The sequence below is a fragment of the Rhinopithecus roxellana genome, chromosome 4 (assembly GCF_007565055.1).
Source record: "Rhinopithecus roxellana isolate Shanxi Qingling chromosome 4, ASM756505v1, whole genome shotgun sequence".
In the NCBI taxonomy this organism is placed as follows: Eukaryota; Metazoa; Chordata; class Mammalia; order Primates; family Cercopithecidae; genus Rhinopithecus; species Rhinopithecus roxellana.
Genome location: NC_044552.1, coordinates 104,240,156 through 104,345,077, shown reverse-complemented (window position 1 = coordinate 104,345,077; position 104,922 = coordinate 104,240,156). Strand labels below are relative to the sequence as shown.

General features: G+C 39.3%; 1 pseudogene; it reads right to left on the bottom strand.

Moving 5' to 3' along the window:
* Positions 1 to 910: 910 nt before the first annotated feature.
* Positions 911 to 103,824, bottom strand: LOC104680858 (annotated as a pseudogene).
* Between the last annotated feature and the right edge of the window lie 1,098 nt (positions 103,825 to 104,922).

The following is a 104,922-nucleotide window of genomic DNA, read 5'->3' as shown; positions in this document are numbered from 1 at the left end:
ACCCGGTGGCTTCTACGCTGCCAAGCTCCGCTGGCTGCCCTGGGTTGCGTTCCACATTTCTCTTTGATCTGACTCCTCTAGCTCGTGGAAGTCTCTGCGCTCACTTCTTTCCGACCCTGCCGGACTCCAGCTTGCGCGCCAGTTGGCAGCCCAAGGACAGTCCCGCCGCCCCACGGCGCTGGAGACGCTGTGGGGTTCAGTGTCCCTTCCTTCCGGATCCGCGTTTGATTCTCCTTTCCTCGGATCCCTTACGCAGCCCAGAGCCCGGCGATCTGGCTTCTTCCGTGGGCGGCCACTCAGTGACCCGAGCGGCGGCGCTTTGGCCCTGCGGGTGGGCGCGATTTGGGGACAGCCAGCGTCCAGCCGGCGTGCGCGCCGCCCCTCCTCGCTGCAGCTGGGCACGTTGGGCGGCAGGAGAGGCTGCTGTGCTGCCTGGCTCTCCCTTTCTAAGCTCCCGGGTCTGCGAAAGTTTGGGGTGGGTTGTACTTTCTCCTAGGTCGGTCTGTCCCACCCGGTACCCCACACTACTTTTTGCCCGGCCCCTCACCCTTGTTGGCGCTATGCTTTCTCTCCGGGCCCCCCACCTTGTATATTGCAGGGGCTCCCTGGGTGGCTTTGCTCCCAGGGACACTGCCATGCGTTCAGCCCTGGAGCCCGTGAATCCGAGCCTATGCTCTCGCTCCCGCCCGTGGATTGCATGAAAATCAATAGAGCACCACCCAGCTCGTGTTGGAAGGGACGCTCAGACATCTCCGCCCACGGCATTTTCCCTCTAGGAGGTAACAAAATCAACCGAGTTTCCCCATCATGCCAATGTCTGAGCAACCGCTTGGGAGTGGGGACTCGAGTGGCAGGTGGAATAGACCAAGTGCCTGGGCCCCATTTTCCGGTGTCTGACCTCTTCTTGAGACTAAGGGAAGTGAGGGACCGCGGGGACAGGTACTGTCTCCTCTCTTTCCTCAGAAGAGCGATTCAGCTTCGCACCTGAGCTGTTTAAGGACCGGATCTGACCCTTTTCCTGAAGATTGCCGGTGGGGCGTGCCAGTCTCTCGCCCGACCTTGGGAGGTGGACAAGGAGTGATTTCAGAGTCGTTTCCCAACCTGCTGTGTGTTTGGCCTTTGGGTGGGAGGTAGGGTGGGCCCTCTTACCCTAAACCAAGAGAGCTTAACCCCTTCTTGGGACACGAACCCTTTAAAGAATCAAATGACAACTTCTGTCCTTTTGCCCAGGAAAATACCCGACGTAGGCGCGCCCAAAACGTTCCCTACAGTTGCAGGGGGGTTCTGGTTTCCCAGACCCCGGGACTCAGGAATCTCAAGAACAGCTGGCAGAAAGAACTGTCTGCTTGGGGGAAGGGGAGAGACCAACGCGGAGAGCCGTGGAGCTGCTTGTGGCCCCAGCCTTGGGTCACCCAGGACGCCCTTTCCGGAGCCGAGTTAAGGTCGCGGACCCTGGTAGGTGGCGAAGCTCCTGGGCGCTGGGATGCTGGAAGCGCGCAGCCCTCCCCGCCCCGAGCAGGCCGCCGCCTTTTCCTCGCCAAAGCGGACTCACAGTGCCCCCTGGCGTCCGCGCGGCCCCGTTTTAAGGCGTTGTCCCTGTCCCCAAACTCATTCTATTCACCAGAAGGAAGTGGACTTTGTGACTTTATACTGATTCCCCTTTTAAGTATAGACGTTTTTGTCACGTTTATCTTTATATCCCAATACTACCTCACAAGGATCTTTGATTTTTTTTTTTAAAGAAAATATTTCAGCAGTTTGAATGGTGCTGCTAAGAAACAGAAATTATCAGCAAATATTTTTCGGGAAGTTACTCTATGCCAGGCATCTATTCACAGATCTGTACACATGTGATAAATAGTAATATGCCATATCTTACAGAAGAAGAAATTGAGACCTCAAAACTAATTCGCCCACGATCTCACTGTTCCCAATGGAGCAAGGGATTCGAATTGTGGGGGGATAAATTTAGTATCAGCCTTCAGCCGTCCAACTAGTCACCTTCGAATCACATCACAGTCCCCCGCCTGTGCTGTGCTGTGCAACATGTAGGGGTAAAAAATGCGCAGATTGTAAGAGGTGAGGTTTTTTGTTTGTTTGTTTTTGTTTGTTTGTGGGTTTGTTTGGTTTTGGACTGGAAAACTTAAAGCTCAAGAGTTTTTTGTCTTTTTTTCTTTCTTTCTTTCTCTCTCTCTCTCTCGCTCTTTTTTTTTTTTTTTTTTTTTTTTTTTTTTTTTTTTTTTTTTTTTTTTTCTTTAACAGAGTCTCTCTTTGTCGCCCAGGCTGGAGTGCAGTGGCGTGATCTCGGCTCACTGCAACCTTCGCCTCCTGGGTTCAAGCAATTCTCCTGCCTCAGCCACCTCAGCTGGGACTACAGGCGCCTGCCACCACGCCCGGCTAATTTTTGTAATTTTAGTAGAAACGGGGTTTCGTCATGTTATCCAGGCTGGTCTGGAACTCCCGACCACAGGTGATCCGCCCGCCTCGGCCTCCCAAAGTGCTGGGATAGCAGGCATGAACCACCGCGCCCAGCCTAAAGCTCAGGAGTTTTATGGTGTTGTTTTCTTTCCCAAGTTGTATGAAAAGTCCAACAGCACTGTTCTGTCGTTCTTTGCCTTCTTATATGTGACCTTTTCCCCTCTGGGGGCTTAAAAATATTCATCTTGTCTTATAAATCCTCAGTGAAGGCAATGAGTATTTTTATTTCCGTTTTACGATTAGGGATACTGGTTGGGGGAAGATGAATGACTTGCCCAAGGTCATATAGTAAATCAGGACACAGACAAGATCAACCTTGCCCTGTCAAAGTGCTTCCCTGACAGGCAGCAGTGATCCTCCTTTATTTATGTGCAAAGTACTCTCCAATTAGGAAATAAAGCATCCTGGTGCTCTCTTTGGAACGGAAGCCTTTTATAAATTCATCACTTGTTAATCAGTCATAAATAAAACCTACTCACTTTTGACCTCTAGAGGAAACCTGCTATCTGGAGATTTCACTAATCTGAGCGATGGAGACTTTTTTTTCCCCAGGTTTCCCGTCTATTTCTCTTGTACGTTTCTATACTTACTCGAGTCTTCTTTGGGTGAACCATTGAGGCACTGTATCTTTCCACTGCTTGCCTTAGCATATTGAACCTCTTAATAGATTTCATTCTAGAGGCTACTATGCTAAAATGTGTCTATCTCTATGGAGACTAAAGGCTAAAGTTCAAAGTGACACTGGCAAGAATGATTGGCTAATTTTAAGATTTAGAACTGTAGCCTTTTAGAACTAGAGGCCACTGGAGATCATACCCAGCATCCAGATTTGCATGGAGGAAGCCAAGGCCCAGAGAGGTCAAGTTCCTTACCTAAAGTTACACAGCTAGTTTGTGACAGAACTGGGACAAGAACCCAGATCTGCTTCCTCACATTGCTCTTTGCAATGTACTGCACTACCTCAGTTTTGCTGCAAGCACTTGGCCACTGTCAAAATCATTCATTTACTCATCAAATGTTTATTAAGTAGGCACTTCAGTGCCAGGCACTGAAGCAAAAAAAGAAGAGTTTTCCTTCATTAATTGGAACGGGAGAGACTTCAGTATTTTAAATATGTAGAGAATAAACTGACAGCTTTTTAAAATATGTTAGTTCATGAATTGTAAAGGTTACAAAGATACAAAGCAGTGTTTTCTTCTATCTGTAATATTATCCAAATTCTGTGATCATAATACTAGCCAAAATTTAAAATGAAACTGTATTTGAAATCCAGACGAAAATGTACTTTGAAAATGCAAGTGGCTACTCTGCTCCTAGTCACATTCTTAGAACACACAATTTATTCAGAAAGCATTGTCAACTACCTCTAATTTTGTGTTACTTTTGATTATCATTGCTTTGTTAGAGTTTTTTTCTTTAATAAAAATTTTCAAAATATTTGTCATGCTGATTATTATTTAATATGTTTGGGGTCACGCATACTTTTGCAGAGGGGATATCTTGCCTAATAAAAATCAATGGGAAAATAGGTTATGGAGAAAGTTTCTTTTTAGGCACCATTTTAGAACTGTTGTGCAATGGTAATCACTATGGCAAAATGCCTGTTGATCCTCTCCATGTAATTAATTAATGATAATTATATTCAGGTCTTCAATTCTAAATATCAGAAAACAGCTTTTCTACTTGCTCAGTAACTTGATTTAAGGATATAGAGTGAAAAATAATTTGTTATGGAATTTTCTTGGTGCCGTTTAAGGTTTCAGACTATTTTAGAAGATAAATGTTCACACCTAGTGCATGTAAAAATTAAATTCCATTAACATCTATTAAATGTCAGTCCCCAGGGTGTCTAGCCTTGTAAAAGTCAAAGATATATAATATTAATCTTAAAATGCAAAAATGTCTTACCTCTGCTTAAACCATGAGCTAAAAAGCATCTAGAAGGAGTGGATGCCATAGGGAGCAAAGAGAATAATGGGCTTGAGTGATGTAACAGGCAATCTCTTCTTCGGTGGCTGGGAGTGAGGTGCTGGGTTGGCAACTTAATTGGGGGCAGGCAGGGTGGGGGTGTCTGTTAATATGTCTGAGCTGTATACATTAAACTTGTGTGTGACAACACACATATGAAAGAAGGAAAGACAAGGAGCAGTGGGGAGTGCCAGCAGGATCCCATTAGATTATTCATTGCTGTTATAACAGGCCTTTCTTTCTTTAAAGAAGGAACAAAGGAGAGGAAATGCATGTTCAAGAAGTCATTCACTTAGAGGTCACTAACAAAAAGAGAGCCAAGCTACAGACTATGTTTGTGATAGGAAATAAAATATGATCCATTTTTCAAAAATTTTATTCTCTCATCTTTGGTAATCCCCAAAAGTTCTGTGTTTTAAAGCGTACTCCAGAAGATGAGGAAAGGGTTAATCTAGTGTCTCCTGAGGTAAAAATGATAGGTGCAGTATTTTGTTAGATAACAATGGGCAGCTCTTAGAAGTACCTTTATTTTCTCATTCTAAATCGGCAAAGCTATTATAAGTTAGCACCTAAATGTTAGGCTATATAACCCCATACAAGTGAAATTATATCGGTCAATGCTATTTCAGACAAGTGCAAGTCATGTATATAATCACAAAGATGAAATCACTCAATTTATGACCAGTGCAAATTGACTAAACAACAGTTTTTCCCATCTGACAGTTTCTTCCCATTCTGGAGTTAGGACAAGCGATCCCATAGAGCCTGCTTCCTGAGACCTGCATGGCTACTGATGACTGAGAGGTGGCTGGTTTTCTGTCTTTAGGCAATGTAATTTTATGTATTTGTTTAAAAATCTTTAGTGCTTCTTGTCTGGTTTAAACTTGCTATTGGAATATATACTTTATAACTCTTCAATTCTTAAATTATAAGAACCCAGCATAATTAGAGCTCTCAGTAATGCCTGAGATCTTGCCTCTTTGCAGTTTTAGAGCAAGGCAGTGTGGAGTGCATCCCAGTTTTGAAACTATCTCTGACCTTGGAGGCTATAAATATATATATATATAGTGTCTTAGACCCTATTTATAAATGTGCAAATACAAGACCTAGGTGTACATCGGAAAAGCCTATATCAGAAAAGCCCAGTTCCTAGAAATAAGACTGACCCCCTGAAAGTAGGAGATGTTTTGAATATTCCTTCAAAACTTTTGTGCTTAACAGTTTCACGAAAGCCAAATTTCAAACCCTTTTTTGGAGCTGTTCAGCTATCTTGTCTTAGTGAGCCCAGGTGCCCACAGCTTGGATCAGGGCCGTGGCTTGGGGCAGTATGCTCTCAGCCAGCATTCTGTGGCCTTAGAGGACTTGCTGGGGTCAGAAGCAAGGAGAGAGGGTCTTCAGGGACCTGCCCAGAAAAGTAACATAGATGACATTTTCTTTATGCTTTACAGTAGGATAAATTCCTCATGTTTCAGAAATGTAAAGATTAAGATGAAACAATATACTTAATTAAAAGGTGACATGGGTTTATTCCTCTATAATCCGAGTGGGGAAAACGTTCCTAATTTTGATTCAACTTCTTGAAGCAATGGGGAAAAACCTTGATACTTTTGATCATATAAATATGATAAACCTTTGCATGGGAACGTAAAGTAATTCGCAAAGTAAATAGACAAATAACAGCTTGTCCTTGTGGGAGAATATTTAGAATGTATACGGTAACCATATATTGGTATAGCTAATACAGAAAAAGCATTTTAAAATAGAGAAAATAAAAGGCCAACAGGGCTATGGAAAGATGGGTCAGAGAGTTCTCAGAAAAAAATAGACAAGAAAGCAAATAGACCTTCATTTGAAATGATTCTCAAGTAACCTCAAAGTAAGAAAAATGCAGGCTAGGAGGCCAAGGTGGGAGGATCATTTGAGGCCAGGAGTTCGAGACCAACCTGAGCAACATAGCAAGACCCCATTTATATTGAAAAAAAAAAGGCAAGCATGGTGTGCATGCCTGTAGTCCCAACTCCTGGGGAGTCTGAGGCAGGAGATCGCTTGAGCCCAGGAATTAGAGCTTGCAGTGAGCTATGATCACGCCATTGCACACCAGCCTGAGTGACAGAGCAAGACCCTATCTCAAAAAATAAAAAGAAAAAAAAGAAAAGAAAAGAAAAATGCACATTCAAACTACACTAAAAGACTATTCTTACCTATTAGATTAGCACAAATCATAAGGTTTAGCAGGCAAGGTTGAGAGAACAAGCATTCTCATAAATTGTGGGTAAAAATAAAGATAAAATGGTACAATCCCTCTGAGAGTCAAATACCACTCATATGATTTAATTTAATAGAAACAGAATTGTTAATCAGGTATTGAAGAGTCTGAAAGACAAAGTAAACTCTGAAGGATCCCAGATGTAGTAACTTTAGGAAGCATTATGTTGATGCAAAAGTCATTGCAGTTTTTGCCATCGGAAGCAATGGATTATTAATTATCCTTAAATGTTGGGGAAACAAAGGAAGAAGGTTGGGATTATTAGAATATAGAAACTTGGAAGAGGGGCCCTGCTGAGCTGGGACCCAGAATTCTGAAAAGGGAGTGCTTGGTTAGGAGAAAGAACCCCATGAGGCTGGTCCCAGACCTCCAAGGAAGGGACACCATCTGGATGTACAGGAGCCCCAGGGGCCCCTACAGAGCAGAGTCTCAGACTTCTGAGCTGGGCTGCTGACTGGCTCGTGTGGATACTGAGAGGGTTCTAGGAATGTAGAAAGTTGGAAACTGTAACCTACCCCTACTGGGTGAAAAACTGGCTTGGGTGACGCTGGCAGGAAGAGGAAACAAAGCAGAAATCAGCCAGTCTCCTGGTCATTCTTTTTCCTGTTGTTCAGTCTACATTTTGCATGCTTTTGGAAGAACTCTATAAGGAGCCAACTAGTAAAGCAGAAATGTGTGCAGTGTCCTAGCCCCAGCTTCTCAAAGTGGAGGGTATGGAGACAAAAGTAACTCCATCTTTGATGCTGATCTGCCATGTTAACTTCTGATTAATCCCAGTCCCATGAATTCCTGCTGGTTTCCACTTTATGTACTGTCCCCAGTGAAAGAACAAGGCAACCTTGATGTTATCGCACAAATTATAGCTCTGATGCACATAGCATTCTTGCCTGTTCTGGAAAGTGCCTTTAATTATCTTGCTGGTGTGTATATGCCCTTCCCCTATGGTATAGAAGCCCTGGGTCTGGGGAGTAACATTGTAGAGATCTACCTCTCTTGCAGCTGCCCAAGACCATGCTTCTATCTGCAAACTCCCCCAGTAAAACACCCCAGACTGATAAACTGGATTTGTTTTATTTTTCTTGGTCTTTGCTTGCTTGACTCCTTTAGCATTTGGAGGTCATTTTGCACATACGGCCCTTTCACAAAACAGAGGATAAAATGGAAAATATAGAAATGAGAAAAAAATAACTGAATACTCAGCACAATGCCTATGGAGTGGGATTTGTCAATATCCAGCAAATTTCGTATGTATTTTCCCTTGGATTTAGCAATTCTGCTTTTGGGACTGTATCCCAAAGATATACTAGCAAAAATTTTTAAAATAAAATCATAGTTTGCCCAGGGCTATTCATCACAGCACTCTGTAATAACTAAATATTGGAACCAACCCAAATGTCCATCAATAAAGGACTGATGGAATACACCATGATACACCAACATAATAAAGTACTTGACAACTGTTGAAAGAATTGCAGACTATTTCTATACACTAGAATGTCGTGATTTCCAGGATATATCACTACAATTGACTCTTGAACAACACCAGTTTGTACTGCGCCAGTCTGCTTATATAAGGACTTTTTTCCACCTCTGCCATCCCTGAAACAGCAAGACCAACCCTCTTTTTTAGACTAATCAACATGAAGATGACAAAGGTGAAGACCTTTACGACATTTCACTTCCATTTAGGAAACAGTAAATGCATTTTCTCTTCCTTATGATTTTCTTAATAACAGTTTCTTTTCTCCAGCTTGCTATTGTAAGAATGTAGTATATAATACATATAGCCTATAAAATATGTGTTAATCTACTATTTATGTTGTCCGTAAGGCTTCCAGGCAACAGTAGGCTATTAGTAATTACATTTCTGCAGACTAAGAAGTTTTACTTGCATTTTTGCATGAAGGTTGGCCTCATAGCCCCTGCATTCTTCAAGGTTTAGGGGGGAAAAGCAAGATGCAGAAAAGTATGTATAGCATGCTACTCTTTATTTAAGGAGGAGGTAGGACTATACAATTAAAATAAAACAATGGAAGAATAAACATTTAAGAAATGATTACCTAAAAAGGGATAGGCAAAATAGAGTAGAGGGTTGAGTACAGGACCTAGACTTCTTTGAATACATATTTTGTGGATTTGACTGTGGAGTCATGGAAACACTTTACATAATCATAAAACAAAGTGAAATTTTAAAAAGCAACCTCTCAAAATTAGAACTAAAATAAAACAAATGAACTTCTGCCATAGAGTAGCATGACCAAACTGATAGGAACTATTCCAAGAGACTTTCAAAAATAATAATTTGATTGTGCATGTTTGATTGAGCTACTGATATGGATTGGCTCTTTGTCCCCATCCAAATCTCATCTTGAATTGTAATCCAAACTGTAATTCTCAGGTGTTGAGGGAGGGATGTGGTGGGAGGTGATTGGATTATAGGGGCAGTTTCCCCCATGCTGTTCTCCTGATCGTGAGTGAGTTCTCACAAGATTTGGTTGTTTGATAAGTGTCTAGCACTTCTCCCCTCTCATTTGCTCTCCTGCGGCCTTGTGAAGAAGGTGCCTGCTTCCCCTTCTGCCATGATTGTAGGTTTCCTGAGGCCTCCCCAGCCACGCAGAACTGTGAGCCAGTTAAACCTCTTTCATTTGTAAATTATCCAGTCTCAGGTAGTATCCTCATATCAGTGTGAAATGGACTAATACGGTTACCCTGCGGAAAAAAGAACAGCAATAAGTCATAAACTATTTTCAGTAATGTGACTGTTGGCTGGAGTATGAGAATTATACTGAGATTGTTATGTGTATAATACAGTATAAAAAAGAATCATTGTGGAGATGCAAGATTTTTGCCATAATTGAAAGGAGATACAGTTGTAAGATCAATGAATTTAAATAAATACTCTGTAATCCTAAATTTTAATTTGAAATATCAGTATGAGCTCATAATGTATTTTTCTCTTTTTAAAAAAATGCTTATTTTTTAGCTCTATGAAAAGATTTAGAGCAATGATTGACCCAATTGTAATGAGATCTCTAGCATCCAAATTTGGTCTCTAATACCATTTCTCAGTAAAAGGAACTAGGGCTCCTTGAAGAAAAGCCTGATTCTAGGTTTAAAATCCTGTCTGTCAACAACAGCAGTAAATGAACAAAATAGACCTGGAAATTTTTTTCATATCAGAAAGCAAGGAATTTATCAAAGATGATTAAGATCATGCCAAAATAATCAGTGGCCAACTTGAATAAGTTCTCATCAGGCAAAGATGGAATAATTTGAGCATCACTAATAAGGGTAATAACTGAATTGAGTTCAAACCCATCACATATGTTTAAACTCATAAGCTCATCTAATATTTTAATAAAACCTTAATTGGTAACCTTTAAAGAATATTAGAGAACCACTTCTTTATTCTGAACACTGGTGCATAAAGGGAGTGTATCAAACACTTTTTATGTTTTTCTGTATGATCTATACCCGAGTAAACAAAATCATTCAGAAGGAGGGGTTTTTTAATAGACATATTCCAGCTAAGTGAATTATAGTATCACTAATGCAACTTTTAATAAAATAAAGCATCTGAACCAGCAGATTTCTAGGTATGGGCTGCTGAACATCCCTAGGAGCCTTCTAGGGAGATCACAAGTTCAATATTATTTTCACGGCAATGCTAAGACATTATTGACCTTTTTCCCTTTGTTCACATTTATACTGGTGATTCAAAAGCAATGGTGAACAAAAAAGCTGGTGCCTCAGCACAAATCAAGGCAGTGGCACTAACTGTGCTACTGGCAGTTATATTCTCTACCACCACATGCTGCAGGAGGAAAGGCCAGTTTAATGTAAGAATTTCGTTCATGGAGTAGTAAAAATTATTACTTGTATTGAATCTTGAAATTCGAGTACTTAAAAAAATCCATGTAATAAAATAGGAAAAACACATGAGGCACTTGTGCTACATTCTGACCCATGCTGGTCATCTTGAAAGCCACTCATGTGATTGTTAGAGTTGCCAGCTAAACTAGCCACATTTTTCATGGTACATGATTTTCACTTTAAGAAGTGACCAACAGAAAATTTATGGTTATACAGATTTGGACCTGGAAGATATATTTTTGAAAATGAGTAGAATAAATTGAACACTTCAAATAAACAACTGACAGTACTTACTGCTCAAGGTAAGGTTCAAGCTTTAAAATAAAAATTTGAATTTTGGAAAATTTCCACTTGCTACCATTATTTGGATAGCTTCCCAATATTGATAGGCTTTTCTATCTAATAACATTGATAGTTTCCAATATGTGTGGTGTTTCTTTGACATTGAATAATGACATTTTTTCACATTTGTAAGATCACATGTATCAGTGACTCAATATTTTCCAAATAATGTCACAAAATAAGACAAGGATAAGATATCTATTAAAATAGTAAGATAAACCAAGGGATTTTAATGTAACACAGTGAAAGTTTGTTGACATGGTTTCAGATTATACACTGCAACTAACCTTTAATAAATTACCATTTCTCAAGTTTAGGTAAAGAAGAATATATGCAATTAACCGAAAAATACGTGTACCTTTTTCTTTGTAGAAAAAGGTGCTAAAATAATTTTGACACTTTCAACTGTACATCTTTGTGAGGTTGAAGTTCTTTAGATACTTCAACTAAAGCAACAGATTGAATTGGAGAAGCAGAAAGAATACAAATGTCTACCATTAAATTGACAGAAAGTAAAAACACTTGTAAAAAATCTAAAACTGTGTCCCTTTTCTTAAACATTTTTTATTTTGGAAAATAATTATTTTCAATAAAAATATTTCTGTCATAAGGGCTTGTTGTTAGTTTAAATTAATAAATATTCTAAGGCCCCTTTCTCTTTGATTTCTAATATAATAAATATCAATAGATAAAACCCACATTTTAAAAAAAGCTCTGCAGGACACTCAGTAATTTTTAAGAATGTAATACGCTCATAAGAAAAAGTTTGATAACTGCTGATCTAAGTAATATCATCAATGGCTGACAACATCAAAAAAAAGGGAGAAATTCAGACATTATTATTACCTTCTACTGAAAGTAGGCAACACCACCTATGAAGTAGTCTTGCCAGAAGTTATATTGAGCCTGAATCTGATCAAAGCCATGAATGTAACTACCAATTTATAGGAAGTACAAAAGATGAACACATGGGAGATGAAATCAGCAAAATCCAGACTGAGGGAGACTGTGGAGAAAAGAATGACCTGGTTTCTTAAAAAAATATGGGAGCAGAAAAGAAAGGGAGGAACTGAGAGAGGGAGAGAATTCCACAAGAGACATAAAAGGCAGATCAGCCAATTTTTAAAATGTGGAACTTTTCTGGAACCTGATTCAAACAAGCGCTGTTAAAAATTATTATAAAAAACAAAATAATGTGTACACTGACCAGAAATGTGTTGATATTTAAAAAATAATTGTTAACGTTTAGCTGTGATCATGGTTTTATAGTTATGCACATTTTCCTTTTTTTGGTAAATGTAGAGATTCCTTATACATTAAAGATGAAACTTTTACAGATGAAGTCCATATAATGCTTAGGATTTGCTGCAAAATAATCCCAGAAGGGAGTAAGTGATAACATAATACATAAAGATTAGCCATGGGTTCATTGTTGAAGCTGAGTGACATTGCATTGGGTTCATTATACTACTCTGTTTACTAGTTTATGTGTTTGCAAATTTCCATAACTTGTAAAATAAGTCTACAGGTTATGAAAACTCTACATTGCCCTATGGGATGACCTGCAACCCTGTAGACAGGCACAATATAGCCTATTGTGAAAACAGAAAACTTACCCTCTCTCAGGGCATGAATCTGACAATAACAAAGATCAGAGATGTCACGTACAGGTCAGCATTGAGGAGGCCTAGAAGTAAAACTATGAAAGGAGCTGTTATGGGCTGAATGTGTGTGTGCCCCTCTCCCAAAATTCGTATGTTGAAGCCCTAACCCCTGTGTGATATACTATGAGGTAGGGCCTTTGGGAGGTTACTAGGCTTAGGTGAGGGCATGGAGCCCCACCATGGGATTACTACTACTATAAGGAGACCAGAGAGTGCACTTGTTCGAGTTCTCTCTCTCTCTCCCTGTCTATGCCCCTGACCTCCACCATGTGAGGACACAGCAAGAAGTCAGCCATCTGCAAGCCAGGAAGAAGCCTCTCCCCAGGCTCTTGTTGGCACCTTGATCTTTGATTGCCCAGCCTCCAGAATTGTGAAAATATATTTCTGTTGTTTAAGCCGCCCAGTTGCTGCCACAGAAAAACATAGCTTTGTGTAATATCACCCTGATATGGTTTGGCTGTGTCTCCACCCAAGTCTTATCTTGAATTGTGGTTCCCATAATCCCCACGTGTCATGGGAGGGATCCAAGGGGAGGTAATTGAATCGTGGGGGCAGTTTCCCCTATGCTGTTCTCAAGATAGAGAGTGAGTTCTCACAAGATCTAATGGTTTTATAAGGGGCTTCCCCCTTCACTCAGTTTTCATTCTTCTCTCTCCTGCCCCCATGTGAATAAGGACATGTTTGCTTCCCCTTCTGCAGTGATTGCAAGTTTTCTGAGGCTTCCGCAGCCTTGCGAAACTGTGAGTCAATTAAACCTCTTTCCTTTATAAATTATCCAGTCTCAGGTATGTCTTTATTAGCAGTGTGAGAATGGTCTGATACATAGCCCAAGCAGATAAATACAAGAGCTCTATATAAAAGAATATGGCCCCTATCCAGTGTACCAGAGGGGTGGAACCAGAATTGAAAATTTGGAAAATACCTTATACCACTGATTAATTGTCTTGTCACTTAATATCTACTGAGCATCTATTATTATTTCAAGCACTTCTCTCAGCACAGAGATGTAGCAGTGCTCAAGAGAGACAACGTTTCTCTCCTCGTGGAGCTTAAATAAATATATCATTTCAGGTGAAGATAAAAAAATGAAAAAAAATAAAATAAAGTGGAGAAAGGAATAAAACATGTCATGAAGTACCCAGAGGAAGGAGTGTTCTAGATAGAAGGAACAACAAATGCAAGGGTACTGAGGCAGCACCCAGCACTGTGTGTTTGGGGAGCAGCAAGAAGGCCTATGTGCTGGAGCCAAGTGACAGTGGCAGCAATCGGTATTGGGGAGACAGGGACAAATCACTGTAAGGGCGTTGGAGCTTGTTCCAAATGTGTTGGGAGCCACTATAGAGTTTTAAGCAGGGGAACAATAAGAGCTGATTCATGATTTAACAGGACTACTCTGGCTGCCCCATGGAATAGACACCACAGGGACGGAGAACAGAATAAGTAAGGCCACTTAGGAAGCTGCTTCATAGGCCAGGCAAGAGATGAGAGTGACGTGGACTCAGGCGTGATGATAGTGGTACAGTTAGTAAGAAGCGAACATAATTTATGATACACTGTGATATGCGCTGAAAGCAGACTGAGAAAAAGAGAAACCGAAGTTGACTTCTAAATTTTTGGCATCAGCAAGTGAGTGAATGGATTGCCACATCCTAAGATAGAGAAGTTAGAAGATGAGTGGTTTTCGTAGTGGGGGTGGGGAGGAACAAGCGATTTCTTTCTAATGCAGACCCTCAAATGGAGTTGCCCAGATGAGTCTGTAGCTAAGGGAAACAGGTCGCAGAGATATAAACTTGGGCCATTTCACCATATAATTGGTATTTAAAGTCACAGGACAAAATGACTAGATTGAACAAGGCCAAGACTAAAACTTGGGGCACTCCAACATGCAGAACCTAAAAGGGATTCTGAGGAGCGGGAGAGAGGGGGAGGGAAGGAAAAAGAGCAGTCAGTGAGGTCAAGATCTAGAATCTGTGAATAAAGCTGTTTCAAAAACGGAATGGGCCACTGTGTCCAGTGCTGCTCACGTTCCTGAGAGGCGAGAACTGAAATTGACTTTAAATCAGATACCACAGGAGTCAGTTTCTGGCTTTGTCAGGAGCAGTTTCAGCTGGAGAAGGCTCAAGAGAGACTCGGAGGAGGAAGTGGAGGTGGTAGTATGAGCAATTGTTCTAAGGAGTCATATTGCGAGGGATATGAGAAATGGGCAAGGGCTGGAGAAGGGTGAGCAGCAAAGGAAGAGTCTGTTCTAACGGTAGGAGATGATCTATTCAAGCCATAGTTATCAAAGGCTAAATTTTCAGTGTAAGATAAATGGAGTATTCTTCATTATCCCAAAAGGATGAGTAAACTCAAATATGTATCATGTGTGCTATATATCTTAAGACATGTTTCCAAGAGCATCTGAAATTTCATTTGTACATGTATCTTGATCATTTATAAAGCCACTTTGATCTATAAATCAAGAAAATCCATTGTCATGACCATTTTTAAAAGTCAAAAATTAAGACATCGTTAATTTGAAAGTTTCAAATCTAGACATTAAATGTGTGTGAATGTACAAAGAAAACCATTTCTAATGCTGTTATATACTAGGGAAATTTTGTTTTGCTTGCTGTTTTAACTTGACAGGTGAAAGGTTTAGTTGAACTTCATATTGTAAGAACTGTTAATAAAAGTTGTTAAGTAAAAAGCCCTATATCTAAAAAGACCGTATGAACAGTTATTCTATCAACTTTTAAAGGTTTTTAAACCTCCCCAGAAATTACCTCGGTATCTGAAGTTTCCCTCTAATTATGCTTGTTATTTGTTATGCACCAGTATTGCAGATAATACAGTTTCTTGTTCTTTGTAAAAATCAAAAACAAACAAAATTACCCCAGGTGGATCTACAGAAAGGAACAATGAAGGAGAGAGGAAGAAGCTGGTGGTGCAGGAACAAAGTCTTTAGGTGGCTGGGAGGGGATGGAATCCAAGGCATGAGGGGAGGACCTGGCTTTGGGTAGGAGCCCAGATGGTCCATGCATCTGTAACGACTTGGAAGGTAGAGTCTGCAATTACAGACTCAAAGTGGGTTTGTAGATTTGTTGATGGGAGGATGTGGAAGTTCTATTTTGATTGGTGACCACAGGCAAGGTCATCTGCTGAGAGAGCAGGAGGGCAAGGGAGCTGGAGATGGTGCAGAAATAGTCATCCCAAGGAGAGTGAAGGGCTAGATAAATGGAGCAGGGGTGCCAGGAATCCTGGAGTCACACTTGAGGCTGATGGTCATTAGCTCCAGTGAGACCAGTCAGCAGGATTGTGTGTTCTCTTTCAGTTACGTTAAGATGCTCAGGTGCAGGTGCAGAACTAGTGGAGGGTTTACTCTAACCAAACCTGGATTCGGAAGAAAACACAGAGTGAAATGCGAGAGGGGATTTTCACATAGGAAATGAAAAATTGGAGCTGTCACAAAAACCAGCTTAGAAATAGAACCGTCTTTCTGTTATTCAGCAGAGAGCAAAGGAAGAGTTATCTAGTTCACCAAATAATATGATGGATAAAAACTTCATAATACAGGATCATAACTTCTTTTTTTCCTTGAGACATAGTCTTACTCTGTCGCCCAGGCTGGAGTGCAGTGGCATGATCTCAGCTCACTGCAACCACTGATTCCCAGGTTCAAGTGATTCTCCTGCCTCAGCCTCCCAAGTAGCTGAGACTACAGGTGCATGCCACAACACCCAGATAATTTTTGTATTTTTAGTAGAGATGAGGTTTCCCTATGTTGTCCAGGCTGGTCTTGAACTCCTGACCTCAAGTGATCACCCCACCTCAGTTTCCTAAAGTACTGGGATTACAAGGGAGAACCACTGTGCCCAGCTGAGGATCATAAACTTCTTTAAGTTTTAAAAATTTAGTATGCTAAAGCACCTACTTAAAGTATAGTGGCAACCTTCTTGATGATTCTGAAGACCACAGGTACCTTGGGGTTATGAGCACCAATTAGTGCACTGGTGAAAGAAGTACCTGTCCTGATATTAGAGAGATGAAGAAGGGTTGACTATACTTAATGGAATTCCAGAGAACCCAACATACATTCTAATCAAAATCACCTTGATATAACCTACCACCCTGAAAATGCTTTAGGAAGGAAAATCACAGGCCTCAAGAAATCTTTTTCCAGGGCCTGAGATCAATGGTGTAGATGGGCAAAGACGATTTACAAGTCACTGACTGCAGGCACAGAGAGACATAAATTTCAGGTACAAAAGAAATAAAAGAAATGAGCACAAAAGCTATAGGAAAAGATGAATTTCTTCTTTAAGTTTTATTGCATTAATTTAATTCTATTCCTGGAAATAATGGGAAATGACTTAAGGCATTTTTTTTTCTTTCCAGAAAATTCTGAAAGGTTGTGCTTTTGATTGGTAAAAGGAAAGTGGGAATAACTTATAAAAATCACCATGAAAGATTTATAAAATATAAAAGCTGTAAAGTAGACTTTTTCTGAAGAGGTAGAAATTTAAGATCTTTGAAAAAAAGCTATGTTCTCCAAGAAGTTCTATGAGATTAATAGAGAAAAGGTTTAATTTTTTTTTGACAAAAAACTTAAGGTCCACATGAAAATGGAAATTTGCTAAGGAAGATACCAGATGATAAATAAGACTACAACAATAAATTATGCAACCTTGAAAGAACTTAACGTGCACATATCTTGCAGTTCCTTATGGAATTGCTAGGTAAGGGCAGGTTTCTTTGAAGCAAATGGTGTTAATGTTAGTATGTGGTAGAAAGATACAGGATTGTGTCTTTCTTTAAAATACATACAGCTCCTTTAAAAAAAGTACACATACCTCCTATACTTTCAAAGGAACTCTTAAGTGCTATGATGAACTAAGGGAATTAGCCCTTGTACAGTATAGAGTAATCTATAAGCAAAATATTTTAACCTGACTGTATTTCAGTAAGATTCCATTTTTTTCCTAAATATATTACATTCAGAATTTCTTCTTCATATAGGCATGTCACATTTCCTACAATCAAGCTAAGACAAGAAGGATGAATGAAATATTTTCTACAGACAAAAGAAAAACCGAGGTTGTGTATTTCCTACTACCAATATAAACTAAAAGCCTCTGTTGAAGACACTGATAAAATATAAATTTTCAGACCCAGTAGCCTCTGCTTGGTTTTGTCTGACCCTAACACCCTGCAGTCTAGGACACTGATCTTTTCTGTCATCCACCCTTCCCTTGGCCTTGGTGACCCTCCACTGATTTCCCTCTTGCAGCTACACTTTTCTGAGCCTCCTCTTCCAGCCCCTCTTGAGAAGTGGACACTTCTTGACTTACTGATAAATCAACTTATTTTCTGTAGTGCTCTCAATATACTTCCTCCCCATGCAATTCACTGATTTGCTAGTAACATCTCAAAAGCTACAACTGAACCTTAGTCCCTAAGCTATCTCTTCTGCTTTTAAATCCAAGGTTTTTGGTTTCCAGAAGAAAAAATATACATGACTCTCTTACTATCAATTAAATTGATAATTTAATTCCATTTGCCCAAAATATAATCATCTTACTTCCCAAACTGATTCTTCAACCTTCTGTTCACTTTCTTTTTTCTTTTCTTTTCTTTTTTTTTGTTTTTGTTTTGTTTTGTTTTGTTTTTGTTTTTGAGTCAAGGTCTTACTCTGTTGCCCAGGCTGGAGAGCAGTGGCATGATCTCAGCTCACTGTAGCCTCAACCTCCCTAGGCTCAGAGGATCCTCCCACCTCAGCCTCCCAAGCAGCTGGGACCATAGGCATGTGCCACCACACCTGGCTAATTTTTGTATTTTTTGTAGAGATGGGGTTTTAGCACGTTGTCCAGGCTGGTCTCCAACTCCTGGCCTCAAGTGATCCTTCCGCCTTGGCCTCCCAAAGTGCTAATATTACAGGTATAAGCCACCACATCAGGCCTACTCTCTCTTTAGTAGAGTCAACAACCATGTAGTGAGTGCACTGTGAGAGGCCCTCTTGCTTTAAAGGTGAGTAATACTCCTCACTGCCCTTGAGGACTTGTTATACAATGGGAAGCACAGATACTAAACCCTGATGATAACACAACGAATACGTGCTTGGCTGGTTATGAGAATGAAGGGCTGTGGTTTCCTAGCCAGTTGCATGCCAACCAGCTTGGCCTTCATCCTGTATGTAGAGAGGAACTATCTGACATGTGGTTTTAGATGCTGCCATGACTATGTGAAGAATATTCTGGAAAATGCCAGCTATTACCTTGCCAGGTATAATAAAATGCCAAGCATACTATATAGATAGATGATAGGTAGGTAGGTTAGATAGAAGATAGATAGATAAATAGATAGATAGATAGATAGATAGATAGATAGATAGATAGATAGACTTCATGTATTGCTGGGAGGTGGAGTAAAGACCCATTTAAAGATTCAACAATTCCACTCCAGCGTGTGTATGTGTGTGTGTGTGTGTGTGTGTGTGTGTGTGTGTGTGTGTGTATCCCAAATACATTCTTGCAAAGGTCTATAACAATATTCATTGCAATGTTACTTACGATGGTGCCTCGGAGGCAACCTGCTGTTCATCATGGGAGGATGGATAGGTAAAGACGTGGGGGTTTGTGCAGCGTGTGGTAGCATCCAGTAATTAGACTGTATGATGGAAAGAACACATTCTTTTGTCACTCAGAATAGAAGGCACCGATAAGGAGATGGGGGTGGAGAAAGAAAAACTTAAGCGTAGCATCTCTAATATGGACATAAGACAGAAGAAACGGAGAGATGGAGGCTACGAATGCTCTTAATTTATCCTCCACCTTGAAGAGGATTTGTTAAGAGATTAGGTTAAGCTAAGCCTGTGTCTTAGGCTGAGGCTGAGAACTTGGAAGGGTAAAATGTATCCTCCCACCATGACCTTCAAGTCCTATTTACCATTCCAGACACTGGGAAGGTCTCTCTGGTAACTCCACCCTCCCTAGAGAGTTTTACAATGGATCCCCCTGTTGGAGCACCTACAACACAGGGCTGGAATCTTTGGGGAGATGGCAGAGACAATGGTGAGGTATCTGAACTTTTAGTGACACTGCCTGGTTTAGTGTCCTGACTAAATCCATATAGTCACATGGCCCTGGGCAAGTTATTGAACCTCTCTGAGCTAGGGGATTTCCTCTTTCAAATGGTGCTTATGGTACCCACTTCACAGGCTGCCCACAGAACTAATTAGATAATCCAGGGAAAGTACTCAGAATGTAGTCTGGCCCATAGTAAAAGCTCCATAAATGTTGATGAATATTATACTTATTACTAAGCTTCTTAGGACACAAACTGACTTTTATAGCTTTGGATACACAGCAGCAACCCAAGTTAACATCTGTTGATGAAGATGAAACTTATTTGTGTATTGACCCAATGGTATATGAATTTTCTACCTATATTTTTCACAATATAGTTAAGTTGTAGGAACAAATGAGGTCTTAAGAAAACGTTATACAACAGGCCACAGGACTTCTTTCTTTCTTTTCTTTTCGAGACAGAGTTTTGCTCTTGTTGCCCAGGCTGGAGTGCAGTGGCGCGATCTTGGCTCACTGCAACCTCCGCCTCCTGGGTTCAAGTGATTCTCCTGCCTCAGCCCCCCAGCAGCTGAGATTACAGGCACCTGCCAGGACACCCGGCTAATTTTTTGTACTTTTAGTAGAGACGGGTTTCACCATGTTGGCCAGGCTGTTCTCGAACTCCTGACCTCAGGTGATTCACCCATCTCATCCTCCCAAAGTCTTGGGATTACGGGTGTGAGCCACCACGCCCAGCCTACATGCCTAGTTTCAAAGTCATTTGCTCTGTTTGTGTGTGTGTGTGTGTGTGTGTGTGTGTGTGTGCATGATTCCAATGTCTGTCCCTGCATGATATCCCCAATTCCCGGATACTTTTTTGATAATGGGTATAACCTCATTATTTTACGTCAGTAACTAGCAACAATTTACTTTTTAATTAATTCAAGTGCTTGCAGTGCCATGTCCACTATCAACTATTAATAAACTGTGACATAAATAAACAATTATCTCTATATGAACATGGGCAACTGGGTCAGGGATTGTGAAGCTTTTTCTATAAAAGACCAGATAGTAAATGTTTCAGGCTTTGTGCTCTGCACAAAGATCTGAACGTACTCAAGCTGATGACTCCACAAAGTAAAGGATCCAAAATGCATTTCCCCTTTAAAAAGAAATTTCCATCTGCATTCATTTATATTGATTATTTCACTCAAGTGTCTCTGATGCAAATGCAGTGGAAATATGTTCACATGATTCCATGATCCAAAGTTGGCCTTCCTTTGATGAGCCAGGAGGGGATTTACTGGGGACTACCTTGAGAACCAAGGTCTTTCAAGGTCCTTGGACATTGGAGACTTTCTTTGCAACACCCACACAGTGACTACCTTTCCCTTATGATAGACCTAACTTCATTCATTTTATAGTGGAACTATGTGAGTTGATATTTACCATATAGAGTACAATGAAACAGATATGAGCAAGGAAGACTAGGAAACAGGCAAGACAGGATAGATAATTCCTTTTCTTCTTTTCTCCTGAATGGTGGTAATAAAAAGTGATTTGAGACATACCAGTAAGGGGTTTTGAAAAGGCAAGAGTTATAGGGATAAATAAACCCCACTCTATCAGTCTTTAAAGCATCATTGTCAAATCTCCTTGGAAATATTTAAACAGGAAAGTTTGTGATTCTTTCTGAATTTAACAAGTTCTTCAAGCACCTGAAACATAGAAGGGGGAAAACATAGAAGGTGGAATTCCAAATGTACATTGTATTCTTTGCAGAGCGAGGTAGAACTGTTGCTCCCTTGGTGATTCTTGGCTCTACAGACACACTGAACCAGGTCAAGTTGGAATTCCAGCAGTTTCTTGACAGCAAAGTGAAAATAGATGTGGTAAAAATAACATTTCTCTAACAAAGAAATATAGAGTTGCAAGATTTTACAAAGCGTAGTAGTTTCAATTCTGTTAAAAAAAAAAAAAAGGAAAAAGGAAAAACAGAATAGGCTTAAAGCATCACCAGTGATGGAAGGGAAAATTGAATAGGAATGTTGATTTTTCTATATAAAAACTTTTAAAAGAATGATTGTAGCAAGATTCCATGGACAAAAAGGTACATATAAAGTAACTGAAGTTACTAAAATGCACACCAGAAAAAAATTATCATTTTTTAAATAATTTTTTTTTCTTTTCTCTCTCTCTCTCTCTTTTTTTTTTTTTTTAATTTGAGACAGAGCCTCACTCTGTTGCCCAGGCTGGAGTTCGGTGGTGTGATCTCGGCTCACTGCAACCTCCGTCTCCCAGGTTCAAGTGATTCTCCTGCCTCAGCCTCCTGAGTAACCTGAGATTACAGGCACCCGCCACCACACCCAGCTAATTTTTGTATTTTTGTTGGAGACGGGTTTTTGCCATGTTGGCCAGGGTGGTCTCAAACTCCTGACCTCAGGTGATCCTCCTGCCTTGACCTCTCAAAGTGCTGGGATTATATGCGTGAGCCACCATGTCTGGCCATATTATTTTTCTAATTATCCAGACAGGAAGAAACAAAAATATTAACAGTGATTGCCTTAGAATGGTGAGGCCATGAGTGAATTTCAATTTCTGTGTTATATTTAGCTGTATTCTTAATTTTTTGCAATTACCATGGGTCTGTAAGCAAATATAAACAATAATAAAGCAAGAAATATTCTTTTCTTAAGATTCATATTACTCTGGCATAATTTTCTCCAGGAAAGCTTCCTAATCACACCCTACTCCTCTGAAAGGGATTAGAGACTATAATAGAGAGTCTGGCTCCAGTTTTGATGATTGATTGCTGACAGTTTGATGTCTCACCCATTCCTTTCCCATTGTGTGTCACAACTAGCCAAGCTGACATGAAAGCCCGAGTTCCCTCTCCTTAGGATCTAGTGGGAGATTCAAACTCAGCCCCTAACCACAATAAAAACCCAGAGCCAGTCTTCTTTCCTTGCCTCATCAAGCCATTTTGGCCCTGCTTGAGGGGGCTGCCTTGCTCTCACCAGAGACCTGTGTCATGCAAGTAATAAAGCTTCCCATTCCCTCTTGGGGTGCGTGTGGCATCATCAATCTTGACATCTGATCCAAAATTTGGGTGGGGGTCCCTCCTGCTTTTTCAGAGTAGCCACAACAGGGAAGGCCCCTTTGTCCTGTATTCCCATAATGCCATGTGCCCATGTCTATCATTGCACTTATTAAACTGTGTATTATCTATTTATGTGTCTGTATGCCCTACTGCCTGTGAACTGGGGCTATGTGTCATTCTTTTTTATTCTTTATCTAGCAGTCCCAGGGTTATAGTAGGTATTTGTAAATGTACAACAGTTAGGAATTGCTCCACAAATTTCAAAAGACTGAAATATTTATTTCTTTGTTTTTCTAAAATTGGGCCACCCTTATGATCTGGAGCTGGCAGGAAGGATAAAATCTATTTCAAGGTTGCCCACCCCTTCCAACTTTGTCATAGTCATAGTAGAAGAACCCAGAGGCTTCTGTACATCAGGAAATTGGAAAAAGACAAAAGAAAGACTGAAGGCTTAGGTTCGTCCTGGCTGCTTTTTTTTTTTTTTTTTTTTTTTTTTTTTTTTTGACCCAGGCTGCTGGACTGCATTGGTGCGATCTTGGCTCACTGCAAACTCCACCTCCTGAGTTCAAGTGATTCTCCCACCTCAGCCTCCCTAGTCACTGGGATTACAGGGACCTGCCATCATGCCTGGCTAAGTTTTGTATTTTTAGTTGAGACAGGATTTCACCATGTTGGCCAGGCTGGTCTTGAAGTCTTGATGTCAAGTGATCTGCCTGCCATAGCCTCCCAATGTGCTGGGGTTACAGGCATGAGCCACCACACCTGGCCTTCCCTGGCTGCATTTCTTTTTCCAGTCCCTTGTGGGCTCTCTGCTGGTGACATCTCTAATGCCAAGCTCAGTCTCAGTGTACATAGGCCCTAGTTAAATATAAAAAGTCCTCTGAGTGGGGTTCTCCACTTCTTCATTGCATTCCACAGGGTTGCAAGTCTTCTCCACTGGTAGAATCTGCCATTAGACAGTCACCTTTCCATCCCCCATCTACCCCCATTTCCTTTGCCATATCCCATCTGTTATGGACTGAATGTTTGTTTCTTCCCCAAAATTTATATGTTGAAGCCCAAACCTCCAGTGTGGCTGTATTTGACATCAGGCCTTTAAGTATATAGTTAAGGTTAAATGCAGTCATGATGGTAGGGCTCTGATCTAATAGGATTAGTGTCCTTGTAGGAAGAGACACCAGATACCCCACTTACTCTTTCCATGACACATAAAGGAAAGGCCACATGAGCATACAACAAGATGGCAGCCATCCACAAACCAAGAAAGGAGGCCTGGCAATGAATTCTAACTTACCAGTCTCTTGGTCTTGGACTTCCCATCTTTCAGAACTGTGAAAAATAAATTTTCATTGTGTAAATCACCCAGTGTAGGATATGTTGTTATGGTTGCTTGAGAAAAAAGCCCCAGACTCAAAGTCCTGGCTTGCCTTCTTCGTTAGCAATTAATTTTCTTTTTTTTTTTTTTTTTTTTTTTTGAGACAGAGTCTCGCTCTGTCGCTCGGGCTGGAGTGCAGTGGCCGGATCTCAGCTCACTGCAAGCTCTGCCTCCCGGGTTTACGCCATTCTCCTGCCTCAGCCTCCCGAGTAGCTGGGACTACAGGTGCCCGCGACCTCGCCCGGCTAGTTTTTTGTATTTTTTAGTAGAGACGGGGTTTCACAGTGTTAGCCAGGATGGTCTCGATCTCCTGACCTCGTGATCCGCCCGTCTCGGCCTCCCAAAGTGCTGGGATTACAGGCTTGAGCCACCGCACCCGGCCTAGCAATTAATTTTCAATAAAGTCTGTTACAAATAATTGTTCAATGAATAAAAGAAAAATTAATTACTTAAATGTTTAATCCAATCTAAGTTTCTTCTTTTAGTACTGGTGTGGTGGAAAGGAAAGATAGGATCAGTTATTGTGGTAAGTGGTATCTTTTTATGCAGTTGTTGCCGTCTTTTAAAAATACATTTATTATCTAGAAATCCAACTTACAAGGGATGTGAAGGACCTCTTCAAGGAGAATTACAAACCACTGATCAATGAAATAAAAGTGGACACAAACAAATGGAAGAACATTCCATGCTCATGCGTAGGAAGAATCAATATCATGAAAATGGCCATACTGCCCAAGGTAATTTATAGATTCAATGCCATCCCCATTAAGCTACCAATGACTTTCTTCACAGAATTGGAAAAAACTACTTTAAAGTTCATATGGAACCAAAAAAGAGCCCACATTGCCAAGACAATCCTAAGCAAAAAGAACAAAGCTGGAGGCATCACGCTACCTGACTTCAAACTATGCTACAAGGTTACAGTAACCAAAACAGCATGGTACTGGTACCAAAACAGAGATATAGACCAATGGAACAGAACAGAGCCCTCAGAAATAATACCACACATCTACAACCACCTGATCTTTGATAAACCTGACAAAAACAAGAAATGGGGAAAGGATTCCCTATTTAATAAATGGTGCTGGGAAAACTGGCTAGCCATACGTGGAAAGCTGAAACTGGATCCCTTCCTTACACTGTATGCAAAAATTAATTCAAGATGGATTAAAGACTTAAATGTCAGACTTAAAACCATAAAAACCCTAGAAGAAAACCTAGGCAACACCATTCAGGACATAGGCATGGGCAAAGACTTCATGTCTAAAACATCACAAGCAAAGGCAGCAAAAGCCAAATTTGACACATGAGATCTAATTAAACTAAAGAGCTTCTGCACAGCAAAAGAAATTGCCATGAGAGTGAACGGGCAACCTAGAGAAAGGGAGAATATTCTTGCAATCTACCCATCTGACAAAGGGCTAATATCCAGAATTTACAAAGAACTTAAACAAATTTACAAGAAAAAAATCAAACAATCCCATCAAAAAGTGGGCGAAGGATATGAACAGATGCTTCTCAAAAGGAGACATTTATGCAGGCAACAGACACATGAAAAATGCTCATCATCACTGGCCATCAGAGAAATGCAAATCAAAACCACAATGAGATACCATCTCACACCAGTTAGAATGGCGATCATTAAAAAGTCAGGAAACAACAGGTGCTGGACAGGACATGGAGAAATAGGAACACTTTTACACTGGTGGTGGGACTGTAAACTAGTGTAAACTAGTTCAACCATTGTAAAAGACAGTGTGGCGATTCCTCAAGGACCTAGAACTAGAAATACCATTTGACCCAGCCATCTCATTACTGGGTATATGCCCAAAGGATTATAAATCATGCTGCTATAATGACACATGTACATGTATGTTTATTGCGGCACTATTCACAATAGCAAAGACTTGGAACCAACCCAAATGTCCATCAATGACAGACTGGATTAAGAAAATGTGGCACATATACACCATGGAATACTATGCAGCCATATAAAAGGATGAGTTCATGTCCTTTGTAAGGACATGAATGAAGCTGGAAACCATCCTTCTGAGCAAACTATTGCAAGGACAGAAAACCAAACACTGCATGTTCTCACTCATAGGTGGGAACTGAACAATGAGAACACTTGGATACAGGATGGGGAACATCACACACCAGGGCCTGTCATGGGGTGGAAGGAGGGGGAGGGATAGCATTAGGAGATATACCTAATGTAAATGACAAGTTAATGGGTGCAGCACACCAACATGGCATATGTATACATATGTAACAAACCTGCACATTGTGCACATGTACCCTAGAACTTAAAGTATAATAATAAAATAAAAAATAAAAAAATACATTTATAGGACTTCCTTTATGCTTAAATATTAAAAAGGTATATTTAAGTATAATTTACATCCAGTGACACTTGCCCATTTGTATTGTATAGTTCTATGAATTTTGTCATACATACATAATCCTGTAACTAGTACCACGATTAAGATATAACATTTCTGGTTGGGTGCAGTAACTCAATGCCTGTAATCCCAGCACTTCGGGAGGCTGAGGTGGGTGGATCATGAGGTCAGGAGGTCGAGACCATTCTGGCTAACACGGTGAAATCCTGTCTCTACTAAAAATACAAAAAAATTAGCCGGGCATGGTGGCAGGCACCTGTAGTCCCAGCTACTCGGGAGGCTGAGGCAGGAGAATGGCATGAACCCGGGAGGCAGAGCTTGCAGTGAGCCGAGATTGCGCCACTGTACTCCAGCCTGGGTGGCAAAGTGAGACTCTGTCTAAAATATATATATATATATATATGTGTGTGTGTGTGTGTATAAATTTATATAAATTTATATATATAAAAAACATTCCCATCACCCCAAAAACTTCATCTTTCCCCTTTGTTATCAATTCCCACTCATACCCTAGCCCCAGGCAACCACTGTTGTGCTTTCCTAACATGGTTCTGCCATTTCTAGAATTTCATATAAATGCAATCACAAAATATGTGGTCTTTAGTGTCTGGCTTTTTGTGTGTAACAAAATGTATTTAAGATTTGCTATATTTTGTGTAGCAAAATGAATGTAAGATTCATCCTTTTTGTTGTGTGAATCTGTAATTAGTACCCTTAGATTGAGTAGTATTTCAGTGTAAGAATAGGCCACAGTTCACACTGCAGAAAGTAATTTATAGATTCAATGCTATCCCCATCAAACTACCATTGACTTTCTTCACACAATTGAAAAAAACTACTTTAAATTTCATGTGGAACCAAAAAAGAGCCCGCATAGCCAAGACAATCCTAAGCAAAAAGAACAAAGCTAGAGGCATCATGCTACTTGATTTCAAACCATACTACAAGGCTACAGTTACCAAAACAGCATGGTACTGGTACAAAAACAGATATATAGACCAAGGGAACAGAACAGAGCCCTCAGAAATGATGCCACATCTACAACAATCTGATCTTTAACAAACCTGACAAAAACAAGAAATGTGGAAAGGATTCCCTATTTAATAAATGGCATATGACTGGATAGTCATATGCAGAAAGCTAAAACTGGATCCCTGCCATACATCTTACACAAAAATTAACTCAAGATGGATTAAAGACTTAAACATAAGACCTAAAACCATAAAAACCCTAGAAGAAAGCCTAGGCGATACTATTCAGGACATAGGCATGGGCAAGGACTTCATGACCAAAACACCAAAACCAATGGCAACAAAAGCCAAAATTGACACATGGGATCTAATTAAACTAAAGAGCTTCTGCACAGCAAAAGAAACTATCATAAGAGTGAACAGGCAACCTACAGAATGGGAGAAAATTTTTGCAATCTATCCATCTGACAAAGGGCTAATACACAGAATCTACAAATAACTTAAACAAATTTACAAGAGAAAAGCAACCCCATCAAAAAGTGGGTGAAGGATATGAACAGACACTTCTCAAAAGAAGGCATTTATTTAGCCAACACACTGTTTGGACAAACTGAGGCAAGATGGCGCAGTTCCGGGTTCTTCACCGTCAACTTTCCCCCTCCCGGAAAGACACAGGTCGACTGCACAGGCGCAACCCGACCTCCCACGGATAAAAACCAAAACCCGCCTAGCCACGCCTACCGCCCAGCCCCTGACCCACCTATGTCCCGCCCACTGCCCGCCCACTCCCAGGCCCAGGACATAAAAGCCGCTCCTGGCTGGCGCACAGCGCGAACTTCCTCAGCTCCCACTCCTGTCGGGACTGCATTAGGAACCTCCCCGGAGAGCCCCACCTGGCGACTCCCTTGGCCTCCCCTGCCGGAGACCGACGGACCTCAACCCTCCTCCACAAAGCTGGCTGACCAAAAAAATAAATTTGCAGTTTTGCTCCTAGCCTTGCCTACTGGCTGGTCCTTTACTACTCGCCCTGGTGAGCCTAGAAAGCAAATCGGTTTCCTAGAAAGCAAATCAGTTTCCTAGAAAGCAAATCGGTTTCCTAGAAAGCAAATCACACACAATGAAAATAAGTTCATCACTGGTCATTAAAGAAATGCAAATCAAAACCACAATGAGATACCACCTCATGCCAGTTAGAATGGCAGTCTTTAAAAAGTCAGGAAACAACAGATGCTGGCGAGGCTGTGGAGAAATAGGAATGCTTTTACCCTGTTGGTGGGAGTGTAAATTAGTTCAACCATTGTGGAAGACAGTGTGGCGATTCCTCAAGGATCTAGAACTAGAAATACCATTTGACCCAGCAATTCCATTACTGGGTATATACCCAAAGGATTATAAATCATTCGACTATAAAGACACATGCACACATATGTTTATTGTGGGACTATTCACAATAGCAAAGTCTTGGAACCAACCCAAACGCCCATCAATGTTAGACTGGATAAAGAAAATGTGGCACATATACACCATGGAATACTATGGAACCATAAAAAAGGATGAGTTCATGTCCTTTGCAGGGATATGGATGAAGCTGGAAACCATCATTCTCAGCAAACTAACAGAAGGACAGAAAACCAAACACTGCCTGTTCTCACTCATAAATGGGAGTTGAACAATAAGAACACATGGACACAGGGAAAGGAACATCATACCTTGGGGCCTGTCAGGGGGTAGGGAGTGGGGGGAAGGATAGCCTTAGGAGAAATACCTAATGTAGATGACAGGTTGATGGGTGCAGCAAATCACCATGGCACATGTATATCTATGTAACAAACCTGCACGTTCTGCACATATACCCCAGAACTTAAAGTATAAATAAAAAAAAAAAAAATAGGCCCCTGTTTATCCATGTAACAGCTGATGGACATTTGTGTCAACCCCAAAGGAAAAAACTGATGTTCTGTCTAGTTCTTGGCTTTTATGAATACAGGTGCTATGAACATTTGAGCACTAATCTTTCTGTGAATTGATGCTACTATGCTTTCATTTATCTTGAGTAAACACCTAGGTGTGAAATTGCTGAGTCATATGATAAGAATAAGAAACTGTCAAAATGTTTTCCAAAGTGACTGAATGACTTTGCATTCCGACCAGTGATGTGGGAGAGTTTGATTTGCTACACAACGTCCACAGCACTCGTCATTGTCAGCCCTTTTAACTTTGCCTGAATGTATTTAATTTCAACTGGATGTGTAGTTGCATTTCTGTCATGATTAATGATATTGACCATACTTTCCTGTGCTTATATCTTTTTTGGTGAAGTGTCCAATTTTTGCCCATTTTATTTTATCAAGTTGTTTTAATATGAAGTAACAAGAGTTCTTGTAAAATCTGGATACATGATTTTTATCAGATATTTATACTTCACAAATAATTTTTCTCAGTATGTGGCTTGTCTTTTCACTTTCTTTACATAGTTTTTTTTTAGGACAAAATTCTTCAATTTTGTCTAATTTATCAATGTTTTTCCTTTGGGGTTCATACTTTGTGTGTGGTGGTTACTTTTTTTTTTTTTTTTTTTTGAGGTGGAGTCCTGCTCTGTCAGCCAGGCTGGAGTGCAATGACACAATCTCAGCTCACTGCAACTTCTGCCTCCAGCATTCAAGGGATTCCCATGCTTCGGCCTCCTGAGCAGCTGGGATTACAGGTGTGCACCACCATGACTGGCTAATTTTTGTATTTTTAGTAGAGACAGGAGTTCACTATGTTGCCCAGGCTGGTCTTGAACTCTTGACCTCAGGTGATCCACCCACCTCGGCCTCCCAAAGTGCTGGGATTACAGGCATGAGCTACCATGCCTAGCTGTGATGATTAATTTTATGCATCAACTGGACTGGGCTAAGGGATGCCCAGATAGCTGGGAAAACATTATTTCTGGTATGTCTGTGAGGGTGTTTCTGGGAGAGATTAACATTTACATCAATAAACTGAGTAAAGAATATACACCTCACTAATGTGGGCAGGTGGGCATGATCCAATCTGTTGAGGGCCTAAATAGAACACACTCTGCATTTAAATATCATAGCTCCTGGTTCTCGTAGACTAAAAACTTCAATATGTTAAAATTCAATTTTCCCCAACTTGATCTATAGATTCAGGCTTTATTACTATTGTTATTATTATACGTAGAGACTGACAAGCTCATTCTAACATGCACATAAAATTGCAAAAAATTTAGAATAGCCATAACAACTTAGAAAAAGAAGAATAAACCAGAAGTATATCTGATTTCAAGACTTTCCATATAGCAACAGTAACAAAAAAAAAAAAAGTTTAGTATTGGCCTAGATATAGGCATATAGTTCAATGGGATAGAATAGATAGTTCAGAAATGAACCCACATGTATATGACCAATCGCTTTTCAACAAAAATATCATGACATTTTAATGGAGAAAGAATAATCTTTTCAATAAATGTAGTCTTCAATGTACAGTTTCTGTAAACTTTAGTAAAAGTTTATTCTTAAGTATTTCATATTTAGCTATTGTAAACATTGCTTTAAAAAATTCCGACTTCTGATAATTTATTGGCCTTATAAAGAAATACAATTGATTTTTTCACATTGACCTGGTATCCTGTGACCTTGCTAAATTTACTTCTTAGTTTGAGTGGGATTTTTGTTTGTTTGTTTGCAGGTTTCCTAGAATTTTTACGTAAATAATCATGTTATCTGAGAATAAATGAAGCTTTACTTCTTCTACAAATTATGTCATTTATTCTGGTTTTATTGCTCTGGGTAGGACATCTAGTACAAGGTTGAACACAAGGAGTGAAAGCAAACATCCTTGCCTTGTTGCCTCAAGATAAGAGAACAGCTTCTTGGTTTCTCTTCCTAAGCCCAGCAGAGGCCTAGTTCTCCTACAACTTTGAAGCTAGTTTTGGTTTGCTCTGAGGATTCCTGTTCCTCCTCCTACCTTGTTAAATAAAGGCTTTCTAATTTGCATGCTCAACTACCACTCCTTTGGATGATTGTCATTTAACACTTCTAGGTGACCTTAGAATCACTGTTCTGGCCCGACCTTTCATCATCTCCTGCCAAGATGACGACAGTAGCTCTTCATTGGTCTCCTTGCTTCTGCCGTTGCTACCTTAACATATGTTCCCATCCAGCAGCCATGGTGATCCTCGTAAGATGGAAGTCAGGCCGTATATATCCTCTGCTCAATGCCCACCATTTTTGCTTTTCTTTCAGAGCAGAAGCCGATGGTATCACAAAGTTCTACAAAGCCATAAAAATGCTACCACATCTAGCTCCACCAACTTTCTCACGTCCTTATTCCACACAGGGACACTTGTCTCACTGCTGATCCTCAAATGCACACATGCTGCCGCCTCAGAACCTTTACTCTTGCTGCTTCCACTGCCTGGAATGTTCTTCCCCCAGGTATCTGCAGCGCCCACTCCTTCACGTCCTTCATCAAGTCTTTTCTTAAATGGGCTTTCCCTGGCCACCGTAATTAAATTACCAAACAAACAAATAAATAAACCAAAACCCTAGCCCCACCACCTCATACACTTTGCTCCTTCTTGGCTTTTATTTTTCTTACTGGAACTTACTATCATCTAACATAATATTTACTGTAGGTTCAATGACAGCAGAGATTTTTTTGGGGTGGGAGGAAAGTGAGTGTTTTGTGTACTGCTATATACTCACAGCTTAGAACACTAGCACATGGTAAGTGTTCAGTGAAAATTTTTGGAGTGAATGAGCAGTGATAAGCCATGTAGATGTTCTTAAATAGATCAGGAGAGACGTGTTTGGTGAAGAAATCCACAAGGCACATCTAGACCTAACAGGCTAGTGTGAAAGAGTTTGTACAATTTCCACAAATTCTTGTTAAAGAAAATACGTTCATTGAGTGCATAATAAGCAACATTACTCCAATTATTTGGAAAGTCAAACATAAGCAGAAGTCAAAGACACTTATTTATTATGATTTTAAAAGGCCTCTGTTTAAGTTATCCGGCTCTCTTGGTCTATTCCTCTAAATTAATTTATTTTGATACATGTGGTGCCTAATGTGTTTATGGATTTACAGCAGTGTGATTATAGCAGCTTCAAAGAACTTTGTAATACAATGAAAATTGGTCTCTTTCTTTCTAACTCTTTGTAACACTTTTCCAATTTATCTCAGTTGCTTCACTGTTCAGAGTTCAGTGTGCCATGTTGCATGCTCCTCTGCCTAGAACCGTACCTGTACCCCAAAGATAAACTGGAATAGAATGAGGTACTAATGTGTGGGCTCCAGAGCATGGTTGAATCTGGGTTTTAGCATAAACTCAGAATATTAACAAAGACAAAATAGCAGATTCAATTATAGATGTGCAAAGCCTCAGAGACACTAGGAGGAAGGGAAGACAAAGAAACATTCAGTTTTAAAATAACAATAGTGTTAGTATTTCACTGTACAAAGCACTTTTGAGAACTTTATCTTTTGTGAGCCTCATTCGCTCTTTGAAATAAGCATTTTTATCCTTAAAGATGTCAGAACCAAAGCTTACAGAGCCTGGGAGTCCTTAATAGCCACATAACTATTAAGTGACAAAGGATTACCAACTCCACGTCCAATAGCTCTAAATTATATGCCTTTTTCACTGCATTAGGTTCACGTACTAATTGATCCTTGATCAAAAATTATTAAAGTGTCTGAAATAAACTGATTTTTAAAAAGCAGTGCAAAAGCAGTAAAAAAAATAGCACATAACCTCGCAAACAGGAGGGCTTCTATAATAATTTTAAGTAAAGGGAAGAGGTTGAGATATAGGAAGGAAACAAATGGTCAGTGTCAAAATGAAAAGAAATGTCAAAATAAAGTAAAAAGCGGCCGGGCGCGGTGGCTCAAGCCTGTAATCCCAGCACTTTGGGAGGCCGAGACGGGCGGATCACGAGGTCAGGAGATCAAGACCATCCTGGCTAACACGGTGAAACCCCGTCTCTACTAAAAATACAAAAAAAAAAAACTAGCCGGGCGACCTGGCGGGCGCCTGTAGTCCCAGCTACTCGGGAGGCTGAGGCAGGAGAATGGCGTGAACCCGGGAGGCGGAGCTTGCAGTGAGCCTGCACTCCAGCCTGGGCGACAGAGCGAGACTCCGTCTCAAAAAAAAAAAAAAAAAAAAAAAAAAAATAAAGTAAAAAGCAAAGGCATAACAGAAGCAAACATAGTAATAGCAGAGATAAATGGCTTCTCGTGTGCTTTCTGCATTTCTGTGGATCCACTGTGAAAAGAGAGTTCTATTGAGCTGAAGAACTTCCTGAGCACTCAAAAAAGGATTGCCATTATTATTAAAGGCAGGAAGGAGCTTAAAGTTAAATGAGCTCCTCTGTGTGGTAGATTGTTAAGCAGTCTTAATAATGCCACAATCTAGTATGTTATTTCCTTATAGTAGTCTCATAAAATATTGCCTAATGTATTTTTTACATTATAAAGATTTTGGCCTGGTTTTCCGCTATCACACTAGAGGTCAATGCTCAAAAAAATAATAGACAAATGTTATAAATTTTGATATAATCAGAATTTCAGAAACAAAGCCAGTGCTTTGATGATGTGGAAAATATTTCATTAATGAATCGAATGTCTTGTGAATTTTTTAAAACACAAGAAAATAAATATCTTATAAAAATAAAGTAGCAGATCCTGCTGTTGGAGTAAGTTACATAGTCAATATAATATATTTCTTCTTTAATATTTCAGGGTAAAAACAATTGTTCTAGAAGGCAATAATGAAAATTAAATTAAATATAAAACCATTGTGTCATTTGCAAAACCATTTTTAATATCAATGAGTTTATGAGATATATGTGAAAGAAAGACTGAGCTTATTTCAAAATTTTCAAAGCAGAGTGTATAATAAATTAGTTATCTACAAGGATAAATTACACTTTTGTATTCTAGGCATTTATTTTGTCACCAACTTGATAGATTCTAGTTATAAGTTTTAAGTGAGACAACCTGTAAGATGGTAGAGTTATTACATTTAATATTTCTTAAACATTTGGTTCACACACTTTTAGTTTACCACAAGGCATTTCATTTTATCATAATTTATATACCTAATGTAATTTTTGTGAATATGCATAAATCAGTTGATTGAGTTGTATATTCATATACAATGCTTGCAGTTTCAGTAATAAGGCAAGCTATTCCCTTTAAAAAAACATGGCCTAAATCTTATTTTTTAATCTTCAAAATTATAAACTAGGTTTTGGAATAAACATTGTCTTAAAATGGTGAATATAGAAAGTCAAAACTCTTATAGACATATGTCTTTTCCGGCTCTACTGCACTTTCATCCATGAATAAGAATTCTCTTTTTCCTTATCAAACTATATTTAGGAGATAATTATCATGAGGAATAATATCTGCACATGTTTGATGAAGCTTTTGATACATTCACCTGTTTAAAAAGAACATACTTATATTAAACTTGCTTTTTTAAAATTTCAATAGTTTTGGGGTTACAGGTGGTTTTTGGTTACATTGATAAGCTCTTTAGCAGTGATTTCTGAGATTTTGATGCACCCATCACCCAAGCAGTATACACTGTACCCAATAGGTAGTCTTTTATCCCTCACTCCCTCACCCTCCTTCCTGCTTGAGTCCCCAGTGTCCATTATAGCATTCTTGTGTCTTTGGATCTTCTTAGCTTAGCTTTCACTTATAAGTGAGAACATAGGATACTTGGTTTTCCATTCCAGAATTACTTCACTTAGAATAATGGTCTCCAGCTCCATTCAAATTGCTGCAAAAGACATTATTTCATTCCTTTCTATGGCTGAGTAGTATTCCATGTTGTATATATACCACATTTCATTCATCTGCTCATTGGTTGATGAACATTTAGGTTGGTTTAATATTTTTGCAATTGTGAATTGTCGTGCTATAAACACGTGTGAGCATGTGTCTTTTTCATATGACTTCTTTCCCTTTGGGTAGATACCCAGCAGTGGGATTACTGGATCACATGGTACTTTTACTTTTTGTTCTTCAAGGAATCTCTACACAGTTTCCCACAGTGGTTTTACTAGTTTACATTCCCACCAGCAGGGTAAAAGTGTTCCCTTTTCATCCCATTCACACCAACTTTTATTATTTTTTGACTTTTTGATTATGACCATTTTGCAGGAGTAAGATGGTATCTCGTTGTGGTTTTAATTTTTATTTATCTGATAATTAGTGATGTTGAACATGTTTTCATATGTCTGCCAGCTGTTTGTATATTCTCTTTTGAGAATCGTCTACTCGTGTCCTTTGTCCCCTTTGTAATGGGATTATTTATTTTGTGTTTTTTTCTCATTGATTTGAGTTCCTTGTATATTCTGTATATTAGTTCTCTGTGGGATGCATAGTTTGTAAATATTTCCTCCCAATCTGTGGTTTTTCTGTTTACTCTGCTGATTATCTCTTTTGCTGTGCAGAGGCTTTTTAGTTTAATTAGGTCCCATTTATTTATTTTTTGTTTTATTGCATTTGCTTTTAGGGTCTTCATCATGAATTCTTTGCCTAAGCCAATGTCTAAAAGAGTTTTTCTGATGTCATCTTCTAGAATTTTTATGGTTTCAGGTTTTAGATTTAAGTCTTTGATCCATCTTGAGTTGACTTTTGTATAAGGTGAGAGAAAAGCATCCAGTGTCATTCTTCTACATGTAGCTTGCCAGTTTTCCCAGCACCATTTATTGAATAGGGTGTCCTTTCTACACTTTATGTTTTTGTATGCTTTCTCAAATATCACTTGGCTGTAAGTATTTGGCTTTACTTCTGGGTTGTCTATTCTGATACATTGGTCTACGTGCCTATTTTCATACCAGTACCATGCTGTTTTGATAATGATAGCCATGTAGTATAATTTGAAGTCAGGTAATGTGATGCCTTCAGATTTGTTATTTTTCTTAGTATTGTTTTGGCTATGAAGGTGGCTTTTTGGTTCCATATAAATTTTAGGATTGCTTTTACTAGTTGTGAAGAATGTGAATGTGAAGAATGTGAAGAATGGTAATGTGAAGAATGTGAATGAATGTGAAGAATGATAATGATATTTTGAGGGGAAACTGCACTGAATCTGTAGATTTGCTTGGGCAGTATGGTCATTTTTGCAATATTGATTCTACCCATCCATGAGCATGGGATGTATTTCTATTTGTTTGTGTCATCTATGATTTCTTTAAACAGTGTTTGGTAGTTTTCCTTATAGAGATCTTTCACCTCCTTGATTAAGTATATTCCTAAGTATTTTATTTTATTTTATTTTATTTTATTTTATTTTATTTTATTTTATTTTTTGAAGCTCTTGTAAAAGGGATTGAGTCTTTTATTGATTCTCAGCTTAGTCATTGTTAGTGTACAGCACATTTCTCAGCAGAAACCTTACAAGCCAGAAAAGACTTGGGCCCCATCTTTAGCCTCCTTAAACATAATAATTGTCAGCCAAGAATTTTGTATCAATCAAAACTAAGCTTCATAAACGAAGCAGAGATAAAAGTCTTTTTCAGACAAACAAACGCTGAAGAAATTTGCCACTACCAAACTAGTACTACAAGAAATGCTAAAAGGAATTCTAAACTTTGAAACAAAACCTTGATATACACAAAAATAGAACCTCCTTAAAGCACAAATTTCACAGGGCCTATAAAACAATAACACAATAAAAAAAAAAAGTATCTAGACAACAATTGACATGATGAATGGAACAGTACCTTACATTTCAATATTAGCATTGACTGTAAATGGCCTAAATGCTCCACTTAAAAGATACAGAACGGCAGAATGGCAAAAAAAAAAAAAAAAAAAAAAAACCAACAAAAACAACAACAAAAAAAACACCAACAAATGTCTGTCTTCAAGAGACTTACCTAACACATAAGAAATCACATAAACTTAAGGTAAATGGGTGAAAATTCCATGCAGGGCTGGGCACTATAGCTCACACCTATAATCCCAGCACTTTGGGTGGCTGAGGTGGGCGGATCACCTGAAGTCAGGAGTTCAAGACCAGCCTGGACAACATGGTGAAACCCCGTTCCTACTAAAAATACAAAAATTAGCTGGGCGTGGTGGCAAGTGCCTGTAATCTCAGCTACTTGGGAGATTGAGGCAGGAGAATCGCTTGAACCCAGGAGGTGGAGGCTGCAAGGAGCTGAAACCGTGCCATTGCACTCCAACCTGGGAGACAAGAGTGAAACTCTATCTCAAAATAAAATAAATAAATAAAATAAAGGATATTCCATGCAAATGGAAACCAAAAGCAAGCAGGAGTAGCTATCCTTATATCAGACAAAGCAGATTTTAAAGCAACAACAGTTTAAAAAAGACAAAGAAGGACATTATATAATGATAAAAGGATTAGTCCAACATGAAGATATTACAATCCTAAATTTATATGTACCTAACACTGGAACTCCCAAATTTATAAAGCAATTACTACTAGACCTAAGAAACAAGATAGGCAGCAACACAATAATAGTGAGGGACTTCAGTACTCCACTGACAGTGCTAGACAGATCATCAAGACAGAATGTCAACAAAGAAACAATGGACTTAAAATATACCCTAGAACAAACGGACTTAACAGATATTTACAGAACACTCTTCCTAACAACTACAGAATATACATTATTCTTATTGGCACATAAAGCATTCTCCAAGATAGACGATATGATTAGGCCACAAAACAAGTCTCAACAGATTTAAAAAATCAAAGTCATATCAAGTGTCTTCTCAGATCACAGTGAAATAAAACTGGAAGTCAATTCCAAAAGGAATCCTCAAAACTATACAAATACATGGAAAGTAAATGATCTGCTCTTGAATAATTTTGGGGTCAACAATGAAATCAAGATGGAAATTTTAAAATTCTTTGAAATGAATAATAATAGTGACACAACTTATCAAACTTCTGAAATACAGCAAGAGTGGTGCTAAGAGGAAAGTTTAAACTGACATTAAAAGAAATATATACTTTTGTTGAAAATATAGATAGTAGATGACAAAGAAGAAAATAGGACTTATTTATAATCTCATCAACCATGGATAAACACTGTTAACATTTTGGTACATTTTCTTCCCACTTTTATATGTACATATAACATGAAAATTTTCTTCCACTAGTATAGACATATAATTAATATCCTTAAACATTCTCCTTTGTTCACATTTCTGATTATTTTCTTAGGTCAAGTTCCTAAAAAGGAATTACACTGTTAAAGTGTCTGATACATATTGCTAAAATTACTTTCCATAAAGATTCTACCAATTTCCCCTCCACCAAAGGTGCATATGTCCTACTCAGTTCTAGGCAATATAAGTAATTAAAAATTTTTTTTCAACAACCAAAATTAACATAACAATATTGTTTATACCTTTATCTCTTTGATTACTAGAGAAGTTACATTTTTCAAAATGTTTAGTAATAATTTGCATTTGTTCTTGGTAAACTAGTTGTTCATATACTTGGTCTACTTTTACCAGTCTGTCTTTTAACTTTACCTATAGTTTTTTTGAAACAAAAATTTAACATTTTATGTAGTCAAATCAATTATTCTCTATTTTTGCTTTAAGAAGCCATTTCCCAGTCAAAGATGAGCTGACTAGGTAAAGAATCTCTTTAGCTTTTATATCATTTGATTTTTTCTACTTAACCCTTTAATTCATCTTAAATTTGGTTGCAGTATATTGTTAAGTGAGAGCAGATCATTTAATTTCCATGTATTTGTATATTTTTGAGGATTCCTTTTGGAATTGACTTCCAGTTTTATTTCACTGTGATCTGAGAAGACACTTGATATGACTTTGATTTTTTAAATTTATTGAGACTTGTTCTGTGGCCTATCATATCGTCTATCTTGGAGAATGCTTTATGTGCCAATGAGAATAATGTATATTCTGTAGTTGTTAGGAAGAATGTTATGTAAATATCTGTTTAAGTTTATAATTAAAAAATAATAACTAGCTATTCTATTAGCTTATCTATTTGGCAATCCTTCTCTCTCCACTAGTTTGTGATGTCAACGTTTTCTAATTTGGGGTCTGCTTCTACACTGTTTTCTGCTCTGTTCATTAGCTTATCTGTTCTTGTGCCAATACTATACAAACTTAATTCTTATAATCTTTTAATCTGTTTAGAATCTGTCTTAAATAAAAAATTTTAACCAAGTCTATGCATTCTTCCCAGTACATTTTACAATCATTTTGTTACATTCCTTTCATAATGTAATATTTTTGAATACAATAGACTTAAATCAGTCTTCTACTTCTGGAATAGAGTATAGAGTGTATCTTACTTTTTCTTTTGGTCACTTTCAGTAACATTTTTGTATTTTTCTTCAAATGGTTTCCCAAACTTTCTGGAATGGGCTTACCTTGATTGACCACCCTGAAGTATTAAACCCAAAACCCTATTTATCTTACTATTTTTAATGCAAATTCCTTCATTTCTTTGATTCCCCCAATCATTTACATATGCAAATGTTCCCTTCCATTTTAGTAACATATTATTTAATAATTAAAATCTTTCGCGTTTATACTGTTGTTTCACTGCACTCATCTTTAGTAGAATTTGTTTTTTTATTTTATAAGCCTCAAGTACTAAGGCTCAGAAATAATGTAGGTATCCACCTTGCTTCCCTTAATTCCTTGTAAAAATAGATACAATTAGCTGACACCCTCCCCATCTACCAAAATTTGCCAACCTACCTGCCTCCCCTTCTTGATTTTGGCTCACTGCAACCTCCACCTCCCAGGTTCAAACGATTCTCCTGCCTCAGCCTCCTGAGTAGCTGGGATTACAGGTGCGTGCCACCACACCCAGCTAATTTTTGTATTTTTAGTAGAGATGGGGTTTTGCCATATTGGTCAGGCTGGTCTTGAACTTCTGACCTCATGATCCACCCTCCTTGGCCTCCTGAAGTCCTGGGATTACAGGCATGAGCCCCCGTGCCCAGCCACTTGCCTCCCCTTCTATTGTAGTGGGAGAAGCATTCATGTCCTGAACTCCACCAACCTCTCCACCAGAGTGACAGCAGTCCATTCCTCCATTGTCTACAAGACTCTGCTTCTGCAATTCTACCTTCTCTTTCCTATATCAGTTTCTCTATCTCAACTGAATTATTCTCATCTGCATACAAACTTGTCTAACATTTCCTTTCTTAAATACTTCCTGGACTCTATGACCTGCTCTGGGTACATCACTATTTCCTGTTATTCTTTTAGTAGAACTCTCAAAGTTTTTAATCTAGTCCCCATTTTTTCCTCTCTTCTTAACCTCTCCCAGTCAAATACCTTTTCTCTCCACTCTCTTGAAATGTTACCAATGATTTCCGTGTTGTCCAATCCAAAGGGCTCCTCTCTGTTCTCTCAGCAGGACGGAATTAACCACTTTTTCCTCTGGAAATACTTCTTTTCTTGGTTTCTGTATCACTAAACCATCCCGGAACACACACATATATCATGCTTTCTATATCTAGGCGAAGAGGGATGGAATTTCAGGAGTTTAAGCCCTGGGCTTTCCCCCAAGTGACCACAAGGTGTAGGATTAGAGAACATTAGCCTTACTCCTGTGTTTCAGTCTGCAGTGCCAGGCTTGTTGGAGGCAGGTTAGAAAAGTAGATAAGCCACTTTCCTCCCAGAGCTCCTCATATTTGTTGAGAATAAATAGGTTCTACTAAAACCATTTTGGAAAAATAAACTATCAAACTTTTACTTTTGTCAAATCCTCATTAACCAAACATAGCAAAGTGGGTCTTCAAGGTTTTACAGACAGATGAAAATGTTACGAGTGTTGGATGCAGTCATAGACTTGGTCCAGGATGTCCTTTGAACATTGACCATAATTCAGGTTCAAAATCGTTTGTCGAACCCACATAGTCTTAGACCCTATCATTACATACTGTTTATATTAGATCCTGTTATTGCTGTAATATATCCTAGAAGCAAACTAATTAAGTGCCTTTTGATTTGAGTGAAGTGAGAACAGTTAGAGAGGATAGATTCTAATTTGCTTTTGAAGTTAATGGAGTAACGGACTGGTGGAAAGTAAAGGTGTTGAAGGAGAAACTCAGCAGGGAGAGAGAGTAGAAAGACCCCCATCCTCCTCCCAAATTAGGCTACTTTCTTTGTCAGAGAGGAACACTTGTTAATTATGAAACACTCATAAATCTGCCTCAACTTAAGTGCCCAAGAGCCGAGGATAATGGAATGAAAAACAATTTAAATCACATTATATAGCAAGCAACTGAATAATGTATTTTTGTACCATCTCAGTGCATTTCATTACTTCAAGGCCACAGATTTGCTCCTGCAGCTTCAAATAGCAGAAGGAAACACACTTGGGTTATATTGTTCTTTATGATTCATGGGTTCTCAGCAGTAAACAGAGCGTTTGCTGCCAGAGGGTTTTTCCTTTTCAATGCCTGCTACCAATTTATGGGTTGTTTTTTGAAGGGCTTTGAAAGTGTTGAATCTGCTGAAAATATAGTTATCTTGGAATGTTATCAGAAATTTTAGAATTTCAGTGACTAACAACTCTTTTAAGGAAATCTAAACTATATCTTAAAAAGAAAACAGTAGTAGTTACGAATTATTTTCAAGGACATACATTGTTATTTTACCTCTTCGGGGTACTATTAAAATCCATGAGAAGAAAAAAATCTTTTACTTTGGTATGTTTGTTTTACTCTTATAATATTTTAAAATGGAGTTACAGTAGTCATTAATCAGATGTACAGGCCTCAATATAAGAACTCCCACTAGCTGAGAGAAAATGAATGAGCCACTCAGGTCAGAGAAAAGCTATACATTTGAGTAGAACTATCTCATTCTTACTGATAGAATTCTCTGAATGCAATTAATAACAATCAAAGATCCCGTGCAATTAAAATTTATTGCACCTAAAAGTCATGGACATTTATTGCCAGAAAGGTCCATAGAGGTCATTTGGTCTAACCTCCTCATTTTTCACAGATGAAGTTACTAAGACACAGAGAGAATTAAAGACTTATTAAAGGTCATACTGCTAGAACCAGGACCAAATTCAATACTTTTTAACTTCAATTGGAGTGAAATTAAAGAGATATTAATTAGGTTCCATTGCAGACCACCTTGTAGACTAAATGTCCAGAAGAAAGAAAATTGCTGTAAAAAGTGTTAAAGTATTTTACAACGCATAGTTGAGCTGGCAGAGAAGTACAAATAATAAGAAGGGCCCAAGTGATAAGAAAGTACAAATTTAGAGTTGCATATAAATGCTGGAGTTGTGTTTGTTCATGGTATTTGCCAATCCCTGGGATCCCCAGTCCTAGAATTTAAGAAGCCACATGCAAAATCTGGAGCTTGAGCTGGATGGGGTTGGGGCAACTGACCACCACATAAAGCAGCAACTTTAAAGATGATAATCTCTGCAATACGGTGAAGTAGAAAAATATCACCTCATGGAGGAAGAGAGTTAATAAACTTACCTTTTGTCAAATCTGGCTCTGAATGTCAGGCGAACATTCAGATTTGCTCCTGCAGCTTCAAATAGCAGAAGGAAACACAGTTGGGTTTTCCCAAAAACACAGGTTTTCCTGGAAGGTTCCTTTCAAGAAACTGGCACTCAGTGGGGTTTGGAACAGGAATGTGTGCACCTCCACTGTGGTAAATCTTCACCTACAAATTTAGCTTCAAGTGACCATGCTTGGCAGCATTTCCAAGGATCTGGCAGAAGCAAACCCACATACTCTCTGAGCACCTTCAAATAAGCTCCACGTCAGACCTGCAATTAAAGTTCCAAGAAACCAAACAAAAGCTGAGCCTCACCCTTTTGAGGTTATGCCTCTATGATACATAAAAAGAGAAAACACAAGAAAAATATACCTGTGAAGACCTCAGATATTCAAATGATCAGATACTGAATAAGTTCAATACCTATGAATCTGAATCTACTTTTTTAAAATAATAGAAGGTATTTTTAGAGCAGTTTCAGGTTCGCAGCAAAATTGAGCCGAAGATACAGAGATGTCCTGTGTACTCCTGCACCAACACATGCCCAGCCTCCCTCACTATCAACACCCAACTACCACCAGAATCGTATACTTGTTACAATTGATGAACCTCCATCAACACATCACTATCATCCAAAGTCTATAGTTTACATTAGGATTCATCCTTGGTGTTGTACATTCTATGGGTTTAAACAAATGTATAACTATACATATCCACCATTATAGTATCATACAGAGTATCTTCACTGCCCCCAAAGATCCTGTTTACTCCTCCTCTTCATCTCTCCCTCCCTGCTAACTCTTGGCAACCACTGATCTTTTTACTGTCTCCATTGTTTTGCCTTTTCCAGAAGGCCATATGATTGGAATAATACAGTATGTAGACTTTTCTTATTTGCTTCTTTCACTTAGTGATATGCGTTTAGGTTTCCTCGATGTCTTTTCATAGTTTCATAGCTCATTTCTTTCTTGCACTGAATAATATTCCATTGTCTAGATGTGCTACAGTTTTCTTATTTACCAACTGAAGGACATCTTGGTTGCTTTCAAGTTTTGGCAATTGTGAGTAAAACTGCTATAAACTTCGTGTGGGCATAAGTTTTTAGCTCCTTTGAGTAAACACTGACAAGTACAATGGCTAGATTCTATGGTAAGAGTATGTTTAGTTTTATAAGAAACTTCCAAACTGTTTTCTAAAGTGGCTGTACCATTTTGCATTCTCACCAGCAATGTTGCTCCATGTCCTTGTAAGCATTTAGTGCCTTCAGTGTTCTGGATTTTGGCCATTTTAATAGATGTGTACCAGTATCTTTTGTTGTTTTAATTTGCATTTCCCTGATGATATATGATGTGGATCATCTTTTCATATGCTTATTTGTCAGCTGTACATATTCTTTGGTAAGGTATCTGTTAAAGTCTTTGGCCAATTTTTTAGTTGTGTTATTTGCTTTCTTATTGTTGAGTTTTAAATGTTCTTTGTATATTTTGGATAATAGTCTTATCAGATATGTGTTTTAAAAATATTTTCTCCCTGTCTGTGGCTTGTCTTTTTATTCTCTTAACAGTGTGTTTTGCAGAGCAGAAAATTTAATTTCAATGAACTCCAGTTTATCAATCTCTCTTTTATACATTGTGCCTTCAGTGCTGTATCCAAAGAGTCATTGCCAAATCCAAGGTCATTTATACTTTATGCTATCTTCTAGAAGTTTTATAGTTTTGTGTTTCATATTTAGGTCTGTGATCTTATCATGTTTCATATTAAGAAAAAGTATTAAAGCATGAACAACTAAGCCAGTATGGAAAAAAATACTAACAGGACTTTAAGTAACTAAAAAAAAATACAGCAATTGAAGTTAAAATTTAATTGATGGAATGAACAGTGCAAAATGAAATTACAAAAAATTCCTATTTACAATAGCATAAAAATAATAAAATGCTTAGAAATAAATGTAATAAAAGCACAAAAATTTATATTCTGAAAATTGTAAAACATTACTTAAGGAAATTAAGGAAGACCTAATTAACTGGAAAGCATTATATGTTTGTGAATCAGAAGACTTAGTGTTGTTAAGATGACAATATTCCCCAAATTGATATCCAGATTCAACGTAGTCTTTATTAGAATTCCAGAGGACTTCTTGCAGAAATTGGTAAGATGATTATAAAATTCATATGTAAATTCAAAGAATAGGGAGAGGAAGGAAGGGAGAAAGGAAAGAAGAAAAAAAGAGACAGAAAGCAAGGAAAAAGAACAATGTTGGAAGACTCTCATTTCCTGATTTCAAAAGTTACTACAAAGTTACAATGAAGTGTGGCAAAAAGATAGACACGGAGATTCATGGTCTAGAATTGAGCAAAAACAAAAATCCCTCACATTTATGGTCTATCGATTTTTGACAAGGATGCCAAGACCATTCAGCGGGGGAAAGAACGGTCTTTTCAACAAATGGTAGTGGAACAACTGCATATTCACATGCAAAGGAATGAAACTGAACCCCTACTTTACACTGTGCACAAAAATTTAGTCAAAATCAATCAAATACCTCAGAGAAGAAGAGCTGAAACTATAGAAGTCTTAACATAAAACATAGACACAAACTTTTCATTACCTTGGTTTAGGTAACAGTTTCTTAAATATGACATTAAACATAAAAACAACTAAATAAAAAATAGATAAGTTGGATTTCATGAAAATTAAAAAAAAAAAAAACCATGTCAACCTCACAAAAATAAAAAAGACAACAGAATGGAAAAACATTTGCGAATAATTTTCTGATAAAAGACTAGTATCTAGAATATATAAAGAACACTTAAAATTCAACAGTAAAAGGACAAATAATCCAGTTTTTAAAAGGCAAGATATTTGAATAGACTGTTCTGCAAACAAGATATATGAATACACAATAATTACGTGGAAAGATGCTCAACAAACAAATGAACCATCAGAACAACTGAAATGACAGAAATTATCATGATATACAACTGATAGGATGGTTATAATGAAAAAACAGATAATAACAACTGTTGGCAAGAATGTGGAGACGTTGGAACATTTATACAGTGCTAGTGACATTGCAAAATGATGCACCTGCTTTGAAAAAAAAGTTTGGCAGTTTCTTAAAATGTTAATGTAGAGTTACTACATTACATGACCAGCAATTCCACTTGTAGGTATATACATATCAAGACACATATTCAAACAAAAACCGACACAGGAATGTTTATAGGAGCATTATTTATAATAATCAAAATATGAAAACAATCTAAACATCCGTTAAGTGATGAGTGGATAAATTCAATGTGGAGGCCAGTTGCAGTGGCTCACGCTTGTACTCACGCTTGTACTCTCAGCACTTTGGGAGGCCAAGGCAGGCGGATCATGAAGCCAAGAGATGGAGACCATCCTGGCCAACATGGTGAAACCCCATCTCTATTAAAAATACACAAATCAGCTAGGTGTGGTGGCACACGCCTGTAGTCCCAGCTTCTTAGGAGACTGAGGCAGGAGAATCACTTGAACCCAGGAGGCAGAGGTTGCAGTGAGCCAAGATGGCACCACTACACTCCAGCCTGGCAACAGGGCAAGACTCCATCTCAAAAAAAAAAAAAAAAAATGCAATGTGGAATATCCACACAGTAGAATATTATTCAACAATAAAAGGATGAAGCACAGATATATGCAATAACATAGACGACCCTTGAAAATATTATGATAACTGAAAGAAGCTAGTTACAAAATACTATACTGTAGTTTCAATTTATATGAAATGTGCAGAACAGGCAAATCTGTAGAAACAAAGTAGATTAGTAGTTGACTACCGCTGGGATACACAGGTTAGGAGAAATGGGAAATGACTGCTTATGACTATGGAATTTCTTCTTGGGGTGATGAAAATGTCCTACAATTCATGGTGGTGGTGGTTGCATAACTTTTTGAATATATTAAAAGCCATTTAATTGTATACCTTGAACAGGTGAATTTTATGTTATGCAAATTATATCTCAATAAAGCTGTTTTTTAAAAAAAATCAATGAAAGATTTTTGTTCTCTGAAAGATGGAATGAGCACATGCCACTTTCTTCAACTAGTAATTGTGAATATTCTGGAAACAAATTTAAAAAAAAAGAAGATATAAATAAAGAACCAAGCTGAAATTCTAAAATTAAAAAAGAAAATAAACAAGATCAGGAACAATGCAAGGATGTTCACCCTTATCATTCCTATTGACCATAGTACAGAAAGTCTTAGCCAGTGCAATTAGGCAAGGTGATAGACAGATGGATGAATGGATAGATAGATAGATGGATAGATAGATAGATAGATAGATAGATAGATAGATAGATAGATAGATGGCTATCTTTGTCAAAAATTGGCATGCTTGTCAAAAATCAATAGACCAAACGTGAGGGTTTTTTAGATGCTCAATTCTAGACCATGAATCTCCATGTCTATCTTTATGCCACACTGTCATTGTAGCTTTGTGTTAACTTTTGAAATCAGGAAATGAGAGATAGAGATAGTTGGCTAGCTAGGTAGATAACATACTGATAGAAAGGGAGAAATAAAAGTGTCACTGTTTGCAGAAGATATGATTGTCAACACAAATTATCCCAAGAAATGTACATGAAACTCTTCTCTTTTTTAAAAATTATGCTTTCAGTTCTGGGATAAATGTGCAGAACATGCAGGTTTGTTACATAAGAATACACGTGCCATGGTGGTTTACTGCATCCATCAACCCGTCACCTACATTAGGTATTTCTACTAATGCTCTCCCTCTCCTAGGCCCCCACCCCACAACAGGCCCGGTGTGTGATGTTCCCCTCCCTGTGTCCATGTGTTCTCATTGTTCAACTCCCACTTATGAGTGAGAATATGTGGTGTTTGGTTTTCTGTCCTTGGTTAGTTTGCTGAGAATAATAGTTTCCAGCTTCATCTGTGTCCCTGCAAATGACCTGAACTCATCCTTTTTGTTGGGCTACATAGTATTCCATGTTGTATATGTGCCACATTTTCTTTATCCAATCTATCTTTGATGGGCATTTGAGTTGGTTCCAAGTCTTTGCTATTGTGAATAGTCCCACAATAAACATATGTGTGCATGTGTCTTTATAGTCGAATGATTTATAATCCTTTGGGTATATACCCAGTAATGGAATTGCTGGGTCAAATGGTATTTCTGGTTGTAGATCCTTGAGGAATCGCCACACTGTCTTCCACAATAGTTGAACTAATTTACACTCCCAGCAACAGTGTAAAAGCATTCCTATTTCTCCACAGCCTCGCCAGCATCTGTTGTTTCCTGACTTTTTAAAGATTGCCATTCTAACTGGCGTGAGGTGGTATCTCATTGTAGTTTTGATTTGCATTTCTCTAATGACCAGTGATGATGAGCTTTTTTTCATATGTTTGTTGGCCACGTAAGTGTCTTCTTTTGGGAAGTGTCTGTTCATGTTCTTCACCTACTTTTTGATGGGGTTATTTGCTTTTTTCTTGTAAATTTGTTTAAGTTCTTTGTAGATTCTAGGTATTAGCTCTTTGTCAGATGGATAGATTGCAAAAATTTTCTCCTATTCTATAGGTTGCCTGTTCACTCTTATGATAGTTTCTTTTGCTGTGCAGAAGCTCTTTAGTTTAATTGGATCCCATTTGTCAGTTTTGGCTTTTGTTACCATTGCTTTTGGTGTTTTTGTCATGAAGTCTTTGCCCATGCCTATGCCCTGAATGGTGTTGCCTAGGTTTTCTTCTAAGTTTTTATGGTTTTGAGTTTTACATTTAAGTCTTTAATCCATCTTGAGTTAATTTTTGTATATAGTGTAAGGAAGAGGTCCAGTTTCAGTTTTCTGCATATGACTATCCAGTTTTCCCAGCACCATTTATTAAACAGGGAATCCTTTCCCCATTGCTTGTTTTTGTCAGGTTTGTCAAAGACCAGATGGTTGGAGATGTGTGGCATTATTTCTGAGGCCTCTGTTCTGTTCCATTGGTCTATATATCTGTTTTTGTACCGTACCATACTGTTTTGGTTACTGTAGCCTTGTAGTATAGATGGAAGTCAGGTAGTGTGATGCCTCTAGCTTTGTTCTGTTTGCTTAGGATTGTCTTGGCTATACGAGTTCTTTTTTTTTTTTTTTTGGTCCATATGAAATGTAAAATAGTTTTTCCTAATTCTGTGAAGAAAGTCAATGGTAGTTGATGGGGATGGCAGTGAATCTATAAATTACTTTGGGCAGTATGGCCATTTTCATGATATTGATTCTTCCTATCCATAAGCATGAAATATTTTTCCATTTGTTTGTGTCCTATCTGATTTCCTTGAGTAGTAGTTTGTAGTTCTACTTGAAGAGGTCCTTAACGTCCTTGTAAATTGCATTTCTAGGTATTTTATTCTCTTTGTAGCAATTCTGAGTGAGAGTTCACTCATTATTTGGCTCTCCGTTTGTCTATTATTGGTGTATAGGAATGGTTTTGATTTTTGCACATTGATTTTGTATCCTGAGACTTTGCTGAAGTTGCTTATCAGCTTAAGGAGATTTTGGGCTGAGATGATAGGGTTTCCTAAATATACAATCACGTCACCTGCAAACAGAAACAATATGACTTCCTCTCTTCCTATGTGAATACCCTTTATTTCTTTCTCTTGCCTGATTGCCTTGTCCAGAACTTCCAATACTATGTTGAATAGGAAGTGGTGAGAGAGGTCCATGATGAAGGTACTTGCAGATTCAGTGTCTCCTTAGGTCCTGCTTCCTGATTTGTAGACAGCTGTCTTATCTTTGTATCCTCAGTGGTGCAGAACAGAGAGAGAAAGGAAGCAAGTTCTCTTGCATCTCTTCTTATAACAGCACTAATTCCATTTACAAAAGCTTCGCCCTCATAACATAATCACCTCCCAAAGGGCCACCTCCAAATACCAACACATGGGGAATCAGACTTCAATGTATGAATTTTGGGGAGATGCAAATTTTATTAGTCCGAATTTTCCAGAGACACAGGCCACAGTCAAGTTGACACATAAATTAACCATCAAAAAAACATTCAGCCTATAGTAACAGGTTTTTACAAAATTGAAAATACTATTATACAACCCAGCAATCCCATCAAATATTAGAAAACCCTGTCCTGGATTACAAATGCAAATATCTAGTCAAAACAGCCAGACACTCCCTGGCAAGGAAATATCCAAAGAAGAAATCCTTTTCATTTTCAGATGTGTAATCACTAGGCTGACTTCCCAACTTAATTTAATTAAGCCATTTTCTCTCCAGAGATGATTATGTGCTACACTGATGACATAAATATTGGGAATTATTGACTATTGTGTTTTTTCATTGCAAATGATCTACTATGTTTCTACTTTACCACTGTCTTTGTCAGTGTGCTTGCCTGATGACTTTGGGGTCAATGAATTCAGCCATTTCTGAAACTGAAAATTTGCAAACTGAAAATTGAGATTTGAGATCTGTAAGACACTGCCTGACAACCAGCTATTCTGTACTAAATCACTGTTCTCCAAGGTCACATTAGATGCCAGGAATCTTTAATCCATGGGACACATAAGACAGACTTCATATTTGGAAGGACAACTGCTAAATCAAATTAATCAATGTTAACAAATGTTTGAATAAGCATCTAGAAGATATAAAATTATGTCAACTAATCACCTGCATCTAAACTCAGCACTTGTAAAGACAAAAGTTATGAATAATAATAAGAGACTTGGGGTTATTCCTCTTTGGAGGACTGCCCACGCCTTGCAGAAAGTGTTTTGTTTGGTACTGTGAATAATATTAGAAAGAAATTTTCCCTAATTTATTTTGTTCCCTGGGCTTCAGTTTTCTCATCTGCATATTGGATTTGAACTATAATCCCACTGAGGTCCCTCCAGTCATAATGAGTTTAATGGACTGGGAAGGCAACTGGGATGTTGGACTGTCCATTAAACTCATGAAAGTACCATGAATTCCAAGTTCTGGGAGAACTCTGTGGTGGTAGCACTGTGTATGCTGGTGGCCTTGGCTTCCTAGACAGCGTTTCTCAGACTTTGACCTGAGAATAACCTTTCTTTAAAGTGCAGATTTTATAGCTCCTCTCCTAGATATTTGGATTCGGTAAATCTTGAATTGAGCCCAAGAATTGCACTTTAAGCAAACACTCCAGGTAATTCTGATGCAGGTCTGTTTGAAATCACTAAGATACCAAGGTTAACAATACCATAAATTGGTTTCATTAATGTAGGTTAATAATACAAATTGACTACATTAATGTAAGTTAAGGTTTGCTAACACTAAGACATCAAGGTTAATAGTACTATAAATTGGCTGCATTAATGTAGATGGCTGAAGATCACTATATCACTATACTGTGTCCTTTATTTTGGAGAAAAATATTCAAAACAAACCTTTATGCAAGGAATTTTGAGTCTGTTAGATTTCTTTAGAAAAGGAGTTTTAGAGGAAGGGGTTAGACAGAAGAAAGAACAAAGAGTTTTCTCTTTAAACAGATTTTCTGAGATTGTTGAATTTTCTGTAAGTGCTTCACAAAACTACAAAATGGGCATTCTAGGCTGAAACTTCTTAAAGTAAGTCCACTGCTCTACTTGATGTGATCCAGAGGCAAATCCCTTTTATTACCGTGAAGATGGGATGGAAAGCAGAAATAGCCATGAGGGTGCAAGAGAAAATTATATAATTCAAAGGAAAGAAGAGACAGAAGGAATTTGGGAGAAGATAATGGGTTGTAGTTTGAGTACAATTCAAAGGTCAGAAGAGATTCCCATGTGTGAGTCAAAGTAGATCTGCTTATTCAGAATTCAGGTGTTGTAATTTATCATGAGATGAAGTGTGAGGAGTGAACGGCGATGTCTTGAGAAATGGAATGGATCCAAGTCCACTGTGTGCAAGTTCAGCTTGGATATTTCCAGACTGTGTGATCTGGGGAAAGCTGCTCAAACTGTCTGACCTTTGTTTCTTCAGCCTTAAGATGGCATAATAGCAACCCATATCATGGGTTTGTTGCAAAAATTAAGTAAATTGACACTTGCAAAAATTCACTGTGAAATGTAAGGTTTATTAAAAGGAGCTAATAATTACTTGTATGAAATAATTTTCAATTTACCCTAGATAAAATAATTAAATTGTAATTTCTTATAATCATAGCAAAAAGAGCACTGAAACTTGAAATTTTAAATCCTACAAACCGATGGTGGTTTTGCTCTACCTAAATCTGAGATTTTAGGCAGCAAATAATAGAGAAAGTAAAATGAGAGCTCTCAATAAATGGGCTTTTGTTGCTCATTTGGAAAAAGAATTGAAAATGTTTCTTGGAAGCAATATCAAAAACAGTTTAAAAAGAAATCACACTTATTATATAACTAAATACGCGTCAAAAATTTCTGAAAAGCAATCAAACAAAGCCATGCATTTCAGAGACCACTGAGCCAAAGAAGCTTGGGTATAATTGTACGAGTTTAATAGATGGGCCAACATCCCAGTCACCTTTCTCAAAAAGTCTGAATCTCAGTGCAGAGATTTCCAAGGGTTTATTCTAAAGAACAAAATTTCCATTTGACCTCAGAGTGTCTTCATTCTATGAAGCATTTTATAGCTATCATTGAGTGCATTGTCTGATCAGCATTTTTGTTGCTAAGAGAAAGCCTTTTGGTGTGTGATTCATTTAGAAAGTCTTGACAAGTCACCATAGTGTTACCTATAAGAAGATATGAACATTTTAGCAGTACAGAGCCCAATTTCAATATTGATATAAGAGGATGCAAAGTTGTTCAGACCAAGTGAAAAAATCAGTGGAGTCATGAATGGGATATGTGGGTGTGCAGGAGGGTGTGCTTGGAGTAGGGGGTGATAACGGACAGGAATCCACATGCTACACTGTGTCTCGGCATGATTAGTAATTAAACTCCTTTCAATCTCTAAAGCATCCTCAACTATGCAGTAAATTATAGGTCACTTTAGTGATAGCCCAAATTGGAACTGTGAGTTTACTCTGCCTGATGTGATCAATTCGGGTGCTGAATTTTCCTTATCCCAACTGTGGCCTTTTCACTCCTGGTCTCTGTCCCTTTATGACTCTTTAAAGAAGATCTCTGGTTCCTGAAACATCAGCCTTCAACATTGCACCTAAGTAAACTGATAATGGTTTAGACCTTCATAAGAACCTACAGCCCACTCTTGGTAGCATTCAGATTCCAAGCACACAGCAAGAATCAGCAGGGCCAGTGTAGCAAAGACACAACAGAGTACTCGCTGCCATCCACAAGATACAACTGCAAACCTTAAGAAAAGAATCTGTTCGTTTGGGTTAGGATTCCCTGCATTGTATTTGCTTGTTTGCTTGCTTGTGTTTCAGATTAGAGCCATTTCTCCAGCTCTGTGCAGGATTAGGGGGGTTAGAAGAATGCTGGGATCTTCCGCTCCCCACTTTACCAGAGAAACCTCATTCATATTTGTTTCATGTGTGGGGCATTGTATGTAGGGTTTTATATTGGAAATAAAGTGTTTCCCTGCTTTAAAAAAGTTGCCACTGTGCGACTGAAAGGTGCCTCTATTAGATGGAGCTGAGACACTTGGTCTTCTTCTGACAACTCCTACTCCCTTACTACCAACCATGGTAGGAATGCAGCTAGACATGGAGGCAGTTCTCAAGTAAAGACATCACGGACTAACACTGAGGTCATATCTCTGGTAGTTCCATTTGGGAGACTGTCATAATAAGGTTCCTGGTAATTATATCACTTTTGTAGTGATGCCTTTAGGGTTCTGCTCATGGAATTAGCCCTTTCTAATCATAAAAACTCATAAAATGACTGAATAGGGAAATAGGTTTACTTGGACTTAAATATTTCTTCAAGAAATTAAATAGTAATTCTTTTGGTAATCACTGGAGGACATAAGAATTTCCAGGTGTTCATTTTTTTGAGAACATGATTACATTTGAACTTTATATCCGAGGATACAATTGTTTATTATGTGTTAATTCCTGTTCTAAATACTTTACATATAATAACTGATTCAGTCCTCCAACGATCTTATTAGGTAGGCAGTATTATTAATTTTAATTCCCCCCCCCCCCCCCCCACAAATCAGAAAAGGAGCTACACAGAGCTTAAGTAGCTTGCCAGAGGTCTCATCACTAATAAGGGGAAGAGTTGAGATTTAAATCCAGCCAGTATAGCTCCAATGGTTGAGTTCTCACCGATGCCCTGTGCCACCCCTATGGATAAATGATCTGGTGTGGTGCAAAGAAACTTGCCAACCCTGTCGCATTCCCCTCCTTCCTCCTCCGTAACAGAGCCTTGATTGTCTTAGACTTTCACTATATCTCATCTTAAGGCTCCTCAGAGAAGGCTCACTTCATCCTCTGGAAAGAACTTAATCTAAGAGTAATCCATTTCCCATTATAGTCTTCAGATCACGTATGTGCCTTACATGTCGAAATGTGATGTGATATTTGTCATGACTAGAAAAGCTTTTTTTAAAATTAAAACTTATAAAAAGTTGTAAAAATAAAAATAGTACACTTGTATATTCTTTACTTAAATGTGCCTATTGTTAACATTTACCCCATATTTTTTAACTTTTAATTTAGGGGTACATGTGCAGGTTTGCTATATAGGTAAACTTGTGTCATGGGGGGTTGTTGTACAGATTATTTCATCACCCAGGAATTCAGCATAGTACCCTTTAGTTATTTTTCTTGATCCTCTCCCTCCTCCCACCCTCTACCCTCTGACAGGTCCCAGTATGTGTTGTTTCCTTCTATGTATGTGTCCATGTGTTCTCGTCATTTAGCTCCCACTTATAAGTGAGAATGTGTGGTATTTGGTTTTCTGTATCTGTGTTAGTTTGCTAAGGATAATGGCCTCCAGCCCCATTCATGTTCCTGCACAGGACATAATCTCATTCTTTTTTATGGCTGCATAGTATTCCAGGGTGTATATGCAGCACATTTGCTTTACTCAGTCTACCACTGATGGACATTTAGCTCTTTCTCACTCTTCCACAGATAGCCCATTGAAGCCCCTGTGTGGCTGTGAACAGCCGTGAATTCTGGAAATGCTGCAGTCATCTGGCTTCTCTCTCCAGAAGGACATCTATACATGGACTTGCACAAAGTCAGAGAAACTATGGAGAAATAGAGCCACTAAGTTACATTCATCCTGTCGAATATCCTAATCCTGGATGTCTAATTATGTGAATCAACCAATTTCCTTCTTCATCAGGACATCAAGTCAATCCCTGGCTATTTTATACCTCACTGTATAGTGCTATATTTTCTTTCAATGATGTAATTCATATTTGAACATTTTCCCTGTAGCAAAAAGAATCTATTCTGAATTGTTTTAAGAGGAAGATGCTACTCGTGATAAGGTATGAATTATTGGAACAAGAAATTATAATTTGATAAATAAAAGTTTTCAACAAATAACATGTTCCATGTTTATGAATATGTTGAATCAACTATTTTAAGTCACATGTTAAATGCTGATGGAGAGAAAACTTTTATAGAGAACTTTTATAGGTCTATGGACCACTGAGCTCTGATAGTGATGAAAGTTAATGCAGTAAGAGTTGAAATAGTGTCCCTAAAATTTACTTGTTTCTTGATTGGTGTGTTCATTTGCTAGGGCTGCCATAACAAGGTGCCACTGAATGGGTGGCTTAAACAACAGAAATATATTGTCTCAAGTTCTGGAGGTCAGAAGTTTGAGATCAAAGTATCAGCAGGTTTGGTTTTTCTGAGGACTCTCTCCTTGTTTTGTTGGTGGTCTTCTCCTTACGTGGTCTTCCCTCTATGCTTGTCTGTGTCATAATGTCCTCACCTTATAAGCACACCAGTCATATCGGATTAGGGCCCACTCCAGTGATCTTATTTAACTTTAGTTTCCTCTTTAAGGAGCATATCCCCAAGTACAGTCATTCTGAGATAATGGGAGTTATGACTTCAACATATGCATTTTGGAGGGAATAAAATTCAGGCTGCAACAATTGGCAGCAAGGAAAGCTTTAATAATTTTTTTTTTTTAAAACTAAGCACACTAATACTACCTAAGTTAAGCATAAGCTCTGAGTGAAGTCATTTGTCAGTAATAAACAGTCTTCAGGAAGTGAGGCTTTTTAATTTTTTTCTACTTTTTAAAATGTTTGCTATGGGTTGACAAATTCTATGAAATGTTTTTATTTTATTAAAACTAAGTGACAAATAGAGATCACACTGGGGAAAAATAAGATAACATTTTAATGAACAATATTTAGGGCATCAGTGTCATTCTAATTTAAATCCACAATCCCTTCTCGCTAATAATGTAACAGTCCTGAGACCATGAGGCTGTGCCAATGCTTTCAAGCTGCTTCTGCTCCTCAGAGCCTCATCCACTGTGCACAGGATGCATCTGGGTGGTGTGCTAGCGGGGGATGTGGGGGTCATGTGGTAGGCCTGGGAACCCCAAAGTGCAGGAGTCTCACAGCAGAAACAAGTTGAATGTGGTCAGGTTTTTGAAGTCGCAAGTGCAACTTACGAATCGGAATGGCTTTAGAGTCAGTAGTGCTTATCCTTTTTATCATTCACCTTTGATAAATAGTTTTAAGGGAGGAGACCACCCCTCATATTGTTTTATGCCCAGTATCTGCCTCCAAAGAAAGAAGTAAAAACTAAAAGGCAGAAATGAAATCCACAAGCAGACAGCCCAGCGCCACGCCCTGGGCCTGGTAGTTAAAGATCGACCCCTGACCTAACTGGTTATGTTATCTATAGATTACAGACGTTGTATAGAAAAGCACTGTGAAAATCCTTGTCCTGTTCTGTTCCATTTTAATTACCGGGGCATGCAGCCCCCAGTCACGTACTCCCTGCTTGCTCAATTGATCACTACCCTCTCACGTGGACCCCCTTAGAGTTGTGAGCCCTTAAAAGGGACAGGAATTGCTCACTCAGGGAGTTCAGTCATTGGAGACGTGAGTCTTGCCGAAGCTCCTGGCCGAATAAAGCCCTTCCTTCTTTAACTCGGTGTCTGAGGGGTTTTGCCTGCGACTTGTCCTGCTACAGTTTTGGAGTGCCTGACCCCATGCAAAAAAAAAAATTTATTTATACATGTATAAATGTCACAGAAACAGCACATTTAAAAAACAAATAGTTAATATATTATTTTCTTGCTGCCCCTCTTTGTTCTGTCACGCACATTTCCTGTGGAGTTGAAGCCCCATTTTGGAGACCATTGACTTAGATACCTTTTGTTATTGGCAAGCACCTGTGGGTACACACTCGGAAGAGACATATAAGTCGTTCTGGGGGAAAGTGGAATGAATGCGCAGGTTTTCTCACAGCCCATCTGGCTCTCTCCAGATGCAAAAATTGCACAGATTGATGGGACCAAATGATATCTGGTTGCCAATGGTCTTTCCCCATTTTTTACCTTTGAACAAACATCCTTAAAACGAAGTGAAATTTTTATTTGTTTAATGCTAACACCATTAAGAGCCACCTTCTAAAACTGTGTGACTGTATTTCCCGGCATTGCCTCCTGAAAAACCTGCTGCACCTGCCATTTCTCTTGAGACTACCACTGTGCAGCCTCCTATATGGACGGGCTTGGAAAGAGCTTTCTCCAAAGTCTGCAAGGTAGGAGGCATGATTTTTATGGTCCTTCCAGCTTGGGAAAATATCCCATTGGAACTTTATGTTTGCTCAGAGGCCAAGAAAACAGACATTAACAGAGGGGGCCCTGGCTCTGCTGCTCACTCCAGCTTTACAGAACCAAGAAAATTGTCATCAGAAGCTGCATGGTGACAGACCAAGCAGATAGATAGCCTCTCCGTAATAACTTACCTTGTGTGTGCATGTGTGTGTGTGTGTGTTGTTGTTGTTTTTCTTATCAGTACAGGAAATGGCTGGCCTTCTCTTTGGCCATATGGATTTTGATAATTTGAAGACAAGTCAAAGAACTTGTACACATTCACTTGCAATATGTATTTGTGTGCATAGGTACACATATATAGTTGACTCTTGAACAATAGGGATTGAACTGGGTGAGTCCACTTATAGGTACATTTATTTTCACCTATGCTACTCCTGAGACAACAAGGCCAATCCCTCCCTTACTCTTTCTCATGCTACTCAATATGAAGATGATTAGGACCAAGATCTTTATGATGATCCACTTCAAACTCAATAAATGGTCAATATATTTTCTTTTCTTTATGATTTTCTAAATAACATTTTCTTTTCTGTACCGTAATTTATTGTAAGAATACAGCATATAATACATATAACATACAAAACGTGTTAATTGACTATTTATGTTGTTGGTAAGCCTTCCAGTCAACAGTAGGCTATTAGTAGTTAAGTTTTGGGGGAATCAAAAGTTATATGTGAATCTTCAGCTGTGTTTGGGGTTAGCAACCCTACCCCTGCATTGTTCAAGGTTCAACTGCAAATATTTGTTATACATAGGATGTCATATATGTACAATAGGGGGTTATACATTCTCTCTGCATTTATTTGCTTTCTAGTCATTTTACCTGTTTTTTTTTTTTTTTTTTTTTTTTTGAGATGGAGTTTCCCTCTGTTGCCCAGGCTGGAGTGCAGTGGTGCAATCTTGGCTTACTGCAACCTCCACCTCCCAGGTTCCAGCGATTCTCCTGCCTCAGCCTCCTGAGTAGCTGGGACTACAGGCACGCACCACCACACCCGGCTAATTTTTGTATTTTTAGTAGAGATGGGGTTTCACCATGTTGGTCAGGCTGGTCTAGAGCTCCTGACCTCAGGTGATCCACTCTCCTCGGTCTCTGAAAGTGCTGGGATTACAGGCATGAGCCACTATGCCCGACCTAGTCATTTTACTTCTGTGGCTTTTCTACTGTAAACTGCAGATGTTTTCTTTTGCCAAAGAGGTAAGTAGCTCATAGAGCTGTAGTTTTAGGATAATTAGTATTTCTTATGTCTCACGATGAGTAACTTTTCACTATATCGCCCTCTGGTAGGTTCAGTTTTTCTGGTGCTCACTCTCCACTGCTGCCAGAAGTAGAGAATTAGGAGCTGGCTCCCAAGTCTGGATGCCCAGGGTGATTGGCCTTGTTGGTTACATGATCTCTTCTTTGTTGTCACCCAAAGCTACCCCAGTTGTCTGATGAGACAACTGGAGATATTGTCACATCTCCACATATTGACCATCACTGCCATTACAATGTAAAGGCAATGGGTTTGGGGGTTTTTTGTTCATTATGTTTTTGCTTGTTTTGTTTTGGTTTTGTTTTTATAAAGAACTCATAGCTATCATATTTCTGGAACTCTTTCATGTTTAGGAAAGTCTATTGTCTTTGGATTTAATGAAAGGTTCACATCTATAATAATCTTGGATCACCCTTCCTTTCTCTTAGGACTTTAAAATTTCCACCAAATATTGCTGTGAAGTCTAAGGCCAGCCTGATGTTTCTACTTATGTTAGTAAATTATTTTTTCTTCCTATATGTCTAAAGTCTGTTTACTTTATCCTTGATTTTTAATAATTTAATCTGGCTACTGTTTTTCTCAAAATACAGTGTACAGTGATTTTTTCAATCTGTATATTCAGTTGTGTGTGTGTGTGTGTCTGTTTTGATTTCAGGAAAATTTCCCCAGATTACTTTTTTAAAAATCTTTTCTTTGTTCTGTTTCTCTGCTTCAGATATAACTATTTTCTTTATGTTGACTCTCTAGTCCCAGAACTATCACTTTTTACTAATCGCTTTCATAATTTTCCTTGACTTTGATTATAATCATGACGTGCTTTTCTCTCATGGCTTTTGTTCACACTGGGAATTCAATTTTTTGTTGTGTCTATCTGTTCTTCTCTGTTTTTAATACATTTATTAATTCTGTAAAACTGTATTCAATGTGTTTCCTATGACCTGCAAAGTTTTTCTTCTCAAATATATTATCATCCTATTTTTCAGCTCTAGTTTTATAAATGTTGTGTTTTAAGCTATATATAAAATATTATAAACATATATAATATTTGTCGTGTCACTAGCATGCTGTGTTTCCTTTTCTCCTTATTCATTTCTGTGGCATGTTTTTGTACTGCTAAAGAGGTTCTTCCTGCCCACTGCATAAAGAGCATGGTGTCAGAGGTGTTTGAACCAGAGTGCCTCCATCTTGAATGGGGGCTGGGTAAAATGAGGCTGAGACTTACTGGCTGCATTCCCAAGAGGTTAGGCATTCTAAGTCACAGGACAAGATAGAAGGTCAGCTCAAGATACAGGTCATAAAGACCTTGCTGATAAAACAGGTTGCAGCAAAGAAGCTGGCTAAAACCCTCCAAAACCAAGATGGCAACGAGAGTAACCTCTGGTCATCCTCCCTGCTACACTCCCACCAGCACCATGACAGTTTACAAATGCCATGGCAACGTCAGGAGGTTACCTTATATGGTCTAAAAAGGGGAAGCATGAGTAATCCACCTTTTGTTTAGCATATAATCAAGAGATAACCGTAAAAATGGGCAACCAGCAGCCCTTGGGGCTGCTCTGCCTATGGAAGAGGCATTCTTTATTCCTTTACTTCCTTAATAAACTTATTTTCACTTCACTGTATTGACTCACCTTGAATTCTTTCTTGTGTGAGATGCAAGAACCCTCTATTGGGGTCTGAATCTGGACTCCTTTCCGGCTGTAGTAGAAAAAGTTTAGTAGACGTGAGTCTGGCCACACTACATGGGAGATGGAGTTTCTACTCAAATCGTCTTGTTCAAAGCTCATAGGTTAGGGGTTTTTCAAAGGCAATTTGGGGGAAGTGTTGGGGGTGGCCAGGTAACAGGTGCTTGCTGCTGATTGGTTGGGGCAGAGAAGAAATCATAGGGGATTGATGCTCTCCTCATGCCAGCTGAATGGCTTCAGGGTGGGGCCACAGGAGCAGGGTTGTCTCTCCAGGTGGAGTCATCGGTTCCAGGTGGAGCCATGGGTGTCAGGCATGCAGAAAACCTGGAAAGGTATCTCCAAAGTCCAATCTACAGCAGTGGTGTTATTTGCAGGAGTAATCGGGGCAGTTGCATATCTTATAACCTCCGGAATAATATCTGCACCTTAGCAGGACGCAAGCTCCTCTCCTCCCCTCAGCCTGATGGCCTCCTATTAGCTTTACAAAAGCTACTGAGTTTTGAGCAAGGCCTATCATTGATATGGCTCCAATGAGTGGAGAACACTAGCTTCTTCGTCTCGAGTCAAATTAGAAAAAATGACACGGACATATGTGGAGTAGTTTTAAGGAACAGGGAGTTTAATAAGCAAGAAGGAAGGGGGAAGGAAGAAAGAAGAACCTCCTCTGTACAGAGACTGAGGGAGGGGGGCTCCAGAGACGAGAGAGGAAAACATACCTGCCACGGATACAAGCCAGGTATATACGCAGAGGCTGGAGGAGGCAGTGTCTGATTTTTATAGGACTCAGGGGATTGCTTTGACTAGGCATGTCATTCACGTAGCCCGTGAAAAAGCTGGCCATCCCACTCTAGCCTTTTAATATGTAAATGCAGGGTGCCTTGATGTTCTACACACTGGAAATATGTGGGGGCAGCCATGTAGGGCAAGGGCAAGAAGGCAGCAGTAATCGCCCTGTTTGGGTGGACCCAGTTTCTAATGGCCTGCATTTGCATATCAAAGGTTGCCAGCCTGGCTGTAAGAGCCAGGGCTTTACAGGAAACGTTTCTAGAGCAGCTTTTAAAACGAAAATGTCCCAAGGACCCCTTTTCCTCTCTAGCTGCCTAAAATAATTTCTTAGCAACACCTACAACATTATCATTTAAACTGTACCCTAAATGTCTTCCGAAGTTAGCTTGGCCCAGTGGCCCAGGAATAATTAAGGGAAAGGCAAGATGGGGGTTGGGTTAGCTTAGCTTACTGTTCTAAGTTTCTCACTGATACAACTTTTGCAAGGGTGGTTTCATTTGCATAGCTGCCGTGCCATTTCTTGTCAGTTTGCTCCTGCTTAACCTGAGCAGCTGTATTCAGACCTTTGCTTTGCTCTTGCATAATGTGGTGAATTCTCCCTGATGTCCTTCCCCACCTTGTTTTGGAGATTTCATCTCTCCCCACCCCACCTTACATATAACCTGAGCTACTTACGAAGAACTGACTTGTATGTACTTGTTTGTGGGCTGAGGGTATAAGAGATGGCAGGGAAGGCTCTTTGGGGGCTGGATGTGCTCCTGGTTAGATGCCTTGGGCTGTGCTGTTAGATGTCCTGGGCCAGTGCCTACCCATCCAGGCAGGAGGTTTAAAGGTCCCCAGTTGAGCAAGAACCTCAGGAACTGGGAAGAAAGGGTAGTACTTCCTACCTTTGTGGAGATTCTACAAGTTTTTTTTATTGACTTTTCTCCAGTCTGCTTACTTAGCCCTTTAGATTACTTCTCTACAAATTAGGATACTGCAGGGAGTGTGTGGAAGTGGGAGCATGCTAGGGGAACAGGTAGAATTGGAAAGGTATTTTGACAATTATTTAAGGGTTTATAAAGGAATCTTTCCTCGTTGCCACTTCGGAGTTCTAAAATGCCCCGCTGTGACAGAACGTTTCGTTTTCTCTGCTCGTCAGACTTTGAAATTTGAAGGGTAAGTCTCTCCTTTTATCTTACGAATGCTCTACTGATAATTGGGGGCTGGGGGCAAGATAGAGGAGCCCTTCTCTTTTTCACTTCTACAGGTATTCAGGATGGGAGATGCCATGATCTGTTTCTTCTGTCACCTTTATCTGAGACCGGCATGGAGACTATCTTTCCATTTAGTTATTGTGATGCCCTGGGACTGAGGAACACATCTGTCCTGATAACATCCTAGGGAAACTGGTAAAATTGTCCGCATCAAAACTGTTTAATACCTTTATTCTTCAGTATTCTAGATAAGTGAATTTTATTTGTTCTAACATATCAAATTGGAAATAAAATGAAAAAAATAAAGCAATTCCTTTAGTTCTATGACTGCGTCATGCTTATTTAATTCACTAGAAATTGAGTTTTCTTATTTACTTATTTGCCAAAGCTTGACAGCTCTTGGTCAGCCTTGCTGTTAGGCACTTTACATGTAGTGGAATCTTTACACTTTTGTTCAACTTTATAACTTTGAAATTTCTAGTAATTTCAAACTTACAGCAAAGTTGCAAGAATTGTACATCGTTTCAATTGTTCACATTTTGCTCCACCTGTGTTCTCATTCTCTTTTCACCCTAAAAATGTCATTATGTATTTCTTAAGAAAAAGGACATTCTTTTCTGTGACAGTATAATTATCAAAATTACAGAATGAATATTGATGTCACCTTATAAACAAGATACCGTATTCAAATTTTGCCAGTGGTCCTAATAATGCTCCGTACAGAAAAAAGAAAAAGAAGAAAGAAATTAAAATAATTTTATTTTCCTGATCCAGAATCCAAACTGAAATTATATACTACATTTAGTTGTCATGTCTCTTTCATCTTTTTATAATCAGGAATAGTTACTTATCTTTTAAAAATGTGGTTTTGTCTTTTAGGACCTTGATTTTTTTGAAAAGTAAAGACTAGTTACTTTGTAGAACATTCCTCATTTGGGGTTTGTCTTATGTTTTTTCTTGATTTTGCATTTTTGGCAGGGATACCTCAGGAATGATGATTTGATCACTTTGCTAAGGTGGTGTCTGCCAGCCAGGTTTCCCCACTGTTATTATTTTCTCTTTCTAACTATTAAGTAATTTATAGAAGATGCTTTGGTACTATGTAAATGTTCTCTTCCTCGTCAAACTTTCACCTACTGGTTTTAACATCCATTGATACTTCTTAAGCTGTCATGTTTACTATGATGGGTGTCAAATAGCAAAATTCTAATTCCATCATTCTTTCTATGTTTATTAGTTGGCATCTAAGAGCTTCAATAACAAAGGGTTTTCTTTCTCCCCTATTTATGTGTTTATTCATTTATTTATATCGGGATGAGCTCATGAGTTATTTTATTCAGTGGTATATTATCTGTTACTATCGTTATTTTTTTGTGTGTCCATGTGTCCATGGTGTCATGGTGTGCAGATGTGGCCTTTAATTTATCACTTGTATCTTTTTGACTGGTCCCCAATCATCCTCTAAGCACACGTTTACTTTTCAGTGTCACAAGATATTCCAGATTCATCTTATACTCTCCTAATCACAGTCCTGGATTCAGTCATTTTGCTGAGAAACCTTGTCCCTGTCAGTAGAAAAGGGTATTTAAAACCAAGATGTGAGCATTAGATCTGCTAATTGCTGTCAGAGTATTGCTGCTTCTGGGGCCTCTAAAAGGACAGAAATAGGAAATACATGTATGTGTTTATCATGCACACACACTATACATACATATATACATGTATATAAGGTTGGTGCAAAATAATTGCTGTATTTGCCATTAGAAGTAATGGGAAAAACTACAATTATGTTTGCACCAACCTAATATATGTATTTCTGTTTCTATCTATCCATGTATGTATCTAGCAATCTATCTATCCATCCATTGAAAGCCATAGGTTTATTTGGATATTGACAATTCCAATCCTACAACACAGTGTTCATTCTACTCTTCGTTCTTCCTATATTGGTAACTCCCTTCCTTCTTTCACTATTTTGCTACTTAGAGTAGACTTTCTTTTTCTGGGAATGATTTCAGCACAACCCTCTCTTCACTCTTCTGTCTAGTTTTTCCAGACCCTCCCCTCTCCTTTGCTTTCTGCAGGGGTTTATGGCGTGGGCTTCAGAGAAGGCACTACTGATAGCTCAGTGCGCAGTTTTCTACTTGTGTGTAATTTGAAGTTTGAAGAGTTTTGCGTCTTCTTGTCAGGCTGAGGATTTGCTTCTTTTTTTTTTTTTTTTTTTTTTTTTGGTTTGTTTGTTTGTTTTGTTTTAAGGTAAGAAGCTCCAGGTCTTTGTATTGCTTCTTGAATATAGACTAAATTATGAGGTACATTGGGTTATTAAAGGTATGGGCTTATAGAGAGGATGATAAGTCTAGAAATTGCCAGAACCAAGGCTTGAAGGTTTAATTCAATTGTTCTACAACAAGTCCCCATGAGTGTAGAAGCAGATGGGCAGGCAGGAATCATATATCCAGTAGTGTGAAGGATACACCTGACACTTCACACAGGCTGAAAGTTCAGCATAGAGCCCGGATGCTCTGCATAGTCACCCACAGGGTAGACAACACCCTCAGCACCATTCTATACCACCATCACCCACCCAACCAGGACCTCTCCCGAGCAGGAACTCCTCCATTAAACCATCTAGCTTCTCCATTCTCTACTGTCCCACTCTTCCAAGGATACCCTCAATCATCCTTTTAAATATTAGACACATTCTACAAACCACTTGGGCTGTAGAGGGTTCTACTCACATTCTTTTTGAAGATTCAGTAAGAAAAAAGTTGTCCTTGAGTAAATGTACTATTTCATCTCATTCAAATGGTGCACAGACATTATCATGACAGATCAAATCACCTGGTATCTGGCGATGCCAATTACTCACACAACGGTCAGTTCAGAGCCACCTGCCTCTGCTTACTACAGTATTTATAAAAGCACTCACCAACAGCCAGGAGGGCAAGATGAAAAGACTCTGGATTTGGTATATCCATAATTGATCAAAATAACTGATACAGTTGTTTTCTATAGGTCCATTAACAAGCTTAAGACCAACCTGATTTTAACAGCCTATCTGAAGTTGCTAGAAGCTGCTTATGAATATGTAAGATGTTCCCTTTTGTGTCACTTCCCTTAACATTATCCTGTCACTGTGCAGAAACCTCCCAGGAAAGGATTGGTCTGTACTGTTGGGGAGAAATAATCTAAAGCCTAACTTCAGAAACAAGTCTCAAGATTTCCCAAGGCATTCTTTAAGGATCCATTGTTATTTCAGATGGATTCAGTAACTGCACCCATTTAATTGGCACCAGAAATGAAAGTTTATTTTATATTTTTATTTTTCTTTGAGATGGAGTTTCACTCTATTGCCCAGGCTGGAGTGCAATGGTGTGATCTCAGCTCACTGCCACCTCCGCCTCCTGAGTTCAAGCGATTCTTCTACCTCAGCCTCCTGAGTAGCTAGGATTACAGGCATGCACCACCACCCCGTGCTAATTTTGCATTATTAGTAGAGCCGAGGTTTCACCATGTTGGTCAGGCTGGTCTCGAACTCCTGTCCTCAGGTGATCCACCCGCTTTGGCCTCCCAAAGTGCTGGGATTACAGGTGTGAGCCACTGCGCCCAGAGAGAAGTTTACTTCAGGGAGAAATATGAAGCAATCTTGAAGATCTCATTACACAAGGAATCTTCAGCAGTCACCTGCTCTAGCTGGTCTATGCTGGTGACAGCAGAAAGTACATGGATTCCAGTTTTCCTCTGCTATTTATGTTGGCAATGCCATGAAAAACTTTGTTCACTACTCTGAACTTTAATTCCATCATTACAACTGATGAGGAATCCAGTTATGTAAAAACACCAGGAGTCTCACTTTTGGGCCTGAGATACTCTCTGAGTAAGTTCAGCCTGCCATAACAGAATACTATAGACTGGGTGGCTTCAACAGTACACATTTATTTCTCACAATCCTTGGAATTCCAAGGGGCCTACAACTCTAGTGTCTGGTAAGGGCTCCCTTCTTGGTTTACAGACAGCCATCATCTAGTATTCTCACATGGTAGAGAGAGGAAAGGCTCTGATCTCTTTTCCTTTTCTTATAAGAGCATTGATACCATCATGGGTCACCCCACCCTCATGACCTCATCTAAACCTAATTCCTCCCAAGGACACCATCTTTGTCAATATCATTTTGGGGGTTAAAGTTTCAACATATGAATATTGGAGAGGGGGACACAAGCATGCAGTTCACGACAAACTCCTGGGCTCAAGGGATCATGTAAGGAATCACCTTCAAGTGTCACCAAACTACTAAGTTAGTAAAAGCCTATAGACTTGGCCAGGTGCAGTGGCTCACGCCTGTAATCCCAGCACTTTTGGAGGCTGAGGCGGGCGGATCACCTGAGGTCAGGAGTTCAAGACCAGCCTGACCAACATAGCGAACCCCTTCTCTACTAAAAATACAGCTACTCGGGAGGCTGAGACAGGAGAATTGCTTGAACCCAGGAAGTAGAGGTTGCAGTGAGCCGAGATGGCACCATTGCACTCCAGCCTGGGCAACAGAGCAAGACTCTGTCAAAAAAAAAAAAAAAAGCTTATAGACTTAAAATTGTAAGCATATTTTCGATGAATATCTAAATATTGGTCTGAATTTTGGGTGACCATGTTTCACTAGGAGAGGGTAAAGACACATCTGGGTGGTAATCAATAAGGCTTCTAAAATGCCAACCCTGAGCCTCCTCCCTGAGTGCCGTATAGTTGGAAGACAGAGGCATGACCTTCCCAGCTTTGCTTCTGTCCTGTGGCACACAGCTGAGAGCAAGTGTCCCCCACTTAGAAAAGGGAGACTTGAGAACCTCAGGGATTTGAAGACCTTCAAGAATTGTTCTCCTGCCTTTCTTTCCACTAGCATTTGCCAAGTCCCACCTGGTAGAGGACTGCAGTGTGTCCTTTACCTTCAGGGCCTCCTTCTGCCCCTTGTTTGCCCTGTTTTGTTCAAGCTAAGCACATCTTTAATCAGCTAAGCACATCTGTAATCAGGTTGTGACTTGAGTGGCTGACTTCGGCCATTTCTAAGAATAATAAGCTCCTACTTTCTGTGATTATTGAGAGGTTTACATTACATAATATATGAAAAATGCCATGCACAGTGCCAGGTAACTGACAGGCAGCTGCTCTTATTATTGACCTTTAGAATAATAATTCTAAAATGCCAAAAATAAAAACCCAAGAGAAAAATCCATCTTGATTCATGTAAAACTAAGCTTGCTCTTTTGCAGATCCTGTTCAGCTGGAGGACTGGCACTAGCAAACTTGCCTGGCATAGTTCCTGACCTAATCCTCATGAAGATTGAAATGCAGTTAAAGGCTCACAGGGTCATACATGCTGACTTGTGCCATCTGGTATTAGAATTGCTGCTGTAGTTCCCAGCATCCTTTGTGCCTGAATGAGTTCTGGTGACATGGAGAGCATATTTTATAAATTGAAAAAGCTCGAATATGGCCTTCTTTGGCAAACACTCCTTTAGCCTCAGATAGGTTGTCTTAGAGTAGGAAATCCATAGGTGAAAGCTAGACTCATTTGTGGTATACCCTATACAGTTGAGATCACCCAAATCAAACCAAGAAAAAATCAGTTCACTCAGTCATTGAACAGATATTTACAGACATCACAAAGAATTATCATGGAAGAGGTACTAGATTGCATGGCTGTGCTAAAGCCTTCAAGGGCTGAAAACTTCAATGGAGAGACAATGACAAAAACAAAAGAGAAAAGTATCTGGTGGTAGAGTCTATAACATGTGAGAATGAAAGTGGGGGCTTTTAAGGAAGACAGAGCAAGAATAATCTGGAAACAGCAAAGAGAAACAAGAGGAACACCTCAAGGAGCAGTGGAACAAAGGTGGTAAAAGAGGAAGCAGTCTCCACTTGAGAGTGTTGGCAGAAGCATGTTGTCTTCAAAGGAGAGCCAGGCTCAGGTGCGATGAAAGTGAAGAGAAGCCACTGATACAGGTATGTTCTTGCTAATAATGGACTTCTTTCATCACGAGGACAATGGTTTTCCAACTGCACGTTGCCACATATTAGCATTTTGTGGAATCAACTTAGCACATTGTGATTAGTAGTTTTAAAAAATAAAACAGGATTACATGAACAATATGAGCGGATTATAGATAGTAGAATTAAGTCCAGTTTTATGAATCTTTTGTTTCAAGTATATGTGTGCATGTGGTATGTACTTGTAGACATGTTATGTGTGATGCGTATATGGTATATAGGATGTGTTTGGGTGTTGTCATATGTGAATGGTGTGTGTGTGGTTTTGGGTATGTGTGGTGCACCTATGTGTGCATAGTGTATGTGTGTATGTGTACATGATACATTTGTATGTGCTATGGTCTGAATGTTCATATTCTACTGAGATTCATATGTTGAAATCTTTATCCTCAAGGTAATAGTATTAGGAGGTGGAACCTTTGGGAAATAATTAGGTCATGGAGACAGAGACTTCATGAATGGCATTAGTGGTCTTATAAAAGAGGCCAGAGAGAGACCCCTTGCCCTTCCACTATGTGAGATTAGAGCAAGAAAATGGTCATCCACGATAAAACATTCCCCCTCACCCAGACACCAAATCTGCTGCTGTCTTAATCTTGAACTTCCCAGCCTCTGTAACTGTGAGAAATAGATTTCTGTTGTTTATAAGCCATCCAGACTGTGGTATTTTGTTATAGCAGCCAGAACAGACTAAGACAGTGAGAGTAAGTATGTCTATATAGGATGTCCTGGTTGGCATACGATTCGTATCCTTTGTGTGGGTCACAGTTTGGTTAAGGGGACGTACAGACTCATGTGGTGATGCATGGTGACCTAGTAGTAGTCTTGGGCTTCTCGTGAACTTACAAAAACAGGAATAATGGACAAAGGCAAGATGAGGGCCATCTTTTTTTTATCTTCAAGACAGCCTGTAGCAAGAATGAGACAAGCCTAATCTCTAATCCTGACAATTATACAACCAAGAGAGGTAGGGCCAGAGGGGATTTTACTGGGTGTGCCAAGGCCAGTGGAAAGAAGGCCAAAAGATATGGTATGGCTGTGTCCCCACCCAAATCTCATCTTGAATTGTAGTTCCCATACTCCTCACGTATCATGGGAGGGACCTGTTGGGAGGTAATTGAATCACGTGAGCAGTTACCTCCATGCTGTTCTCGTGATAGTGAGTGAGTTCTCACGAGATCTATGGTTTTATAAGGGGCTTTTGCCTTGCCTTCGTTCTACACTTTCTCTCCTGCTGCTGTGTGAAGAAGAATGTGTTTGCTTCCCCTTTTGCCATGATCATAAGTTTTCTAAAGCCTCCCCAGCCCTGCATAACTGTGAGTCAATTTAAACCTCTTTCCTTTATAAATTACCCAGTCTCGGGTATGTCCTTATAGTAGCAAGAGAATGGACTAATAAAAATAACAAGGCTCAGGCTGGAATTTAGGACAAAAGATTGTCAGTTACAAAGAGTTCTTACTTCAGCAAACATTGTTTGACGTCTTGGGCCTGGCCTGTGTGAGTTCAGTGCAGTTGCATTCTGAATTTCCGGGAAGTTACTGCCAGGCCTAGAACCATCCTAACTATAGTCTTAGACTCATAGATGTCCAGGGAACTTGGTAGAGTCAGGGACCAATTGGTTTCTGGCAATTTAGGAGATTTTATTCACTCATAGTTGGAAGACCTTGAAGTCCAGAGAGAGAAAGGTATTCAGGTATAAGTTCCCTCCAAATCCTCTAACTCCTTTTCTCTTGATGTGAACCAGAAAGACCTAAAGGGAAAACTCCAGGGATCCATCTAGCCTTCTCCCCTCCGGGTTGTGGTTCTCCTGTGCTCCACAGGCCAGGCCAGGCTTCCTTTTTTACACTGTGCCTTTAAGGATCCCATTGTCCATATCAAAGGACTGGGCTCTATCAAGATGACAAAGGGCAGAATAAAAGAGGTATTCGAAAGCAATTAGTTGAGAACAAACAAAGGAACAAAAAGCAAGTTATTATGCAAATATATGGCCATCCAAGGGACTTAGCCTTTAAGGAGTGTTGTCATTTCAAGAAGATTCAGGGTTTTTAGTTTTGTTTTGTTTTCCTTTTTGGTTTAGTTCAAACAATTTCGTATGAAAATGTGACCTCCTTGTGATTGGTCTTAGTAAACCTTTATAGCATAAGACTTTATACCTATATATTTTGCCTAACTAAAAATTAATTAAGTTTCTTTTCCTGGTCTAGGAAGGCCCAGCAAGCCCTCCACTGGCTCCTAGTAGCAGCTGCAAGGTGGACGGTGCATGTCCTGTTCCCCAGGCTGCCTACAGAGAGTGAATAAGCCACAGGGCCCTCCCTTTTATGAAATTACCTAGGTGCCTAATTATTCTCACTGAGAGCAGCCCCACACCGGAAACTGTGCTATAGTCAAGTAATTGGTAAACCAACAATCCTCTAAAAAAAAGTTTTGTTAGACCAGGCACTCATGCGTGTAATCCCTGCACTTTGCGAGGCTGAGGCGGGCGGATCACTTGAGGCCAGGAGTTCAAAACCAACCTGGCCAACATGGTGAAACCCCATGTCTACTAAAAATACAAAAATTAGCCAGGCATGGTGGCACATGCCTCTAATCCCAGCTAGTCGGGTGGCAGAGGAAGGAGAATCGCTTAAACTCGGGAGGCGGTGGCTGAAGTGAACTGAGATCACACCACTGCATTTCAGCCTGGGTGACAGAGCGAGACTTAGTCTCAAAAAAAAAAAAAATGTTTTGCTAAATGCCAACCCATGCTTACATTTCAAATGTAATGAGATGGATTGGTCAATTCTACAAGGCAATTTTTCTGAGGGTCCATGCACCCTTTGTTGGTTGTGCTGTCTCATTGGTGAGTGATTTTGGCATTAGAATTGTGAGGAAGGGTTTACATTTAATATAGGGCAATGATTTTTAAGATTTTTAAGTAAGGAAGTCTCAAAGAATAGGGTCAACTTGACTGAGAAAGATGTTAAATTTGGTTTCCCCAAAAGATGTGTCATTGGGATGGCTCTGCATACAAGGTGACACTACTATGTTTCTATCAACAAAGAGTCCCCAAGTTTACACTGCTGAAATGGTTGACATTGGTTTGAAGATGAAAGCAGAAATGCTCTTGCTATATCTTACCATTTGTGAGACTCTAATCTGATCACGATGAGTGGCAGTATTTTTGTGAAATAATTTCATTGTGTGCTTTAGTACAGATGAGAACATGTACTGTGACATGTGGCTATCAGGATCATAGCACAAATCCATTTAGGTTCTCGTGTTCTGTTTTTTGTTTTAATATAGAAGGAAAGACTCTCAGTTCATAGATGCAAAGGAAGGAGATGATGACATCAACTTTCAACATACCCATAGCCCACAGCTTTAGGCTGCAGTTTGGAGTTGATTACTCTTTCAGAATAAATTTAAATGGCTCTTTAGTGCCTGCTGCTGACCTGCTTTCCATTCTTTTCAGAAACATGCAGTCATTTCCAGATGTTGTATCTGAGTGGCCTGGACAAAGGGAGAGGCCGAGTCTACTCTAGCATGGTAGTTTGTTTTAGTTCAAACACAGAATTAGCCAGGCCTAGCTTCTGGTTCTATTCAAATACAGATGCCTGACAGGCATACTAAATAAGAAACCAAAAAGAGTAAGAAGTACCTGGGGCCGGGCACAGTGGCTCACGCCTGTAATTCCAGCACTTTGGGAGGCCGAGGTGGGCACATCACCTGAGGTAGACAGTTCCAGACCAGCCTGGCCAACATGGAGAAACCCCGTTTCAACTAAAAATAAAAAAATTAGCTAGGCGTGGTGATGGACACCTGTAATCCCAGCTACTTGGGAGGCTGAGGCAGGAGAATCACTTGAAACCGGGAGGCGGAGGTTGCAGTCTCTACTAAAAATACAAAAATTAGCTGGGTGTCATGGCAGGCGCCTGTAATCCCAGCTACTTGGGAGGCTGAGGCAGGAGAATTGCTTGAAATCGGGAGGCAGAGGTTGCAGTGAGCCAAGATGTGCAATCACACCATTGCACTCCAACCTGGGCAATAAGAGTGAAACTCCATCTCAGAAAAAAAAAAAAAAAAAAAAAAAAAAAAATAAGAAGTACCCACTTTCCAGACTAACCAACTGCTCCCCTAAAAACATCCAAGCAACTTGGTAACCTCCATTCCTCCGAGAAGTTGTCGGTAACTTTAAGCTATTTATTTATTGAGATACAGGGTTTCACTCCTGTCGCCTGGGCTGGAGTGCAGTGGTGTGCGCTTGGCTTACTACAACCTCCATCTCCCTGACTCAAGCAATCCTCCTGCCTCAGCCTCCCAAGTAACTGGGACTACAGGTGTGCACAACCACACCTGGCTAATTTTTGTAGTTTTAGCAGAGTCGGGGTTTCACCATGTTGGTCAGGCTGGTCTTGAACTCCTGACCTCAAATGATCCACCCACCTCAGCCTCCCAAAGTGCTGGGATTACAGGTGTGAGCCACTGCGCTTGGCCACTTTAAGCTATTTAAATCAGCTTAAGGATATTGCTTGACATGATCTCTTATTATTTTTAATCTATTTTATCCTTTTTCTCTTTCACTATATTTGCTTTATTTTAGTTTTTCATTTTAGCATTTTAGCTCATTTTTAAATCTTTTATTTTAATGGAAAGTTGGTGTAAAGAAAACAATCTCCAAATAAAGTCCATATGTCCTTCTTCCCAGTCCTCCACAGTCCTCCACAGTCCTCCACAGTTAGCTCCACCAAGACCTTGTCCCAGTCTCAAAATAAATCTTCCAATTTCATCCTGAATTATTCTGTTGACATTAAAGAATCCCATGGGAAAGATTCCCAGTCTTAAACACAACTCACTGTTCCCTGGAAAAACCCAATATAGCAGCAAACGCAGCCCCTACAACCCAACAGCTATTAGAAATGAGTGGCTAAATCAGTCTCACGGAGGACTAGAAAGGATGAATGTGCTTAGTATCTTTCATATTGCTATGACAGAATACCAGAGACTGGGAACTTTATAACAGACAGAAATGCCTTGGCTTACGGTTCTGGAGGCTGAGAATTCCAAGATCAAGGTGGAAGCATCTGTCTCAGACATTGCTGCATCATCACATGGTAGAGGACATCACACGGCAGAAGGACAACGAGAAGGGGAGAGAGCATGAGCAAGAGAGGGTGAACCCAACTCCCTCAGTAAGGAACCTAATCCTGCTTTAATGACATTATCTCATTCATAAAGGAGGAACCCTCATGACCTAAATAATTCTTAAAGCTCTCAACTCCCAATCCTGTCACTATGGCAATTAATTTCAAAATGAGTTTTGGAGGGGACAATCATCCAAACCATAGTATGAGAATGAGCACAAGCCCATGAACAGCTTGGAGACTGTGCTCTATTCTGTTGACCACAGAGCCACCATTGTTAGCAGTAATGGTTTTCCTTAGATGTGTTTCTTCATGATTTTTGTTAGATATGTTGGAACATAAAACATGTTAAAAGTCTTTGCCATGGAGGTTGGGGAGTTTTTGAGAAGATTTTAAGGAAAGATTAGCCCAGTCAGATATGTATAGAAGAGACTTGATTACTTTGACTGTAGCATACAGGATGGCCTGGAAAGAAAAGTGAGAATTTAGAAGGCTGTTGTAAATAGCCAGGTGGGGTGTCTCTAGCAAAGCAGAAGCTTTGGGAAAGGAGGCGAGGAGGCAAATGTTAGAGATATTTGGGAAGTAAAGTGTAAGATAGAAATTAGGGAACTCAACACTACAATTAAGAGTCCTATGACTCTAAGAAAATGTTTTGCTCCTAAGCCAAGACATAGATTATAGTCCCAGTCTGAACTGACTTGAGTCATTAGAGGAACACAGATTTCAAAATAAACTCTTGATTTGGGAAGGGGGATTTCAAGGACTGGGCAACTTGACCCAGGAAAATTTGCCAATTACAAATATTCTTTAGAACTCATGATTCTATTGCGTTAGAAGAGATTAAAATCCTGGTGCCCTTTAAGCCACTAGCTCAAAGTATTATTTTGAGGAGGAAGAAAAAAAGAGTATACAAAAGGGCAGACGGAGGGTGGAAGTGGGCACAGCTGGAAGAACATTTTTAAAATACATCCTTTTGGGGAAGTCTGCTTTCATCAGTAATTTTTATTTTTTTCTAGCAGAAACTTATCTAAGAAGTGGTGAATTTGCTGAGAAATATCATTATAACCTGGTACACAAAGGCACACATCCACGTCTGAGATCTTTTTCTTTTAAGAGAGTCTTCTTTTGGGGGGTGTAATAAGTTAGTGAAATTGCACTGCATCCAAAACTTTTGAGGTCTTGAAATATACAAAAGAAAGCTATACAATAGAAAACATTGACTCTGCCTTCCTCATTTTATAGTTTTGCTTTAAACAAAGCGTACTCATGAACTGGTTTAAGTCAAACCCTCATGTCTGGTTCCACGAGAATGTGCATGAGCAGCTGACAGCCTAGATCTTGCTGTGAACTGCAAGGGCTCAAAACTTGGCACGTCTGTGATGATTCAAACATGGTCATCTTTCAGTAGTTACTGACAAATTAGGCAGGAGAACGAAAGTTTGAACTAATGTCTTTTAAAGATGAATGGTCGGTCTCCATTGTAGAAGCAGTTTTCAAGCCTGTTCTGCAATTCCAAGCTTCCTCAAACCTGGTTATGCATCAGGAGACCTACTTAAAAATCAAATGCAGCAGGTTTGGTTGGGATTCAGAAATCTGCAATTTTGGGGGAAGCTACTGCTCTAATAAATGAATGTGCTAATTATTTTATCCTGCTAAGAAGATAAGCCCATGTTTAGTTTTCAGCATCTAGCATAGATCACACATGACATTTATCATAAATCCTACATGACTTGACAAGTATGTCACGGACCAGAGAAAGAGCTTAAATAATTTCCCTGGGGTTATAAATATGCGAATGTCAAAGCCACAACCAGAATTCACAGTCCCTGAATTTCTAGCCTGTGTTATGAGATCTGCTGTCATCCTTCAGCCCATCCTGATATAGTCCAGTGGAATGAGGGTAAAAGAAAAAGAAAGCGCTTCTGAGGTGTTTGTATTTTTAAGTTTCCTTTGGTAAGTTTTAGGATGCAGAGTCAGAGTCCGGAGTATGATGAGAGGGATTTTTAATATGGAGTCATATTTCAAGTAACAAAATTGTGAATTAAAAATAATTGCACTGGAGGCTGAGGTGAGAGGATCACTTGGGCCCAGGAGCCAGAATTTGCTGTGAGCCAAGGTCACGTCACTGCACTCCAGCCTGTGTGACAGAATGATACTTCGTCTCAAATAATAGTAATAATAAGAATTGCAGAACAAATAGAGACCTAAAACCTGAAGAGACTTCAAAGCTTGTTGATAGAAGAGGAAAGACCCAGAAAAGTACACAGCATAAGTCTAAGGACTGGACACAGTTACTAGCCCAGGAACAACAGGGCAACAGTTGTGTCAAGAATGATGTAAAGGAAGAGGGTTCTCAAGTTATGCAAACCCAATTCAATTTAAAAGAAAGACCATATTCTATCTAGTGCTGATATGAATAACCCAAACACTAAACTCTTGGCTGTTGGACATGCATTGACATAGCCATATACATGTATGTTGTATGTTTATATAAGCAGAAAGAATATGTATTGAGCTGTCTTGGTAAGATCCATGCAAAACCAATTTTAAATGTCTTTAATTATGAAACTAAATTGAAGTCAGTGGTGAGGGGCACAGGGATGACCTTTGGTTTGGGGATTTGGAGGTTTGGGTTCCTGATCAGTGAAGTCTCAGTCATGGGACCTGAGAAGGGTCTGAAAGGCAGTGGAGAGCAAAACATCTGATCCAGAATAAAGGCTCTGCCTCTAGGGGCTAGCAACTGGCAAAGGGAGCCCAAGAGTTCTCTTGAGGCAATGGCCTCAAGTAGGAGAGTGGAGATTCTCCCTGACTTGGGACAATCCTCTGCCTGCACCCCCAAGTCTCTGAGCTATAGGCTCATTCTCAGGACCCTAGAGAGGAGGAAGATGGAGCCTGGCCTGAGAGTCAGAGGCCAGTCTCTATAGCCCCCTTTGTGAGGCAGGCGTGGTCTGCCGGTGTTGGGGGTGGGTTGGGAGAGGGAGGGTACAAAGGGGTTGGGCTCCAGATGATACAGGGGGCTCCCAAACTGATGACCAAGGACAAGGAAATCTGCTGGGGATGGGATGGGGAGCCAGTTTCATAAAAGTAAAGGCATTTGAGCTGGCCTTGGAAGAGAAGGATTGGAAAAGTGTAGTGATTTTTGGAAGTGGAGGAGGGAAAGCGATGGAAGGTGTTGGAGGGCTGGGGTGTAAGTTGGGGACAGATTATGAGATGACTGCACACCTTTTAATGCTATTCTTGGCATTGTAGGCCAAATGTAAGGAGCAAAAAGTTTATACTATAAAGAATAATCCCTAAGTTCAAGGAATTTTATTTTCTTTTGAAAGAGTCACTCTGAAGCGTTATGTGTGGTTTGAGTCCCTTCAAGAGCCTAAGCTGGCCAGGGGCGGTGTCACACCTATAATCCCAGCACTTTGGGAGGCCGAGGTGGGTGGATCACCTGAGGTCGGGAGTTCGAGACCAGCCTGACCAACATGAAGAATCCCCATCTCTACTAAAAATGCAAAATTAGCTGGATATGGTGGCACACACTTGTAGTCCTAGCTATTTGGGAGGCTGAGGCAGGAGAACTGCTTGAACCCGGGAGGCAGAAGTTGCAGTGAGCCGACATCATGCCATTGCACTCCAGTCTGGGCAACAAAAGTGAAACTCCGTCTCAAAAAAAAAAAAAAAAGCCTAAGCTGTATTCGTCCTCTGATTCAGGCATGCGTAGCTGGGTTTGGAGGATTAGTGGGGTGTTCCTTTCAGGGATTCTATCAGCAAGAGGGACCAACGTGGCTTGTAAGAAAGAACACACCCTAAGTGAAGTATCAGTCACAGCCTAAAAGTTTCAGGGTTGAGGATCAGGACACACAATATTCTGTCACATGGAGCGTACCTGGGGTTCACCCCTCGCTCCCAGGGAGAGGAACCTGGTTCGGAGTGTGGAAATTAGCCAGTGGGGACGTTGACTGAGGGCTGTCTTACCAAGCTCCTGCAAAGTGCTGAGTCCCTAGTGCCAGCAGCAGGTGGGCCAGGCTTGGCACAGGCAGTGCTGGGGACTTGGCCGTCCTGTGGCTCCTGTGGTCTTCATAATGGCTTTCGGAGCCACATCCAGACAGCCTTCATACCATCCTCAGAGAGACTGGGGCAGATAAATGGCACAAGAGGAAGGAGGCGTTCTGCTGTGGCTGAGAGTATGTACACACACGGACATACCAGGCAGCTCCTAAACAGATTTATTGGGCTTTTTAACTGCGAAGTTAGACACCCTGCAATCACAGGGAAGAAAAAACATAGCCAGAATGCATTTTCTCATCTTGGTGTTCACCTGGTCTGCCAGAACCTGCCAGCTTGGATGACATGGGGTAAATAGAGGCCTCAGGAAGCGGAAGAGGAAGGAGGGGAAGTTCTGAGGTGGGCTGGCCTTATGGAGAAGTTGGCTTTAAGGATAAGCAGAAATTTGGATTTGAGGAAGGTACAAAGAATGTATTTAAAGCAAGGAGAAGAGCTTTACCCAGTGGTTCTCAAAGTGTGGTCCTTGGACTAGCAGTAGTAGGATTACATGGAAACTTATCACAATGTAGATTATTGGACTGTACCCCAAATCTACTGAATTAGAAACTTTGAGAGGCAGGGCCCAGCAGTCTGTGTTTTAACAGGACCTCCAGGGATTCTGATACAGGTTAAAGATTGAGAACCACTGGCCTAACCTAAGGCCCTTATTCCCAATATTGACTTGCAGTCTGGCCTACTAGAATCACCTGGGAACTTTAAAAGGCTGATTCCTGAACCACAGCACAGAACAACCGTGGCTCTGAATGTTAGAGCTGAGCACCTTAGACATTAAAAAAAAAAAAAAAAATCCCCCAGGTCATTCTGTTGTGCGTCAAAGTTTAGAAATAATTACCTTTCTAAGACATGGAGACCAAAATGAACTGGAAGTTTCAACCTGATTATAGAAGGGCTCATTTGTTAGGTTGCGGAGATAGCATAGACTCAGACTCATAATACAGTTTTAGGAGTCAGGCAGGCTTGCGCTAAATTCCCAGAATTATTCAGAGTCTAAGTGTTCTTATCTCTTAAGGGAAATAAAAATAGGCCTACCTCAGGGTATTGTCATACAGATTAATTGAGATCATGCATATAAAGCCCTTAGCACAGTGCTTGGCATGCTGTAAACTGTTAATATAGTAATATTAATCTTTTGAAATGGGACTGGATGGGGTTGAATTAGGAAGACCTTGAAACCTGGGTAGAGGTTGTCTTAGGATTCTCCATAAAAACAGAAATAATAGGAGATTATATATATATATATATATGTATTATAAGGATTGACCACAGAATTATGGAGAGTAGAAAAACCCAGGATCTGCAGTCTATAAACTGAATTCCCAGGAAAGCTGGTCTTACAGTTCCAGCTTGAATCCAAAGGCCTGGGAACCAGAATAGCTGATGGGGTAAGTTCCAGTTCCAGGGCAGGAGAAGACCAATGTCTCAACTCAAGTGGCGAGGCTTGAAGTTCTCTCGTTCTCAGCCTTTTTGTTCTATTCAGGTCTTCAGTTGATTAGATTAGACCCAATCTTCTTTACTCAGTCTACCAATTCAAATACATATCTTATCCGAGAAACACCTTCACAAACACACTCAGAATAATGTTTGGCCAAATATCCGGGCAGCCTGTCACTCAGTGAAATTGACACACAAAACTAACCATCACAGAGGTGTCTGGCCTGCGCCATTGGATGTATTAGACAGATCAGTGATATACACAAGGCTGTGTCAAGAAAGGTACTGAATTAGTTACAAACAAAACAAAATGAAAAAACTGAGAAGTTAGCACAAATGCAATATTCTATATTCATATAAAAACATGTTATTTATTATAAAATAAAACCTGCATTTCAGTGGGCAGAGGTAGATGTGAAATAAAGTATTTGACAAGACTTCTATTGGACCACAGTCCTAATAGGCGCAAAGTACAATTTGTGCATTTTGCCCATTTGGCAGCTCCATTAGGAAGAAGCCCATCAATCAGCAACAGGAATGTGGGAAGTCAGCAGAACCGCGTCTCAGCTGAGAGATTTGAGGGCTCGGCAGTTTATAATAGATGTAAGAATCACGAAGAGGCACAGACGGACACTAAAATGCATCTAATAAAGGAAATATTTTTAAAGGAATAGATGTCATCCCTGAAGACAAATGAAGGTTGTGTACTTTCAAGGAAAGAGGATTATAGAAACGTTTGTCTTCATTTGTTATTTGGACCTTGTGAAATACTTTTCATTATCATTTAGTAATCAAGAAATAGTTTTGGTGTCTTTAATGTGCATAAAGTACATTCAACTAAAGTAATATTTAGGTTTACGGGGATGGTTAAAGAATTTAAGAATTCTTTTCTTCCCAAAAGGAAATACAAATGTTCAAATCGTAAAAATTTTCTAAACGTAGAGACTTGAGAATTGAATTTTTTCTATTAGGTTGGTGCAAAAGTAGTCATGGTTTTTGCCATTCCTTTTAATGGCACCAACCTAATATAAATATTAGAAGTAAAGTACTAGAAAAGATCATCAGAACAACCCCTTATTTTATAGCTGAAGAAATCAAGTCCACAAAAGGTGACCTGAGCTGGCCACAGTCACCCACTGAGACAGTGGCTGAGAAAACAGTTTGGTGTCTGATTCTCACTCCTTTGCTCTTCCCACTATATGCTTAATAAGACTCTTGGAAGCTGGGCACGGTGGTTCATGCCTGTTATCCCAGCACTTTGGGAGACCAAGGTGGGTGGATCACAATGTCAGGAGTTTGAGACCAGCCTTACCAACATGGTGAAACCCCATCTCTACTAAAAATACAAAAATTAGCCAGGCATGGTGGTGCACACCTGTAATCTCAGCTACTCAGGAGGCTGAGGCAGGAGAATCACTTGAACCCAGGAGGCAGAGCCAAGATCGTGCCATTGCACTCTAGCCTGGGTGACAGAGCTAGACTCTGTCTCAAAAAAATAAAAAATAAAATAAAAAAGACTCTTGGAATCTAGCAGGTACTCTCAGGTGCCAGACATATTAAAGCTGTTTTCACCCACATTTTCACAGTGTTCACATTTAGTCTTCATAATGATCCCTTCAATAGGCGTGGCTAGGATTTTCATGGTCCTTTTACGAAGGGGCCTACTAAGCTTCCCAGAGAGCAATGATTTGCCCATGGCACACACAGCAGGAAAGCTAGACAACCGAGAATCAGCCTCAACTCTTGACTATGGTTTTAGCGGCCTTTTAGTGACCTCCCAATGCAGGAAACAAAATATTAAGTTACACCTGGGGCAGATTTACTTCCGTGTTACTCTCTTCTTTATAGTAACGAACTATTTTTTTTTTCTGTAAGATCTGAGTAAAGCCTTTAATTTTTGCATGATCAACAGCAGTTTTTAAAAATGTTTGAACTGAGTAATTAGGATGACAAGAATGTTAACAATACATTAAGATATATAAACCATGGGGACTGCCTCATTGAATGTTGTCATTGATCACTGAGGAATTAGCAGATCTCTCATTCCTTTATTATGGTCCTGAGATGATAATAATGGTTATTGGCAGAGACAATTGTAATACAAATGAAAAAATCAAATGTATTTTAGCTATATGGCAAGATGTCCAAGACGCCTCAATTTTTGTCTATTTTTATTTTATTTAGTTTCATAAAATCACAAAGTAGTACTACTTATCAATAGTGGGACTATATAAAAAATAATTATGCCCAATCTAGAGTATAATCTTCCACAACCTTCTTCATACCCATAACGATATGAGCATATGCAGGTGTTTTGTTTGTTTTTATCCACATAGAATCATACTGTGTTCGTCACCCTATAATTTGCTTTATTTTGGAGAATTTCTCATGGACATTCATACAAGTTAATCTCAGACATGGATCTCTTTTTCAGTCTAGTTTCTTGTAAACACATGTATTTCATAGGAATGAAATATTATATTGTGTGTGTGTTTTAAGTTCAGCCTTTATTATTTATTTATTTATTTCTTTTCTGTTAGTCTCCCTATGGACTTTCTCATCCTTTAAACACGAGGCTTCTCAAGCTATGTTAATAAACTGCTGTGTCTCTTTCTGCTTTTATTTGGTTGATGTACTATGCATACAGACTGTACTACATCAAATCTGAGATGTCATTTTTTTTCACATTTTAATATCTCTGAATCTACAATTTCTTACCATCTGAGATTTAATGAAATAGGGTAGGCATATGTATGTTTGGGGTTTTTTTCCTTCATTCTTTGTTTTACAAAAACAAGATTCTGTTTCCCATGCTTTTATGCATTTTGCTTTCTCTTTTACTTTGTGGAAATCTCTCCAAGACAACTAGCTTCACTCTGTTCCTTTTAAAAAACATGATTGTAATATACTCAATATTCCTTTAATGATGGACTACATCTTTTTCCTAGATTATGCTTTTCCCTGCAACAAAAGTGCTGCAATAAGCATCCTATGTACTGATGCTTTTATTTCTTTGAGATAGATTTCAAGGAGGAGTATTTCTCGTATGATGGAGGTTATACTTTTAATTTTAAAGTGTTACCAGGTTACTTTACCTAATGGTTGTAGCAAGTCAATCTTGTTTTGGTTATTCATTGCTACATAAAAAACTACCCTAAAACAGCATCTAAAAACAACAACCAATTAAGGACTTTCCTCTTGAGTCTGCAATTGGAGCAGAATTAAGTGGGGGATGGCTTGTTTTTGGCTCTACATAGTGTCTGGGCCCAGAGGGGGATAGCATGGATGGCTGGGGGTAAAACAGCTAAGGGCTGGCCAGACAGCTCTCTCTGTCCATGTATTCTCAGGACCTCCATGTCACCTCCAAAACAGAGGCCTCTCCAATGTGGCAGTCCCAGAGCTCAGGTGGAGCCAGGCTGTATGGAGCCTAACCTTGAAACCCCCATACAGTCACTTCCTCCATTTTCTGTTTGTCAAGCAAGTCACTTAAGGCTGGCACAGATTCGAGGGGTGGAGAGCACATATACCCCAAATGCCCATTATCAGTGACACAAAGAGAACTTGTTTCCTGAATCTTTCCCAGCCTGGATCACTCTGTAAAACTTTTTGAAAATATTGTTCATTTGACAGGTAAAAACAGGCCATTCATTGTTACTTTTTATATTTCCATGAGTGCAGAGGAAGATGAACATCTTTCTAGGTTATTTGCCACTGGAATCACCTTTTCTATGAAGTGCTTATTCATATTTTGCTTATTTTGAGTTGTATATCATTTTCTTTTTTTTTTTTGAGACAGAGTCTCACTCTGTCACCCGGGCTGGAGTGCAGTGGCTGGATCTCAGCTCACTGCAAACTCTGCCTCCCGGGTTTGTGCCATTCTCCTGCCTCAGCCTCCTGAGTAGCTGGGACTACAGGTGCCCGCCACCTCGCCCGGCTAGTTTTTTTTTGCATTTTTTAGTAGAGATGGGGTTTCACTGGGTTAGCCAGGATGGTCTCGATCTCCTGATCTCATGATCCACCCGTCTTGGCCTCCCAGAGTGCTGGGATTACAGGCTTGAGCCACTGCGCCCGGCCATATAATACCATTAAACCACTTAAAGTGTACAATTCAATGGCTTTTAGTATATTTACAGAGTTATATATCTATCACCACTATCAATTTTGGAACATTTTAATTACTCCCAAAAGAAATCCTGTTCCACTTAGCCATCATCTCCCAACCCCCATTTCTCTAGCTCTAGGCAATGACTTGGAAGACATCATAAAAATTTCCTTTAAATTTCATATGGAACCAAAAAAGAGCCCGTATAGCCAAGACAATCCTAAGCAAAAAACAAAGGTGGAGGCATCATGCTACCTGACTTCAAACTATACTGCAAGACTACAATAACAAAACAGCATGGTACTGGCACGAAAACAGATATGTAGACCAATGGAACAGAACAGGGGCCTCAGAAATACCACCACACATCTACAACCATCTGATCTTTGACAAACCTGATAAAAACAAGCAGTGGGGAAAGGATTCCCTATTTAATAAACAGTGCTGGGAAAACCAGTTAGCCATATGCAGAAAACAGAAACTAGACCCATTTCTTACACCTTATACAAAAATTAACTCAAGATGAATTAAAGACTTAAATGTAAAACCTAAAACCATAAAAACCCTAGAAGAAAACCTAGGCAATACCATTCAGGACATAGGCATGGGCAAGGACTTCATGACCAAAACACCAAAAGCAATAGCACCAAAAGCCAAAATTGACAAATGGGATCTAATTAAACTAAAGAGCTTCTGCACAGCAAAAGAAACTATCATAAGAGTGAACAGGCAACCTACAGAATGGGAGAAAATTTTTGCAATCTATCCATCTGACAAAGGACTAATATTCAGAATCTACAAAGAACTTAAACAAATTCACAAGAGAAAAACAACCCCATCAAAAAGTGGGTGAAGGATATGAACAGACACTTCTCAAAAGAAGACATTTATGCAGCCAACACACTATGAAAAAAAGCTTATCATCACTGGTCATTAGAGAAATGCAAATCAAAACCACAATGAGATACCATCTCATGCCAGTTAGAATGGTGACCATTAAAAAGTCTGGAAACAACAGATGCTGGCGACGATGTGGAGAAGTAGGAATGCTTTTAGACTCTTGGTGGGAGTGTAAATTAATTCAACCATTGTGGAAGACAGCGTGGTGATTCCTCAAGGATCTACATCCAGAAATACTATTTGACCCAGCAATTCCGTTACTGGGTATATATCCAAAGGACTATAAGTCATTCTACTGTAAAGACACATGCACACGCATGTTTATTGCAGCACTATTTACAATAGCAAAGACTTGGAACCAATCCAAATGCCCATCAATGAAAAACTGGATAAAGAAAATGTGGCACATATACACCATGTGATACTATGCAGCCATAAAAAAGAATGAGTTCATGTCCTTTGCAGGAACATGGATGAAGCTGGAAACTATCATCCTCAGCAAACTAACACAGGAACAGAAAACCAAACACCACATGTTCTCGCTCATAAGTGGGAGTTGAACAATGAGAACACATGGACGCAGGGAGGGGAACATCACACACCGGGTCCTGTTGAAGGGTGGGGGACAAGGCAAGGGAGAGTATTAGAACAAATACCTAATGCATGTGGGGCTTAGGGGCTTTAAACCTAGAAGATGAGTTGATAGGTGCAGTAAACCACCATGGCACATGTACACTTATGTAACAAACCTGCACATTCTGCACATGTATCCCAGAATTTAAAGTAAAATAAAAATAAAAATAAAAATTTTCTAAGGCCATCATCTCAATGTAAAATATCTTTCTGTTCTTATTCTGTTTGTTTTCTTTTTTTACATAAATTTCAAACATGTATCAAAGTAGAAATAAAGTGGTGAACTTACATGTACATAACACCAATAGTAGAAACTTCTTATATATTAGAAATGTTACTGTGTTTTTTTTTTGAGACGGAGTCACACTCTGTCACTCAGGCTGGAGTGCAGTGGCATGATCTTGGCTCACTGCAACCTCTACCGCCCAAGTTCAAGCAATTCTCCTGCCTCAGCCTCCCAAGTAGCTGGGACTACAGGTGCCCACCACCATACCCAGCTAATTTTTTTGTATTTTTAATAGACATGGGGTTTAACCACGTTGGCCCAGCTGGTCTCAAACTCCTGACCTCAAGTGATCCACCCACTTTGGCCTCCTAAAGTGCTAGAATTACAGGCATGAACCATCATGCCTGGCCAGAAATGTTACCTTTAATCTTATCATACATGCTGTGAATATTTTTCCCAATATAATTTAAAAAACTTAACTGTGTTTTATGCTGCATAATACAATTTTCTGTATATTAGAGGTAAATATGCTTGTCTATTCTTTAGTGGCTTTAATTTTCTCTGTTGCTAAGGAAAATTTCAACCATTAGATAATTGTACATATATTAGCATTTTCTTCTAATATATTTATTTATGTTTGTCTGTATTACTTTTGATTTAACCCAAATCCATCTGGAAATTACACTTTTGTTTTAGTTTCTATAGCTTTTTTTTTTTTTTTTTTTTTTTTAAATAATAGTGCTTTGAACAATATCTTTGAAGCTATTGTGAAAAAACAAAGCCAGAAAGAGTGTGGACCTAATTTGTTTATTTAACACTTATTTATTTCGCACCTATTATGTGTCTAGGACTTTTTGGTTACTGGAGACACAAGGCTAAACCAGACTAGTAAAGTCCCTGTTTCTATAGCTTACCTTCAGCAGGAGAAAGAAAGACACACAAGTTAATGAAAGAAGCAGAAATGAACTGGCATTTTCAAGGAAAAGAAAGATGAGCAGTGTGATTGAGGTATAGTGGGGGGAAGAGAAAAGGGCCAAGAGTTCAGATCAGAGAAGCAGCATGCAGGGGTCAAATCACAGAGTTCTGTAGGCCATGGTCAGGAGTTGGCTTTTATTTTAAGTATTATGGGAACCCCAGGGAGTAAGGTGGTTTGATTTACATTTTTTAAATGTCATGTTGACTGCTACAGAGAACATACTATAGAAAGACAAGAGAGGAAGTAGGGCATCTGTCAGAGTTGTAGGGGTAGATGGTAGAGGCCTCCATGGCAAAGGAGAGGAGCAGATGCTTGTAGAGGAGCTATGGAGATGAAGGTGACAGCACTTGCGCGCAATTTGAAATTAAGGGGATTTGGGAGGTTGAGGAAGGTGGCTGTGCTTGTGCCATTTATTGAGATGGGGAATACCAGGAAAGTGATGCAAGATTTTTCTTGGCCACTTTTCCAGTCTTGCTTGAGCGCATGCTCACCTCAGGAGATGCCCTGAATGCTCGGCCCTCTAGGCTGCACCTGGCTCACAGTCTGGTGCAGATCCTGTGGCCAGCACGACTGTGCACTCAGCCCCTGGTGGTAGGGGGTGTCTGAGTGAGCAAGTGTGGGGTCCAGCTGGCCATTCAAGCAATGGCACAGGAGCTGGGTCCATGCGGGGCTTGTGGCTGGACCAGGCATGTTGCAAGCAACTCCCACAGTGGACTCCAGAGTCCAGACAAGGGGAATGTCGTGGTGCCCAGACAGGGGTGCCTGTGACCCTGAAGCCCCAGAGGGGATGTTACATTATGCTAATTAGCTCTTTTCGTCCCAGTGTCTGCAGCCAGATGGATGGTGGCATGTTAACATCTCAGTCAGTCCTGTCGCCCCACTCTGGCCCAGGGCTCCAGGGCTGGCTTGGCCATGCTACTGCTTCCCATCACATACGGTGGTTGCCCTTCACCAGTTGGAGGGCAGGGGGCTACAGTATTATAACCTTTTTTGCACCCGTGTTTGGTGGATCCTGAGTTCTTATCTCGCATCCAAGAAAAATGAGGCTACACTGACAGTTGAAGGGTGGAAAAGAACTTTATTGAGCAATGAAACAGCTCTCAGCAGAGAGGGAATGTGAAGTCAGACCATCTGAAGTCTCTCTCCCTGTGTGTCTGAGTCCGGGGCTTTTATGGGCTCAGGATGGGTGAGTTCATGCTGATTGGTTTGTAAGTATGCAAAAAAGGTTAAAACAAAGGCACCACTCAAAGGTGGGCATGACAGTGTAAAAAAACAATTAGGGAAGGTAGGTATGTGTAAAATGGAAGGTGAGGACTGATCAGAGGAAAGCATGCCAAAGGGTAAGGCAGGTTCTTAATCTGGTTCGTAGATTTGGACTGGTAACTAGGTTTTAAATTGTCTTCAGCTTGAAGGTCGGGTTTCACCAGGGACTGACCCCATCTGCCTAGGATTTGTCTGCCTCCTGCTGCTACCAAGAGGACCAGGTTTAGGTGAAGAAGGAAATCACAAGTTCTGTTTTGGTTTTTTTTTTTCTTTTTCTTATTGAAGTAAAATTTACATAACATAAAATAAACTATTTTAAAGTGAACATTTAGTGACATTTAGTACATCTACAATGTTGTGCAACCTCCACCTCTAACTAGTTCCAAAGCATAGAAGTTCTGTTTTGAATGTGTTAACTTTGTGACGTCAAATGCATTTCTCCATTTGGAATCCTGTCATTCAGAGATCTTGGCTGAAGAGGCAAATTTTGAAGTCATGGAGTTCAAAGGATTAAATGAGATTACCAAGGGTTTTAGTGTAAATAGAGAATGTGTCATACAATTGGTATAGGAAGAGTTAATAACAAAGACAGGGAAAAAAATCCAGTGTAGAAGGAAGAAAATTAGAAGGTAGTGTTTTAGAAGCCAAGAGAAGAAAGTACCTTGAAGGCTACTGAAAGCGGGGAAGACCTCATTGGATTTGACAAACTGGAAGTCATCAGCAACGGCAGTTTTAAGAGAATGGAAGTGAGATGTGTGAGAGTAAAGAGAAACAAATTATAGAGACAATGAGACCAGATAATGCAAATAATTTTGCTGTGAAACGGTGAAACTGTGGAGGTTTGGCCTAGGGTCAAGGGAGTATCTGTTTAAATATAGGAGACATTAGAGCCTATTTGTGTGCTGATGACAAGGGAGCAGAAGAGAGAGGTGACATGATATAGAAGGAGAGGGAAAGATTGGAGGCAAAGTCCTTGAGGAGGCACAAAAGACAGAATCCCATGCAGAAGCAGGGAGGGTGTCCGCATCAGAGCCGGAACATTCCTGCTGAGACAGAAGCATGGCAGAAGAAACCAGTCCAATGCAGTGGGCTGGCACATTGTATGGTGGGAAGATGAGGGAGTTCCCATCTAATTGTTATTTTGATCAAGAAAATAAGGAGAGTTAAGCAGAATGCCTACTCTTTTACTAGGCCCTTGGGGAGTTGGGATATGAGAAACAAAAGCAGCTTCTACTTTGAGGGTTGCAGCAGAAGTGCTGTCAGGACAAAGGGTAGCTGAGTGAAGGAAGTGAACCATTCGAGGAGTAGGGAAATATGCTAATGATGGTTCTTTTAGGAGGCACAGAGGAATTCGGAAGACGTGTATGCATGGGCTGGGGGTACCTATGAAAGGAATGGGAGAATAAGTATGGGAATGGAATCGCGGTGGTGATGGTGATCTGGCTCTGTCATCATGTAGTGACAGAGTGAAAACAGATGGCTGGGGTGATGGGAGAGACCCGAGGGTGTCTTGGAAAACGGACCATCGGTTCAGCTCCCTCCAGGGGCTTTAGCTCAAGATGTGGGGCCACTGAGTGAGATTCTCTCCAGCCAGAAGCGACACCTCCCTGGATTCACAAAGCCGTGATACACTTTTAAAAATTATTTTATTTATTTACTTTAAGTTCTGGGATACATGTGCAGAATGTGCAGTTTTGTTACATAGGTATACATGTGCCATGGTGGTTTGCTGCACCCATCAACGCATCATCTAGGTTTTGTTTTTTTAATTTTTAAATTTTTTTTATTTTAAGAGAGAGTATCACTCTTGTTACCCAGGCTGGAGTGCAATGGCACAATCTCGGCTCACTGCAACCTCTACCTCCTGGGTTCAAGTGATTCTCCTGCCTCAGCCTCCCAAGGAGCTGGGATTACAGGCATAAGCCACTACACCTAGCTAATTTTGTATTTTCAGTAGAGGAGGGGTTGGTCATGCTGGTCTCGAATTCCCGACCTCAGGTGATCTGCCTACCTCAGCCTCCCAAAGTGCTGGGATTACAGGCATGAGTCACCACGCCCAGCCTGTCATCTAGGTTTTAAACGCTGCATGCATTAGGTATTTCTCCTAATGCCCTGCCTCCCCCTACCCCGCAAACTCCGACAGGCCCCAAGGTGTGATGTTCCCCTCCCTGTGTCCATGTGTTCTCATTGTTCAACTCCCACTTATGAGTGAGAACATGTGGTGTTTAGTTTTCTGTTCCTGTGTTAGTTTGCTGAGGATGATGGTTTCCAGCTTCATCCCTGTCTCTGCAAATGACATGAACTCATCCTTTTTTATGGCTGCATAGTATTCCATGGTGTATATGTGCCACATTTTCTTTATCCAGTCTATCATCGATGCACATTTGGGTTGGTTCCAAGTCTTTGCTATTGTAAATAGTGCTGCAATAAACATGCGTGTGCATGTGTCTTTATAGTAGAATGATTTATGATCCTTTGGGGAAATACCCAGTAATGGGATTGCTGGATTAAATGGTATTTCTGGTTTTAGATCCTTGAGGAATTGCCATGATGTCTTCCACAATGGTCAAACTAATTTATACTCCCACCAACAGTGTAAAGGCATTCCTATTTCTCCACATCATCACCAGCATCTGTTGTTTCCTGACTTTTTAAAGATCGCCATTCTAACTGGCGAGAGATGGTAAAAACTGTGATACACTTTCTAAGGGCACCTGACTTTTTGGAGCTCAGCACTGCAACCTATGCAATCTCCCAGGGTTCCTAAGTTGCAATCTCCCAGGGTTCCTAAGTTCCTCAGCTATGACATAGAATGGTCTCTCAGGTCCTTTCCATGCCTAAGACCCTGGATTTTAAGAAATTGTTTGCTAAGGGATCACCTTTGTGCAGTTTGAAATACTGCACTGGACTACGAATAGAACTCAAACATATCAATGTCTCTGGCTACTTTTGGTTAAAATTCAATTTTGTTAATATAAATAATGTTTTAAAGGCAGTGTTGTGTGAGGAAAAGACAACAGGAGTTTGGGAATCATATACATCTGATTAAATCTAAATTCCACCCCTTATAACCCTGGACATGTTTGTTAAACCTCTTTCCATAAACCTCAAGCCTCCTCCTCCGCTCAATCATTGCTCTTTTATAAAATAGTTAAGAATATTAAATGAGAACTTTGGAAAGCCCCTGGCACATAATGAAGGTGAGTTTGCTTGCCTCTTCTGTTTTGAACATGAAAGTCTAAAGACACATTTGTTAAAAACAGGATGGAAATAAAGAACAAGTGGTACAGAAGGAATAACTAGAAAAAAAGGTGATGGGATATTCTCAAATGAGTTTGAAAGGGGTGAAAGTGGAGCAAGTGGAGCTATCAGAGCAGCTGTCCAGAACAGAGGTAGGAGGATGAGTAATAGACCCAGAGAAGCATGAAGGAAGAGGCATTGAAGAGGCAATTGTGCAGAGGAAGCTAAACATACACATATATTTCAAACCATGGCAATTCATCTGGGAAAGTGAAATTGAAGCAGGGTCTATACAAAACGTTAAGGCTGGAGTGACCCATGCGAGAAAGGGAGGTCTGATCAGGATACACACTTGAGTTCAAAGTCAGAGTGACCTCTGGAAGCAGGGAGAATTAGGATTGAGCTGAGAGCAAACCTTCATAGCAGGCCTGAAGATACAGGGCTTGGAAGTCAGATGACAGAAAGGCAAGGGGCCTTCAGGTGGGCTCCCGTGGAGCTGCTGAAATGAATTAGATTTATGATGTTGGATAATCCTAAGTAAATATATTCATAATTGCTCTGAATATGAGGATTAGAGCATGGTTTCTAGGTTGTCTTCTAAAAAATGAGAAATTATCTTGATCGTTGTTGCTCTTGCATTTTACCTATCAGAACCCCGTGATAGGCTGTCTTCGTAGTTTTGGAGTTCAAAAGTAGAGTGCAAACCTTGTTAAGCCTCTAGTTCCACCCTACAGTCATAAAGCCTGAAGTAGAGCAGATCCAAAAAGTGCCATGACTCACAGGCTCTGCACCCTAGAGGGTACACAGGATGTGCAGTGGCAGTAGTCACCTAGAGGGAAGAGCGTGTTCCATTAGGGAATTCTTGGTGGGATGGTGCATGCTCTAATCATGTGCTTTTAATAGAAGACCCTCTGAGAAGACAGCTGACCTACACAAACAGCCTATCACTTGCACATAGTAGAGGCAACTAGGATCCCCACTCTCCACTCAGGGTTTCAGTACCCAGTGAAAACATCAGAACGTTTGCACTTATGCAGTGATGGCTTCCAAATGAAGCCCAGGTCTCATGTTAAAGGGTGGGTTGTGAAACCCGGGGGGAGGTGGATAACAGGAAAGAAAAACAGTAAGGTTTCAGTGAAGGAAGGCAAATATGTGCTAATAGGAGAAGGTGAGAAAGGCTAATGAGATGTCTAATGCAAAGAATAACCTCATCCAAGCCCTAAGATCTGTGCCTGAACCTGCACTTTAGGGCTACAAATAGAAAGGAAGGGAGCCACTCGTACCAAATATTCTGTAAGGCTTTGGGGCACAGGCAGTACTTGGCCCCCATCTCAGCATGTCAAGAAACAGAGGCAGCAAGAGAAGCAGCCGCAAACTCTGCCCAGGCCCCAGGGTGGCACCAGCATCCAGGAGACCTCAGAGGTCACTGCCTAGCTCTAGCCTTAGGAAGAGGCCTAGGGGGCATATATTGGACACTTGCATTTTCCACCAAGTTGATCTAAGTTGGAAAGAAAAACATGATGGGTGCTTTAAGGAGGTTGTGTGACTTGTTTTTGAGTTACCACTGAGTGCTTCAAAAATTATTGGGGAAAGGAAGAATGGATTTTACAGAGGTCTCAAAGTCCCAAAATAATAATTGGAGTTCAGTTTCAGTGAACAATTTTTATGCATTTTTAAAAATTTGTTTTTTCTACTTTGCTTTTAAGCTATAAGTTCTTTTAAAACTCCAGTGTATGTGGCACCAATGATCTCACAATGCTTGAAATATTTTTTTACTGATCAAAATTTTTATTCAAAAGAAACTTTAATCATCATGCAAAGTACTTTGGGCTTTGCTTGCTGCCGGTGAACAGACATGTGCACACTTCTGATAGAAGAACTGCAAAAACAAATTTCCATTTTACTCTCTGGCCTAAACAACAGCTCTAAGCGATTTTAGAACAGCAGGACTATTGTTTTTGTTAACCAAGATTTGTAAGGACAGTCAGAATTTCACCTCATTAAAACAATTGTAAAAGATACAATTTCATTCTTTTGGGTGGTATGAGGTGAGTGGAGAACAGTGTTAGTAGCCTCTGGAGGTTTTAGAGTCAAAAGATTTTCCTACTTAAATATTCTGAGCCTCAGTTTCCTTATCAGTGAAATGGGAATAGTAATATTACTCAGCCTTGTAAAGTTATTGTGAATACTTAAGTGAAATTGTATATTTAAAGTGCTGACATGGGCTTGACCCAAGTAAGTGGTGTGTAAGTATTAACTGTCATGGCATAAATCCAAAGCCTTTGGGACTGTCCTCGATTAAAGCTGTGCAGAAATTGATGAACTCTTTGGCCTGTAGTGATCAAACGTATAGTCAGTTCATTTATTGTCCCTCAAATTGGTGATTTCTACACTAAATATGCCTGCAGTTCTTAAACATAGTCTACTCTGTATCCGTCCATCTTCTCTGGTTTTTGGGTTTAGTGTCAATCTTCTGTGGTCCCCTTGGAAATTCCTCTGATTGAGATAAAGGGAGATAATGTATATGAAAGCGTGGAGATCTGGTTCAGTTCTTTTGCTTCTATAAGTGGCAGCAGTAGACTGCTCAGAGAAATCCCCTCTTCTTCAGTGGGGTTCTGTCCCTTCAGGGAACTATGGGGACACTGACTTCTTTTCTCTTACTCTCCATCTGTCTTCACAAGAGGTATTAGTCTATAGTTTTCCTTTCTTTGAATGTCATTGTCTCACTTTATAATCAGAATGATGCTGACCACATTAAGTACATGGCAAAGTGTTCCTCTAGATACTACCTTAATGACATCCCATAAATTGTGGTATGATGTATTTTCGTTTATGTTCAGTTAAAAATATTTGCTAATTTTCCTAGAAGTTTCCTCTTGGGATTGTTGTAGGAAGCCAGGGACCCCGAATGGAGGGATCTGCTGAAGCCACGACAGTGAGGAAAGAAAAAGACCCTATCACATTTTTTATATTGTTTTATACTCAGTACCTGTTTTAAGGAAAAAACAAGAAAGTAAAACCAAAGACAGGCAGCCCGGCGCCAGGCCCAAAACCAGGCCTGGGCCTTCCCGGCCTAAACCCAGTAGTTAAAAATCAATTCATAACTTAGAAACCAATGTTATTCATAGATTCCAGACATTGTATAGAAGAACATTGTGAAACACCCTGCCCTGTTCTGTTTCTCTCTATCAGTGCATGAAACCCTGTCACATATCCCCTAGATTGCTCAATCAATCACGACCCTTTCATATGAAATCTTTAGTGTTGTGAGCCCTTAAAAGGGACAGAAATTGTGCACTCGGGGAGCTCGGATTTTGAGATGGTAGCTTGCCGATGCTTCCAGCTGAATTTACAACTTGGTGTCTGAGAGGTTTCATCTGCGGCCCGCCTACTACAACAGAAGAACATAAATTGTGAATATTTCATGGACATTTGTTAGTTCTCCAAATTAATACGTTTGTAATTTCTTAAGCCTGTCTTTACTGCAATCTCTGAACATAAATTGTGAAGATTTCATGGACATTTATCACTTCCCCAATCAATACTCTTGTAATTTCCTATGCCTGTCTTTACTTTAATCTCTTAATCCCGTCATCTTCATAAGTGGAGGATGTATGTCACCTCAGGACCCTGTGATGATTGCATGAACTGTACAAATTGTTCACAAAGCATGTGTGTTTGAGCAATATGAAATCTGGGCACTTAAAGAACAGGATAACAGTGATTTTCAGGCAACAAGGGAGATAACCTTAAAGTCTGGCTGCCTGGGAGCCGGGTGGAACAAAGTCATATTTTTCTTATTACCGAAAACGGGTAGGAGAAATATCGCTGAATTCTTTCCCTAGAAAGGAATATTAATAATTAACAGCCCTGGGAAAAGAATGCATTCCCAGGGGAGTCCTCTAAAATGGCCACTCTGGAGATGTCTGCCTTATGCAGTTGCAGATAAGGGATGAAACACGCCCTGGCCTCCTGCAGCACCCCCAGGCTTTTAGGAAATTCCAGCCTGGTGAATTCTAGTCAGACCGGTTCTCAGCTCTTGAACCCTGTTAAGATGTTTATCAATGATAATGCGTGCACAGCAGGACATGGAAGTTCATTAGTGGTTCTAGTTTCACCCTGACCTTGTGATCTCGCCCTGACCTTCTGCCTTGTGATCTTTTGTTGCCCTTGAAGCATGTGATCTCTGTGACCCACACCCTATTCGTACACTCCCTCCCCTTTGAAAATTGCTAATAAATCCTGGTTTTGCGGCTTAGGGGGTATCAAGGAACCTGCCAACATGTGATGTCTCCTCTGGACACCCAGCTTTAAAATTTCTCCCTTTTGTACTCTTTCCTTTTATTTCTCAGACCAGTCAACACTTAGGGAAATAGAAAAGAACCTACATTGAATTATCAGGGGTAGTTCCCCCGACAGGATCATGGATAATTTAGAAGTGTACTGTTTCATTTCCAAAGGTTTGGAATTTTCTGTTGTCTTGCTGTTATTGGTTTCTAGTCTAGTTATATTAGGATCTGAGAGCACACTCTGTGTGAGTTCTGTTCTTTTAAATTTGTTAAGGTTCATTTTAAAATCAAGGATGGGGTCTACCTTGGTGAATGTTCCTTGTGCTCTTGAGAAGAATGTGCATTTTGCTGTTATGGAGTGAAGTGTTCTATGAGTGTCAATTATGTCCAGGTTTTTGATGATGGTGTTCAGTTTTTCTGTATTATTGCTGATTTTTCCATTAGTTCTATTTGTTACTGAGATAAGAGTGTCTAAATATGCAATGATAATTGTAGATTTGTCTATTGCTCCTTCAAGTTTTGTCATTTTTCTTTTTGTATTGTGAAGCTGTGTTATTAGGTGTATACCCATTTGGGATTATAATGTCTTCTTGCGGCATTGAACTTTTTATGATTCTGAAATGTCTCTCTCGATCCTTGTTGATTTTCTTTGCTCTGAAAGTTGTTTTGTCTGATATTAATATCTGCACTCCAGTTTTCTTTTTGTTTGTGTTCTTCTATTCATTCTATTCAATGAGTTTTCTGCTGCCACATTTTTTGTGTCATTTTAAAATTTAAATTTTATCATCATTTTGTAATTCTTTGTAGCATATTTTTTGTTGAGTTGTTTTTAGCTTTCTATTGATTTTAATTGTGTTCATGATTGTTTGTTGGAGTATCTGTAATAATAATAACAATAATAATAATAAATAATTGCTTTCAAGCTCTTTCTGTTTTTAAAGAGATGGGTCTCACTCTGTTGTCCAGGCTGTAGTACAGAGGTGCAATCATAGGACACTGCAGCCTTGAACTCCTGGGTTCAAGTGATCCTCACACCTCAGCCTCCTGAGCAGCTGGGATCACAGATGTGCATCACTATGCTCAGCTAATTTTTAATTTTTTTGTAGAGATGGGGTCTTGTCATGCTGCCCAGGCCTCAAACTCCTGGGCTCAAGTGGTCCTCCTGCCTTGGCCTCCCAAAGTGCTGGGATTACAGGTGTAAGCTACCGCATCTTGCTGCTTTCAAGTCTATATGAGATAATTCTAAATCTTTGTTACCTTAATATTCATATATGTTGTTTTCCTTTTGATATTTTCGCAGATCTTTAGATACCATGTAATATTGGTTTGTATTTTAGGCATTTTGAATATTATGAGATCTGGGGGCCTTTTAAAAATATTATGAATATGTGGATATTTTTGTTTTAGGAGGCAATTGACCAGGTCTGAGTTCAGGCTGCAAGTTCTAACCCACCTTTTATGACTTGCAATTCCAATGCTAGCTAGACTTTGAGATTATTTCCATGTATTCCATGTGTACACCAATCATTGTTCTCTCTGGGACCCCAGGTTAACTCCACTTTTAAAGTTTTGTGTATACTGATTATGATCAGATTCATGTATGTACAACTTAGGGGTGAGCCCAGGTGTTTATAAGCAAATTTCTAGGATTGCTTTGCTGAGCTTCTCCATGTCTGGAGAAGCTTTTTTATTCTCTAGGGCTCCTCTATTTGGTCCCACAGTCAGAAAGCTGCAATTATGCTGCAATGAACATGGTAGTGCAGATATCTCTTATTTAACCTACATGCTCACAAAATTTTGTAATTCCATCCACATCTGGGGTCAAGTGGTGAAAGGACTGAGACAGAGGGGAAAAAAGGCACTGGAGTTCTCTGATTGGAGGGGAAAATTTCCTGTCTTAGAGATTTGGTTCAAACTATCTTCTGTGGTGGCTTCTGCCATTGTCCCCACAGGATTGCTTCGAGGCTGTAATATAAGAGATCATATGGCAGAATAAAAACTAATTGGTATCTGCATTCTCTGGGCATTGTGAGTTTCTTTTTTCTACTCTGTGTGCTAGTATTAGGGGGCCACTCCTAGATTTCTTTCTTTATCTAAGTGCCTAGTTCCAGGTTTCATGCTACGTTTTTGTATTCAGATCAGGGAGAAATGGTGCCAGATTGATAGCAGTTTAAATTCTATGCTTCTTCCATGATCTCACTGCTTTTATTAACTTCTCAGAGTTCTCACATAGTTGTTCCAACTTGATGATTTCCACACTGAACACACCTGCACTGTCAAACATTGCTTGCATTCTGTCCATCTCTTATATTTGCATTTAGCTGGAAAGACAAAGTGGAGCAGGCATACTCCATTTTACCCAGCAACAGAGCACATAATTATCTCTTAGAGCAATTAAGAATAAGTTTAAATTTTTTTTTTTTTTTTTTTGAGGCGGAGTCTCGCTCTGTCGCCCAGACTGGAGTGCAGTGGCGCAATCTCGGCTCACTGCAAGCTCTGCCTCCCGGGTTCACGCCATTCTCCTGCCTCAGCCTCCTGAGTAGCTGGGACTACAGGCGCCCGCCACCTCGCCCGGCTAGTTTTTTGTATTTTTAGTAGAGACGGGGTTTCACCATGTTAGCCAGGATGGTCTCGATCTCTTGACCTCGTGATCCGCCCGTCTCGGCCTCCCAAAGTGCTGGGATTACAGGCTTGAGCCACCGCACCCGGCCAAAAATTTGTATATTTACCTTTTTGTTTTTTGAGATAGAGTCTTGCTCTGATCCCTAGGCTGGGGTACAATGGCATGATCTCAGCTCACTGCAACTTCCACCTCCTGGGTTCAAGTAATTCTCCAGCCTCAGCCTCCCGAGTAGCTGGGACTACAGGCATAAGTCACCACATCTGGCTAATTTTTGTATTTTTAGTAGAGATGGGGTTTTGCCATGTTGGCCAGGCTGGTCTTAAACTCCTGACCTCAGGTGATCCACCCACCTCGGCCTCCCAAAGTGCTGGGATTACAGGCGTGAGCCACCGTGCTTTCAAGTGCTCTTTAATTTCTGTGTAGGCACAAGTTTATGTCAGATAACGTATTTCTTCTGCATAACTTTAACATTTCATTTAGTGCAATTCTACAGAAAATGACATTCAGTTTTTGTTAGTCTAAACAATTCTTTATTTTCTCTGCAGTTTTGAAATAAATTTTTATTCTTTTTGTTTATTTTTCAGTTTGGGTAATTTTTATTTACCTATATTCAAGTTCATTGATTGTTTTCCTCAGCTGTATTTACTCTCCTAATGAGCCCATTGAAGGTAGTCTGCATCTGTGTTACTGTGTTTTATTTGTAGTATATATTTTTTCAGCCATACTGAGGTATAATTGACACATAAAAATTCTATAAACTTAAAGTATACAATGTGATGTTTTGATATACATGTAGACATTGCAAAATGATTATCATAATTAAGTTAATTAACATATCCATCCTGTCACATAGTTATGAGCATGTAGTGAGAACATTTAAGGTCTATTCTCTTAGCAGATTTCAAGTACATAATACAATATTATTAACTATAGCCATCATGCTGTATATCAAATCTCCAGAACATGTTCATCCGGCATAACTAAAGCTTTGTACCCTTTGACCTACATCACCCCATTTTCCCCACCTCAGTTCCTGGCAATAACCCCACTCTCTGCTTCTATGAGTTCAGCTTTTTAGATTCTACATATAAGTGACATCATGCAGCATTTTTATTCTGTACCTGGCTTATTTAGCATAATGTCCTCCAGGTTCATCTATGTTGTCACAAATGGTAGGATTTCCTTTTAAGGCTGAATAATATTCCATTATATGTATGTGTATATACATACACATATATACACACCTATATATGTGTGCTTATCTATGTATCTTTCTATATATGTTCCCTTTTTTTACCCATCCATTTATTGATAGATACGTAGGTTGGTACCATATCTTGGCTATTGTGAATTATGCTGCAACGAACATGGTAGTGCAGATATCTCTTTGAGATGGTGATTTCATTTTCTTTGGGTGTACACCCAGAAGTGGAAGTGGAATTGCTGGACCATACAGTAGTTCTAGTTTTAATTTTTTGAGGAACCTCCATACTGTTTTCTATAACGGCTATACCAATTTACACTCCCACCAACAGTGTATGAGAGTTCTCCTTTCTCTACATCTTCTCCAACACTTGTTGCCTTTGTCCTTCTAGTAACAGCCAGTCTAACAGGTATGAGGTGATATTTCATTGTGATTTTCATGTGTATTTCCCTGATGATTAGTAATGTTGAATATTTTTATATAACTTGGCTATTGGTATGTTTTCTTTTGAGAAATATCTATTCAGGTCCTTTGCCAATTTTTACATCAAGTTTTTGTTTTTTTGCTACTCAGTTGTGTTTAATTTGGGGTATTAGCCACTTATACATGGTTTGCAGATATTTTCTCCTTTATGTAGATTGCCTTTTCATTTCATTGATTGTTTCCTTTGCTGAAGCTTTTTAGTTTGATACAGTTTTATTTGTCTACTTTTGCTTTTGTTGCCTGTGCTTTTGGTGCCATATCCAAAAGTCATTGTCCTTTGGATATTGACATTTGTCTAGACAAATGTCAAGAAGCATTTTTCATGTGTTTTCTTCTGTCAGTTTTATAGTTTCAGGTTTATGTTTAAGCATTTAACCCATTTTGGGTTTATTTTTGTATATGATGTAAGATAATGGTTTAATTTTATTCTTCTGCATGTAGATATTTAGTTTTTACAAAACAATTTATTGAAGAGACTATCCTTTCCCTATTGTGTGTATGTGACAACTTTGACAAAGATAAATTAACTGTAAATGTGTGAATTTATTTCTGGGTTCTCTATTCTGTTCCATTAGTCTATATGTCTGTTTTTATGCCAGTACCATGCTGTTTTTGTTACTATAACTCTGTAGTATATTTTGAAGTTGGATAGTATGAGTCCTCCAGATTTGTTCTTTTTGTTCAAGGTTGCTTTGACTATTTGGGGTCTTTTGTGGTTCAATAATTTTCCTTGATTTTTTTGGTAAATATTTCACATTATACAAATTGTATTCTTTTCAGTGATTTTTAGTTATATTTACATATTCTATATAAATCATTACCACTATCTAATTTTAAAACATTTTCATCAGCCCAAAAGGAAACATTGAACCCATTAGCAATCACTTCCTTTTTTTAAAAAAAAGAGTTTAAGGAAAGAATATATTTGAAGCACATAAACAAACAAAAAGGTATTACATAAGAAAAAATAATGTATCAATTTATGTGAGTACCTAACATATGAGTATGCTCTTACATCTAAAACAAAAAATAAAAAGGTAACATTGGTACTATCTATCTATCTATCTATCTATCTATCTAACAAATGTGCATTAAATAATTCTCTAATATAAAACATTTAAAATGTGGAGAATATTTTTTCAAGATACAGAAAACAATTGTTATGATAGGTACAACTGCAATTCTTATAAAAACATGCTTGAAAGGATAAAATTCATCTGATCACTCATTTCTCACATACACCAATGCTATAAAATTGTTAAGCACTGAATATTGCCACCCATTTTTGCAATGTTTGAGTTTCAACACTGATTGGTATGAATTCTGAATTATACAATTAATTACTGTTATTTTTCAGTCTTTCTGCCATGTTCCATACAGAAGGCATCTATTTAATATGAATACTTAAAACAGCTACATTATTTATAGCAAAGTCACTTCCCTATGTTCATTTTTCCTTTAACGGCGTTATATTTAGAAAATAGTTATTACAACAAATAGTGCTTTAGAAGATCTGAAACTCCAAATCAATGTGCTCCATCAACCATAAGTAGATCTAAGAAGTCCTGAGTGAAAAGAACACAAATGTAAAAAGCTGATAAATTTAAAGATTATAAAATTGGTTTATTATAAAAACAATTCAAGAATACCCACTTAAAATCTTATCCCAATGCTACCCAATACAACCAAGAAGCAGTTAATCACTTTTACATCAGGAACAAGGACATAAAACCAGACACCACATCAAGGCAGTGATTCAAACTCAAAAAGAGAAAGGACTCTTAGGTCTCCTTCAGGTCAGTACAGAGAGTATCATAATATCAAAGCACTGTGCCAGGTATCACAGTACTGCTACAACACTGAGGTATAAATGGGCAAATTAAAGTCGAGGAGAAATGAAGATCTCCATATTCTTGTTTTGTGGGTGTACTTAAGTGATTGAAATTCTAGGAACAGCTGCCTTTAATGACAGCAAGATGTAAGACAAGTCTTTATTAAAGAGAAAGAAGTTCATAAGGTTCTCTATCATGGTTCCCTGAAATCTTCACAACCCCCCAAACCTTCCCCTTAAGCTAAAGTTACTCTGCTGATATATAAGATATAATCTTAATTTGTGGCTACTGGCAAATTATAGGCACTTCTTCCAAGAAGCTTTGATCTTCTGCACATTACAAAAAATTCCCAACCACACACTATATAATTCATATACCCAATTTTGCATTCTGGGCAGAATTTCATTATTACTCTAAAACTCCATCTGCACAGTGGCCATTTCCTCCCAGACTTAATTCAAGATTTAATCTTTCAGCTGTTTTCTTAATAAAAGTCTTGGAGTCAATTATTATGAGTGATCGGCCTATGAACTATTATATACAACATAGTGATTGCATTTTTTTGAGCACTGAAAGTGTTTAAAATAAAACTTCTTACTTTCAACTTTTGTACTCCCCCAAAATGAAGGGCCAAAATACTTAGATTTTGTAACTGGGGGGAAAAAATCTATCTTCCCAAGCTGAGGCTTTTCATAGCAGCTTTTGCCAGGAGAAGAGATTTTATGCCTGTTATAAACCCTTGAGAATAAGGGCTTATTCTAGATATATTGGAAGACCATTAAAACATAGAGGTGCTAGCCAGTGCAACTTTAATTCACAACCAACTTTTACTTCATAGCTTATACTGAAGAGTTAATTCATGCTCATTTTGTTCCTTTAAAAAATATTCTTTGGGGCCGGGTGCGGTGGCTCATGCCTGTAATTCCAGCACTTTGGGAGGCTGAGGTGGGTGGATCAGGAGCTTAGGAGATCCAGACCATCCTGGCTTACACAGTGAAGCCCCATCTCTATCAAAAATACAAAAATTAGCTGGGTGTGGTAGCATGTGCCTGTAATCCCAGCTACTCGGGAGGCTGAGGCACAAGAACTGCTTGAACTCAGGGGGCAGAGGTTGCAGTGAGCCGAGATTGCGCCACTGCACTCCAGCCTGATGACAGAGCGAGACTCCATCTCAAAAAAAAAAAAAAAAAAAAAAAAACTCTTTGGAAACCATTATCATCCCTGTAGACACATACTCTAGTTACATAATCTCTTCCTGTAAAAATAAAGGTATAATCATGATTATCTGTATTTCTTTGCTAAATTCAACTGTCAATATACATTTATTAATCTGATCACTTCTCCGGCTAACTCATGACCTTATAGTATTCTATCCAGGGTCAGTTTTCACCACAGAAGTAGGAGCAAGTCTTATAAGTAAGAACAATCTTGAAGGCAATATTTTAATCTAGTCTTTAATGTGTTCTTTACAAATGAGAACTACAAACTAGAATTTACTTCCAAAACTAAGGCAAAGGCAAACTTCCAAAGCTAAATAAAGGTAAACCACTATAAAGCTTATTTCTGTCATGGACATTATGAATCTACTCAGTGATTTCCAACCAAGACATAAAAATTAGTCCAAGGGAGAAAATAAAGCTATTTCTGGTTTGCTCCTTTCCAATTCATCGGATAATACCTATCACATGCCCAGAGGGCGTGGAGCACTTCCCTAGGTACTATCCATAGTAATAGCTCTTTCTAGAACACTGAACTACTTCAAACGTCTGTGGATTTCCCCAACCAGATTTAAACTACCAGTGAAATATAAACTACTCGTCATGTATTCTAAATGCACACAAAGCGCTACCATTTAAAAAATTAACTGGAAAGCATGGAAACCTAAAAAAAGGATACATTTTGCTACCACACTCTTATAAATGTTATGTTTGTGTGTGTGTATGTATATAAAATAGAGAGCAGATAATCAAGATTTAAATAAGGTGGTAAAAAATTGGAAATGAAGATTTTACCAAAACAACTACAATAACTGTCCCAAGCTACAACTATGAACAGATTCACTAATATGGTCATTTGCCTAGGTTCCAACAAAACCATGTCATTAAGGACGTCAGAACTCAAAGCTTCCTGCAGACTTGGCATCATCTCCTCTCCTTCTACGTTCACTCCATCTCCTTCCAGTGTTCCTTGGTCCACTTTTGTCCCAGGAATGGCTTCCAGGTAGTCGGGGAAACGGTCCTGCTGTTAGGGCAAGGTGCTTTGGTTGATAGAATCACCTGTATCCATCTCATGAATGCTATTCAGGATGTCATCTGTGGTGCGAGGGACACTAGCTGCCCATGCTTAGTCCACTGTCTGTACACTCATCTCGAGAGTGATAAGTGCCACTGTTAAGGAAAAGATGTGAGCTATTGGTCGTCATTGTTCTCATCCTGAGATATCTCTGGTGAAGACACTGGATTTTGAGTCCCACTGTCCTGCTCCAGTGTTGGTAACCGGCTACGCAGTGCTAACTTCTGCCAAAGCAGTTCTTGCTGTTTCAGCCGCAGCCTCTCCTCCATCTGCAGTTGCTGCATCTGTTGCTGCTGGTTGGAGTTGCTGCCACCATGACACCTCCCTGTGGGCTCTGGGGAACCAGGGGTGGTGGCTGTTTCACTGGAGCACTCTGATTCTCTGGTTCCTAGCAAAACGAGGGTCAAGCCTTGGGTCTAGCCAATAGGTGGGTCTTGTTCTTATTGTTTATACAGTAAATTTCTCCATCCCGAGTCATGACATTCCCCCCCCACCCCGTTTTGTTGATCTTTTGTATTTTTTTGTTTCAATTTCATTCATTTCTGATCTGATCTCTATTATTTCTTTATTTCTACTAACTTTGGGTTTTGTTTTCTCTTGCTTTTCCAGTTCTTCAAGATGTATCATTAGGTTGTTTATTTGAAGTTTTTCTTCTTTTTTGATTTAGGCACGTGCCACCATGCCCGGCTAATTTTTTTGTAATTTTTAGTAGAGACAGGGTTTCACTATGGTTCAGGTTAGTTTCAAATTCCTGGCCTCAAGTGATCTGCCCACCTTGTCCTCCCAAATTGCTGGGATTACAGGCATGAACCACCATGTCTGGCCTATATTTATTTTTTAAATCCATTCTCCTGATCTCTGCCTTTTGAATGCAGTGCTTAGTTCATTTTTATTCACATAATTACTGATATTTAGTTGAAATTCCCTATTTGTTCATGCATACCTTCTGTTTTTGTCCCAAAGCCTTTACAATATCAACAATAGTATTTTAAATTCCTCCTTGGATAGTTTTAACATGTGGATCCCATTGTAGTCTGGTTCTATTGATATATTTTTTTCTTGAGAAAGGGCTTTTCTTAAGCAAGCAGATTTAACAATTGTAAACATAGATCCATCCAACAGTGGAGCACCCACATAAATAAAGCAAATATTATTGGAGGTAAAGAGAGAGATGGGCCTTAGTACAATAATAGCTGGGAACTTCAACATCCCACTTTTAGCACTGGACAGATCACACAGACAGAACGTCAACAAAGAAACATTGGACTTAATCTGCACTAGAGACCAAATAGATCTAATGAATATTTACAGAACATGTCATACAAAAGCTACAGAATATACATTCTTCTGAGCACATGGATCATTCTCAAGGATAGATCATATATTAGGACACAAAACAGGCCTTAAAACATTTAAAAAATTGAAATAATATCAGGCATCTTCTCTGACCACAATGGAATAAAACTAGAAATTAATAACAAGAGGAATTTTGGAGACTATACAAACACATGGAAATTAAACAATATGCTCCTGAATGACTACTGAGTCAATAAAGAGATTAAGAAGAAAATTGAAA